Raw genomic sequence first — 144,179 nt, forward strand, 5'->3', positions numbered from 1 at the left:
AACACAGAGACACACACACACAACCATGCACACATGCAATCACACCTAAGTACAATGTAGAGAAGCCAATTAATTTAACAGCCATGTTTTTAGACTGTGGGAGGAAGCAGGAATACAAAGAGAGAACCCACACATGAACAGGGAAAACATGCAAACCTAATGCAGAAAGACCCCGGGGTGGGAATTAACCCTGTAACATTCTTGCTGCAAGATAACACCGTGCAGCCACAACCAGAGTATATAAACTAAAAAAAAAGAAAAGGCAAATAACATGGATATGCCCCTTAAATAACCATTACATTTAAAAATCCAATAGGTGTTTACATCCATGCTGGTATTTGAAAAGTTTTTATCTGCTAAGTACATTTTGAATGTTATATTGTACATCTCTCTTTGTGGGTTTCTGATCTCCCAAATATGTTGCACAGTTAATTTAAGTATGCTATTTTGATAGACAAACAGCATTTATTATGAGATTCATTTTGGTCCTTTACAGTCTATAAAAAAGTTTTTGATTTTAATTCTGATAGGTTTTTTTCTTTTGTGCTCTGCTAAGTGGTTATGTCTAGAGTAACAAGTAATACGATAGATACTCCAGCAGTGATGTCTAGCCAGTAATAAAACATAGCTGTTAGTTGGAGAAAAAGTATTTGCTAAACTGCACTGAAAATGTTCTGTTTCTGTAGATTTTATTAAGAAGCACTAACAATACTAATATCCTTCATGACAACACTGATATTCGAGGAGCTGATAAAGAATGTATACATTGAAAGTGAAAATAGCAAGATGGGAAAGTATGCAAAAAATTGTTTGAATGAATATTTAACCTGCATTTTATCAACAATCTTTGTTAGTTATGGCCAAGAAAATTTATTCTGAAGATTACTGTTAGTGTTGCATAAAAACACTGAGAAACTAATTATCTTAAATAACGTGTTCATCTTGTACTTGTAGCCATAAGTGTTGCTCTTCAATTCAGCTGATTGTTTCTTCTGATGCACCTCAACCTCTCAGGAAAGTCAACATTTCTGACAGATTCTCAGCAATTATAGATCTGCTGAGAAAAAAAACAAAACTTTGAGATGTATTTATTTGTTTTTGAAGACGCAGCTAAAGGAGGAAGATTTTTGGATGTTCAGGTTTTGGAATTGCTAGTTTTACTGATTAAAACAATATGGAGCTGCAGTGTAGAACAATATAATATATTCTTTCCCAAAATGCATTAGTAACAATGGTGACTTAAGCTGTGTAATTATCAACATAGAATGCTCCACCAAACAATGCAGCACTTTCATTAGGCTTATATTATACCTATCTAAACTACTCCCAACATAGGCTAAATACTGATTACGACTTTTATATGATCAAGAAAACATGTATAATGTATGGCTAATAGAGCTCAAATTAATATATTTCATTTGATTTATACCTATTTCTTTTTGGTTTCTCCAGTGTTGTTGTAAGCTTTGGACAGTTATGAGCAGTTGCCATGTCACTTTAGGTGCAAGCTGTCATCAATTCTATATAACTTCTGAACTATTGTACTGTGAACATGCAACACATGTAACCACAGGGAGTTACTCTTCATTTCATTTTTCCCATAAAACATTCTCCGGTGGTGCTGGGATTGGCTTGGCTCCAGAAACATAATCCCCAGCTTAACTGGGTGGAGTCACGTTTAGTATCCTTGTCACCAACTTGTCACTTACATTATCTCCAGTCAGGGCAACCTGTTTGTATCCCACCCAACTCCTCTCCCGAGGGGGAACCATGACACCTACGGCCCCAAGTGTCACCGGGGGGTGGAGGTTTGACAGGACCCAATGCAGACAGAGAAGCTTGAGGTGGTTACATGAAGGTTTAATAACAAAGTTCAACAGAAGCAAAAATCCGAAAACATAAACGCACAAAAATCCAAAAATGCTGAAAACCAGGAATATTCACAACAAGAAGGGGACAAAGTAATGATGACAAACCAGCAAAGAGTGACTGCACAGGAGGAGAATAAATAGGAGAGAGAAACAAAGACCAGGCTAAATAGCAGATTGGGAGCAGGCGTGAACAGAGGCAAGAAGGGAGCTAGGTAAAAGGAGGCTGACCCAAGAGGGCAGATAAGAAATATCTAAGAACTAAAATACAATCAAAAACAACTAGAACACAAGAATGGAAACGAGACCAATGAAAACTCAGAGATAAAACTTGAACAGAACCAAAACCATGACACCAAGTACCTGGGGGTATTAAAAAAACTCTGTTTAGATGTATGGTTAATACAACTATTCCTTATTTATGCACATTAATTATGTTTTTGTTAAAAATCCTTTTTCTAAAATGCCATCAGAATGCTTAGAATATTAAGTGTGTCTCAGCCAAACACTCAGCCACAGAAAGCGAGCTTAGTGCGTGGAAAAAATCTGTCATTCCTTTTGGGACAGCATGAAAAGTAAGCAGAGTACAAAATATATTGAGCAAAACAACAAGAAAAGGGACAATAAGGGAGGGAAACGTAGAACAAATAATGTATGTTTATTCTATTAAAATTTCTGTATCTGCATAATGGGTCTGTTTTATGTGTTGTCTTCTCAGTTTAGAGGGCCTCCTGCCTTTCTTTGCCTAGGGCCCCAAAATTCATGAATCCACCATGGGGGGAGGTTAAAGGGAGGATAAAGGTTTCTGCACCCCATCTAGCTACAACCCCTGTTGTCAGCAGATCTCAACCCTTCTTGAGCACTGGAAATGGCCACCAGAGATTGCTCCAAATCCCACCAAACTATCCAATGAATAACAGGAAACTTTAGAATATGGCTTTTTTGAGCTGCAACCAACCTTTAAATCAAAACAAATATTACCATTTAAATCTCTGGCAATACTGAACAGATCAACAACATCCAACAAGAGCTGCTGAATAGAGCTCATAATTTCATGCTTTATTGTCGTATGAATAGATAGATTGCACTTATATAGATCAGAGTAAAGAGAGCAGAGTACAAATCCTCTCTTAACGTTTTTAACTCTGATTTTTATCTGCGTAGATCCTTCTGGTGCACAAGCTGGATGGCCACAACAGTCTAAGCTATGTGTGTGTGTTTGTCCCCCTGTGGCTCTCCCTGCTCACACTCATGGCCACCACCTTTTTCAGGTTTGTTTATTGCAATACTTGCACGTCTGTGCACTAAAGACCAAGTCACTGTAATCAGCCCCACGCTTAAATAGTGCTTTTCCATACCTTTTTCCTTTGATTATACAGTAGATAAGTCGACAGTATATACAATTTGTAATGCTGGTCAGTACAGATGAAACAATCGTGTATCCAACTTTAAGAACTATGATATAAAAACTTTAATATGAAAATCCACTTTAAGTTTTAAATATTTTTAAGGTTTTAAAACCAAGGCAAGTCCTTGGTGGATATTTTAAACTGTCTTTAGAACGCTAGCTAGAAAGCTAGTACTTCTACAAATTAGCTAATTTTGGAAACCTCAATGATTGCTTGTGTTAATCTCAGAGATTCTCCTGGATCCTAGAGGCTTCTCTTTACTATGAGATGTCATAAGACGTGTCAGCATTTCTAAATCAAGAAAAGAGAGAGATTGACATTTTAAAATAAGAGCAACTTTGCTGCAGAATGTTCAGCCTTCTTGTTTTCTGTTGAAAATATTGCTCTCTCAGCCTAATAGAAAAGTTAGCATGTTGTCAAACTGCTTCACTTAGCTGAATCCATCCATCCATCCATCCATCCATCCATCCATCCATCCATCCATCCATCCATCCATCCATCCATCCATCCATCCATCCATCAAGGCCAACATTTGATCGTGCATGCTCTCCGTAGTTCCCCTGTGGCGTGAGAACAGGGTGGCTGTTAAACGCCTTTAGCGAGCATGCGCGTTTCCTGTCGCTTGCGCGGTGAATCGTGCCGTCTGAGCTGTGCGGAAAGATGCAGGGGAAACTGTATCTGATGGGAAAACGCAGTTCTACGTAACACCGGTATTTCCATCTGGAAAACGCTGTTTTGCTGCTGGAGTCCTCCTCACTCTCCATCCTCCCCTCTCTCATGACAAGGCGCGCACGAGTCCTATCATGAAAAAAGGTTAATTATGTGACCTGAGCAACGTGCAGTAACGGGGTGTCGGCAATGGTAACTGCGTTATAGTAGCATTCAAATCCATTAAATGTGATTATTGTGGCATTTAAAATGCTTTATTTAAAATAAATCTGTTTATAAAAACATTCTCATCAGATCAGATCAGATTAGATTGTGATATATTTGTGCAGAACTGCTACCGGTTGATCGCAAAGCCGTATGTTTCGGATTTCAACTTTTAACAAAAGTGGCTGGAAAACAAGGAATTCTGGAGGATTTTGCCGTGTTATATTTGGTATTTTGATGAAAACCTCATAATTTGTGTCCTGCATGTGGTGTATGTCCCACCTTGGATCAAGCACGTAGGGACGGCCTTACGTAAATATATCACCAGCATGATTGACAATTAGGAGGAACAATTAATTAGATGATCCACCTGAAAGAACATATTCCACTTTACTGTGTCTTCTGTAATGTATTATTTCTAAATGTAAAATGTGATTATTTTTCAGAGGGATTTAAACTTGTTTTAAATGTTGACCTATGGGTTATTTTAAAGACGTTTCAATCGATTACACTTTTTTTTTTTACATAACAAACCAGCCAAGCTGTAGCTTTGTTTTTCCATTAAACCTGTTAAAAAACACATTTACTGGTGAATAATCCTGATAAACACATGCAGAATTTAATGCACTTGTCCTGTTGTTTGAAGGAGGGTTTGGATCTGAAAATTTGTGTATCAATAAAAATCCAACAAATATAAAAACATTTAACTCTCTGGCAATGCTGAACAGATCAACAACATCCAACAAGAGCTGCTGAATAGATCTCATAAATTCATGCTTTATTGTTGTATGAATAGATAGATTGCAGTTAGGGATCAGAGTAAAGAGAGCAGAATACAAAGCCTCTCTTAATTGTTTAACTCTGATCTTAGTTTGCGTAGATCCTTCTGGTGCACAAGCTGGAAGGCCACAACAGTCTGAGCTACGTGTGTGTGTTTGTCCCCCTGTGGCTCTCCCTGCTCACACTCATGGCCACCACCTTTTTCAGCTTTCTTTTATTGCAATACTTGCACGTCTGTGTACTAAAGACCAAGTCACTGTAATCATTCCCACGCTTAAATAGTGCTTTTCCATACCTTTTTCCTTTGATTATACAGTAGATAACTTTATCACAATCAGAATTACTTGCAGAAAATTCTTATTTTTCAGTGCAAACGTCTACAAAAGAGATAAAAATAACATACAATCGACAGTATATACAATTTATAATGCTGCTCAGTACAGATGAAACAATCAGAATTGTGTATCCAACTTTAAGAACTATGATATAAAAACTTTAATATGAAAATCCACTTTAAGTTTTAAATATTTTTAAGGTTTTAAAACCAAGGAAAGTCCTTGCTAATTTTAGAAACCTCAATGATTGCTTGTGTTTGTCTCAGAGATTCTCCTGGATCCTAGAGGCTTCTCTTTACTATGAGATGTCAAAAGACGTGTCAGCATTTCTAAATCAAGAAAAGAGAGAGATTGACATTTTAAAATAAGAGCAACTTTGCTGCAGAATGTTCAGCCTTCTTGTTTTCTGTTGAAAATGTTGCTCTCTCAGCCTAATAGAAAAGTTAGCATGTTGTCAAACTGCTTCACTTAGCTAATATATGAAATAGGGTATTTCAATATAAAAAATGTAAAAAGTTTGATTACAGTAGCTTTTTTTAATTTCTTCGCAAGCATTGTTCTAAAATAAACTTGATTAAAATTGTTTTTCATTAGGAGAAAATCTAAAATGGCACTTTTTTAACCAGTTCTGAGAGAAGCACTGTACGACTTCTTATGTTTTGTATACCTCCTTTTTTTCTGCTTTTGTTAATACTACAGTTACTGAAGATTGGGACCAGAAGATTGAAAATAAAATAAGTCCTACACTCCTAAATAAATCAATCTAATGTAGCAGCTGTCACTTTTAATTTATAATCATTATTACAAACACCCATTATCATGTTGTTATTGCATCATCGTTTTTTACCAGTCCAGGTAAAGAAGGTTAAAGTCACAATCACCCTAATCTGCTTAAAGTAGTTTGTCTAAAATCAAAATTTGACCCAGAACATTTTTACGTTTTTATGTATCATTGTTTTCTTGCCTGACAAAAAAATGTCTATCCATGCTCACCTTTTTTATGAAAACCTGACCATAATTTAATAAGGTTCAAGCTGGTAACTATAAAATTCCTGAATCATTGGACCTTCACTGTCTTTTCTGTATATTTGTTTTGTTATTAAATGGAAGAGATGCTGCTCCCTTAAAATCATCCTAACTTGTTTATTTATGCTGGAAGTAAATCTAGGAGCTCCTGATATGTGTCTCTATTTTTCTAATAGATCTGTTGACGTTTTAATTTCTTCCAGTTTAAAATGTTAATTCCAAAGCAGATGGGTTCAGGTCTGTCACTAATATGTTGGATTAGCTATTTTAAGATTGGGCTTGACTGTTTTTTTTTTTTTCGATTTCCACAGAAGTGACAATGTAGAACTCTGATGTTTGTGGAAGTTTTTCCAGACATTCCACATTTTTTATGATTTCCTTCAACTTTAAGCTTATATGTGCAATCAGCATGTTTTTCTTTACACTAAGTCTCTATTGGACAGAGCTCAAAGGTAAGGTATCACATTTGGTAAGCATTGCTCATCAGGAATATAAATAAGAATCCTTTATTAAAAGCAACTTCACTTTATAATTGCAATACAAATCTCTAGTGGTAGGCTGTGGAACTGCAGCACTCATGAATGACCCTCAATGCTCATACATCCAAATATGACTTGTTTTTTTCTCTTCTGTTTGGGATGAAATTGGGCTGTAAGATGGTTATTTTTGAAAAGAAAAAAAATCAATTCATTTAAAATAATTGTTATTTATTTATTTAAATTCTTAGGCAACAGGATATATCCAACTTTTTTCATTTTTTTTACATTGCTTTAAAGCTGATTATGATGCCTTATGTTTTAGAGAACAAAATCACAAAACTTTTCCATCCAGATGTGTTCCTCAAGTGTAATTAACATATTGGAAGGTGAAGGTTTTATAGCAAAGAAGGAAATCTAAGATTGAAAGGTTTCATTGTCACTCTATAACTCTATACAGCAGGAATCATTAATAGAATTTAGCAACCAGTGTCTGAGTATTTAAAGCTAGCAGTTAAATAATCCAGAGGATAGCTAAAGCTCACAAAGGATACTATAAAAAACAATAAGAACATGACTGATTTAAAAAAAGAATAGAAGGGAGCAAAGTTCTTCTATAAACTCTTTTAAAGCCAGACACAAAATATTGTGTTTTCCACATCGATTTATTATGTCACACAGCATTAATTTCTTAAAAATTCAGTTTTTTTTTATATAAGTCCTACTAAAAAAAAAAAGAAAAAAAGTTAGAACTGTAAATTTACTGTCATTCTAACTATTTTCAAGGCTGCATTTTTAAACAATGAAATTGTCCAGTGAGCCGTTTCCAAACTAAATTTCTCTTTGTTTTACACCAGTGTAAACAAAATGACAAATAAAATCTGTCTAAAGTCTAAAACTAAACTGTAGCATCAGAAAACAGAACAATTCCAGTTTATTCAGTTTTTAATCCAAATCCACCTAAGTCCTAGAATGTAATAAACATAAGTTCAGTAGTAGATAATGGGGAGTTTATGTGATTAATAAGAAAAAAAATAGTAAAAGTAGAGCCTTTATAATATTGGACATAATATCCATTGAAATTTTAAGCTTTTCTGCATCCCAGACCATTGTACTTTATTCTGGAAAACATTGTCTCTTTTAGAATTATTTTTCGTAGGGAAATAAAAAAAAAAAAAGTTGACAGATTGAAAAAAATACTACATTTAACATGGAACATATTAGAGGGGAAAAAAAATCCACCAGAGCCTCCAGCCTACATGTCAGCATTGTCCTCCAGAGCTGGTACTGATCTGATCTCAGAATAAACTGCTGCATCCTCTGCTGCTGGACTTGACTTTCCTGTCAGTGAGAAGATATTTCTTAAAAGAAAATATCAAATAAATACACTTAAAGCAGACAATTTTAAATACTGTAACATTAAATGCAGAACAGTGGTGGTTCTAGACCAATTTTACCAGTGGGGCTAGCATGAGGCCGGTCCTTTTTTTAATGGTGGCACAAAGCAAAGGAAAAAACAAAAAAACAGGGCAATAGCAGACTGATGACCCTCTAAAAATACATATCATTACTTCCCTCTATATGCACATGTAGTGGTTTTGGATGCACTGAAAAAGAAAATTTGCTGAACCTTCTTTAAAGCTACAGTGTGTAATTTTTAGCGACATCTAACGTCCAGACTGCAGACCGCAGCAACATGAATATCTCCCCCCCACCGCTTCTCCCCCCCAACAGTACGGCGAGCGTTACGGGACAAAATGTCTTCCACGACGTCCGCATCACCTACCTTCTCAAGTGATGAGGTTTGTTTACATAGATAATTTTACAGATAGTATTTCATTAGTCTGTGTAGGGTATAGATTTCATGTAGACTTAAACAACTTGCCGTAGTTACTTTCGAGCGTAATGGGCGATCTCACAATCGCTAGTTTGTTGGCTCTGCGCTGCCGTAGCGCAAAGATGTCTGCCTCCATGGCTGCGAGACCCGCTCCTATGTAATTATAAATAACGAATTCTAAGGCAACGCAAATATTAAGGTTAAGAGGCTGAGCTCATAGATGATGATAAATAACATAGTTATGTATAATATATTACATTTCTGACTCTATATCCCTGTAATTATTACACACTGTAGCTTTAAAGGACACTGACGTTTTATTAGTTGTCTTGCAGATATCAACTAAGAGAAATAATAATGAACTGAACTCTATGCTGAGGTGTAATCAGCTTTAGTGTAATGATGACATGAAATTGACTGTACCTGCAGCTCCTGTTTTCCCTTCAGAGTAAACAGCGCCCTCCTCTGGTGGTCTATGATGTCTACCTGTAAAGATCATCAAATATGAGGGATAAAACCACTCAGTCAGTTTCTCATGTTTTACATTGTAGAAATGTGGGACTCACTCTCTTTCTTAGAGGATTTTATTTCAATGACAGAGTATGTAACATCTCTGAGTTCATCTCCTGCTGAAATAATGGAAACATTTTTATTATTTACTTGACTGTAAATGACATGATTGTATGCTTTAAATGATAAACTTTACCATTTCCGGCAGCTTCAGTAGAGTTGATTATGTTATAGAGATTAGCATCACCTAAAGTGAATAAAAAGACCAAAAAATATCATGAATATCAGAAAATGAACACATTTCTAACAATTTACTTAAACTTTGAAAATCTGATATATGGCCCTTTGACATCAACATAGTGATCTAAACAGCACCATCAGATTAATAACAAAGCCATAAAAATAATGATTCAAAAATCCCCAAGAGGGAAAAAAAATATGTCACATGAAATTACAAGTCTGAAACAATCCTTATCAAATGTAAAACTGGACCTAATTACATATGTACATCTTATTTTATCCTCCTTAAATCAGACTAAACAGTTCAGCCAAACATGGTTCTCTGTGGTAGAAATAGAGTAATATTAATTGATACTGTTGGGAACTGGGCTGAACTCCTTCATGGTTTTGGTTCAGAGCATACAGACAAAAATGACTGCCTCACAGAATCTAGCATCAAATCACTTTATAATGAGCCTTTCATCAGAATCATGCTGGTACTAAAAGGGCAGTAATTACAAAGTCTCTTTAGAACTGTATTTGTTCATAAGGTTTTGATGCTCAAAGAACAATTCTCATCCTAATCAGAACAACTTCAATAAAGAGTGGAATGACTGTAATTGGCGCCTGTTATCCATGTTCTGGCTGGACAACCTGGGGAGATAAAGGATTAAATCGGTAGCCTACTCAGTCTTTGAGAGGTCACAAGTTTGGATTTTACCCCAACATCTTCCTAACAGTATTTAAGGAAGGTTGTAAATAGATTCTTTAAGCAAATTAGTTATTTGTAACTGCACGTTTTTATCTAGCTTATGTTTTTTAAAGTTATTTTGATGTTGCTGTATCCTTGAACATTTGCACAACCCCTACCAGCCGGAAGTCCCCAATGCAAACATCAAGCTATAACTATACTGAGGTTGAAAAAGTAATGGTAAGAAACGGGTATAAATGAAGCTCTGACCCTGAAGCAGGAAGCCGTAATTCTGACATTCAGTCTGGTTTGTGTAGCTCTGACTCCTGCTCTCTGACACCCTTGATCTAATAATTGATACAAACAGGTTATTAAGGGAAAGTAAATGAAATGAACAAATGATGGGGAAAAAGAATATCAAAATATGGTGAACTTACCTGATGCAGCATGGATCTGTGAAATATTTTATCATTCATTTATTATCCTGTCAGATTTTTCTTTTACACAGAAAAAGTATCAATGTTTGTGTTGCAATGGTTAAAGCAGCTATAAGTTACTTAATTTGGTGTTCATGAGAAGGTCTCACCTTTAGACCGTCTGCAGCAACACAACAACATCAGGAGAATAATGAGAATGAGTCCAATAACTGGTCCAAAGATCAGCAGCACAGGAAGTGAAGAGCTGACAGGACTGGTGAGAGGAACTGGAGAAAATAAATATTAGAAAGCCATGTGTTGTCGGAAAATTTTTATCTTTCTTCTATTATATATTAATCTATCCTATTTACTCACTATAAAAGTTTTCACTCAGTCTGTTTCTCTCTCAAGGCCACACATTTCTCTCCAGGCTGGTGTTTGTAGACCAGACATAGCTTCTTCCCATAACAAATCATGTTCTTTCTTAAGGTTTATTCATAACATGTTACTGTTAACCAAAATGTGTGTAATTTGTTATGACTCTGACTGCTTTTCATTGTTGTATGTAGGGGGGGACGAACCCTGCCCAGATCAGAACAGAGCAGAATGCTATGCCATTAGGGGTGTATGATGAACTGTTCTCTCTTTGCAAATATATGAATAAATGTGCCGACTGAGTGAAATCCATCGATCTCCGTTTATTTAACTAGGATGAATAGTTGAATATTTTTTTTCCCACGACACCATGTTATTAATCCGCAGATGTTATGTGATTATAAACATGGACAGAAACCCACAGCACATTCACATTAACATTATTAGAGTCCACCTTGTTCATTGATTAAAGTTTAATGGTTTTACTTAATAAAATCTATCAAATGTTTTCATCCTCTCACCTCTAACAGCCATCCAGCTCTGTGGTGACTCCTTTCCTGAATGTTCACACTTGTAGAAACCTTCATCTGACTTTGACACTGCAGAGATGTTCAGCTCCTCTCTGCCGTCATTGTGGATCAGTTTGTTATTGTGATAGAAAAACACATTGGAGAGAAGTTTTTGTTCTTTATCTCTGCAGCTCAGAGAAACAGGATCTCCCTCAGTCACAGGATGGACAGGGCTCACCAGGATAATACCATTAATATCTTCTATAAAACAATCAGAGAACATGAACATTTCATCAGAGATTGATGGGATTAGAACTGTAAAAACCTTGAAAAGATGCCTTTCCCTTCAGTTTGATCACTTTGGTCACTTTTTTTTACCTTATAAACTGATCTACCAACAAGAAAAGGTCACACTGTGACCTCACTGGGATATCATATAAAACACAAGAATGGCTTCTAAATTGACATTATTGGAAGCTGATGATGTTCACTTCACTTTTATTTTGTAGATTTTATTGAGATTTCATCAACTGTTCCTCTGAGAGAGGTCTCAGAAAGATGATCACTAGAAGACAACAAATAATCAGCTGTGTTGGAGGAGAAAACAGTTATTTTCCAGAATTTAGATAAGAATATTTTTTTATGAAGATGAAGATAGAAGAATTAAACAATGATTTAACATCAGAATAAATCTGCAGCTCTGAAAGTTAAAGCACTGATGGTTCAGAGCACCTCTGAAACATTTATGGGTTCAATAATATGATCATGTTATTTTAAATGAATTCAGTTTATTGTAAAATATCAGACAGTTTTACTTTCTACTGAAGAAAAGTTAAGGAAATTTTTGAACTTCAAATTCATGATAATAGTAGCTATAGATGAGAAATTACTTTAAAACTAAACAATGGTTATTTAGTTGTTAACTTGTTGAACAACCTTGATTATAGAATTATATAGATGTATTGATTTAAGGAGAACAATTTATCAAGGCGCAGATATTTAAATTAGAGGTTACAGTATGTATTAGATAGGAAAATAGGATAAGAACGGCTCCTCTCGACAATTTAAACAAAATAAATTGTTAAACAAACAAAATACTTTTTTGGGTGTGATTATAGATGAGACATTGTCCTGGAAAGATCACATTAATTATTTGCGCACAAAAGTTGCTCACTGTGTGGGAGTGAAGAAACGAACACTTCCTCAACCAAAGTGCATTGTTCCTTGTGTATCACTCACTTGTCATGTCGTATTTGAATTATTGTATCGAAGTTTGGGGAAACAATTTTAAGACCAATCTTCAGCCCCTGGTTACACCGCAAAAAAGAGCCATTCGAATCGTTCATATAGTAAATTATTTACATCAACAAATTTATTGTTTCTACAATCCTCCAATTTAAAATTATTTGATCTTATAAACTTAAGAACTGTGCAAATAATGTTCAGAGTATTAACTGGCTCTCTTCCAGAAAATGTCTTAAAACTCTTTCAGGAGTTGAGTGATGTTCTTTGAGGGTGGTGTGGTGTAGGGAGGGGGTTGCAGGGACGGGGAAAGTTGGGCCAGTGCGTTGTCTTGTATGCATGAGTGTGGATGTGTTGTTTGTCTTGTCTTTGTCTTGTCATTTGCAGGAGTGTCCCTGGGAAGAGTGGGAGGGGATTGGACATGTATAAGCTTTTGCTTCGTCCATCCCCTTTTCACGCCATGCATATGTATTGTTTGTCATTATATGTATTGTAAAATGTGTCCAGGTCTGAAATAAACTTTTTGAAATGAAAAAAATGAAATGAAAAATTTCAATAAGTTCATATAATATGCCACTTAATATGATACAGACTAGACTATGATCTCCAACGCCTGCTGGAGCCACGGTCACAAAATGTTTTAAACCCAGACATTTTTGACCGTTTAAAAAGCTGTGTAATGCTACGGACGGATGTAAACAAAACAACAGCGGTGTGTAAATGCCGAAGGAAGAGTTGTCCGAGACGGAGAAAGCGAGGATGCAGAGGGGGACTAACTGCAGAGCTAAGGAGAAATCCCCACAGACCTCCACTACCATCAATCCTGCTCTCCAACGTACGCTCATTGGATAACAAAATGGATCATCTCTGACAGGAACTCTCATCAAGTAAGGAGATTAGTAACTGCTGCACCATCATTCTGAGGGAGTCTTAGCTGCATCCAGCAATACCGGACAATGCTATCAGCCTTGAGGGGCTAACGATATACCGCACCGATAGGAACAAAGAACTAAGCGGGAAGACGTGGGTTGGCGGGCTCTGTGTACATCAACAACAGCTGGTTCAAGAACGCTAGACCAGACGCCAGCTTCTGCTCTCCAGACATCGAGTTTCTGACTGTTAACTGCAGGCCGTTCTATTTGCCAAGAGAGTTCAGTGTGGATAGCATCACTGTTGTTTACGTGCGCCCCAGCAATAACACAAAAGAAGCCATGAAGACTCTATACCAGGCTTTCTCTGAGCTCCAATCTGCATACACAGAGGGTGTTTTCATCATTGCTGGTGTTAGGAATCCAGTTTGTGTGGTTTGTTTGTGTGTCCCTTCTCTGTCCACCACCAGGTGGTGCCCTGTCCTTGATGGTCCTCCCTGCACACCTGCGGCTCATTTGTTCATTACTGGAGGAGTACTTGAGCAGTGGGCTGTCACTACCTCGACGCCAGAGTGTTTGCCAGTTTTGGGTACTCTAGCCAAGCTGAGATTAGTTGAGTCTAACCTGAGCTTTTTTTCTCTGAGTCTTATGTTGTTTTTGTCTTTGCTCTTCGGCAGAAAGTCTTACTGTGTAACTGGAAACCTGGACCTTCTCCCGCTGGAAGGATTTTCTGAGTACACACTGAGCAGGGGAAAACCTCCACATGATCTGTTCAAGTCCCCATCGGAAATCCAAGTGATAGCCCGTTCCATTACTCCTCCGGGTCCAATGTATGTCTACCTGTCCGCTCTCCAACGAGTTCCCTCTTTTCTGGATAAACCCACACAGACTGGATTCAAGGATTGACTAGAGCACCCTCAAACGTGAGTCCCATTCCAGCATAATTCAAGCCGCAGTCTCATTTCCCACGGTCTCTGAACTGATCTCTGCGATCTCCCCTTCAGACTATCCAGTTCCAGTTCACCAGTTCTCTGAGTTCCAGATCCAACCTCTGTTCACTTGCTACAAATCAACCTGGTAAACTTTTCTCCATGTTCTCTGAGTGGTTTCTCTGCATGTGGATCAGATTCCTTAAACGAATCATGACAGCTCGGGATTTTAACCAGGCTAACTTGAAGACTGTTCTCGCTAATTTTTACTAACATGTGGACTTTGCAACTCAGGGTGAAAACACTTTAGAACTGGTTTACTCTAAGATCAAAGATGCATTCAGAGCAGCCCCCACCTCGGTTCATCAGATCACCTATCTGTCATGCTTACCCCTGCATATAAGCCCAAGCTGATCAGGGCTAAACCAACAGTTAAAGCGTTCAGAGTCTGGTCTGAGGGTGCCATGGAAACACCCCATGACTGTTTTGAATGCTCTGACTGGAACATCTTCAAAGCTGCAGTAACATATGACAACTTGTTAAATATTGATGAGTATGCCATGACTGTGTCAACCTACATCAGCAAATGCTTTGAGGACGTCAGTATAAAAAAGAACATCACCACCCAGGCCAACCAACCACCCTGGTTAAATGGAGAGGTTTGGAAATTGCTAAAAGCACGGAACACAGCTTTCAAGTCTGGTGATAAGTAGGCCCTTCAAACCAGTGCGAATATAAACCCTGCCATCAGATCAGCGAAGCAGAGCCACAGCCAGAAGATCCAGGATCTTTTCTACGATGACAGAAATACCAGGAGAATGTGGAAAGGCATTCGATGATCACAGATTACAACACACACTCCCACCCGGTAGATGCAGCAAACACTCACTTCCTAAAAGAACTGAACAACTTCTTTGTAAGGTTTGAGGCACTAAACAGCACTCCAGCAGTGAAAGCTGTTCCACACCAGGGGGTGAAAGCACTAAACCTGGACGTAGCTGAAGTGAGAAAAACTCTGAGGAGAGTCAACCCAAGGGAGGCCCCAGGGCCTGATAACATACCTGGGCGGGTGTACAAGCAGTGTGCAGATCAGCTTGCTGGTGTCCTCACAGACATTTTTAACACCTCGCTGGACCAATCCATAGTTCCGAATCAAAGTATGATGAAGTGCTTTGAAAGGCTGGTTAAAGAACACGTCTCCCGTCTGCCTCCAACTTTCGATTCGTACTAATCGTCTCCCCCTTAATCCGGAACCGGGTCGCGGGGGCAGCAGACTAAGCAGAGACTCCCAGACTTCCCTCTCCGCTGACACCTCCTCCAGCTCTGTTGGGGGAAGCCCTAGGCACTCCCAGGCCAGTCAAGAGACGTAGTCTCTCCAGCGTATCCTGGGTCGTCCCCTGGGCCTCCTCCCGGTGGGACGTGCCTGGAACACCTCCCGAGGGAGGCTTCCAGGGGGCATCCAAAGAAGACATCTCAACTGACTCCTCTCGATGTGGAGGTGAACCGGCTCTACACTGAGCCTCTCCTGAATGACCAAGCTCCTCACCCTATCTCTAAGGGAGAGCCCAGCCACCCTGCGGAGAAAGCTCATTTCAGCCTCTTGTATCTTGGATCTCATTCTTTCGGTCATGATCCAGATTTCATGACCATAGGTGAGGGTAGGAACGTAGACAAACTGGTAAATTGAGAGCTTTGCCTTTTCGCTCAGCTCTATCTTCACCACGACAGACCGGTGCAGCGTCCGCATTATTGCAGCAGCCGCACTGATCCGTCTATCGATCTCCCGCTCCGTTCTTCCCTCACTCGTGAACAGGAAACTAAGATACTTGAACTCCTCCACTTGAGGCAGGGAACCTCCTCCAACCTGAAGGGGATAAGCCACCTTTTACCGGTCGAGAACCATGGCCTTGGATTTGGAGGAGCTGATTCTCATCCCGGCCGCTTCACACTCGGCTACGTCATCCGCAAAAAGCAGGGACGAGATCTGCTGTTCTCCAAACCAGACACCCGCCGGTCCTTGGCTGCGCCTAGAAATCCTGTCCATGAAAGTTATGAACAGGACCTGTGACAGAGGGCAGCCCTGTCGGAGTCCAACATGCACTGGTAACAGGTCCGACTTAATGCCGGCAATGCGAACCAGACTCCTGCTCCGCTTGTACAGAGAATGGATGGCCCCTAGTAAAGGGCCCCCGACTCCATACTCCTGGAGCACCCCCCACAGGGCAGCACGAGGGACACGGTCGAATGCCTTCTCCAAGTCCACAAAACACATGTGGACTGGTTGGGCAAACTCCCATGAACCCTCAAGCACCCTGCAGAGGGTGTAGAGCTGGTCCACTGGTCCACTGTTCCACGGCCAGGATGAAAACCATACTGCTCCTCCTGCAGCTGAGGTTCGACAATCAGCCGGACTCTCCTCTCCAGCACCCTGGCATAGGTCTTTCCGGGGAGGCTGAGAAGTGTGATTCTGCAACCGCCCGGGCTGCATCGACAATAGAGGTACAGTGGGCACTGGTTGGAAATGGACGGTTTCCTGCGTGATTCCTGTGTGATTCCCACGTGAATCACGTTGTATTTCCTGAGGCCAGTTTTTTTATTTCAAAAAGAACTGCAATGTACCCGGACAACCACCAGGTGGCGCTTGGGACCTCTGCCGTGCTGAGGGTGACGTTTGTGGGCCTGCAGTCAACTGAAAAGCAGGTTTATTGGGGATCTTGGTGTGATAATGTGCTATTTTATTTTGTTTTTGATTAAAATAAAGTTAATGAATTAATTTAACATAAAATTATGCAGTCAAGTGACTGCATAATCTTATTTTATGAAAATGGTTGCGTAGTTATAGATACACCTCCGATCTTATCTGAGAACTGTTATTTCTATTTATCTGCATCGCTATTATTTAATGAAAAATAAAATTAATTAAGTTGGAGCCGGGGATACGGACTGTAGCGCAACCAGAGAAAGGCGACAGAGACAGTGCTGCGGCTGGTGATGTTGAAATTAAAATCATATCCAAAGTTGATTCCTCATTAAGATAAGCCAAAGTTATTCAAAAGGGTATGTAAGAAAATATATTTTCTTTAGTTTTGTAAAATATAAGTGCCGTTGAAAGCTTTGTTTTTGTGTGTTACTTTCTTGCCGTGCAATACGTGACACCCCTCCCAGTCTGGTCAACTAGCAGACTGGGAGGGGTGTCACGTGTTGCGAATTTATAGCGCAGTGGTTAAGCTGAGTGCTCTGTGGACTAACAGCTTGTGGGTTCAATCCCAACTGTGGCCGAGTTGCCTTAAATGTTTTTTTTTTTTTTTTTATAAAGTAATGAAAGTTAGAATGTAACCAGGTTTTCTATTTTTGAAACAACAATTGGAGTTATTCGTTGGACATTCACGCATGAGCCTGTATAAAAAGAGGAGCTGACTTTGCATGTAAACTCGCTGCTTCTACATCAACAGCGATGTTGATGAGTGGAAAAAAACCCACCAAACCCCACCAAACTGAATTTTAAGTATTAAAAAATTAAATATATAAATGTTAAAGTATTGCAATTGTTTCCAAATTAATTTTTTTCTTTGCACCAACCAAAGGGGAAAAAAATAGAAAAAAAGCATCTGAATTTTTCCTTTTTTTTTTTTTTTTTTTGTGGTTATCTGCTGCGGACATACTGTAAGTGGACTGGTCATGTTATTGTCCGACTGATGTGTGGGTTATACAGGCCAAACATCTTCCCTTGCCAACCCAAATAATGAAATCCGTTTTTTTTTTTTTTTTATCTTGACGAAAACCAGAAATATGGTCTGCCTGCATTCATGAACAACTTATGTTTGTGAGACCCCCTACCCCTCAGGACCCCCGCCTAATCAATGCAAAAAATAACGACAAATGGCTTTAGCAGGTTATTCAGAGTTGACGCGGTACTTTGCAGACAACTTACTCTCTTGTTCTCTGACAATAGAATTCAACCACCACCATTTACAGAGACCCCCTCCCCCTCACAGCTCAACTTTGTGGTTTCAACACTGCAGCGAAAGTTTCCTGATATGGGGAAGAGTGACTTGAAGGACTGCATTGATAAGATCAACGAATTTCTCCGTACAACACGCAAATCATCCCAACGACTCTCAATGTCACAATAAACACATTTTCTCTCATGCTCTTTTCCCACTTTGTGTTGTTTTAAAATCTAATCTGAAATATAGAAATAGAAATTATAGAAACAAAATGTTTCACAGCAGTTTTTTCAGGAACAGAATCAGGTTTATTGACATTGTCAGAGAAGGAGTTCACAAACTAGGGATTTTTTTATGGTACAATCGTGCAAGATGACACATATAAGGGTAAATAGAATTATAAAAATATCTAAACACTGTGGCAATATATAAGCAATATCTATACCGTATATCCAGGTCTGGGACGGATTTTAGCAGGGGCTTACCGGGGCTGCAGCCCGGGGCCCTGGCATTCCCGTAGGATTTATATTTTTGTGAATGGATAGTGTTAGAATTTACCGTATTTTCACGACTATAAGCGCACATAAACGTCTTTTTATCCCTTGAAATGTGCGGTGCTCCCTTTGGTAAGGAGACCAGGTGGGGTTTTTTTCCACTCATCAACATCGCTGTTGATGTAGAAGCAGCGAGTTTACATGCAAAGTCAGCTCCTCTTTTTATACAGGCTCATGCGTGAATGTCCAACGAATAACTCCAATTGTTGTTTCAAAAATAGAAAACCTGGTTACATTCTAACTTTCATTACTTTATAAAAAAAAAAAAAAAAAACATTTAAGGCAACTCGGCCACAGTTGGGATTGAACCCACAAGCTGTTAGTCCACAGAGCACTCAGCTTAACCACTGCGCTATAAATTCGCAACACGTGACACCCCTCCCAGTCTGCTACTTGAACAGACTGGGAGGGGTGTCACGTATTGCACGGCAAGAAAGTAACACACAAAAACAAAGCTTTCAACGGCACTTATATTTTACAAAACTAAAGAAAATATATTTTCTTACATACCCTTTTGAATAACTTTGGCTTATCTTAATGAGGAATCAACTTTGGATATGATTTTAATTTCAACATCACCAGCCGCAGCACTGTCTCTGTCGCCTTTCTCTGGTTGCGCTACAGTCCGTATCCCCGGCTCCAACTTAATTAATTTTATTTTTCATTAAATAATAGCGATGCAGATAAATAGAAATAACAGTTCTCAGATAAGATCGGAGGTGTATCTATAACTACTATCAATCTATCTATAAATATTTTCATGAAATAAGATTATGCAGTCCCAATGTTAAATTAATTCATTAACTTTATTTTAATCAAAAACAAAATAAAATAGAACAATATCACACCAAGATCCCCAATAAACCTGCTTTTCAGTTGACTGCAGGCCCACAAACGTACAGACACGGTGTCTACTGCAAGTCTCTGACTAAAGGAGCTGGTCAGCTCCTCTTTTTATACAGGCTCATGCGTGAATGTCCAACGAATAACTCCAATTGTTGTTTCAAAAATAGAAAACCTGGTTTCATTACTTTACATTCTAACTTGCATTACTTTATAAAAAAGCGATAATAATAATAAAAAAAAAAAAAAACATTTAAGGCAACTCGGCCACAGCTGGGATCGAACCCACAGTCTATTGAACCACAGACCACTCAGCTTAACATCTGCGCTATAAACTCGCAACATGTGACACCCCTTCCAGTGTGCTACTCGACCTATGTAATTCTGACTCATGGGACGCCGAAATGGAGTCAGACTGCCACCTAGTGGCTATAGTAGTCACATGTTTTTCACACAATACGTGAAACACGCGGAGCGTGAGTGAAGTGTCCATTTCCAACCAGCGCCCACTGTAGAGAACACAACCCATTCAAACTCCATGTCTCCAACCTAGAGACAACCTAAGCTGGGGCCCGTTCCTCCCGATCACGCCCCTCCAGGTGTCACTGTCGTTTCCCACGTCGGCGTTGAAGTCTCCCAGCCGAATGATGGAATCCCTGGGAAGAGCACTTTCTAACACCCTACCCAGGGATGCTAAGAAGGCCTGGTACTCCGTACTGCCGTTCGGCCCATAGGCCGAAACAACTGTCAGAGTCCTACCTTCAACCCGAAGGCAAAGGGATGTGACCCTCTCATCTACCGGGTTGAACTCCAACACGAGACGGCTGAGCTGGGGGGAGACAAGCAGCCCCACCCCTGCCCTCCGCCTCTCCCTTCGGGTCACTCCAGAGTAGAAGAGAGTCCAGCCTCTCTCAAGGAGCTGGGTTCCAGAGCCCTGGCTGTGTGTAGAGGCAAGCCCAACTATTTCTAGCTGGTATCGCTCCACCTCCCGCACAAGCTCGGGTTCCTTCCCCGCCATTGAGGTGACATTCCACGTCCCCAGAGCCAGTTTAAGCGCCCGCGGATCAGGTCGCAGAGGTCTCCGCCTCTGGCTGCCGCCCAATCCCCGGCCATGTCCCACAAGGAAGAACCCGACCACCAGGCGCTCGCCGACGAACCCCAACCCCAGGCCTGGCTCAAGGGTGGGGTCCCGGCTCCGCCGTACCAGGCGACGTCACGTGCCTCGTTTTATTCCTCGTCATAAGGGTCTTTGAACCGCTCTTCGTCTGACCTGTCACCCAGAGCCTGTTTGCCTTGGGAGATCCTACCAGGGGCATTTGGCCCCCGGCAACATAACCTCTGGGATCACCCAGGCACTGAAACCCCTCAACCACGTTAAGGTGGCGGTTCAAGAAGGGGAGGTGGCGGTTCATACCAGTTTATCTACCGACAAAACCGCTCCACTGAGGATGCCATCTCTGCTGCTTTCCACCTGAGCCTGGCACACGTGGAGGAGAAGAACACTCACGTGCGGATGCTGTTCCTGGACACTGTTCAGCTTTCAACACCATCATCCCACAGCATCTGATGGGCAAACTGAAACAGCTGGGATTCAATACACCCCCTTCTGCAAATGGCTGCTAGTCTTCCTCACCAATAGACCTCAGTCAGTCCGGGCTGGACTGATGTTATCAATCTAGGCACAGGCTCCCCTCAGGCTGCGTCCTGAGCCCCCTGCTGTTCACCCTGATGAATCATGACTGCGTCCCCAGGTTCACCACCAATCACATCGTGAATTTTGCAGACAACACCATGGTGGTGGGCCTCATGAGAGACGACAATGACTAGGATTACAGAGAGGAGGTGGAGCAGCTGTTGGACTTGTGCAAAGATGACAGCGTGATCCTGAATGTAGAGAAGACAAAGGAGATCATCTTGGACTTCAGGAAGAACTGGCCTAACCATGCTCCACTGTTCATCAACAGCTCAGCTGTAGACGTGGGCAACAACACCAAATTCCTGGGGGTGCACATCACAAACACCCTCACCTGGAATGTAAACACCACCTCACTGGTCAAAAGGGCACAGAAGCGCATGTATTTCTTGCGTAGGATGAGGAGAGCCCACCTGCCTCCACACATCCTCACCACCTTATACAGAAGTACAATAAAAAGGATTCTGACCAGCTGTCTCACTGTGTGCTGTGGAGGCTGCAGCTCCTCAGACTAGAAGAAAGTGAGGATGGTGGTGAGAACAGCAGAGAAGATCATCTGGGCTCCTCTTCCCTTCATAATAGACATTTCATCCTAGTGCTGCGTGTCCCGAGTACGTAAATGACACCTCAATCATGGACTGTTCTCCCTGCTGCCCTCTGGGAAGAGACTTCGAAGCATTGGATGCAGGTCCAGCAGATTCCACAACATTTTCTTCCCCACTGCCATTAGACTGCTGAATGTTTTTTTTAAAATCGGTAGTTATATTGTATTTAATTATATTTACTATAATTTCTCATTATATACATATATAAAAAAAATGTGTTTTTTTGTCCAGAGAGCCCTTCCAAACGAAATTTCTTTTTGTTTTACACTTGTGTAAACAAAATGACAAATAAAATCTGTTTAAGCCTTAAAAATTAACTATGCTGAAATGTGTTAATGTTGAAAATAAGGAAAAGAGAAAGAAAAACATAATAAATCATAACCTACCCTGTACAGTGATGTTGACGGCGTTGCTGAAATGTCCTGATCCAGACTCACACCAGTACAGTCCACTATGATACCAGTGTAAACTGATGCTACATGTAGATCTGTTCATGTTCCCCTTGTAGAAGCAGTCAAACAGTGAACCTGAATCTATAATCCACTTCACTCTCCATTCAGTAGAGTTTCCCTCACAACTCAGAGACACAGAGACAGAGTTGAAGTGTTGAACTCTGTCAGGCCTCACCGAGAGAGACGCTGCTGGATGTGGATCTGGAAAACAACACATGATTTAGGCTGAGCAGAGAAACAACAGGTAAAAAGATTATTTCGGATTATATCTTTGAACATCTTTAATAATAAAATATGAGCAAACATTTTAACACAGTGATCAAACTGTGATATTTGTCCTTTAAATCTAATATTTTAGTGAATCTCAGACTGCACTTCCTGCAGAAAATCAGGAATAACAACCTTCCACAGCAGCAGCTGATCATTTTCTATACCTCCATCCTTCAGTCTGTTTTATGCTCACCCATCTTTGTGTGGTTTGGTTCTTATCTACAAACAGGACTGGTCTAAACTGTAATGAATAATGAGGTTTGCAGACAGGATCATGCTGATCTTCCCTCCATCCAGGATCTACACAGGTCTAGTAAATTGGCTGGGGATGCCTATGTGGCTATGGCATTGCTTACCCCCCACTATTTCCACACCTGCCTACTCATAGAGCAAGATTGTGCAGGGATTAAACTGAAAATGATTTACCCTAAATCTGATTAGTTTTATTTTTTTGAGCTTTTTAAGCAACAATTTATATTGAACATATGAAGATTAAAACAACCTTCAAAGAGTCTTAAATTCTTTATTATCATTTAATCTGTGGTGGGTTGTTTAGACTCTGATCATATTGGGGTTTTCTCTGGACTGGATGAAAACCTTTAAAATGACATTGTGGAACAATTGCTGTTTAAAGGTTATGAAAGCATACTCTAAGAAAAATGCTCATAACAGGGATTAATATGTCACCAAATAGACAGGACATGGAGTAAAGGCCAATTTAAGGAGTAATTTGATAAGCAATGTCTAAAGTGAGGTTCAAATTTATAAAGAGATGAGCCTCAAAAGTTCTGCAACACAATCTTATAGACTGATGAGACCAAGATTAATCTCTACCAAAGTGATGGAAAAACATTGTGGAGAAAAAATGAGCCATATATGATCGGAAGCTTAGAAGCTCATCTGTGAGGCACGGTGGTGATTATTTCATGAGTAGTAGTTTAATTTCATTCTTTGGGCTACATGGCAGCTTCTGGAACAGGCTAATTAATATTTATTGATTACATAACTGATGATGGTATCAGCTGAAAGAATCCTGAAATGAACAGACACATTCTGGCTTATCATCTTCAGAAAAAAGCATCCAAACTAATATGGAGGAATATGGAGGAATTTTATCATGCAGCAGGACAATGACCCAAGCACACTGCTAACAAAGCAAAGGACTCCATCAGGGGAGAAAGTGGAAGGTTTTAGAAAGGCCAGTCAATCACCAGACCTTCACACAACAGATCATGCATTTCACCTCCTGAAGAGGAGAATGAGAGAGAAACCCCACCAGGTACAGCAAGAATCCATATTAACTCTATCTGGTAAAAATCATATTAAATCTGATTCATATCTAACATTTATTTGAATTATTAGTAAAACGTGACAGTTGATAGAAAGCATTCATATGAATGTGCTTAGATAACAAGTAGAGTTACAGAATAAACATATAACTATGGCTCCTGCTTAATTATAGCATAGAGAGGAAAATACTGACCTGCAGACCAGATAAACTTTAGTTCACTGTAAGCAGTGAAATCTACTGGATCTCCTCTTCCTGCTCTGCACACATATCCTGCTGTGTGATTTTGTCCATGAAGAATGTAGGAGTTCAGTTCAGTTTTGTTGGTGATGTTAGGCAGCAGTTCGAAGCTGTAGAATCTAGATGATAAATCAGGAACAGCTTTATACCAGAAGAACCTCCATCCTGCAGACTGAGGTTCAACCTCACAGCTCAGAGTCACTGAGGCTCCAGGACTCAGCCATGATGGAGACACAGAGAGGACAGGGAGAAGCTCACCTGTTGGAATCAATCATTAGGCAGCATCAGCACTATGATGGAGGAATTAGACTTTGAAATGTTAGATCTGAAAATTCATTATTAATGTAATGTGGGTTTGTAGTCATTTAAATATAAAAAATGTTGTGATACCAAAACTTAACAAACGTTATTTGAATAGTGGTTTAACATACATGTATTATATTTAGTAACTAGTAAATATGATAACTAGAGATTAATAGCCCAACTAATGCAAAGAGAGCATCAAGGCTTAGATGACTGAAGCTTGAAATTTGTTCCTCTGGAGAACCGTTTTTTTTCTTCAGCTTTATTGTTGTCATGAACCGAGGACAGATGGACCCAGTATTCAAGGAGAGACAGTCCGTAGGAAAGTTCAAAACGTTTATTAAAGAAACAGACAAAACAAAAGCGGAGCTGTGGCTCGCGGACACTGCAGGCGGGCGGGGGGGGGGGGTCACCGCCCAATCTCAGACACTCTAGGGGAGAAACACAGGTAAGTGACCACGATCATCTGACTGAAGATGATGTTCTCAGTGAGTCACTTACCTGGTTTAACAGTCCAGACCAAGAATGTCCCAGTGCTGCAGTTCCAGAGGTCATGCTGGAAGCCGGTCCTGGTCAGGGATCCAGAACAGACAGGGACAGGATCCAGGTCAGGCAGGAGCAGAAACAGGTGGCAGGATCCAGACTTCCAGGCATCCACAGGCTCCCAGGAGGGTTCAGAGTCTGACTGGGACCAGAAGCATGACCAGATGGTCACTCACAGGAGCAGACAGGATCAGGTGCAGACAGGCAGGCTCAGTGGAAGAGGGTGGCCGAGACCGGACGTAGAACCGGAACTTGAAGCAGGACTTTAAACTGGTCTCCTCCCTGGAGCCAGGCTTACTGGATAAAAACTGATAATGAGCCAAAAACCCAGCGGACTCCGCGGGGGAGGAACAGTGGACGATCAGGAGACAAACACTAAAACCCTCTTTCCACTGGCTGCTAGGATCCAGGACATTAACCATCAAATCAAACTGAACAGACAGACTAACAAAAAGACAAGCAATGATCTGGCACTGAATGCTCAGGCTGAACTGAATATAAACCAAAGGAAACAGGTGAGAGGAATAAATTATAATTGAGGCAGGGAGGGAAAACGACAGGTGAGAGGAATTACTAATTAGGGAGGAGCAAACAGGCCAGATCATGACAATTATAACTCTAGTTATTAGGAAATACTGATGAAATAAAGAAATATAAAATCCTAAATGAAAAAAAAAAGACACATTTCATTCAACAGAGGTGAGAGGTACTGGATTAGGAAAATAAAAGCATTTTTGTTGTGCTATATGCCATGATCATGGTTTTTGGACATTTGGAACCAGTGTCCATATTTCATCTTGACATGATGGCCAGAAGAGAACACGCAGCTTTGGTGAATAACACATGGCAGCCCACAGAGGTGTGAACAACCACATCCCTCTCTGTGAAGACAGAACAAAACCACAGAGAAAACCAGATTAACTTTCTTTGCCTCCTGCTCTCTTTGCCTCCTCTCCATTGCCCATGAAGCTGGGGTCCGCTTTGGCTGGTTTTCCACCACAGTGGAGAAGCGGGCCCAAGGGGACCAAGACCTCCTGAATCATCAAGGATGGGTCATTGTGGTAACCTTTCAAAACCAAACTACTCCAAGACAGACCTTTTGCAACACATTTCTCTTGAGTTTTAGAACTTATACAGCCAGACTGGAGAGAAGGCCTACCCTGTCTTGATGAATGACTGAGACAAAGAGGACCCCTGCTGTGTGCCACTGAGACAAAGAACCCCTGGTTGCTGCCCTGACTGGTGAGCTGCAGCTGGATAAAACTCAAGCTTTCCAAATGGACATGGAAAAGAAGGTTTGCAGGTCTGGTATAATAGGGACATAACAAACAATATGTCTTTTGATTATGTTAACCATATAACATGTTTACTGATGAGTAAAGACAATGCTAGCAGAATGGACTGCATGCTATGCTATGCTATACAGAAACATGTGTTGAGCTGTTGCTGAAGCTTGTACAAGCTTTATTTCAATAGGGTTTAAACACTGATATAACATTAGTGTTCATGTGTTCCTCATATGCTTATTACATTTTGATTACCAAGTATGACCAAGAGTCATTTAGTGGAATCCAGATGTCTATTCACTGCTAGCTATTTCAAAGAGGGTAAATAATCATTTAACTAAAGGTTATTGGTTCCTGATTAAGCAAATCATTTAATAAAACATTATTTGGCCAAATAATGTTTTATTCTCCTCATGGATTTGCATTGTGAATTGGTCTGAAAACATTCCAATTTCTCTAAATTAGTGAAAAGCTAGTTTTGATCATATCCCAAATTCTTCCAGATAAACTTTGGTTTCAAACTCAAAATCCATCTTAAACTGTAATATGCTTTTCAACCATGTTCCCCTTCCTCTTTGTACGTAGCAATTTAGTTTAGCTTAGTTTAGTTGAGTTTCACTAGTCTTAGTTGAGAGTGTTAAACTGAAATATGTTTGACTTGGAGCTGAATGATTTTTGTTAATAAACTCTTATATTTTGAACAGAAGTTGTTGTGAATTTATTTCATGTATGTGCAGAAATAACTGGTCGACCATGATTAGTGCTCGAATCACTCTTTGATTTATTGTTCTAACACACATATAACAGCCGAAATAATATCTGATTAAATACGATATTTTACCACCCCTGCCAGGGAGGGCAATAACCTCCCTGAAATAACCTAGTCACCTTCAAGGTGAAATGGGGGTGCATTTCTTCCTAAAGCTGATACAGCATCTGCAGCTCCTCAGGCAAGGAGGCCGCTAGAGCGACCTCTTGTGGTCCAATATCAATATTAGACCATCCCAACTGCAGTTCCGTCTCAGACTGATAGGTAATGTATTTTTTCTTCTGACACCATTATTAGGCTTCTTAAAAGATACCCCACCATTTAACAAATCTAAAATACATTTTTTTCTGTAATAAACAGAAACTAAACTCACCAGTTTTCCTTACAGAGACTTCATTGCTGCTTTCAGTGTAGAAAACTGGATCTTCTCTTCCTCCTCTGCAGCTGTATATACCTCTCTCAGACGGTCTGAGCACTCCATCAGGTTCATTGTTTCTGATTAAATGAGCTGTACGTTCCCATGACTGCTGTCTAAACCAGTCAAACTTCCATCCAACAGAGGTGGGCACAGAGCAGGTCAGTGTTATTCTGCCCCCTGCTGGTATAATGGTTTCCTCTGCTATCAGCTCGGCTCTTGGTTTTTCTGCTATTGAAGGAAAAACAAAAAAAGTAAATCTTCAGAATATTCTTTAATGAAGTGTTTTATCACCATAAATCTCACATTCAGCTAATAAAATAAATTAGATGCATGATCCCCTAAACAAAAACAAAAGAGTAAAGTAAAAACATTTCCTAAACGTCCACTCAGTTCCTCCACCTCCATGGATCTCACATCTCAGAGTGACTGTCTCTCCTCTGAATATTGGAGACCAGTTGTGTTGCAGAGTCACAGTGGGTTTAATGGAAACTGCTCACATAAAGAAATATCTGGTTAGAACAGAAAGATTTGCACTTCCTCCAGGTTTCCAAGTTCTGCATTCTAGTGAGACAGATGCCATTGATCTCTCTTCCATTCCTTCTGACTACCACAACCTTTCCCAGGTATTTAGCAAATCTAAAGCCTGTTCTTTGCCTCCCCACAGACTGTACGACTATGCGATTGATCTGCTTCCTGGAGCCCCTTTTCCCAGCAGTCGCCTTTTTAACATTTCAAAGCCGGAAAGGGAGGCCATGGAGAAGTACATCAAGGAGTCACTAGCTTCCGGCATAATCCGTCCCTCATCTTCACCCCTTGGAGCTGGGTTCTTCTTCGTGGGGAAGAAGGATGGTTCTCTTCAACCCTGTATCGAGTACAGAGGTTTGAATCAAATTACAGTTTAAAACAAATATCCGTTGCCCCTGTTGTCCTCTGCTTTTGAACCCATCCAAGGAGCCACTGTTTTCACTAAACTGGACCTAAGAAATGCTTACCGTCTGCTCAGAATTAGAATTTCAAGTATCTGGTAATGCTGTTTGGTTTAACTAACGCTTCAGCTTGCTTCCAGGCCCCGGTTAACGACGTCCTAAGAGACTTTTTGCACATTTTCGTCTTTGTTTATATTGATGATATCCTCATCTTCTCCAAGAACCTTTCAGAGCACAAGAACCATGTCCGCCAAGTCCTTCAACGACTGCTCGAGAACAAGCTTTTCATCAAAGCTGAGAAATGTGAGTTCCACAAACCTTTGTTTTCCTTCCTTGGATTCATCCTTGAGGGCGGACAGGTAAGACCCACTGAGGACAAAATTAAAGCTGTTCTGGACTGGCCTACACCCGAGACTCGTACAGTGGGTCCTGGTTGGAAATGGACACCTTACTCACGCTCTCCGTGTTTCACGAATTGTGTGAAAAACATGTGACTACTATAGCCACTAGGTGGCAGTCTGAGTCCATTTCAGCATCCCATGAGTCAGGATTAGATAGGTCAAGTAGCAGACTGGGAGGGCTGCTATGTGTTGAGAGCTGATAGTGTAGTGGGTAGAGTGAATGGTCTGCAGTGCAAAAGGTTGAGGGTTTGGTCCCAGCTGTGGCTGAGTTTATTATTGCTGCCTTAAATGTTTTTCTATTTTTTTTTTATCACTTGATGGCCTATGATATCAAAAATTGTACAATAACTTATTTAACTTATTTATATATTTTACGGATAGTAGCCTATTATGCTGTTTGACACGTAACATTTATTTTATGGTGTCTTACTTTTATTTAGATCAGCTGATGTGCGTGAAAAAATGATGTGCGGGAGAAAATGAAAAATGATTATGAAAAAAAATACAAAGTACAGTAGGACAAATAGTGAATGACGTGTACAGTACAGTACAGTATTTCACTGCTGTTCTGACTGAGCTGCTGCATCCTGACTCCGCTCTGTGGCGTTTTTTTCTTCTAAAGCCTGCGGTGCAGGTGTGTGTTTTGGAGAGAAGAACATAGTTATCGATAGTTGATGTCGCTCTTCTTTCTTCTGGGCCAAAAGATCCTTATAAACCGAAATGCCACCATCGATTATGTTTGACAATAAAGTTTAACAATGCATGATGCAAATCCGTGAAGCAGCGAGACCGTGAAAAGTGAACTGCGTTATAGCGAGGGTTCACTATAATGTACTATTTAACCACGTATGACCAAAACGTAATCTGGATATAATGGGTTCCTCTTTTGTATTTCATCCTGTTCTAAACATCCCCAATTAATTAAGCAAACCACTTAATGCAGGAATGTCGCTCCACTCCAGGATCGCAGGCTGTTTGATCAGCTGCTGACCTCAACAAGATGTTTCAAGACTGTTCAGCACAGGGGTAGGGGGTGGGGTGGATAGAACAAAGCACGGTACAAAACGCGGGAATGGTGCCTGCTGCTCTTATAAATAGTTGTGTTTCAATGCTGTTGTCAGAGATGGCTGTGATCAACGCGCAAGTCAGTGAGCTCATCAGGAGTCTGCGGAAGAAAGGCTGGACAACTTTGGCCATCGCCAAACATCTGCAGACGAGTGGGATTCAACCTTCATATATTCCCAGGACCAAGAGATACATGTAATTTGCTATCAGTAATACATAGATTTGAGTTGAAATGCAAATAAAAAATATTTTCTATGAAACATTTTCCTGACTTTGTGTTTCACTGTTATATTATGGGCTACCATATAAATCTTTTTATTAAGCAAACCTGTAAAAACCCCATTTCCATTTCTTTCGTTTTTCAAATTAAATAAAAAATTAAAATGGCAAAAATCCAAAGTCAAAAATGAAATACTTGTACTCGGGGTGTCCGCAACTACGAATTTTCATAGTCAAACCTGATTAGTCAGTTCATGCCATTTGGCGTTATTTTTCTATTGATTAGGCTGTAAAACGTGTCTGCTACAGTGGGCACTGGTTGGAAATGGACGGTTTACTGCGTGATTCCTGTGTGATTCCTGCGTGAATCACGATGTATTTCCTGAGGCCAGTTTTTTTATTTCAACCACCCGGACAACCACCAGGCGGCACTTGGGAACTTTTTTTTTTCTCCTTAATCCAGGCTGTTATTTAGATGCTGTCTTTAAAGCAGGTTTATTGGGGATCTTGGTGTGATATTGTGCTATTTTATGATGTTTTTGATTAAAATAAAGTTAATGAATTAATTTAACATAGTGACTGCATTATCTTATTTCATGAAAATTGTTGCATACTGTATGGGCGCAGTTACAGATACACCCTGCGATCTTATCTGAGAACTGTTTATTTCTATTTATCTGCATCTCTATTATTTAATGAAAAATGATTATAATTAATCTTTTGGCAAAACAAATAACTGAATCAATAAAGGTCCGTGGATCATCCGTCCATTCGGGAGGGAGGGGGGTTCATGCAACGTCATTCCATCACCGGTATCTCGGTATCCAATCAGCTCACTGACTTGCGCGTTGATCAAAGCCATCTCTGACAACAGCATTGAAACACCACTATTTATAAAGACGGTCTGGCTGCAGCACCGCAGCTGTCAGACCAGTTCCGCTGCAGGCGCCTGTCACAGGCCACCTCCACCGTAGGGCCGGAAATAAACAAATTTTGCCACGCCCACCTCCCCCCAACCGACATCACCTTCTAGACGAAGAAGAAGGTTGTTGAACACGCAAGACTCCGCAACAATGGCAAGTTAATTTCTTACTTTTACCGCGAAGCAAAAGATGTCTGGCTTTCATATGCTTGTCAGCAATGTATCGCTGTAGCGTTATATGTAAAGCACGTGCGGTTACTGAATGTTACAGTCAGTGATGGGCAGTAGCGCCGCTACATGTAGCGAAGCTATTAGTTTAACTACATTTTCCAGTAGCTTGACCGTAGCGTCGCTGCTTTACCTATCAAGTAACTTTCCAGTAGTGACGGTATTGTTTTTATCAAGTAGCGACGTAGCGTCCACAAACGCTACAAAATCCAGGGCATAACTAAGTAATGAAACCAGGTTTTCTATTTTTGAAACAACAATCGGAGTTATTTGCTGGACATTCTCGCATGAGCCTCTATTCTGCCTCTCCTGTCTGTGTCTACGAAACATGCGCACTGCAGTGGAACTCGACGAATGACACCCGCATATTTACTTTTATTCTGACTGAATAAAAGTAAATATTTTTGTCTATTTTTTTCTACAGGTCATAACGGCATTAGCTGTCCTGCACAACATCTTCCTGGGAGCCGGTGACATCACGGCCCCAGAGGATGACATGCCAGAGGATGAGGAGGGGGAGAACGTGTTGGAGGCAGTCAGTGGTGCTCCATGGCGGGACCAGCTGTCTGCTGAGGTGTCTGCCCTGGAGGAGGGTCTACCCGACCACTGTTACATTTAGATGGCAAGTAGAATCACATTTCAGCTGTTCTCATTTCAGGGTTATGAAAACAGTTTTAGTAAAGTCATTATTTTCTGCGTCTTTTTAAACTTTTTTGGTAACATGGCAGCCGTCGATTGGGTCAGCCCTGCAAACCCTAATGGACGATGTGGTGAACAGTGGAGAGAGGCACCCCGACCCCCCAGATGATGTCCCACTCGCAGTCAGAAGACTCCAAGCTCATCTGTGTGCTGCTCAGCCTCTGCAGCATCTAGCCCTGGTGTGTCCTCAGGGATGGAGGCAATTAGGACAGGTGGGGCAAAAGACGGCCTCTGTCCTAATACCTCATCCATGAGGACAAACCAGGGCCAGGTGGCAGCAGTGGGCTTCCCTGTCCCTGGATCTTTGCATTCCTAAAGCAGAGGAAAACAATTTAAATGATATTTTCTGTAGTGTTTCTTTAAAGCTAGAAAAAAGGAATGTTTGATGATTTGGATGGATTGATGAAATTCTACAGAAAAAGACTTTGGAATGGTAACCTGGAGATTACTTTTTCAAGCTTACTCAAAGTGTAAATTAACATGAATATAATAAATGAAAGATGTTATTTCCCTACACACACATATATATATACATACATACATACACTCTGAAGTAGAGACTGACATTTTTTCGGGAATCCCACGGGTCACGGGATTCCCGTGGGATTCCCGTGGGATGGGAGTCAGTATTAGTAACGATTGGGACGGTACAGGATTAAACATTAACGGGAGCAGACAGGAGCGGGAGCAAACCAATAGTAACTTCCGCTCTGAGTTTTTTAACCCGCGCTCAAAAACAACAAGAATGGGAGTGGTGCAGGAGCGGGAGTCATTCTGAATGGGAGTGGGAGTAATTTCACCAGGAGTGGGACGGGACAGGATTTAGATTTCTACTCTGGCCCGGGATCGGGACGGGACACAATTTTTTTCTGTGGGAGTGGGACAGGACAGGAGTGAAAATCCACTCCCGTGTCAGTCTCTACTCTGAAGTAGGCAGCCTGCGAATTGAGACGCAGCCATTGTAACCATCATTGACATTCATAATGATGCCTTATTAGACATTGTAGAATTTCTAAATATTTTCTTAATATTAATATTTAGTGCAGTGAGCATGGTGAGGCTTGTGAAAACCACTTTTCTCAGTATACAATGTCGGAGAATGAGCAAGGCAGTTATTGTTGGATCTTCTGTATTGATAAACCTGCTTGTAATTTTGTTTTATAATGCTGTACATAATTAGGATAATATAGAGTATATGCAACATAATTGTTTTAAATTTTGTTCATAATCTAAACCTGACATGTTATCAATATGACAAATTAGATCCCGCTGTGTACTTGTTTAAATAGCACTGTGTTGGAAACAAAGCTGCTTTAGATTTTTAAATAAAGATTTCTTCACAACAATTGCTCATATCCTCATAATCTTTCACATTGGACATATGTGGGAATGTTTGTATCGATTGTGAAAATTGAAGTGTTTAGCTTTATTGAGATAATTGAAGTTAAAGATGCTAGTATTGGAGCCCAAAAATTTCAGGAATTTTCCAAATAAGTTTGAACCACTGCTCCAATCCGGCCGATATTTTAGGGATTGAATATTTTTAGGACCCTCCATAGATCTACCAAGTTTGAAGTGTTTGGCTTTATTACTTTTAGAGATAATTGGAATCAAAGATACTATTAGAGGCCAGAAATGCAAACATTTCAGGAATTTTCCAAATAAGTTTCCTCTAGAACCACTGCTCCAATCCGGCTGATATGGGAACCGGAACCACACAGGAGGTCTTCCACAGGGTGGGGACCACCCCCAGGCTGAGGCTCAGCTTGTACATGTTGCTGAGGATCTGACAGAGCTCATCTGCACAGGTCCTCAGCAGCCTGGGGGGGAGGCCGTCTGGTCCTGAGGCCTTCCTCTGTTTCAGCGTCCTCAGCTGCCTTCTCACCTGCATTGGTGTTACTGTGAGGGGGGAGGAAGGCACGACTAGAGGTGTGGATGGGTCGGGGGTTGGTGGGGAGTGGCGGCGGTGGGGGGGAAAGGTCTCTGGGGGGCTGGTGGTTGGAGGTGCGTGGAGAGTTGAGGGCAGGGAGGGGACCAGTGTGAGGGGAGTCAAACCGGGTGAAGAAGCTGTTTAACTCATCTGCAAACTTGGTGTAGGCACAATGCTCTCCACACAGAAGGTCATGGAGTCAGTGATGCATTCAGTCAGGCTGTTGATGTCCTCACCATTGGAACATGCTCCAGTCTGTGGTGCTGAAACAATCCCTCAGCTCCTAAGTGGCGTCATCCGACCAAACTTTCACTGACTGTGCAATTGTCCTTCTCACCAGTGGAATGTAATGGGGGGCAGGTAGACAAGGTTGTGATCTGAACGACCCAGCGGGGGGAGGGGGGCAGAGGTGTATGCATCCTTAACATTTGCATAAAAAAGGTCCAGCCTTTTATTGTTCCTGGTTGCATGTGACGTATTGTGTGAGCGTGGGGAGAGTGGAGCAGAGTGAAGAAGTCTGTTCTAACAAATCCTACCTAACAAATCTAACAATAAAGACATATTGTTTAAACATAAATCCTTATTTATTGATTATTGGTTTAATAATAACATTATTTTGGTTGACCAATTATTTAACAAAGAGGGTCTTCTTTACTCTTATAAAGAGTTTCTAGAAGAATACAAAATTCCTGTGTCTCCTATAGATTTTGCCAAAGTCTTTGGAGCAATTTCTTCTGGTATTTGCATGTTATTTATCCTCTAAAACAAAACAAACACATACAATATATATATATATATATATATATATATATATATATATATATATATATATATATATATATATATATATATATATATATATATATATATATATATATATTTTTTTTTTTTTTTATTCATTTATTTATTTTATTTTTTTTGACTCTAGCCCAGGGGCCCCCATCCTGACTCCAGCCCAGGGGCCCCATCCTCCTAAATCCGGCCCTGCATACTGGAATACATTTGTGCAAAACATTGACTGGAAGAAGGTCTGGCTCTTACCCAACCGATATTTGCTGACCACCAAAATTAAAGCAATATCATTAAAAAATAATTCATAAGTTTTACCCGTCTAATGATCATATTGTCAAAAAATTTAAAAAAGACATTGAAGTATTGTGGGATGGGAGTCAGCATTAGTAACGATCACGTGATTGGGACGGTACAGTATTAAACACTAACGGGAGCAGACGGGAGCGGAAGCAAACCAATAATAACAAAAAAAAACTAGGATCGATGCCAAAAAATAAAATTAAATAGAAAGAAAAAAAATCCAGTACTGGCGCGGCGGCGCCATTTTGTAGTTTTTTTTCTTGAAGCCTACACTATAATGTGAGTCAAAAAAACTACACGACCCAAAAACCATCACTGCTTCCGCTCTGAGTTTTTCTCCCGAGCTCAGAAAAAAAAAAAAAAAACAAGAATGGGAGTGGTGGAGCAGCGGGAGTCATTCTGAATCGGAGCGGGATGGGACAGGAGTGAAAATCCACTCCCCGTCTCAGACTCTAGTCTGAAACTTGTTTACCACGCTTTGGAAACGCACAGCACGATCACGTGACCAAACTCCCGCGGCAGATAATAAAGTCTTAAACTCACTGAGAGTAATTCCACATCTGGGCTGCATATCTGCTGCTTCACGTGAACATGAGCCGAGCCGCACCATCTCTCATTTACAAACACCGCCAGACCATGACACATATAATATGGAATAGGGTAAATAGAATTATAAAAATATCTAAACACTGTGGCTATAAGGCATGCAATATAATAGACCTATATATACAGTAAGATAAAAATGTAGAATGATAATCCCTATGGTCTAATGTAATAAAAAAGTGATTTAAAAAAAATTTAAAAATATTCACCCATAGCTGGGACCAAACCCTCAACCTTCAGAACTGCAGACCACTCCCTCTACCATCTACACTAACAGCCCGGAACACGTAACACTCATCCCAGTTTGCTAATTGAGCTATCTAATCCTGACTCATGGGACGCCGAAATGGACTCAGACTGCCACCTAGTGGCTATAGTAGTCACATGTTTTACACGCAATTTGTGAAACACGGGGAGCGTGAGTGAAGTGTCCGTTTCCAACCAGTGCCAACTGTAGTTTAAAATCCATCTTATTTATTTGAATATTTAAATTATAATGAAACGACAGAAAGAATATAGGATACTGGATGAAAATGAAGGTTAAAAAAAGAACGCCCAAAACGTCACGGCACTAAAAAAATAGATACTCACGGGTGTTGATTTTTTCCTTTCATCTGCATTTCTAAACTTCACAATGGACCAATTTCGCATTAATGACTGAAATGATGGTGACGAAAACAAAAACCCACTGATGAAAGAAAAGTGGCCTGATGAGACCGGTTCATTCAGAGTCGCTGAGGACGTTTTTATAACCTAGAAATGATCCAGTTTACGTCCATGAGCACGCGACCGATCTAATGGACGGATGATCCACGGACCTTTATTGATTCAGTTATTAGTTTTGCCAAAAAGATTAATTATAATCATTTTTCATTAAATAATAGAGATGCAGATAAATAGAAATAAACAGTTCTCAGATAAAATCGGAGGTGTATCTATAACTGCGCCCATACGCAACAATTTTCATGAAATATGATGATGCAGTCACTATGTTAAATTAATTAATTCACTTTATTTTAATCAAAAACATCATAAAATAGCACAATATCACACCAGGATCCCCAATACACCTGCTTTAAAGACAGCATCTTAACAGCTTGGTTTAAGGAGAAAAAAAAAGGTTCCCAAGTGCCACCTGGTGGTTGTCCGGGTACATTGCAGTTCTTTTTGAAATAAAAAAAACTGGCCTCAGCAAATACATCGTGATTCACGCAGGAAACCATCCATTTCCAACCAGTACCCACTGTAAACAGCTCCAATGTTTTTTGGGCTTTGCTAACTTCTACTGCAGGTTTATCCGAAACTAAAGTCAAACTGCTCTTCCTCTGACTGCCCTGACCTCTTCCAAGGTTCCCTTTTGTTTGGTCCTGTGAGGCGGAAGCAGCCTTTTCTCGTCTTAAGAAGCTTTTTGCTAACGCTCGTGTTCTAACCCAACCAGATCTTTCCAGACAATTTGTGGTGGAGGTAGATGCCTCGGATTCTGGAGTTGGAGCTGTTCTCTCCCAAGTTTCCGGTACCGACAACAAGTTACACCCCTCTGCCTTTTTCTCTTGCAGATTCAGCCCCGCAGAGAGAAATTACAACGTTGGAGATTGTGAGCTTTTGGCCATAAAATTGGCACTGGAGAAATGGAGACACTGGCTAGAGGGAGCCACACATCCAGTTCAGGTTTGGACAGATCATAAAAACCTCTCTTACATCCAATCTGCCAAAAGGCTCAACACCAGCCAATCCCGCTGGTCCTTATTTTTCTCACGATTCAATCTCTCAATCTCTTTCTGCCCTGGCTCTCGAAACATCAAACCGGACACCCTCTCAAGGTAGTTTTCTCTTGACGAATCTGAGGAGTCAGTAGCTCCCATCCTGCCTCCTAGCTGCTCAGTTGCTGCAGTTACCTGGGAGATTGAGGATCTAGTCAAACAAGCCCAACAGTCTAAACCTGACCCTGGAACTGGTCCACCCAATAGAGTATATGTACCGTCATCTATCTGAGCTCGTGTGATAAATTGGCTTCACTCTTCAAAGTTTTCTGCCCATCCAGGGATGAGTCAGATGGTTGCCCACATCAGTCGTCGCTTCTGGTGGTCATCCTCATTGAAAGATGTAAAGGAGTTCGTCTTAGCCTGCCCTACCTGCGCTTTCAACAAACCCTCTCATCAACCTCCTTATGGACTGCTTCAACCTTTACCTATCCCCAAGCGACCCAGGTCACACATTTCATCACTGGTGTCCCAACTTCAAAAGGTATGACTAACATCCTCACCATCATTGACCGTTTTTCAAAGGCCTGTCATCTAGTCTCTTTGAGAAAACTCCCTACAGCCCTGCAAACAGTCCAGCTTCTCATTAAGCATGTTTTTCGTCTTCATGGAATACCCCCAGGACATTCTGTCTGACCGCGGCCCGCAGTTCATCTCCCAGGTGTGGAGAAGTTTTTGCTCGGCTCTTGGGGCCAAGGTCTCTCTCACTTCCGGTTACCACCCTCAATCCAATGGACAAGTTGAAGCCAGCCTAAGATGCCTCACTGAATCTGACCCATCCAACTGGGTCAACTGCTTCCGTGGGTGGAATATGCACATAACTCTGTTGTCTCTACAGCCACTGGTCTATTGCCATTCGAGGGCTCCATTGAATATCAGCCACCCCTTTTCCCATCTGTAGAGACAGAGATCGCCATACCCTCCGTCAAACAGCACATCCACCCCTACCGGATCTTCTGGAACCGGGCCATGACGGCCCTGGGGAGGAAATCCAAGCAGAATTAGAGGTGGGCCAATCGCAGGAGGAGGGATGCCCCTTCCTATTGCCCCAGCCAGAAGGTCTGGCTCTCCACCCATGACATTCCCCTTAGGGTGATGTCACGGAAACTTTCCCCTCGTTTCATCTGACCCTACGAAGTTGAGAGAACCATCGGGGAGTCTGCTGTCCGTCTCCAAATCCCCCCCTCCCTTCGCATCCACTTTACCTTCTCACAGTTGAAGCCTGTCTCTCCCAGCCGCTGAGCCCCCTCCCCCTTTGAAAATTCATGGCAACCCCGCCTACACAATTCGATGCATCATCGATGCTCGTCCCCATGGGCGTGGTTGGCAGTACTTAGTGGACTGGGAGGGTTACGGTCCTGAGGATCGCTCTTGGGTCCCAGGATCGTACATCTTGGACCCCTCCCTCATTAGGGATTTCCCCCTCTCTCAGCCCTCCAGTTCCTCTGGACCACCAGGAGGCGGCCGTTGAGGGGGGGGTACTGTTAGGACTCCAGTCTCTGTGGTCTGTGTTTCTGTGTGTTTGTCTTCCTTCCTCCACCAGGCGGCGCCTGGTTCTGATTCTCCTCCTCACACACCTGCAAGGGGTTACCTCGTTAACGGAGTGCTCTTAAGCTGCTGACTGCCACTACCTCGACGCCAGAGTGTTTGCGAGTTTTGGCTACTCTAGCCAAGCTGAGTTTTGCTGAGTCAAACTGAGCTTTTATCAACCTCAGTCTTTTTTTTTTTTGTCTTTGCCTCTCGGCAGGAAGTCATCCTGCAAACTGGATTTTTCGGACCTTCTCTCCCTGGAAGGATCAACTGAGCTTCAAACTGAGCTGAGAATACAAACCGGAGGTTTGGATCCACTTTTTCCCGAGGAAAAGTTTGAGCCTCATACTAAGCAAGGGATCAATCTGCACAACAGTCCGTCCACGTACCACAGGAAATCTGAGTGGCAGTCAGTCTTCCTCAGTTCATCTACAAACAATCACATTCTGGGTAACCCTGTCCGCCCTCCTCCATATGAGACAAACACCGGAACACATTTCTCACCTGCTGGAGTCTAAGAGTAAACCTAATCTCTGGAAACGTGAGTCTGCCAACCTTTTCTCCTCTACAAGTTCGAGAATCAATTCTCCCACTGAGCCTGAACTAACCGCAGTGTCTTCCTCTCACCTTTCAGTTCAGGTTGAGCAGTGTTCAGAGCAACACTGGAACCTCCACAAAACTTCTCATTAAACCTGTTAAACATTTTCCCTTGTCTCTCTGGACTGGTTTATCTGCATATGGATCTGAGCTCTTGATAAAATCATGACATTCTGGTAACAGATTAAAAAAAATGTCTCCGGACCTTTACTGGTTATGATTTTCTTTATTCAGACACTGCTGATTTTTAATCGGTTACCCCTGGTTTAATTTTTATAAATATTTATTTCACGTCATGTTCGTCATCCAATGCAGATCATTGGCACCATCCACATCTAGTGAAAACTAGCATAATTGGATGATTCAAAAAAAGCAAACACTCAGTGGTTAGCTAAAGGAAATCATTAGAAGCAAGCAGGTGTTCTTCAAACTGCAAACGTCAATTGTCTCTGCCATTCTACAATGTTGGATTCACAAAAAGGTGTTGAAATGTCTGAAAGGTCAAAACAGGCGAGAGCGTATCAGGAGATGTAGACAGAGACCAACAAGACCTCCCTCATCTTTGGCCCTATCTCAAAGAATTTTTCGAAATACTCAAAAAAACAAGCTTTCAATTCGTATAGTGGCATCTGGCTGTTTTTTTAAAGGTTACTTTATACTTTTATACTTCAAGTAGTTTTTGGAGCACATGCTTTTTCACTTTTTCTTGAGTAAAGAGGTCAAGTTGATACTTCAACTTTTACCAGAGTGTTTTTAAACTGCAGTATCTATACTTCTAGTTAAGTAAGAAATGTCTGTACTTTTTAAACCACTGATGATTATACAGATGAAAGGTTAAAAAGCTTTTGTTTAGAGGGGCTTTTGCTTTGTTTTCTAACAGGATTAGTTAGATTTTAAGTCCAGTTTTTGTTTCATTTTTTAAAATTGTTTTATCTGTTTATCTGTTTTAAATAACTCCTGTTATAATAATTAATTTTACTCTTTAAAGAAATTCACTTTTCTTTTTATTTCCTTCTAATGTACAACTCATTGATTTGACTTGCCACTGAAATGTGCTCTATATACAAACTTATAGATAAATTATGGATGAAATACATGTAAGTGACTGGTAAATTAAGAGCTTGGCGTGAGAAAATAATTTGATTTTCCAACTACAGAATATTCTTACTCATATAAAGGTTTCGTTTTAGACTATATGTGATAGTAGAAGGTCCTAGTGCAGATTCTATTTAAAAACACTTATCTGACTACACTATAGTCCTGGGGATGAATCTTCACCATTTGTAGTAGTTTCATCCTGTGTTTCACTTTGATGTGTTGAGAAAATCAAGCAGAGAAAAAAAAAACTCATACACTGTACATTTAGATCTGAATTTTTGAATTTTACATTCAACACAAATTAAAATAGAGAGTTGTTGATTTAAACTGATAATTTCCAGAAAAAATACAATGAATATATTCAAATTCAAATTCTATAGAAAATTGTCAGTTAGTTACTAAAACAGAAAAAAAGAGATTCTCACCATCATCCCATGGAGAGATGAAACACCAGAGCACTGCAATGAAGAACAAAAGCTAAATTATGACAAATAAATGTTAATAACAGAGATTTTTCAGCTTACACTGGTAAAGAGATAAAATATGAAAAAAAAATAATAAACACTAAACATAAAAATAATTTCTTGGATAACACTATATTGTCTTTGATCTCTGAACAGAAAGTCAGATATGTCCTTACAGAAAAAGACCAGCATGCAGAGCAGAGCGTTGTTCATCCTCACATCCAGACCTGCTGCCCAGATAATCAGACAGGCTTCTACTGTATTTTAAATATGATGAAGAAGAAGTTAAACATCACATATAACAGCAGCAAGTTAAACACCTCTTAATTCAGCCTGTGTGTTTCCTTCCGTTTTTATCAAAGTACGTCCCACAGCAGCAGCTTTGACTGCAGCTATTGGTGGGTTATACTTCCTGTCCACTGCAGAAAGATTTTTGCATTGGTGACATGATAATAAAAAATAAAAAAAAATAACAGATTTTAGAAAGGGTAAGAATATTTTGGGTGCGACTGAACTTGTCTCTCCTCAAGGATTGTTAAAGTTATCCTCTTTTCATTCCTGCACTTCTCAAATTGTCGTTCACATCTTCTTCAGCTGACTATATTTATGTGCACAATAGCTAAATGATAAACCATCAGCTTCAAGTGGGTTATCTCTCTCTGTGGTTATGCACTGTGTGGGCTAAATCAGTCTGTTGGTGACTAATGGAACATTGAAGATCACAATGATAATCACAGTGCAGTTTAAGAGAACGCTACTCCAACTGAAATTAATTACTTTAATTGATAACAAATAGTTGACTTCTGATGCTCAACATTATTTCTGTTTAGGTTAATATCAAAATAACACATGAACAAAAAACATAGTTGCAAGAAAAAACAGTTCATTCAAGTACCACAGGAGAACTGAGTGGAAGCCAGTGTCTCCGTTCTCCTACAAACAACTGCATTCTGGGCAAACCCTGTCCGCCCTCCACTGAATGAGACAAACACTGGAACACCCAACACCGACTGGAGTCAAAGAGTCAACCACTTTTCTGGAAACGTGAGTCTGAAAAACTTTTCTCCTCTTCAAGTTTGAGACTCAATTTTCCCACTGTACCTGAACTAACCGCAGTGTCTTCCCCTCACCTTTCAGTTCCGGTTGAGCAGTATTCAGAGCAACACTGGAATCTCCACAAGTTTCTCAGTAAACCTGTTAAACCTTTTCCTTGGTCTCTCTGTAATGGTTTCTCTGCATTTGGGCCTGATCTTTAGTTAAATCATGACACTATTTATTTAACTACTTACTTGAGGAATGGGATTGGGGGCATAGAGCTGGCAAAAATTCTGTGGGATGGGTGTTTACTTGTTAAATGTGTAAATGAAGAATAAATAAGCAAAGCTAAAATGTTAAAATGACAAAAATGACTAAAATGGAAAAAAAAGACAAAAATGACTAAAATTTGACTAAGGGTAAATTTGATTTTCGTCATTTAGACTAAGACTAAAACTAAATCAGGAAGGCAATGACTAAATATGACTAAGACTAAAATTGATTTTTGTCATTGTGACTAAGGCTAAGACTGAATAAAAAAAAAAGCTGAAGAAATTAACAGTGCAGCAGAGGGGGCCGACGCAGGACGCAGACAACCTAATTTTGAAGTATAAATCAGCCTTAATCTCCCTAATTGTTGGGATCCGGAGGCTTGCCCACCTGAGGGCGCCAAGCATCCCTTCCTGAGGGCTGGTGCTCACCTGCAACACCTGTTTTCCATCTGCTCATCAAGAGGTCCCTACTTAAGGAGGCGGAGAGCTACACTCCAGTGCCAGAGTGTTTGCCAGTTATGGTTACCAAGCCTGAGCCAACCTGCCTGTCTGAATCTTTGACTCCCTGAAAACCTGAACCAGAACCTGATCTGTTTTGTCTTCTCTGCTTCCCAGGTTGAACCTGTCTGAAACCAGAAACCCTGAAGAGTTTCTCTGTTGGAAATCTGTCTGTCTGATCTCTGAAGAACCCTGGAGAATCAAACCTGTCAAAGACCTGCCAGCCTGCTCTCTGAAGAATCTGGAAGGGAAACTCAAACCTGTGATCTGCAAGCACTCAAACCAAGCTCTGCCTCCACCAAGCCCTCAGCCTGCCGACAGCCTCTGGATCCTCCTGGTTCCCCCCCCTCTGCCGCTCTGCTCAAACTCCAGAACAGTGAACCCAGTCGTGACCAGTCCTGGATCTGATAACCCCCTGACCTGTTTATTGTACAAACTCTTAATAAAACTTTGAACTTTTCCCAAGTCTCTTGAGTGTTCTGCATTTGGGTTAGGAACCTGAAACCAAACATGACACTAATCCCCTTGAATGAGAACCAAGAAGAGTTAAAAAAGAAATTAACAGGTGTTGAAATTGTAGCAATTAAATGGCTTCAGGCATTTCGAGAGTCAGACACTTCCTCTAAGAGTGATAACTGGTTTTCGGGTTTAGTGTAAGACCATTTGTGTGCCTGCCTCACAGGTGCTACAAATGTTAGCGTTATGAATATAGCCAGACTAACAAGTACATTGTATTTAGTTCTGTCTGTTCCTGACCACAGACTTCTAAGTTTTGGCTGCCCTCTGTTTTGCCTGTCCTGTGTTCCTGAGCTGTTACCAAAATTCCGCCTGATGTCGACCTTGGACCTGTCTTCTGACCACGGCTTGGATTTACCTTCCTGGATACATTGGTTCCCCTGCATGCTCTGGCTGCTGAAAGACACTGCGCCTCTTCTCCTCTTACAAACAATGAAGTTCCGCTCCTCAGGATTTCTCATTTGACTTTTGAAGTCACTGACCTCAGCCTCTCCTGCAGAGAATCCAGTAAACCAACCTCAGCTGATGAGCAGCTGCACAACTTCAATTTTAATAAACGATCTAAACTTTCCCACTGTCTGTCTTGCCTGAATTATGGGTCCTGTGTTTGTTACAGCCATATACAATATAAAACATACAATATACTATATGTAATGCATAGTATATAGCTATATACTATATACTTTATACAGAGTAGACTGTGTGTTAATGTAATGCAGGAAGTCTGTTGATGCTACGTTAGTGTAGCTTCTAGGTCCTGACTGGGGGAGGGAGAGAGGCAGTGTCATAGTCAGGGGGTCTAAGGCTGGAAGCAGATGGGAAGAAATAGTTCTTGCGGCGTGAGGTTTTGGTCATGATGGATGGCGGCCATCAGGACCAAATTTCTGGTGTACATAATTGCTGCTAAACTAATGAACTGCCAGAGGGAAGTGTCTGAAATGGCTTGTGGCTACAGAAATTATTTGAGGGGGGGGGCTCTGGTTGGGTGGCCTGTGTGGGACATGTTGGCCCCGTCCCCAGCAGGCTTTTACTGGGGGTCGTCTGGATGGGTAAGTGTGGCTGGTGGCGGTGACACTGCTCCCCTTCCCCCCATATCCGGATTTTAGGTTAACCAACTAGGTCATCAGGTAATCCAAAGTCCCCGTGTCCTCGGGTCCTTGGTCCTGGGATTATTGGATGTGAGTGTTATGTGTGAATGTGCATCCACATGTTTTTTTTCTTCACAGAGACTGTGTGTTGTGAGTGGGGGCACTAGGTTGAGAAGGCATGATTTAGACCGTGTATTTTTTCTTTTTTTTTTGTCAGGTTCGGGTTCCCAAGAACATCTAAATTTTCTGCTAAGTGCAGAGCCCATTCCCCCCATCCTACCCCTTTGCTACTGGCGTATGGGCTTGCCGGTGCACTGGTGGTGCTCGCAGTTTGGGTGTGGATGCCCGAGCAGGTACAGGCTGCTCCACGGGGCCTGGCCCTCTAAAGCGCCCCTGGGGCCTTGGTTTCCCCGCAAACTTGTCCCCGCGGCTCCTTCGGGCTCCGGCATTGTGGTGGCTAGGGGTTTTCCTTGGGGCCGTCTCTCCTCCTCCCTTGGTGGGGGGGTAGATTTGCTCTTCTGGTTCTTTTGGGCATCTTGGGTCCACGGCATTCGCCTTGGTGTTCTGAAGGGGCACATATTCAGCTCTTCACAACCACTATTGAGCATTTTAACTTTGGATAAACTTTACATGCACAATTGCACTTTCACAAACAACTACAGGTGCTTGGTTCCAGGTACTTAGAGATTCACTTCCATACAGAAAGCCCATATTCTTATCCTTAGCTACCACAGTATTCATATCAGATTAAATAATACTACTTATACTTCAATGATAGTATCAAGGTGTTACTTTACTGTATCTCTATACTATATCCGTTGATTGTGCTGTTCTGTTTACATCTCTTTGCAGGTGATTAAACAGACTGAAGATGTTTTATTGTTATCTCCCCTTTTATCTCCTCTTTATTTCATCTTTTCTCCTTTTTTCTCTTTTTCCTTTCATGTTCTACTTACTTTGCAGTGTCCATAAAATCTGTAATACTTCCTGCATGAATTACAATTTTTTATTACAATATAGCTATTTATATGGATAAATCAAGCAGAACACGGTAGCAATAGCCATAATGCTCCACATGTGAAGCAAAATCTGTTGGGCTCTCTTTTTGAAAACAAGACAATTATTCTTATTGCCACATTGCCATTACTGTAAAAAAAAAAAAAAAAAAAAAAAAGAAAGAAAGAGAAAAAAAAATAAAAGGCTTGTGGCTGTGGGGGGAGGGCTTAGGCACAAACTTCCCTGCATGCCACAGAGGCATACAGATCCTGGAGTGATGGAAGATTAAAGCCAATCACCTACTCTGCAGACCGGATGACAACTGCAGTCTGCCCTTGTCATTGGCAGTGGCACCAGCATACCAGATGGTTATGGAGGAGGTGAGGATGGACTCAATGACAGAGAACCATCAATGTCCTTGGCAGGTTGAATTTTTTCAGCTGCCACAGGAAGTACATCTTCTGCTGTGCTGTCTTGGTGAGTAAGTTGATGATCAGCTCCTACTTTAGGTCCTCTGAGATGATAGTTCCCAGGAAGTGGAAAGATACCACTGTGTCAATTATGGAGTCACAGAGGGTGATGGGGATAGCCGGGGCAGAGTTCTTCCAGAAGTCCATAACCTCCTCTGCTTTTAGAGCATTGAACTGCAAGTTGTTCTCCCTGCACCAGGTCGCCAGGTGGTCAACCACATGTAGGCAGACTTATCACCATCAAAGAAAAGTCTTTCAGACAGGAAGTCTGTAATCAGGCACAATCCTGAAGCAGAGCTGGGATGATTGTATTGAAGGCAGAGCTGAAATCTACAAACAGGATCCTGGCATAGGTACCTGTGGAATACAGGTGCTGGAAGACGTAGTGAAGGGCCAAGCTGACAGCATCATCTGCAGACCTTTTGGCTCTGTAGGCAAACTGTAGGGTGTCCAGGAGAGGCTTAGTGATCTCTTCAAGGTGTGAAAGCACAAGGTGCTCAAAAGACTTCATAACCAGATAGGTAGATATTTCGACCAAACATGCTGGAATGCATGGAAATTACAACAGTTACATTTTTACCAATATACACATGTTAGACATCATTTGTCATGATGTGATGGTTTTATTAGCCCAAATGCAGACTCACAGACACAGAGGGAGGATTAAAAGTCCAGTATTTAATTGGAACCAGTTGACAGACTGACAGGTTGCAGATTCAGACAGGCATGGTGGCACAGGTAAAACACAACGATCCAGCTCAGAGGGGAGGTCACACTCAGCTTATATAGGAAAAGCTTCCTTAATCAGCAAATAGACAACAGCTGTCCATGCTGAGCCAAAGCTCCCCAGGCTGGATCCACGGCGCCCTCTGGTGGGCAAAGTCCCGGATCCTGACATCATTAGAAAGTTCCATTGCATTTTAGGGACACAGCGAGCACCAAAATAAAATTAGTAAAGATATTGCAGCATGTTCAATCAGAATTTCTAAAATACACCTTCTGCATCCTACCTTTGAAGCGTTCCTGAGGCCGTATTATAAATCCAATCTTAGTTTGTTTATATTCCATTTGTCTGTAAGGTAATCCAGCCTCTTCATAATAAAAACATTCCTTGATGAGAAGATTGCCACATAAAGTCAATTTTCTTTACCATATGAAGAGTTCGATCCTCATAGCTATTGCTGACCTTCTTGCTAATTACTATAGCTTACACTGATATTTCCGTGTCAGTGTTCTGTATGTTAGTTTTCCACATCTTCCAGTGTACAAAACAAAACTGTTCCCGCCCGCCCCATTTTCAGATTTGACATCGGGACAGCCCTCAAAGTGTCAAAGTGCACACTGTTAGATGATTAGATGAAAAGTTAGAAAAAATAAAAAGTGTTTGCTTCAAAAATATTTTGTGGCCATCAAAAGGCTACAGTGTGATTCTTGTGTTAAAGTAGTTGTGCAAAATCAATGAACACAATTTGTAATAATTTGGCATATTTGGAGAAGTTTGGAGAAGCTGATGACTCCAGAAGTTAAAAGTCCCACATCTCTAGAACTGTTATACCTAGAGGTCTGATATTTTTTGCAGTTGTTGTTGACATAATGCAGAACAATGGCATATGCCTATTTTAAAGCATGTTTTTGTTACTGTTATTCAAAGAAGACTTATTATTTTTAAGAACAAAAAAAAACAACAACTATAAGTCATGTTTTAACTGTGTAATGATCTCTGCACTGATTCTGGCCTGATCACCAAGTCCATAAACCTGTTCTGCTCCACCCTTCCGCATTTCAGCTCTGACCGGAGTCACCTGTTTCCATCACTCTATAATCCCCATCAGACCATTCCTCTGTGCAAAATTATCTTGTGCCAATCCAGTATGAATAGTCCAGCATCTCTTAAAAAGTATCTATTGTCTGCTCGTTACTGGCCCAATCTGTCTCCTGATACTGAGCCAGCCTGATCCCTTTCTGACTTTGCCTGCCTGGATATCCTCTCTGCTCTGCCTCTGGACCCCTGGATCTCTGAATCAGTCTGGCCTGACTGCCTGCTCCGCTCTATCTGGAACACAAACTCAGAGAAGCTTCACATAAACTGTCTGCCTTCCTCTCCTGAATCACAAACTGGTAAAGCCTCACACAATCTGCTCCCCTGTCTGCCTGCAGCCTGTCTGCTTCGCTGAGGTTCAGTCCCACTCTCAAAACAAGCTGTTCAATAAACTGTTCAAACCTCACTGACCTGTCTTGGTTATATTTGGATCCAGCCTCAGTTTCTTTACAAACTGCTGCAATTTTGGCTATGTTTTAGTCACAGTATTTTTATTTTTATTTTCAGTAACTAGGTGTTACATTTCAAAAGATGTATCACACTTGTTATTTTGGCTTACATTTCCTTACTTATATGCTTTTCTATTTGGGTATGCAAAAAAGCGAGGACTACTTAAATTTAGGTGGATGTTAGGAGGTCCTCTGGACCTTGGCTTCTTGGGTGTTTTGGGTGATATTCGGGTCAGCAGATCACCAAACGGATAATACTGGGTGTTAAAGCATTGTTAGTTGTAAAAGTGAAAGCAGCTCTATCCCTTTTAAATATCAAATTAAAAAGAAGATAAAACTCTCATTGGATATTTCATATATGGTGGGGCGACGTTGGCGTTGGATGTAGGAGTTTGCCCTGAAATCGAATGGTTGACAGTTCAAGCCCAGACTCCGACTTTCAGTGTCGTTGTGTCCTTGGGCAAGACACTTCACCTGCATTGTCTACTGATGGTGGTCAGAGGGCACGGTGGCGCCAGTGTACGGCAGCCCCGCTTCTGTCAGTGAGCCCCAGGGCAGCTGTGGCTACAATGTAGCTTGCCACCATCAGTGTGTGAATGTGTGCGTGAATGGGTGAATGAATGTAGTGTAAAGCGCTTTGGTCAAGTTACCTGACATGCCATTTACCATTTATATATTCATGTGAATGTGTATATATTATATATACATATGTAAGATTTAGCATATAAATCCCATTACAGTTCTGATTTTTTTAATCATATATTTATTGTTGTTAAAACAGATGTCCAGTGTCCTTCAAATTGTAGTATTTTGCAGTTGTTACAATTCTTTTGACCATGTACAGTATAAGAAGAACCACACAGCATTTCAAAATTTTTATATTTTTATAAATCCCATCCAACCCCAAAACCCCTTGTCCTGGCAAATAAAAAAAATAAAAAAATAATAATAATAAATAAATAAAAATAAATAAATAAATAAATAAATAAATAAATAAATAAATAAATAAATAAAATAAAATAAAATTCATTTGGGACAACAACAAAAAAATAATAAGGGGGCTAAATTTATCAAATCTGAGATCCACATTAATGCCTTAGGTGGAAATTGGGATTTCCATCCCAGAAGAATTCTTCTTCGAGCAATCAGAGTGGCGAAAGCAATAACATTTTCCTTTCTAGAAATCGCAGCGTCAACCCCAAAAATAGCCATTAAACGACTAGATTTTAGATGTAGGCCAAACACATCGTTTAAAATCCCAAATACTGAATTCCAATACTCTTTCAGCTTAGAGCCCGACCAAAACATATGAGCTAAGTGTGCGTTGGTGGCTCTACAGCGATCACACGTTCCATCTATTTCAGGCCACTTTTGCTAGTAACGGGTTTGACCCCCTTTTGCCTTCAGAACTGCCTCAATTCTGCGTGGCATAGATTAAACAAGGTTCTAGAAGCATTCCTCAGGGAGTTTGGTCCATATTGACATGATGGCATCTCACAGTTGCCGCAGATTTGTCGGCTGCACATCCATGATGCGAATCTCCTGTTCCACCACATCCCAAAGATGCTCTATTGGATTGAGATCTGGTGACTGTGGAGGCCATTTGAGTACAGTGAATGTCAGGTTTATTCAATGATGATTATAAAATTAATGCATGTGCATATAGAACATTAAAGAAATGAGATGCTTAACTCTGTTTACTGCAAACTGTCATGCAACTTTGGTAGGAAACTGCTGATGTTTGTGCAAGGATAATCACAGTTATCGGGAGACCGCTTTATGCTGTAATTCAATCAAGAGGAGCATTTTGTCCTATGACCCGATCAATTGCCTTGTCAGAAGAACACTGTTCTGTAACCCACCCCATGTGTTATGATCTGCTAAAAAAAAGGCTTCTGCTGAGGAGACCCATCAGTGAGCAGATGTGGCTGAACGTGGCTCTCTCCTCCTGCAGGAGCCAAAAAAACCTATTCTGTGTGGGCTCAGTTTATTTATTCTGAACCTACAATTTTGAACCTAACATTTTGGTTCCGAAACCCGGGAGGCAAGATCCAATTGTCTAGGACCGTGTGGGACCAAGGCCAAGAATCTGTCGACATACGTCCTCCCTTCGCCGGACGGGGCCCTTAGGTTGGTCCAGCGCTGCCCTGGGCATCTTGGTGACGTCTCCAGAGGAACTGCTCTGCACAGCAAAGGGTAGGCCTAAATCTTTTGATCAAAAGCTGGTCTGAGACCATGTGGAAGCTATAACTGGTTATAGTCGCAAGAATATTTGACAAACAGGGTTTTGTTGTGATAGATCTGGGATCGGTATTCTGTGTGTATGGGTCTGGGACCCTCTGTGTTCTTTTAAGATAAGAACACAGTTAAGTAAGGTTTGCAGCTGCAGCAGGGATATTTGACAAAACCAAGTTTTGTTGACAGATGTGGCATCTGGGTATCAGGTGCGTGCGAGGGCCTGGAGCTGGAGACTCCAAAGTGTACACGATAGGTGTTTTTTGTCTATGTTGGTTAAATTAAAAAATATATAATAGGCCTTAGGATAGGTGTGACTGTGCAAGCTAAGTGTGTGTGAGAGTGTAAGAGGAAAAATCGAACCATTGGGTTCTGTTGTTTCATATTAACACAGCAGGGGTTTAATACAGTACAGCTCTTGTGGATGCAGAGGCAAGAATTTCTCACCTGTAAAGGTAGAAGCAGAAATTACCACAACAGTGTTTGGGTGCTGTCCTGCTGAATAAACATCCAGTGCGTAGAATACCCTAGGTGTTTGTACTGGACTGAATTCTTTAAAATGGGTAAAGGTCAAAGTAAAATTTGAGATAATTTAGAATCTACGATTAGAAGGTTGTAGAAGCGCAGGATCCAACAAAAAATAAACATTTGAACATATGGTTTTAAAAAATATATGGGTTTGAGGGAGGCCTCTATTCCAAAATAATAAAATAATGAGTACTAAATGATAAAATAACTAAAGAGAGCCAGGGAGGTAAAAGAATTAAAAAGGATGGGTTCAGGGAAGAGTATAGAGAAGAACATAAGGGGTATGGAAAGTTTGTGTCAGATTGATCCAAGTAATTTAAAATACTTTTAGAAATGGGAGTAAAAGTATGAAATAGATGGTGTGTGGAAGTTGATCAATGGAGAAATGTTATGTGCTGGCTAAAAACAAGCACTAGTGAAAAAATAGATAAATAAATAAATATATATAAATAAATATATATAAATAAATAAATGAGCTCCAAATGGCGAGTTGTTGATATAATACATCTGCAAAGTAGATATGTTATTATCAAAAATAAATAAATAGATATAATGTTGTGCTTGTCCGTCTTTTAATGTTATTTGTCTCTGACCTCAATCTGACCTCAAATATTTTAAAGTTTTTATGTATGGTTGCCTTCTTGCCTGACAAAAAAATGTCTATCCCTGCTCACCTTTTTTTTTTATGAAAACCTAACCATAAGTTAATAAGGTTCATATTAAAATGAAGGTTCATATAAAATTCCCTAATCAATAGACCTTCACTGTCTTTTCTGTATATTTGTTTTGCAATTAAATGGAAGAGATTCTGCTCCTTTAAAATCATTCTAACTTGTTTATTTATGCTGGAAGTAAATCTAGGAGCTCTTGATCTGTGTCTCTATTTTTCTAATAGATCTGTTGAAGTTTTAATTTCTTCCAGTTTAAAATGTTAATTCTAAAGCAAATGGGTTCAGGTCTGTCATTAATGTGTTGGATTAGTTACTTTAAGATTAAGCTTGACTGTCAGAAGAGTAAAACAACCAAACAGAAATGTGTTTTTTCCAATTTCCACAGAAGTGACTATGTAGAACCCTGATGTTTGTGTACGTTTTTCCAGACATTCCACATTTTTTATGATTTTCATCAACTTTAAGCTTATATGTGCAATCAGCATGTTTTTCTTTACACTAAGCCTATATTGGACAGAGCTCAAAGGTAAGGTATCACATTTGGTAAGTATTGCTCATCAGGAATATAAATAAGAAACCTTTATTAAAATAAACTTCACTTTATAATTGCAATACAAACCTCTAGTGGTAGGCTGTGGAACTGCAGAACACATCATTGACCCTCAATGCTCATAGATCCAAATATAACTTGTTTTTTTCTCTTCTGTATGGGATGAAGTTGAGGTGTAAGATGATTATTTTTGAAAAACAAAAAACAAAACATCAACTCATTTGACATAATTGTTATTTATTTATTTGAAATGTAAGGCAACAGGATATATCCAACTTTCTTCATTTTTTTTTTACATTGCTCAAACAGCTGATGTAACTCTAAGATCATTATACTTTAAATCTGATTATGATGCCTTGTGTTTTAAAGAACAAAATCACAAAACCTTTCCATCCAGATGTGTTTCTCAAGTGTAAATAACATATTGGAAGATGAAGGTTTTATAGCAAAGAAGGAAATCTAAGATTGAAAGGTTTCATTGTCACTCTATAACTCAGGAATCATTAATAGAATTTAAGCGAGAAAACAGTGTCTCATCATTTAAAGAAAGCAGTAAAATAATCCAGAGGATAGCTAAAGCTCACAAAGGATACAATGGAAAAAAATAAGAAAATGACTGATTTAAAAAAAAATCGAAAGGAGAGAACTTCTTCTGTAAACTCTTTTGAAGTCAGTCGCAAAATATTGTGTTTTCCACATCGAATAATTATGTCACACAGCCTTAATTTCTTATAAATAAGTCATTCTACTAAACTGTAGCATCAGAAACAGTTCCAGTTTATTCAGTTTTTAATCCAAATCTACCAAACTCTTAGAATATAATAAACATAAGTCCAGTAGTAGATAATGGGGAGTTTATGTGATTGATAAGAAAAAAATAAAATTAGAGCCTTTATGATATTTGACATAATATCCATTGAAAGTTTAAGCTTTTCCACATCCTAGACCATTGTACTTTATTCTGGAATACATTGTCTCTTTTAGAATTGTTTTTCATAATAGAAATTAAAGAAAAGCTGACAGATTGAAAAAGATATTCTTATATTTAACATGTAACATATTAGAGAAAAAAAAATCCACCAGAGCCTCCAGCCTACATGTCAGCAATCTCAGAATAAACTGCTTCACCCTCTGCTGCTGGACTTGACTTTCCTGTCAGTGAGAAGATATTTCTTAATGCAAAATGTCAAATCAATACAGTTAAAGCAGATTTTAAATACTGCAACATTAAATGCAGAACAGTGGCGTTTATAGACCAATTTTACCAGTGGGCCTAGGGTGAGACTGGTATGTTTTCATGGGGGCATAAAGCAAAAGAAAAACAAAAAAACAGGGCAATAGCAGACCCTCTAAAATACATATTATTACTTCACTCTATATGCACATGTAGTGGCTTTGGATGCATTGAAAAAGAAAATTTGCAGAACCTTCTTTAAAGGACACTGACGTTTTATTAGTTGTCTTGCAGATATAAACTAAGAGAAATACTTATGAACTGAACTCTATGCTGAAATGTAATTAGCTTTAGTGTAATGATGACATGAAATTGACTGTACCTGCAGCTCCTGTTTTCCCTTCAGAGTAAACAGCGCCCTCCTCTGGTGGTCTATGATGTCTACCTGTAAAGATCATCCAATATGAGGGATAAAACCACTCAATCAGTTTCTCATGTTTTACATTGTAGAAATGTGGGACTCACTCTCTTTCTTAGAGGATTTTATTTCAATGAGAGAGTATGTATGATCTCTGAGTTCTTCTCCTGCTGAAATAATGCAACATTTTTTGTGAGTTACTTGACTGTAAATTACATGATTTTATGCTTTAAAAGATAAACTTTACCGTTTCCAGCAGCTTCAGCAGAGTTGATTATGTGATAGAGATGAGCGTCACCTAAAGTGAATGAAAGACCAAAAAGTATCACGAATTTACAGAAGTTTAACAGATTTTCAACAATTTACTTAAACCTTGAAAAAAATTATATATAGATCTTTGGCATTAACATAGTAATCTAAACAGCACAAGCAGACTAACAACAAAGCTAATAAATAATGATTCAAAAATCTGCAAGAGAAAAAATATGTATACTGTATATATATATATGTCCCATAAAATTACGAGACCAATACAATCATAACTGGATGTGTACATCTTATTTTACCCTCCTTAAATCAGACTAAACAGTTCAGCCAAACATGTTTCTCTTTGGTAGAAATAGAGTAATATTTATTGTTACTGTTGGAAACTTGGCTGAACTCCTTCATGGTTTTGGATCAGAGCACACAGACAAAAATGACAAAAATCTACAATCAAATCACTTTATTAAGAGCATTTCATCAGAATCATGCTGGTAATAAAAAGGCAGTAATTACAAAGCCTCTTTAGAACTGTATTTGTTCATAAGATTTTGATGCTTTGGTTTCTAAACACTTTGAAAGCATCGCCATCCTATAATAACTTATTAAACTTGGTGAAAAGGCATAAACCATACTCAAAAGCTCAAAGAACAATTCTGATCCTAATCAACACAACTTCAATAAAGAGCTTCATGAGTGCAAAGATTAAATTGCCTGTTGAGTCTTTGAGACTCAACAGGCAAAATCACAAGTATGGATTTTAACCCCAACACCTTCTTCACTGTATTGAAGGAGGGGTTTAAATAGATTCTTTATGCAAAATAGTTATTTGTAATTGTGTGTTTTTCATCTAGCTTGTCTTTTTTGTTTTAAGTTTTTTGATGTTTCTGTATCCTTGAACATTTGCACAACCCCTACAGCTGGAACGTTTATCACAAGCAGTAAGTCCCCAATGCAAACATCAGTCTATGATAAGAAAACTGATATTGAGAAAAGTGAGAAGCTGTGGTTCTGACCTTCAGTCTGGTTTGTGTGGCTCTGACTCCTGCTCTCTGAGACCCTTGATCTAATAATTGATACAAACAGGTTATTAAGGAAAAGTCAATGAAATGAAAATATGAGAAAGAAAATCAAAATATGGTGAACTCACCTGATGCAGCACAGATCTGTGAAGTATTTTATTATTCATAATTTATTCTGGCAGTTTTTTTTTTCCACAGAAAAAAAAATCAATGTCTGTGTTGCAATAGTTAAAGCAGCTATAAGTTAAATAAATAATTCAGTGTTCATGAAAAGGTCTCACCCTTAGACCATCTGCAGCAACACAAGACCAGTAGAATAATGAGAATGAGTCCAATAACTGGTCCAACGATCAGCAGCACAGGAAGTGAAGAGCTGACAGGACTGGTGAGAGGAACTGTAGAAAATAAATATTAGAAAGCCATGTTATTAATCTGCAGATGTTATGTGATGCAAACGAGGACAGAAACCCACAGCACATTCACATTGACATTATTAGAGTTCGTCATATTCATAGATTAAAGTTTAATGGCTTTCCTGAATAAAATCTATCAAATGTTTTCATCCTCTCACCTCTAACAGCCATCCAGCTCTGTGGTGACTCCTTTCCTGAATGTTCACACTTGTAGAAACCTTCATCTGACTTTGACACTGCAGAGATGTTCAGCTCCTCTCTGCCGTCATTGTGGATCAGTTTGTCATTGTGATAGAAAAACACATTGGAGAGAAGTTTTTGTTCTTTATCTCTGCAGCTCAGAGTAACAGGATCTCCCTCAGTCACAGGATAGACAGGGCTCACCAGGATAATACCATTAATATCTTCTATAAAACAATCAGAGAATGTGAACATTTCATCACATTGTTGGGATTAGAACTGTAAAAACCTTGAAAAGATGCCATTCCATTCAGTTTGATCACTTTGATTAGAAGTTTATACCTTATAAGCTGATCTACCAACACAAAAAGGAAACCCTGTGACCTCACTGGGATATCAGATTAAACACAGAATGGTTCCTATAGCAACATTATTGGAGGCTGAGGATGTTCTCTTCACTTTTCTAGATTTTATTGAGATTTCATCAACTGTTCCTCTGAGAGAGGTCTCAGAAAGATGATCACTAGAAGACCACAAATAATCAGACGTGTTCGAGGAGATAATATAGTTATTGTCCAGAAATTAAATAAGAATAGTTTTTATGAAGATGAAAATAGAAGAAATAAACAATGATGATTAACATCAGAATAAATCTGCAGCTCTGAAATTGAAAACACTGATGGTTCAGAGCAGCTCTGAAACATTTATGGGTCCATTAATGTGATCATGTTACTTTAAATTAATTCAGTTTATTGTATAATATCAGACAGTTTTAATTTCTACTGTAAAAAGTTAAGGAACATTTTAAACTAAAAATTTATGATAATAGTAGCTATAGATGAGAAATTACTTTAAAACTGAACAAAGTTATTTAGTTTTTAAACTTTTTGAATAATAACTAGAATTATATAGATGTGAGGATTTAAGGAGAATAATTTATCAAGGCGCAAATATTCAAATTAGAGGTTACAGTAAGTATTAAACATTAAATATACTGAAATGTTTTGATGTTGAAAATAAGGAAAAAGAAAAACATAATAAATCATAACCTACTCTGTACAGTGATGTTGACAGAGTTGCTAAAGTGTCCTGATCCAGACTCACACCAGTACACTCCACTATGATACCAGTCCATATTGACGCTACATGTAGCTCTGTTCATGTTCCCGATGTAGAAGCAGTCATACAGTGAATCTGTTTCTGTAATCCACTTCACTCTCCATTCAGCAGAGTTTCCCTCACAGCTCAGAGACACAGAGTCAGAGTTGAAGTGTTGAACTCTGTCAGGACTCACTGAGAGAGACGCTGCTGGATGAGGATCTGGAAAACAACACAGGATTTAGGCTCAGCACAGAAACAACAGGTGAAAGGATTAATATGGATTTACTTTTTGAACATTTTTAAAAATAAAATCAGAGCAAACATTTTAACCAGTGTTGGGCACGTTACTTTGAAAAAGTAATTAGTTATAGTTACTAGTTACTTCTCCCAAAAAGTAACTGAGTTACTAACTGAGTTACTCCAAAATAAAGTAACTAGTTACTAGTAAAAGTAACTATTGCGTTACTTTTGCGTTTCTCACCCCGTAAACCTCACCACCCAGCCCCCACCTTCTGGCGGTGTGTTTCCAAAGCCAGCTGAATAGAGCGGATGACAAAGACAAGAACCTGCAGAGAGTTTAGCATTTATTGCAACTCAACGTAAATGACATCGGGGGGGAACGCCATGTGAAGTTTTTTAACAGGGCATTCAGATCTGGTGAAATTAATCACTGGGGATGTCTAATTCTGAAATCCTGTGTGTTTGGGTTGTTATAGATACTGCAACATCTATCTATCTATCTATCTATCAAGATGTATACTCTGCGTGCGACATAAAATATGGATCTCCATCCCTGCCACAAAGGCCATCAAATAATGTTTAAAATAAAAAATACAGTAGGTTGAAAAGTCAGAGTATCCATCCATCCATCCATCCATCCATCCATCCATCCATCCATCCATCCATCCATCCATCCATCCATCCATCCATCCATCCATCCATCCATCCATCCATCCAGATTTCTCTCTTTCATTTGATCGTTCACGCTCTCCATAGTTCTCCTGTGGCGCGAGCACAGGGCAACTGTTGCGCGCCTTTAGCGAGCATGCGCGTTTCCTGTCGCTTGCGCGGTGAATCGTGCCGCCTGCGCTGTGCGGAGATGCAGAGGAAACCGTATGTGATGGGGAAACGCAGCTCGACGTAACACCGGTATTTCCATCAGGAAAACGCTGTTTTGCTGCTGGAGTCATCCTCACTCTCTATCTCTCTGTGTGTGCTGGACGTTAACACCCGCCAGCAGAAACACCCACCTACCCAACTGACAGACGGAATCTCACTATACATCAGCCATTCTCATCCTCCCCTCTCTCATGACAAGGCGCGCACCTCTGGATGACCTAAAAAATAATCTTTAATATCTCTTAAACAAAAGTAGCACAAACAATATTTTTTTCTGCACAAATCTGCACTAACGTTGCACTAACCATTCAGTCTATTTGCAGAGTTTTTTGACGTGGGTGGGGTGTCAGCTTCACGCAGCTGCACACGAGTCCTATCATGAAAAAAGGTTCATCGTGCGACCTGAGTAACGCGCAGTAACGGGGTGTCTGCAATGGTAACTGCATTATAGTTACAGTCAAAGTAATTAGTTAGATTACTCGTTACTAAAACAAGGTAACACGTTAGTAACGCCGTTACTTTCAACGCCGTTAGTCCCATCACTGATTTTAACACAGTGATCAAACTGTGATATTTGTCCTTTAAATCCAATATTTTAGTGACTCTCAGACTGTACTTCCTGTAGAAACTCAGGAAGCTGAACCTTCAACAGCAGCAGCTGATAATTTTCTATACCTCCATCCTTTAGTCTGTTTTATGCTCATCCATCTCTGTGGTTTGGTTCGTATCTTCAAATAGGACTGGTCCAAACTGTAATGAATAATGAGGTTTGCAGAGAGGATCATGCTGAACTTCCCTCCATCCAGGATCTACACAGGTCTAGTGGCTATGGCATCGCTTACCCCCCTCTATTTCCACACTTACTTGCTTACTCTTTACTCATAGAGCAAGATTGTGCAGGGATTAAACAGACAATAATTTACCCTAAATCTGTTTAGTTTTAATAGTTTTGAGCTTTTCAAGCAAATCAGATAAGTAAAACCTACATCACCTGCTTATTTATTGAACATACGAAGTTTAAAGCTGCAGTCTGTTACATTGAGAAGAGAGCAGACTTCGACTGAAAATTTGAAGAAAAACAGGTTTCACGCCACTCCCCCCTTCCTCTCTGCTTCACTCATGCCCCACCTCCAAGCTCCACCCCTCTCACAGCATCTGCGCGGCTACCGCATGCGACCAGAAGCGTCCAAGCAGCGTATGCGGCAGCTCTTCCATTGACATCTTCTTTTTTGAAGTCTTTGCCGTGTAAGCAGTTGTCGGCAGGGGCAGAAAGAGCAGTTTCTCTTTCGCTGGTGGCTGTCGCTCCGCCATGACTTCCACGCGCATCCTCCTGACTGCAGCAGCCGGGCGGCAGCGGCAGGTTCAGCGGTGAGAGGGAGGGGGCGGGATTCAGCGTGTGTGAGCTGGGATTGACACTCCATCAGACGCTCCTCTGGCTGTGATTGGTTGTTTTGACTCGTCCCGAATTATTCTTTCCAGATTGAAATACAGGCAGTAGGCGGTACCAATTGAAGCAGTTTTTTTCACAGGTTACATATCACATGTACTGCTGTCTGGGCATAGGGACAGTTTGAGCCAATATGACAAAAAAGTGATTTTTAAAAACTTACAGACTTCAGCTTTAAAACAACCTTTAAAGAGTCTTAAGTTCTTTATTCTCATTTTAATCTGTGGTGGATTGTTGAGATTTTCTCTGGACTGTGGGAAAACCTTTAAAATTACTTTTTGGAACAATTGCGGTTAAAAGGCTAAGAGAACATACTCAGAGAAATTTGTGCATTAAAGCAGGAACATTCAAAATAACAGGGTTTAATAGGTCACTAAAAACACAGGACATGGAGTAAAAGACATTTTAAGGAGTAATTTGATAAGCAATGTCTAAAGTGACATTCAAATCAATTTAATTCAGTTTATTTCTATAGCGCCAATTCACAACACAAGTCATCTCAAGGCACTTTACAGTTCAACCAGATCATACAGTCAAATTGATTCAAAGTTTTCTATCTAAGGAAAACCAGTCAATTGCATTGACTCATTGACTCATATGCAATCCCTCACACTAAGCATGCTTGTAGTGACAGTGGAGAGGAAAAACTCCCTTTTAACAGGAATAAACCTCCAGCAGAACCAGGCTCAGTGTGAAAGGCCATCTGCTGAGGCCAACTAGGGTTCAAGGAGACAGAAGCAGAGATACAAAAAGCAGCTGTAAAAGGCGGCACCGTCCAGGAAACACACAGCCAGGCAGACGAGCTTCGGAGCCAGCTCCCATGTCAGAGGATGAAGAGAGCACATCCAGCCAGTCACAGTCAGAGAAACAGGACCACACTGGAAAAACAGGCCGATCTCCAACATCTATAAACAACAGTGTTGATGTCAGCAGCACAGCTGATGTTTGATGTTGTTGTTAATATTTTGCAATTTTAGGTGGATTTAGCTACTAGGCTTACAGGTTGGTTGCGGTATTTGATGCAACATGCTTCCAGCTTTATTAACTCTTGCAAAGTCATACAACATGTAGCGTTTAGCCTATGTGAGGGATTATATGGTCTACATTTGTTGTTGTTGCTTGTCCAAATGATCCACTCCATCACTCATAGCTGCATACTTAAGATTACGTTTGCTTGCCACTCTTGTTGCATTACATTAATGTTACTTTGTTCAAACTAGCATTAACGTTACCATCTTTCAGAACCCATTTGTATTAGACCGCTACCAGTCATCATCTCTCTTTTCCCTCGGCAGGGGAACACCAGAGTCATTCAGACGAAAAAGGAAATACAGAAAAGCTAAAGATAGACCGAATTAAACCTGTCTTCAGTTGATAGCTAAGCTTGTTGCATGTTCACAGTACAATAGTTAATAAAAATCTATATTTTATGTGCCACACCTCAAGTTATATAATTGATGACAGCATGCACCTAAAGTGACATGGCAACTGCTAAATGTCCAAAGATTATTCCAACACTGGGGAAACAAAAAAGGAATAGTTATAAATCAAATCAAATATATTAATTTGACCTCTATTAGCCATACATTATAAAGGTCATATAACATATATATCGTACAAAAGTTGTTTTTAATCAGTATGTAGTCTATATTGGGAGTAGATTAATATGTATAGTATAAGCCTACTGAAAGTGCCGCATTGCTTACATACTGCATATATCCATTTTGATGGAACAGTCTATATTGATAATGTCACAGCTTAAGTCACCATTGTTACTAAAGCATTTTGGGAAGGTACATTGTTCTACACAGCAGCTCCATATTGTTATAATCAGTGAAACTAGGAATTCCAAAACCTGAACATCAAGTAAAAAGACCTTCCCACTTTAGCAGCGTCTTCAGAAATAAATAAAATACATCTCAAAGTATGGCTATTTATTTTTCTCTCCAGATCCATAATGGCTGAGAATCAGTCAGAAATGGTGACTTTCCTGAGAGGTCGAGGTGCATCAGAAGAAACAATCAGCTGTTACGAAGAGCAAAAGGTATGGCTACAAGTACAAGATGAACAGCTTAATTAAGATAATTAGCTCCCCAGTTTTTGTATGCAACACAAACAGGAATCTTCAGAATAAATTTTCTTGGCCATAGTTAAGCAAGAGTTTTGATAAAATGCAGATTAAATATTCATTCGAACAATTTTAGCATGTTTGATCATCTTGCTATTTTCACTTTCAATATATACCTTCTTCAACAGCTCTCCTCACGTCAGTGTTGACATGAAGGATATCAGTATATTATAGTTTAATCTACAGAAACAGCTATTTTTCAGTGCAGTTTCACAATACTTTTTCTCCGACTCATAGCTATGTTTTATTACTGTCTAGACATCACTGCTTGAGTATCTATCAAATTACTTGTTACTTTAGACATAACCATTTACCAGAGTACAAAAGGAAAAAAAAAACAGAATAAGAATCGAAAAAGTTTTAATGGGCTGCACAGTAAAGGAACAAAATGAATCTCATAATAAATGCTGTGCGTCTATCAAAATGCCATGCTTAAATTAAGTGTGCAGCATATTTGGGAGATTAGAACCCCACAAAGAGAGATGTATAATAATAAAACATTTGTAAACAAGGTATTTACCAGATAAAAACTTTTGAAATACCAGCATGGATGTAAACACCTATTGTTTTTTATAAAAGTGATGGTGATTTAAGGGACATATCCATGTTATTTGCTTTTTTTTTTAAGTTTATACACTCTGGTTGCGGCTGCACGGTGTTACCTTGCAGCAAGAATGTTCTGGGTTTGATTCCCAGTCTGGGGTCTTTCTGCATGGAGTTGGCATTGTTAGGAATCCAGTTTATGTGGGTTGTGCTTTTGTTTGTCTTCCCTCCACTACCAGGCGGCGCCTGGTTTTCATTGGCCTCCTCACACACCTGCGGATGGTTACCTCATTACCGGAGGACACTTAAGCTGCTGACTGCCACTACTTCGACGCCAGAGTGTTTGCCAGTTTTGGGTACTCTAGCCAAGCTGAGCTTTCCTCAAACTGAGTTTTTGTCTACCAGAGTTTTAACCTTGCTTTTTTGTCTTTGCCTCTCCGCAGGAAGTCATCCTGCAAACTGGATGTTTTGGACCTTCTCCCCCCCATAAAGGATTCTCTGAGCATCAAACTTAGCTGAGGATTCAAGCTAGTGGTTTGGATCTCCTTTTCTCCTAAGGATTGTTTGGACATCTCTCTGAGCAGGGCATTCATCTCCACAAGAAACTGCTCAAGTTCCCGAGAAAACTAAGTGGCAGTCAGCTCCTCCGTTCCTCAAGGAAAAACCGCAATCTGGGTAAACCCTGTCCGCCCTCCAACGAGCAAGTCATCCACTGGAACAACCCACACCGACTGGATTCAACAAGAGACACCTTTTTCTGGAAACGTGAGTCAGTTGCCTTAATTCCCTTCTTCAAATCGAAGACACAAATTTCCCATTGAGCCTGAACTAACCGCAGAATCTTCCCCTTCACTTTTCAATCCCGGTTCGACAGTGTTCAGAGCAGCACTGGACTCCTCTCTACCTACTCTCAATAAAACCTGTTAAACTTGTCCCTGGTCTCTCTGTTTGGTCTTCTGCATGTGGGTCAGAGCTTTAGATAAAACCATGACAGGCATGTTCTCCCTGTTCACAACGAGCTGCTGTTTTACCACGAGGCAATTTAGAGCATCAGGCTCAGTCCGGCCTGATTTATTTTTGTTTTATTAATTGATTGTTGTGATTCTATAGTTAAATTCTATTCCCAGCCCGCTGGGAATTTATGTTTCTGATACTTTAAGATGTTTATTGCCCTCCCCTGTAGGGGTGGTAAAATATCTTATTTAATCAGATATTATTTCAGCTGTTATATGCTGTTTATGACACACAGTCCTACTAACTGTGTGTTGGGACAATAGATGAAAGAGTGATTCGAGCACTAATCATGGTCAAACAGTTATTTCTGCACATACATGGAATAAATTCACCACAACTTCTGTTCAAAATATAAGATTTTATTAACAAAAATCATTCAGCTCCACGTCAAACATATTTCAGTTTAACACTCTCAACTAAGACTAGTAAAACTCAACTAAACTAAACTAACTACTATGTACAAAGAGGAAGGGGAAAACGGTTGAAAACCATATTACAGTTTAAGATGGATTCTGTGTTTGAAACCAAAGTTTATCTGGAAGAATTTGGGATATGATCAAATTAGCTTTTCACTAATTTTAAAGAAATTGGAATATTTTCAGACCAATTCACAATGCAAATCCATGAGGTGAATAAAACATTATTTGGCCAAATAATGTTTTAAATGATTTGCTTAATCAAGAACCAATAACCTTTAGCTAAATGATTCTTTACCCTCTTTGAAATAGCTAGCAGCGAATAGACATCAGGATTCCACTAAATGACTCTTGGTCAGACTTGGTAATGGAAATATAATGAGCATTTGAGGAACATATGAACACTAATGTTATATCAGTGTTTAAATCCTTAGTGAATAAAGCTGGTCTAAGCTTTAGCAACAACTCAACACATATTCCTGTAGCATAGCGTAGCATGCAGTCCATTCTTTAGCATCAATTAGCGTTGTCTTTACTCAGCAGTAAACACACGATATGATTAGCATCATCAAAAGACACATTGCTTGTTCTGTCCCTAATCATGCCAGACCTGCATACCTTTTTCCATGTCCGCTTGGAAAGCTTGAGTTTCATCCAGTTTTGCAGCTCTGCAGTCAGGGGTTCCTTTGTCTCAGTCTCACAGCAGGGGTCCCCTCAGTCTCACACCAGGGCAAGGTCTTCACCCAGTTTAGCTCTGTAAGTTCTGAAACTCAAGAGATATGTGTTGCAAAAGTTCTGTTTGCAGCAGTTTGGTTCTGAAGGGTTCGACTCATCCTTGATGGTTCTGGGGATCTGGTTCCCCTGGGGCCCGCATCTCCACTGTGGGCCACAGTGGGCCCCAGCTTTGAGCGCAGGAGCGGAAGGGACCAGGAGAGAGGTGCTGGAGCAGGAGAGGCAAAAGAGAAGAGGCAAAAGAGGCAGAATCCTTTGTGCTTTGTGGTTTTCTCTGTCCTCACAGGGAGGGGGTAGGTTTTCACACCTTTGGTGGCTCCCATGTGACTGCTTTGGCTGAAAAAGGGGGGCTGCAGAAGTCCCCCAGCTGTTATTCACCAAAGCTTCGTTTTCTTCTCTGGTCATCCTATCAGGATGAAATATGGACACTGCTTCCCAATGTCCAAAAAGTATGATCATGGCATATGGCACAACAGTCCCCCTTTTGATCTGGAAATAAAAGATGCAGTTCTTTGTTTTCAGATCACAAATAGGTCCATAAAGCCATGATATCTGGAGCAGTGATGAGTCAGGTTCCTGTTGGCAGGAAGAAAGTTCATTTAGGGTTCATATCTTCTCCCGTGTTTGTCCTTGGATGATTTGTTGCAGGTCTGGCAGAATCTGACCCTATCTTATCATAAAACAGTTCATTTTCTCCAGAGGTTTTGCGTCTGGTTGAAGCAGGTCTGGCAGGAAAGTCTGACCCTGATACACAAATATATACATTCCAAACAAAATTTCCTAACACCTTCATGATGCTGTTGTTCGACCTTCATCATTTCTCAAGTTGTAAAACAAAAGAAAGAAAGGATAAAACAGGTTAAAGTATGTTAGAAATTATCAGCAACTATCATACTCTTGGATATGATAAGTTTTACCATTAGCTTGGAATTGTAGTACTTTGTGGTTGGTCAGATAAGCCAGTAGCTCTGTAAGAACTGTTTTGCAGATCTGTTCTAAGTTTTCTTTTGTGGTTGTTTCTGTAGCTTGTTGATGTCCCCCTTTACCAGTATAAACCTTCGTTTTGGATTGTGATGTGAAGGTTTATGACGTTTGTCTGGGGGTTCTGGTTTTTGTTCTCTCAAGTCATTAATTCCTTCATCTTGGTCAACCACCAGGGAACTGAATCTGTGTCTGTTTCTGGTCCTGTTCTTTGTTTGAAGGTTTAAGACTCTAAGCTTGCTTTGAAATCTATCTGATTTGGGACGTATTTCCCAAACAAGCTGAGCATATCTGCGAGTTTCCTGCATAGAAAAGTTTTCTATCCTGCAATGCATTGCTACATCATATCGTACACTTTCATGTAGATTTTGGATGAACAATGCTTTAAATGAGTGATCTTCTTCGTCAATATCTGGAGAACTGCAGCCCTCGAAATAAACCTGTCTCAAGTGAAAGTAATATTCTCTGGGTGTTTCATGTTCTCCTTGGAGAACTAAAGATGCCTCAAGCATTGCTAACGCCGGATCTCTGTAACCAGAATATTCTCCTCTTAAGATTTGACAAAGAGCTGAATAACTTTCTCTGATTTTTGGAAGAAGAGATTTTATGAAAACATGGACGCTTCTAGCTGTTGTTTTCCAAATCAGCTTCAATTTCTCACGAGAAGAAGGAAATGGCAAGTCTTTTAGACAGTGCTCAATTTCTTGCAGATAATCCATTATGTTTGAGTGTTGACTTTCTGGGTCAAAAATATCAATGTCTTTGGCCAAGGATTCAATTTGTTGAATTCTATGGTCACTCGGTGGGCCTGGCCCGTCAGGAAGCTGGTTCTGCTCATTAAGTGGTGGGGGGTTTTGAGCTAACCTTTGATGACACAAGGGAGACTGGTTCTCCTCAGAGTTTTCCAAGCTGTGAACTTTGGCACTTGATGCTCTGTCAACGGAGTGTGAGACAGAGATTGATTTGCATGGCTGTCCTTTGCAAAATTTTAAACCGCTTGAGTTTACCAAGTGATCTACTTGTTTCTCTCTGTCTGCGACACTACTTTGACTTTGAACATCTTCAGATCTATTTAGTGTTAACCCAGAGTTTAGAGACTTTGTATCTGCTTCAGGAACTGTTCTCCTTTCGACTGGGGTGACCTCCTGCTGATTCAAAGTCTGCTTGCTTTGTTTATTGCATAGCTCCTCCAAGAGGGGGGTCACCGTTTGTTCTGAGGCATGGTCAGTCTGGCCACATGGGTCTTTGATCTTGTCAGCTCCTGACAATAAAATGTTTGCAGCACTTACTCTGTGGCAGATCATCTGATATTTGGCTTCTAACTCAGAGTACTGTTTAGCTTTTATTTGGTATTTAAGCTGATAAAGTAGCGTGAGCTCACAGAGTACATCTGTTATCAGAAAGTTTCCATTTGGGTTTTGAATTAAGTTAATTAATTCTTGAATCTTTTCTTCACATAGGCTGAGGTTAAATTGTTTAGGTTATCCTGCTTTTCTGGAAATAAGTGGATAAGCTTTGCAACAATTTGTTTCTGTTTCTCTATGCCTATGGGGTCAATGGTGTGCCCAGAATTGAGGATGCTTGGATCCATTTTCAGCTGATGGCACAAAAACACAAGTTATGAAGAAATTTCAAAAGAACACAATCCAGTCAGTACCCACTATACTTGTATATTTACATATACATATTGTAAGGACTTATTTTTATGTGTGTAGAAACGGGTCACAGGTTATCTTTAAACCTGTGATATCAAAGAAACACTTTTCTTTCAGTGTTAGAAATGCTACACCTTGTTTAGGATTTACCAGCTATTTTAGCGCATGCTTTACCTGTCTCTGAGGATTTATAAGCAGTTTGGCACAAAGCTTACCTTTTAAGGACTTACAAGCAATTTAGCTTATGCTTCACCCTTTTCTGTGATATCAAAGAAACACTTTTCTTTCAGTGTTAAAAATGCTACACCTTGTTTTAGGATTTATTAGCTATTTTAGCGCATGCTTTACCTGTCTTGGAGGATTTATAAGCAGTTTGGCGCAAAGCCTAACCTTTAAGGTTTTACTAGCAATTTAGCTTATGATTCACCTTTCTTTAAGAGATTTTAAGCAATTTAATTTGAATCCACCCCCTTTTGGTCGGGTAGGACCACAGATTAACTTACGTTAAATCTGGCAACAAATCTTGTTCTACACAATATAAAATAAGTGTTTAAGAGTCTTATCAGACTAATAGACAAAGGGATTTAGGTTAAATTTCGAGGCATCTAACCTATTTTGGACTGGAGGTGACTTTGAAATAGCATAACTTGGGAGTTTTCGTTTTTGGGATGTGGTTATAGAAACCACAAAAAGCAGCATCTAGCTATAGATGTGCCTAAATTTTGGTCGAACGATAACATTAACTTGGGTGTTAAATCTTTTAGTTTTAGTTGGACCAAAGTGATCAGATTGATTTGAATCATCTGAGTTTTGCTTTGAAGTAAAGTTGGTTATCACCAGCTGAAGAGATATTTTGGAGTTATTAGATTTAGTAAAATTTTATATATTTTGATGCTCCAAGAATGTCAAAGGTTATATTTTCTTCTCATATAAGCTAAGACATTTAGTATTGGATTCTTAAGTTGTGAGTTTAAAATTTCATTATTGATTGGTGAGAGCTGATGTTAATGCTTTCACACGGTTTTCAATAATGGCTCTAAGTTTATTCTCATATATGTGCAGAATGACTGTTATATTCGATGACCACCAAACTGAGACACCAATTAAATGTTACATTCAATGAGCCCAGTAGCATGGGACGCTAAATAAATGTTACAATTAATGGGCCCACCCAGGGACGCCATATTTATGTTGTGATTCTATAGTTAAATTCTATTCCCAGCCCGCTGGGAATTTATGTTTCTGATACTTTAAGATGTTTATTGCCCTCCCCTATAGGGGTGGTAAAATATCTTATTTAATCAGATATTATTTCAGCTGTTATATACTGTTTATGACACACAGTCCTACTAACTGTGTGTTGGGACAATAGATGAAAGAGTGATTTGAGCACTAATCATGGTCAAACAGTTATTTCTGCACATACATGGAATAAATTCACCACAACTTCTGTTCAAAATATAAGATTTTATTAACAAAAATCATTCAGCTCCACGTCAAACATATTTCAGTTTAACACTCTCAACTAAGACTAGTAAAACTCAACTAAACTAAACTAACTACTATGTACAAAGAGGAAGGGGAAAACGGTTGAAAACCATATTACAGTTTAAGATGGATTCTGTGTTTGAAACCAAAGTTTATCTGGAAGAATTTGGGATATGATCTTTTCACTAATTTTAAAGAAATTGGAATATTTTCAGACCAATTTACAATGCAAATCCATGAGGTGAAAAAAACATTATTTGGCCAAATAATGTTTTAAATGATTTGCTTAATCAAGAACCAATAACCTTTAGCTAAATGATTGTTTACCCTCTTTGAAATAGCTAGCAGCGAATAGACATCAGGATTCCACTAAATGACTCTTGGTCAGACTTGGTAATGGAAATATAATGAGCATTTGAGGAACATATTAACACTAATGTTATATCAGTGTTTAAATCCTTAGTGAATAAAGCTGGTCTAAGCTTTAGCAACAGCTCAACACATATTCCTGTAGCATAGCGTAGCATGCAGTCCATTCTTTAGCATCAATTAGCGTTGTCTTTACTCAGCAGTAAACACACGATATGATTAGCATCATCAAAAGACACATTGCTTGTTCTGTCCCTAATCATGCCAGACCTGCAAACCTTTTTCCATGTCCGTTTGGAAAGCTTGAGTTTCATCCAGTTTTGCAGCTCTGCAGTCAGGGGTTCCTTTGTCTCAGTCTCACAGCAGGGGTCCCCTCAGTCTCACACCAGGGCAAGGTCTTCACCCAGTTTAGCTCTGTAAGTTCTGAAACTCAAGAGATATGTGTTGCAAAAGTTCTGTTTGCAGCAGTTTGGTTCTGAAGGGTTCGACTCATCCTTGATGGTTCTGGGGATCTGGTTCCCCTGGGGCCTGCATCTCCACTGTGGGCCACAGTGGGCCCCAGCTTTGAGCGCAGGAGCGGAAGGGACCAGGAGAGAGGTGCTGGAGCAGGAGAGGCAAAAGAGAAGAGGCAAAAGAGGCAGAATCCTGTGTGCTTTGTGGTTTTCTCTGTCCTCACAGGGAGGGGGTAGGTTTTCACACCTTTGGTGGCTCCCATGTGACTGCTTTGGCTGAAAAAGGGGGGCTGCAGAAGTCCCCCAGCTGTTATTCACCAAAGCTTTGTTTTCTTCTCTGGTCATCCTATCAGGATGAAATATGGACACTGCTTCCCAATGTCCAAAAAGTATGATCATGGCATATGGCACAACATGAGCATACTGTCATTATGAGAGTTCTTTGATACTGTCACAAGAGGGCACTTGGAGTACATAACCTTTTTCTCATGATGAAACAGTTTATGTTCTAACAGCAGCAGTGGCATTGCGATGGTGATCCTATTTGCACCTGAGGTGCAGCAGTCTGTCACAGAAGGAGCCATACATTTCTTACACAGCATGTACACTATATTGCCAAAAGTATTTGCTCACCTGCCTTGACTCACATATGAGCTTAAGTGACATCCCGTTCCTAATCCATAGGGTTCAATATGACGTCGGTCCACCCTTTGCAGCTAGAACAGCTTCAACTCTTCTGGGAAGGCTGTCCACAAGGTTTAGGAGTGTGTTTATGGGAATTTTTGACCATTCTTCCAGAAGCGCATTTGTGAGGTCGCACACTGATGTTGGACGAGAAGGCCTGGCTCTCAGTCTCCGCTCTAATTCATCCCAAAGGTGTTCTATCGGGTTGAGGTCAGGACTCTGTGCAGGCCAGTCAAGTTCATCCACACCAGACTCTGTCATCCATGTCTTTATGGACCTTGCTTTGTGCACTGGTGCACAGTCATGTTGGAAGAGGAAGGGGCCAGCTCCAAACTGTTCCCACAAAGTTGGGAGCATGGAATTGTCCAAAATGTCTTGGTATGCTGAAGCATTCAGAGTTCCTTTCACTGGAACTAAGGGGCCAAGCCCAGCTCCTGAAAAACAACCCCACACCATAATCCCCCCTCCACCAAACTTTACACTTGGCACAATGCAGTCAGACAAGTACCGTTCTCCTGGCAACCGCCAAACCCAGACCCGTCCATCAGATTGCCAGATGGAGAAGCGCGATTCGTCACTCCAGAGAACGCGTCTCCACTGCTCTAGAGTCCAGTGGCGGCGTGCTTTACACCACCGCATCCGACGCTTTGCATTGCACTTGGTGATGTATGGCTTGGATGCAGCTGCTCGACCATGGAAACCCATTCCATGAAGCTCTCTGCGCACTGTTCTATAGCTAATCTGAAGGCCACATGAAGTTTGGAGGTCTGTAGTGATTGACTCTGCAGAAAGTTGGCGACCTCTTCGCACTATGCGCGTCAGCATCCGCTGACCCCGCTCCGTCAGTTTACGTGGCCTACCACTTCGTGGCTGAGTTGCTGTCGTTCCCAAACACTTCCATTTTCTTATAATACAGCTGACAGTTGACTGTGGAATATTTAGGAGCGAGGAAATTTCACGACTGGATTTGTTGCACAGGTGGCATCCTATCACAGTTCCACGCTGGAATTCACTGAGCTCCTGAGAGCGACCCATTCTTTCACAAATGTTTGTAAAAACAGTCTGCATGCCTAGGTGCTTGAATTTATACACCTGTGGCCATGGAAGTGATTGGAACACCTGATTCCAATAATTTGGATGGGTGAGCAAATACTTTTGGCAATATAGTGTATATGCAAGGATAAATTGTTTAGCATTGATGTAATTTTTGTTGCTGTCCTATTTTCTCCTCCACCTACACTGTGATTTTTAGTTCATTCATATTAGTATTATTTTCATATTTATTAACAGGGATCCCCTTGTCATAACTTCCATTACAGAGCAATGAAATCAGAAATTTTTTTTCCTTGGAATTTAACAAAATGTTTACGATTCCTTTCTCCCCTATTCTATTCCTGGGTATTGTACTGTAACATCTTATTTTTAAAGATATATGTCTTTTCTATTCACAGATTGACAGAGAGGTCATCCTGCTAATGGAAGATGCTCAGCTAGCAAACTATCTTCCATCATATGGAGACTGGATTGCTTTGTTCATATTTTGCAAACGTCAAATATACTCTGCAAAGCAGAAGCAGGGACTTTTTGAAAGCTAATGGAGAAGCTTAAGCTTAGAAAGGATAACCAAACTGGAGAAGAGGAGCCAGAAACCCCAAACAAAACAAAAAAAGCTAGAGCAAAAACATCAACAAGGAATACTGAAATAGGATGGGTTCACAAAATAGCAAAATGACCAAACAGGTCAGAGCAAAGCAAGGAGGGGGGACAAGGAATATCTCTGTCAACATTCATGCAGGATGTACTGAGATACTAAAAGAAGGAAAGTCACGATTCTTTCCAGATGGAAAATACAGCAAAGGTCATAAATGTGATTTTGAATTTGATGTTTGGGATTTCAAGCAAAATCCTTTTCCCAAGGATATCACCATTGAAATGTTATACAATACAGTTAAACTCCCACTTCTGCGCTTCTATATATCAACTCAACTAAAATCAAAGTTAAGTGAAGAGTCTGATGATAACAACCATGCCTGTGCCAAAGCTGTTCCTCAGCCTGATGTACAAGATATTGAGGCCATTAAAGAACCATCAGTGAAAATACATCATTGCCAGGATCCACAGATGAGGTCCATGTCACTGTTCCAGATGTGTTCATTTTTTCTGAAGAAGTTCTCACAGATTCTTCAGCAACCGGAGAATACTCAAGTCAAGAAACAAGAACAGTTGTCATCAGCGATTCCATAACCTTTTATGGTGCCAATAATTATGTTACCTGAAATTCCTCTTAATCTGTTGCCTGAAACAGTTGTGGTCTTGCACTACTCAAATAGCTTTAATGAAATGATAGAGGCCTTTTCTGACCCTGAAATCGTGAATAAAACATGCTACCCTTCTCATTAGAGAAGGGTAGCGAATCTGGTATGATCAGAGATGTCTACAGCAGCTTCTGGGCAGAGTTTTCTGAATGTTGTACGTTTGGAACAACTTTCAAACTGCCCTTTCTTAGGAATGATTTCTCTGCTGCCTCTTGGAAAGCAGTTGGGAGAATTCTTCTGAAAGGATTTCAAGATTGCCAGTACTTGCCAATTAAACTTACTCCTCCTTTCCTTGAGAAGATATTTTATGAGGAGTTGCACAGTGAACTGACGAGAAGCTTTCTGATGTTTATGAGCACACAAGAATAAGATGTGTTCATCTGTTCTTTGCCGAGCATTCAGCTCGGCAAAGAACTCATGCTCTTCCTCAACACTGAAGTCCTCAGACATTTTTCTTTCGTTGTTTCTTTCTTTGCACAGGTAAACAGCACATTTCTTCTTCTACGCTTGCATTATCGGCAGAGCAGACGCTGAATGCGCACTTTCATCTGGTTTGGTCTGCCGCGGTTTCCGTAGGCTCGTGAACTCGCAGGCGCGCGCTTTTAGGAAATCCTATACACTACTGTTTATGCTCTAAAAACATTCTAAATGACTTCGTTTCGAGTAAATTATGGACGCTACCCACTCAGGACACTTGGAATACATTGGACGAGCAGTATGGAGGAATATTGACACGTTTTTTGTGGACTTTTATGGACCTTTCTGCCTCGGGCGCCATAGACCTCCATTATTTGAATGTCAGCAGACAGCAAGAAGCCTCCCAGATCTCCAGATGCATTTGAGATATCAAAAAAGTACTCCAGAGTGTTGTTCAGCATCGGGGTGAGTAGAAAATGAAGGCTAATCATGTTTTGGGTGTACTATTCCTTTAAGGCTTAATATGTGAGAAGCCAATGAAGAGAAGCTAGGATAAGAGATATATGGTATCTCTTTTTAATTTTTATTAGAACTCTGGCTGCAGCATTTTGGATCAGCTGGAGACTTTTATCTACAGTTTGTGTATTTCCTGTTAGTAAAAAATTACAATAGTCCAGCCTGAAGTAACAAATGCATGGACTAGTTTCTCAGCATCACCAATGGACAGGATATTTCTAAGTTTTGAAATATTCCGCAGATGAAAGAAGGGAATTCTAGAAACCTCTGTGATAGGGGATTTAAATGACAGGTCCTAATCAAAAACAACACCAAGATTTTTTACTTTATTATCTGAAATCAGTTTAATCCCATCCAACTGAAGTGACTGGCTAATCAGCTTCTTTTTCAAAGACTCTGGTCCAAAGACGATAACTTCTGTTTTGTCTGCATTCAGAAGGAGAAAATTAAGATTATTAAGATCATTAAGGTTTTTTATGTCTTCAAGACATGCCTGTAATTTATGTAATGGGTTAGCTTCATTTGGATTTATAGACAGATATAGCTGGGTATCATCAGCATAACAGTGAAAATGAATCCCATGCTGTCTAATAACTCAACCCATTGGGAGCATATATAAAGTATAGAGAATTGGTCCTAGCACTGATCCCTGTGGTACTCCACAGGTAACTTTGGAGCATGAGGAAGATTTTTTATTAACGTGAACAAACTGAAATCGATCAGATAGATAACATTTAAACCACTCTACTGCTGTTCCTTTAATTCCAACTACATATTCAAGTCTTTCTAAAAGAATATTATGGTTAACTGTATCAAATCCAGCACTGAGACCCAACAGGACAAGCACAGATACAAGTCCATTATCTGAGGCCATGAAAATATCATTAGCAACCTTCACCAGAGCTGTTTCAGGGCTATGATGAGCTCTAAAGTCAGACTGAAACTCTTCAAAAAGTTCATAATGGTGTAAGTGATTGCACACTTGGTTTGCAACTACTTTCAAGAATTTTAGATAAGAAAGGAAGATTAGATATAGGTCTATAATTGACCAATTCATCTAGGTCAAGGGACGTTTCTTAAGCAGTGGTTTAATTATAGCAACCTTAGAAGCCTTTGGTAAAGGCTGCTAATAAGGTATCGCCTTCAATGACGCCATGGATTTTAAAAATCTCCCACTATGATGACCTTGTCAGTATTTAATACCAAATCAGAAAGGAACTCTGAAAACTCATCTAAAAATTTAGAGTGAGGACCTGGTGGACAATACAAAGAAGAGTATTTCTTACTTTGCAATTTGGATGAGGGAAATTAAGGGTTAAATGTTCAAAAGAGTTGTAATTATTAACTGCCTTTGGAGTAATCAGTCAGTCAGACTGAAAGATTTTTGCTACTCCTCTTCCTCGCCCAGAACTTCTAGGTATGTGAAAATTTAAATAGCTTGAAGGAGTTGCCTTATTTATGCTCACATAATCCTCTTGCTGCAGCCAGGTTTCTGTAAGGCCACATAAATCAATGTGATTATCACAAATCAAGTAATTAACTTTCAGATTTTAAGAGGAAAGAGATCTTATGTTAAACAGACCATATTTAATCATTTTAACTTTTTCCCCAATTGGAGTTATTTTAATTTCAATTAGATTATCAGGATGTACCCCTTTGGGATCTTTGCTAATTTATTAGATTTGGTCGTGGGCAAGACACTCTCTGGATGGAGTAAAGAGTGGGTAACAATAGAGAAGCTGCAGAGATAGGAGATAACTAAAACTCTGCTTACTGGTCTGCACCCTGGGTGGTCAGGGTTTTGGAAGACTAATACATTTGGCCAGATTCCTAGAAAGAAGAGCTGAACCATCAAAAGTGGGATGGATGTGTTGTCGGAAAATTTAGATTTCCCTTGTATTATAAACTACCGTTCAAAAGTTTGGGGTCACATTGAAATGTCCTTATTTTTGAAGGAAAAGCACTGTAGTTTTCATTGAAGATAACTTTAAACTAGTCTTAAGTTTAAAGAAAAACACTCTATACATTTCTAATGAGGTAAACGTCTATTCTAGCTGCAAATGTTTGGTGCAATATCTACATAGTTGTATAGAGGCCCATTTCCAGCAACTATCACTCCAGTGTTCTAATGGTACAATGTGTTTACTCAATGGCTCAGAAGGCTAATTGATTATTAAAAAACCTTGTACAATCATGTTCACACATCTGAAAACAGTTTAGCTCGTTACAGAAGCTACAAAACTGACCTTCCTTTGAGCAGATTGAGTTTCTGGAGCATCACATTTGTGGGGTCAATTAAACACTCAAAATGGCCAGAAAAAGAGAACTTTCATCTGAAACTCGACAGTCTATTCTTGTTCTTAGAAATAAAGGCTATTCCATGCGAGACATTTCTAAGAAATTGAAAATTTCCTACAACAGTGTGTACTACTCCCTTCAGAGGACAGCACAAACAGGCTCTAACCAGAGTAGAAAAATAAGTGGCAGGCCGCGTTGCACAACTGAGCAAGAAGATAAGTACATTAGAGTCTCTAGTTTCCCCAACTGGCATCTTCATTAAATAGTACCCGCAAAACACCAGTGTCAACATCTACAGTGAAGAGGCGGCTGCGGGATTCTGGGCTTCAGGGCAGAGTGGCAAAGAAAAAGCCATATCTGAGACTGGCCAATAAAAGAAAAAGATTAAGATGGGCAAAAGAACACAGACATTGGACAGAGGAAGACTGGAAAAAAAGTGTTGTGGATGGATGAATCCAAGTTTGAGGTGTTTGGATCATGAAGAAAGTTTGTGAGACGCAAAACAAATAAAAAGATGCTGGAAGAATGCCTGACACCATCTGTTAAGCATGGTGGAGGTAATGTGATGGTCTGGGGTTGTTTTGGTCCTGGTAAGGTGGGAGATTTGTACAGGATAAAAGGGATTCTGAATAAGGAAGGCTATCATTCCATTTTGCAACGCCATGCCATACCCAGTGGACAGCGCTTGATTGGAGCCAGTTTCATCTTACAACAGGACAATGACCCTAAACACACCTCCAAATTGTGTAAGAACTTTTTAGAGCAGAAGCAGGCAGCTGGTATTCTATCAGTAATGGAGTGGCTAGCGCAGTCCCCAGATCTGAACCCCTTTGAGCTGAAGTGCAAGAAGTGCCCATCCAACCAATCCAACTTGTGGGAGCTGCTTCTGGAAGCGTGGGGTGCAATTTCTCCGGATTACCTCAACAAATTAACAGCTAGAATGCCAAAGGTCAGAAAGGGCAGAATTTGCATTTGCAACTCTTGTCCTTTAACTGCTGATGGATATACAGGAATACAGTCATACAAGTGTCAACTTCTCTGAGATGGCATAGGATGCAATGTTTGGCAATTTCTATTTGTTTTTATTTCAAAATTCAATGTATAACATGAATGCATAAACACCTCATTTTATTTCAGTGTTAATTTCTGTGTAAAGTAACAGATCTATAAAAATGTCTCGGAAAACTTTACTGGTTGATGATTTCCTTTATTCGGAACCCGCTTATTTTTAATTTGTTACCCCTGGTTTAATGTTTATAAATATGTATTTCACATCAAGTGCGCCATCCAATGCAGATCAATGGCACCATCCACATCTAGTGAAAACTAGTGCAATTGGATGAGTCATATAACACAAACGCTCATTGATTAGCCAAAGGAAATCATCAGAAGCAAGCAGGTGTTCTTCAAACTGCAAATGTGAATTGTCTATGCCATGCTACAATGTTGGATTCAGAAAAAGATCTTGAAATGTCTTAAAGGTCGGACACAGGCGAGAGCGTATCGGGAGATTGAGACGGAGACCAACAAGACCTCCATCATCCTTGGCCCTATCTCAAAGAATTTTTCAAACTAGTCGAAAAATTGAGCTTTCAATTCATGTAGTGGCATCTGGCTGTTTTTTTTTTTTTAAAGGTTACTTTAAGTATTTTTTGGAGCACAAACTTTTTCACTTTTACTTGAGTAAAGAGGTCAATACTTCATACTTCAACTTAAACTGCAGTATCTATACTTCTACTTAAGTAACAAATGTGTGTACTTTTGACACCACTGCCCATAACAAACCAGATTCTTTCTCAAGTTTTATTCATAGCATGTTAATGTTAACCAAAGTGTCTGTAATTTCTTTTGACTCAGAATGCTGTGCCACAAGGGCTGTATGATGAACTTTTCTCTCTTTGCAAAGATATGAATAAATGTGCCAAATCCATCGATCTCTGCTTATTTAACTAGGATGAATAGTTGAATACTTTTTCCACAACAGATGCCGTCTCTCCGAATCAGACCAGGCTTTCCCCAAAAGGATTGCCAATTATTAATGTAGCCCACGTTGTTTTCAGGACACCACCTAGACAACCAGTGGTTGAAAGACGACATGCGGCTAAACACTTCATCACTAGTCAGATCAGGGAGGGGACCAGAGAAAATTATGGAGTCCAACATTGTTTTGGCAAACTTACAGACCGAAGCAACACTAATTTTAGTGACCTCCGAATGGCGTAACCGGATGTCATTACCGCCAGCGTAAATAACAATCTTACTGTATTTAACCTTATACTTAGGCAGCAGTTTCAGGTAGGCAAACATTTGACTATGGTCCCTGGTGTCTCTAACGCCACGTTTCTGACTTTGGAGCTGCCAATCACTAGAGTGGGCTTCTCAGTGGGTGTGTCACTGAGTGGGGAAAACCAGTTAGAAACATGAACGGGTTGGTGGTGACCAGTGGGCAGAGATCCACGTCTACGCTTTCTACGTACAGTTACCCAATCGCCTGGCTGCTCAGGCACTTTTGGAGGACGGCTACGTGGGGGGCCCACTTTTACTCCAGGATGTTCAACAGACTGAAACCTGAATTCTAACTCTGACACCCTCGCCTCCAAAGCTACAAAAATTCTATACTTATTATACATACCATTATCATTAAAGGAGGCAGAGGAATAACTGAATATCTGACACAGAGAGCAGGAGAAAGGAGAGGAAGAAGGAAGAGTTGGAAAAGAAGCAGGGGAGGGAGAAAGAGACGCCATAGTGATGCTAAGCTAGCGCTAGCTTAGACTAGCTACTCCTTACTACCAGAAATAAAACCTTGTGAAACTGATAGGTGCTCAGTAGAAAAGTGCAGCAGAAAGCGCTATGTTTTAAAGTGGTAATGGTCAGTTAGAGTTACTTAGATACAGAGATATCACAGAAAATATAACTTAATTCAGATGGAGATAGTCTGGACAGCAGCAATGAAATTTAGAAAGAGATGGGCCCCAAAAGTTCTGCAACACAATCTTATGGACTGATGAGCCGAAGATTAATCTCTACCAAAGTGATGGAAAGACAAAAGTGTGGCGAAAAAAATGACCCACTTATGATCGGAAATTAGAAACTCATCTGTGAGGCACGGTGGAGGTAATTTCATGAAAAGTAGATTAATTTCATGCTTTGTACTACATGGCAGCTTCTGCAACAATCGGTTAAGTTATTAGACAGCATGGGATTCATTTTCACTGTTATGCTGATGATACCCAGCTATATCTGTCTATAAATCCAGATGAAGCTAACCCATTACATAAATTACAGGCATGTCTTGAAGACATAAAAACCTGGATGACTCTTAACTTTCTCCTTCTGAATGCAGACAAAACAGAAGCTATAGTCTTTGGACCAGAGTCTTTGAAAAAGAAGCTGATTAGTCAGTCACTTCCTTTGGATGGGATTAAACTGATTTTAGATAATAAAGTAAAAAATCTTGGTGTTGTTTTTGATCAGGACCTGTCATTTAAATCCCATATCAAAGAGGTTTCAAGAATTTCCTTCTATCATCTGAGGAATATTGCAAGAACTAGAAATATCCTGTCCAGGGGTGATGCTGAGAAACTAGTCCATGCATTTGTTACTTCAAAGCTGGACTATTGTAATTCTTTACTATCAGGAAGTCCACAAGCTGTAGTTAAAAGCCATCAGCTGATCCAAAATGCTGCAGCCAGAGTTCTGATGAAAATTAAAAAGAGAGATCATATCTCTCCTATCCTGGCTTCTCTTCATTGGCTTCCTGTTAAATCCAGAATAGAATTTAAAATCCTCCTTCTCACATATAAAGCCTTAAATGGCCAAGCTCCATCTTATATCAGAGATCTGATTGTTCCTTATGTTCCTAACAGAGCACTTCGCTCCCAATCTGCAGGTTTGCTAGTGGTTCCTAGAATTTCTAAAAATAGAATGGGAGACAGATCTTTTAGTTATCAGGCTCCTCTCCTGTGGAACCAACTACCAGTTTTAGTCCGTGAGGCAGACACCCTGTCTACTTTTAAAGGTAGGCTTAAAACTTTCCTTTTTGATAAAGCTTATAGTTAGAGTGGCTCAGGTTTTCCTGAGCTATCTCTATAGTTATGCTGCTATAGGTTTCGACTTTTGGGTAGCTTTGCCTCGTCTGTTCCTGTTTGGCTGTGACGCCATCCTGGAACGAAATACCAGCTGTGCTGCTTCAATCAACACCCTTGTTTATAGATGCTGGAGATCGGCCTGTTTTCCAGTGTGGTCCTGTTTCTCTGATAGTGACTGGCTGGATGTGCTCTCTTCGTCCTCTTACATGGGAGCTGGCTCGGAGCTCGTCTGCCTGGCTGTGTGTTTTCTGGACAGGCCCGCCTTTACAGCTGCTTTTTGTGTCTCTGCTTCTTTCTCCATGAACCCAAGTCGGCCTCAGCAGATGGCCGCTCACTCTGAGCCTGGTTCTGCTGGAGGTTTCTTCCTGTTCAAAGGGAGTTTTTTCCTCTCCACTGTCGCTACAAGCATGCTTAGTGTGAGGGATTGTATTTGAGTCAATGAGTCAATGCAATCAACTGGTTTTCCTTAGATAGAAAAGTTTGTATCAATTTGACTGTATGATCTGGTTGAACTGTAAAGTGCCTTGAGATGACATGTGTTGTGAATTTGGCGCTATATAAATAAACTGAATTTAATTGAATTGAATATAGATTGATGATGTAACTGATGATGGTATCAGCCGAATAAATTCTGAAATGAACAGAAACATTCTGTCTTCTCATCTTCAGAAAAATGCATCCAAACTAATCTGGAGGAATTTCATGATACAGCAGGACAAAGACCCAAAGCACACTGCTAACAAAGCAAGGGACTCAATCAGGGGAAAAGTGGAAGGTTTTAGAAAGGCCAGTCAATCACCAGACCTTCACCCAACAGATCATGCATTTCACCTCCTGAAGAGGAGACTGAGAGAGAAACCCCCAAAATAAACAAGAACTGAAAGAAGCTGCAGTAAAAACCTGGAATAGCATCACAGAAAAAGAATCAACAGTTTGGATGTTGATGTTTATTAATACATTTTACTGGATATCATTAGTTTAGTAATGTAGTTTTAGGCTTATCTTTAAAGAGCATTGATCAGATTGACTTGTTTTAAATGTAATGAATAAAAATGAAAGTAGATGATCGGAAATTTGACAGATATCTTTGAGCATCATCATTTTCTCACTCATTACCTATAAACAGTATAAGATACGTTTAGCAAGAATCCATGTTAACTTTATCTGGTAAAAACTACAATAAATCTGATACATATCTAACATTTTTTTGAATTCTTATTAAAACATGGCTCCTGCTTAATTATTGCATAGAGAGAAAAATACTGACCTGCAGACCAGATAAACTTTAGTTTACTGTAAGCAGTGAAATCTACTGGATCTTCTCTTCCTGCTCCGCACACATATCCTGCTGTGTGATTTTGTCCATGAAGGATGTAGGAGTTCAGTTCAGTTCTGTTGGTGATGTCAGTCAGCAGCTTAAAGCTGTAGGATCTGGTTAATAAATCAGGAACAGCTTTATACCAGAAGAACCTCCATCCTGCAGACTGAGGTTCAACCTCACAGCTCAGAGTCACTGAGGGTCCAGGACTCAGCCATGATGGAGACACAGAGAGGACAGGGAGAAGCTCACCTGTTGAAATCAATCATTAGGCAGCATCAGCACTATGATGGAGGAATTAGACTTTGATTGAAATGTTAGATCTTAATATTCATTATTAATGTAACGTCTGTTTGGAGTCAATTAAATATAGACAATTTTGTGATACCAAAACTTCATAATTGTAATTGAACACTAGTACATGTAATATTGTTAGTAAACAGGAAATATGACAACTGAAAGATAACTAGAGATGAATAGTCCAACTAATGCAAAGAAAGAGCATCATGGCTTTGATGATTGAAGCTTTATCCCACTGCAGAACCTGCTTTCCTTTAGCTTTATTATGACTATTGGGAGATACTGATAAAATAAAGAAATATAAGATCCTAAATGAAAAAAAACATAACAAATTTAAGTCAATATAAGTGAGTGTCATGATCTCGGCGCTGATGGTTTGGTTTTTTCCTTTGCTCATTGCTCCCTGTCTAATTGGTTCTGCGGCTGATTATCGCCGATCATTTCCACCTGGTTCCTCTACTATTTAAGTTGTGTATTTGCCTCCCATCAGCGCCAGGTTATTGTTGTGTTTTTGTGATACGTTCCCTAGCAATCTGTAGTCTGCCTGTTTCCCTGATATTGACCAGTTTCTGCCCTGAGGATTTCGAGTTTTTGCCTTGCCCCCTGTCTGCTCTGTTTGTCCTGTCTGACCCTGGATTCTACCGCCTTCTGAACCTGGAACTGACTTCGGCCTTGGATTTCCCTTCAGGACTCTGTTGCTGCTCGGTGTCTGCTGCGCGCTCTCTAGGAACTCTGGGGGCGTCTCCCGCCGCAACTGCGGTCTAAGCTCCGCGAGCGGACTGAACTTTGAATCAGGTCAGTGACTTTGCTCCAAGTCGTGTTAAGCTCCATTTCCAGTCACTGATCTGTATTCTCCCGTTTCTGCAGAGATCCGCCCCGCAGCAGACGAGCAGTCCCGCGCACCTGTCCTGTTAAATAAACGCTTTGAACTTTCCCACTGCCTGTCTCGCCCCGAATTCTGGGTCCTACATTCTGAGCTCATTACAGTGAGAGGTATTGGATTAGAAAAAGCATTGCAACTATATTTGGTAAATTAAGGACCAACCATTTATCTTGAATCTGTCAACAGGAGGAGATCTCATGTTGTTTGTGTCATAAAAATACTTAACACAGTAAGTAATGTATGCTTTGCTTATTATATCATTATTTCAAAAAAAGATACCCCACCATTTAACAAATCTGAAATCACTTTTTGTTTAAAAAATGAACAGAAACTAAACTCACCAGTTTTCCTTACAGAGACTTTATTGCTGCTTTCAGTGTAGAAAACTGGATCTCCTCTTCCTCCTCTGCAGCTGTATATACCTCCCTCTGAGACTCTGAGAAATCCATCAGTTTCATTGTTTCTGATGGACTGAGCTGCATGATCCCATGACTTCTGTCTGAACCAGTCAAACTTCCATTCAGCAGAGCTGGGCACACAGCAGGTCAGTGTTATACTGCCCCCTGCTGGTATGATTGTTTCCTCTGGTGTCAGTTTGGCTCTTGGTTTTTCTGCTATTGAGGAAAAAACGAAAAAAAGTAAATCTCCAGAATATTGTTTAATGAAGTGTTTTATCACCATAAATCTCACACTCAGCTAGGGGAATACATCAGACGTGATCCCCATAGAATTTAAAGCCACATTTTACATAAACAATGGATCAACTTTTTACCGACCAACATATTTTTATTCTCATTTTTTTTTTTTTCACATTTATCTGGCTCACATATTTATGTAGGCAACTAAAACATTTTTTTTTTATTTTGCAAGTATAGCCAATGTTAACTTTACAATGTTTATGTTGTCATGTTGTTCTTGAAAGTATTCACTGAAAAATATTGTTCAATGAAGAAAATGTATATTTTAATCCAATATGATCCAAAACAAAAGAGTAAAGGCAGAACATTTCCTAAACTGTTCTCTACTGGTCAACATAATCTGGCTCACCTGTAGCAACGTTGTGATCATGTTAGACACTAACAAAGCTGATAAAAGCCTTAATGTTACGAAATATTTAATTCAAACTTTAAGCATAAACTTTAAAACAGATACACTAAAATATTTAGAAAAACAACAGCTCAAAGTTGAATGTTTTAATAGAAAAAATTGTTAGATGAAACAAATTGAAACATTTCACATAACATATTTTCCAAAATACAGGGATAACTCACAAACAGTTGATGAAAAAGAATTACTCCATTGAGTTAATTCATTGTTTGTTCTTCCTCTACAGCTGTAGGAGTCACTGTCTGCTCTTATGGTCCTGTATTCACTGAATGTTGCAGAGTTTCTCTTGGTTGTTCTCCATTCATACGTCCACTTAGTTCCTCCACCTCCATGGATCTCACATTTCAGAGTGACTCTCTCTCCTCTGAATATTGGAGACCAGTTGGGTTGCAGAGTCATAGTGGGTTTAACTGCTCACATAAAGAAATAACTGGTTAGAACAGAAATGTAGAATCCTCTAAATATTTAATTCTCTGTGAAGTAATGCCAAGCATTATTTAATAAAGGACACTAAAGAACATTATATGTTTGTTTTTTGAAACCTAGTGTCTCTAACAGACAAATTTCATAACAAAATCAGGAAACAATAAAGTTTGTTTGGCTCTAAGGAGAACAGTGACAGATGACACTCTAAGTTTGTTCCGTTACTATGGTAACAGAAACAGAGGGTGATTCAGAGTTTCTCAAATTTATAGTTTAGAAGAATTAGAGTTTTCAGCAAACCTCTTTAATGAAATCAACACCTGTTCCTTCCATTATGTCATTGGTCATCCCCTGGGCCATCCCCTGGTGAGATGTGCCTTCAACACCTCCCAAGGGTGCAATCCAACAGGGTAGAAGCCCATCTGGTAGCAGGTGAAGATTCAAACAGGTAGGACCTCAGATCATCTCATGGGGTTTCCCTTAATTTTTAATTTGTCTTCCATTAGACAGCAAATAATGTCTGACTGTGAAGTTTTCTATATAATATCCATTAAATATCAGTTAAAAAAATTTATGTAATGCTGCAAAAATGAGGAAGGATAAGGTTCTGGACTATATGGTCCATTTACCGATTTAATGCGTAATTAAAAAAAAAGATTTCAGAAGTTGAGAGAACCACTCCATCCAGCGGACCTCAGACGCTAACGGCAGCCGGGGCTAACCACAGCCCTTCTGCAGCAGTCCTCTCTAGGCATAGCCGTGTGTGAAGTTCGCTGGCTCTGATGGTGAATTTTTTTGTTTTATTTGGCAAAATGTTCATTTGATTTGTGTTAATCTGATTGTGTTAATTATTATTTCCCCACTAAATTAAAAAAAGTAATAATTTATTATTATCTATAGACTATTAATAACTGGAGTTGAAATGCAGCTCTAAATGAGCCGGGCATGTGGTGACGTCACGAGTACGATTCGAATTGAACCATATTTATGCTGCATGCTCCAGTTCTCACCAAGTCCATACTTTTCTGTGTTCTTCTCAAGAACAGACTCGGCGAGGACAAGTCCGTATTCGAGTTCTAGTGAACTGAGAAACGGTCAGTGTTTCTTTGATTTCACAGTTAACAAACTTTAAGTTTTCATTTAACCATCTTCCTGAAGCAAGCCTCAGTTCTAAGCAGCTTCAGTTTAGTTTTAACTTCATTTGTGATTTTCATTGTTGTGTTGTTGCTTTTGGACTTTGCTGACCCGTGTGGGCCACCATAGAATCTGTCGTAAAAATCTTTGGTCAAGACTCCTGACTTGAAGGAGTGCTATATAAGCACAGGTCATTTAACATTTACCATGATATTATTGTGGGCATCCTAAAGAGAGCCACAGTTTGTCACAGTGCCCAGTGGAAGATATGATCACAATGTGAAGAAGATTCAGGCAGAAAAGAAAATACCTTCTCGTTTAGGATGGAAGACAAAAATGCCAGGACCTAACTTGGAGCTTCCAACACCACAGAGTGACTTCTAGATCACTCACAAGAGCTGAGTTTCATCAAACCTCAAATGGTCAAAGTTTATTTCCACCTGCAACAGTGCTTTAGGCATGCAGGGCTCTTTATGGTGCACCATTATACATGATCACGCTACTGATTTTTATAATTTTTTTTCTGTTCTCTTCCTCCTCTGAACTGATACATTTCATAACCCTTTTCTTCCCCATTTACAGCAGCATTGGTCTCAGCTTCTGAACTTTCTGTTACTTGGTTTAACAGGAAGCCTCAAAAGGCATATTTACAAATGCTGAAAGGTCATGGTTAAGTTCTTCTCTGTGAGCAGATGCTTTTTTGTGCTCTGGTCATACTTTAAAATGTATGACTTAGGAGTTCATTCTCCAGTACCGGTAAGCCTAATAATTAAAACCGTTGTTACCGTTGGGTAACAATATTGAGTCAGTGCTGAGATGCACTTAGGATTAAATCTGTCAGCTCCATTGTTTCCCAAACAAACACATTAAAAACTGTTCACTTAGCTGACATGAAATTAAACATATAGGGTAAAATACTGTACAACTATTTCAAAGAAGACTTCTCCTTTTGGAAATAGTAACATATTTTTCTTTTTCATAACCTGTGGCTTTCTGTTAGTGTGGCAGAGATACAGCAAACCAATTGAAGTACCACTTAAATGAAGGTGTTTCTCCCACAACAAAATTCCAGTGAGACTGCAATGATGCATATTTAATGGGTGAACTGTCCTATTACCCTACCCAGCTTCCGCAGGAAAACGAAAACAGAGATTTATGCATAGGGGTAGTTTTTAGGGGTCGGTTTGGAATTTGTCCAGTCTTGGATGGCCATTTGAACCAGTTGAACTTGTGGTGGGGAGTAACCATGTTGAACAGTTGTCTTTTCTGATTATTGATTCCCCTAATGTCCATATTGTTCTAAGTTTAACTTAATTTCTTCAAAATTACCAGCATATTGACTGGCAGAAAGGGGAGGTTTTCGACTGGGCTACCTCTTGTTCTGATTCCAATCTACAATACGCTAAACCACAACTGTTGGCCGAAAAGGAGGAGGATAAATATTATCCAGACTTGCCAAAGGTCTCTGAGGACTATCATGACCTCAAGGAGGTATTCAATAAGTGCTGGAATACTGCATTGCCTCCGCATAGACCTTATGAATTGGGAATTACTACCAGGTACTACGCCCCCTAGGGGAAAGTTGTATTCGTTATTGGCCCTTCCTCTCCCCCTGCTGGTGAGGGTTTCTTTTTTGAGGGCAAGAAGAACGGGTCTCTCAGACTTTGCTTTGATTTTAGAGGTTTTAATGAAATTAAGGTTAAGAACCGCTGCCCTATTCCTCTAATCAACTCTGCTTTGCAGTGTGTACCATTTGGTACGTATTCGTGAGGGCGATTAGTGGAAGACAGCATTCAACACTCCAACAGGTCATTGCGAATATTTGGTCTGTCTTCCAACATTTAGTCAATAAGGTACTTAGGGACATTGTGGGACATTGTGTTTTTGTTTATCTGGATCGCATTATTATTTACTCTCGAGATTTGGATTCCCATACGTAGCACGTCCGAGCTGTTCTATTGCACCTCTTGCAGAATAAGCTATTTGTTAAAGATGAAAAATGTGAATTTCATGTTGAAACTATGTCATTCCTGGGTTTTGTGGTTTCACCTGATCAGATTGCCATGTACCATATGTGAGCACCATTACCAACTGGCCTGTTCCCAAAGATAGAAAGCAACTGCAGAGGTTCTAGGGGTTTGATAATTTCTACAGAAGGTTAATCAGAAACTACAGTCAGATAGCTGCACCCCTTCATGCCTTCACTTCAGATAAGATTAAGTTCTGTTGGAATAAACAGACTCATCGAGCCTTCCAGAGACTCAAAAATTGGTTTACTTTTGCACCTGTTTTGGTTTCCCACGATTGAAAAAGATAATTTATTGTGGAGGAGGATACCTCCAGTAATGGAGGTCAGGTGGTCCTCAGCTAAGAAGCCAGGTATAACAAGATTTCTCCAAGTGACTTTCATGTGCAGAGAGGAGCTATGATGTGGGGGATTGGGAGCTAAAGTGATAAAGCTGACTCTGGAATGGAGAAAGTGGTTGGAGGGGTCCAAGATTAATTTCGTAATTTGGACTGATCATAAAAACTTGGAATACCAGAAGTTGTCTAAGAGACTTAACCTCAGACAGGCAAAGTTGGCACTTTTTTGGGCATTTTAAATTTTCATTGTCTTACAAACCCAGGATCAAAAATGATAAACTTGATGCCTGGTCCAGGGCGTTTGAATCAGATGAACAGAGCTCCGGTGGTACGGAGGAGTATGTGGTACCTGAGTCTGTAAGATGCTCTGTCATTATGGTTAATTTCGAGAATGAAGTGAGAGATGTTCTCTGTAATCATCAAACACCGGAGGATTTTCTTAATAACATTGTGTTTGTGACTGATGTTTTGAGAAAAAGGGTCTTTTCTGCGACCATGGACTTCATTACTGGGTTACCCTTTTCTGAAGGTAACACCATCACCATCATCATCTCACTATCATTGACAGATTTTCCAAGATGGTCCATTTGGTTCCGCTGCCCAAACTCCTATCCGCTAAAGAAATGGGAGAAACTGATGTTTTTCATCTCCACGTTCTCCCGACAGACATAGTCTCTTAAAAGGGTCCCCAGTTTGTGTCTCAGTTCTGGAAAGACTTCTGCTCATTGTTGGGGATCATTGTCAGTCTGTTGTCACATTTCCATACCCAGAATGACGGTCAGACTGAGAGGGCCAATCAGGAGATAGAAATTAGGTTATATATTTTGTGTGAATTAGCTCCCACTAAGTGGGTCAGCCAACTTCCCTGTGTCAAGCATGCTATCAATTCTGCCACTTCTAGAACCACTGGTCCCTCTCTGTTTGGGCTTCAGCCTCTGGTGTTTGTCATTCAGGAAAAGGTTTCTGAAGTTCTGTTGGCCTGGTTATCTCCTCTTAGGTGCCAATGAGCCTGGAGAATGGCTAGGAGAGCTGTTTGCAGTATGTTGGATAGTCAAGTCAAGGCTGCTAAACGCCAGAGAACTCTGGCACCCGAATACCAGGAAGGCCACGAGGTTGGGCTCTCAACAAAAGACCTGCCTTTGAGGGTGGAGACTAGGAAGCTGGAACCTCATTTTATCAGGCCCTTTCCCATCACTAAATTGGTGAACCTGGTGGCTGTTTACCTCCAGCTCCCTCATTCCATGAAAATCTATCCTACTTTTGTCCCAGGTTAATCCTGTCATGATCTTCGTGTTGATGACTGGCTTCATTGTTCATTCCATTTACATGCTTAGCTTTGCACAGTTTCTCATCACCATCCATCTGTGTCACCTGCTTCAGTCTCTGTTTAACCTGTCTGCTTCCAGTCATCAGAGATAGATTATTGTTCAAACTCTCTGGGCAGTGTTAGCCATGTTTTGTTGTCAGCGGTTTGGCGGGAATCCACCTCTTATTCCGGGCACGGACTGAACTATAAGACCAGGTTAATAACTAACACTTCTGAATAATGCTCTGCCAGATTAACATGGACGCTAACCTGTATTTCCCTCCTGCAGAGGTTTCTGCCATAGACGCCCTAGCTGCCCACTGCCAATCAGTTTTTTTTTTTTTTTTAATAAATGCTTTTGGAGAAATCTAACTGTCTGTCTACCTTTAATACTGGGTCCTCTGTTCTGGGACATTTTACTCAGAAACTGTCTGTATCAGAACAAACTTAAATTCAAACTTAAATTAAATTCATACTTGAATTCATAATCAAGTGTAATCAGACTCTATTCTAGAGTTTAATTTTCTCCACCAGCAGCTGAGTCCCCCTGTTAGTGTTAGAACTAAGTAATACTGTATTATTATGCAGATTAGAGGTTAAAAAAGCTTTTGTTTAGAGGTGCTTTGGCTGTGTTTTCTAACACAATTAGTTACATTTTCAGTCAAATTTTTTGTTAAATTTTTTTAAATCATTTTATCTTGTTTTATAACTCTTATTTGAATGATTAATTTGACTCTCTTTAATTATTTTTGATGCCACTGCAATTTACTTTTCTTTTCCTTTTCTTCTCATGTGCAGTACATTGAATTGTCTTGCCACTGAAATGTGCTCTATAGATAAACTTATAGATAAATTATGGATGAAATAAATGTCAGTGACTGATAATTTGAGCTTGGTACAAGGAAATAATTACATTTTCCAACTACAGAACTCATAAATTGCACAGTATAAAAAGGAAAATGATAACATGTATCGTACTCTCCAGTTTCAGCCTTCAGATCTCTGTCAACAGATGGTGCTGAGAGAAACTTTTGAACCATTACAAAGACGCATTTTCCTCTTTACATTTTTACATAAAGGTTCCATTTTAGACTATATGTCATAGTAAAAGGTCCTAGGGCAGATATTATTTAAAAAAAAACAATACCATTTACTCCTGGTGATTAATCTTCACTACTTGTAGTAGTTTCATCAACTGTTTCACCCTGATGGGTTGAGACGATCAAATTAAGAAAATAAACTTATGCACTGTACATTTAGGTCTAAATTTTTTAATTTTACATTTAACACAAATTAAAATACAGAGTTGTTGATTTAATATGATAATTTCCAGAAAAAAATACAATGAATGTATTCAAATTCAAATTGCATAGAAAATTGTCAGTTAGTTACTAAAACAGAAAAAAACAGATTCTCACCATAATCCCATGCAGAGATGAAAGACCAGAGCACTGCAATGAAGAACAAAAGGTAAATTATAACAAATACATGTCAATAACTGAGAGTTTTCAGGTTAGACTGGAAAAGATAAAATATGCAAAATTACTAAACACTAAACATTAAAAGCATTTGTTTGATCATACTAAGGTGACATGCAACATGCAGAAATATCGTTTTTAATCACTGAAGAGAAAGTCAGATGTGTCCTTACAGAAAAAGACCAGCATGCAGAGCAGAGCGTTCTTCATCCTCAAATTCAGACCTGCTGCACAGCTCATCAGAAAGGCTTCTACTGTATTTGAACTATAATGAAGAAGGAGAATCTACATCTCACATATATGACAACTGCATGCTAAACACCCCTAAATACAGCCTGTGGTTTCCTTCCTTTTTTATCAAAGTTTGTACCACAGCAGCAGCTCTGACTGCAGCTATTGGTGGATTATACTTCCTGTCCACTGCAGAAAGATTTTAGCCTTTGTGATATGATTTAAAAAAAAAAAGAAAAACAATAACAGATTTTAGAAAGGACAAGAAGAGTTTAGGTGCGATTGAATTTGTCTCTCCTCAAGGATAATTAAAGTTATCCTCTTTTTGTTCCTGCATTTCTAAAATTGTCGTCACATCTTCTTCAGCAAACTATTTTCATTTACACAGTAGCTAAATGATAAACAATCTACCTCAAGTGGGTTATCTCTCTCTCTGTGCTTATGCACTTGGTGGGCTAAATTGGTCTGTTGATAACCAGCAGCTCTTGACTCATGGAACATTGAAGATCACAATGATAATCAGAAAGCAGTTGAAGAGAACGCAGCTCCAACTGAAATGAATTACTTTAGTTGATAACAAATATTTGACTTATGATGCTCAACATTTTTTCTCTTTAGGTTAATAGGGTGTCAAGTTAAATCATCAAAATAAAGGAAGTTCTATTTGTCCATATTAGATCAGAAATATAGATGTAAACAGTTTTTCAAAATCAGAAAAAGAAAAAAAGCTTCAAACGCCCCACAATTACCAGCATGAAATAAATACTTGTAACTTCAGCATTTAGTGTTTTCTTTTTTTTCTGAGAAGTTACACTAAAGATAAACAATTTTCAGTACAGCAGCAATTACATTTCTATTATATCTAGAGTAGCTTCTTTTATAGTTTGGTTTCTTTATAATGAGAACAATTCATCAACACATGCACAAAAAACATAGTTGTAATGTGCAGATTAGAGCAGTCAGACCCTCTGAAGGAAGTGTTGCAAGATTGAGATACAGCACTGAAAAGATAAGGTATGAGATCTTTCAGTGATCAGGACGATAAGGCTTCTTTCTGCTGAGGCGAAACTGACAGTTTGGGTATTTTCTTGCCTGTAGCAGCCTGAAGAATAATAATGACCAAATCTGATAAATAACTTAATTTCAAATCCTTTGTTTTGATGGTTTAGTGTGGTGGTCCGTCCAGTAAGGCACAAGGACAAAGGCATATAAAAAAAGTATTTTCTATTTATTTTCCAAAAATAATCTTCACAAAAAAAGGACTTACATCAAATCTAAAAAAAAAATATAACAAAATGTGCCCAAATGAAATAAACTAAGACATACCTAACTCAGGATAACAAACCTAAAAAACTGACCTCACACAATGAACACACAGGGGAATTTATACACAAAGGCTAGCCTACACAAACGAGGAGGGGTGGGAGATGAGACAAAGACAAACCATGCATAAACATAAATAACTAATTCAAACTAACACCTTTGGACTACAACACAACTATCAAAAGAAAACAACATAACACCAAAAATGCTTTAACAGTTATGCCATAAGTGGAGAGAGAGAAGCAGACTCTAACATCCAGTCCCCTGATCCAGCAGCCTGATGGTATGTCCCACTTCCTGGTTTGCCTTTCAACCAGTCCTCTCCACTCAGCCAGTCCTTCAACTCAGCAAAGAAAAGTAGTTAATTCAGTTCAAATAAACAAAAGGTGTTTACTAAATGTGTGCACCCATAATAGTAAACAACCTAATGCCAAAAAAACCCACCACAAAAGTGAAATTATAAACGTACTGTGTGAAGACCTTTAAATAAATAAATAAATACTAACACTGAGGAGAAGATGGAGGAACCTCCATATTTAGTATAATCTGAATAGTGAATTGATCAGAATGTCAGGTAATGAGTGGGGTGTTACTGAGAATGATGAAGTAGATGAGATGGATGCAGGTAGCTTGTAACCAGTGGCAGCAGGAAGAAAGAGGGGGTCACAGTCGGGTTGTTAAAGGACTGTGGAGGATGAAGAGGGTAGTCCAGGACAAGGAGTAAGGAAGAGAGTCAGACGAAGTGACTGTATGCTTCCAACCGCCTGCCTTACAGTTCCCACCTGCCCAGTAATGCTCGGTTCGAACACCCGGTCCAGTCCAGTCAGCGGCCCAGCGCGATCAGGCGTCTCCTGCAATCCGGAACAATACCAGGCTTTTCTGACTCTGTGTGAGATCCATTTCAAACTGCAACCCTCAGCATTTCCTTCTAATTGTGCTAAGGTGGCCTATGTGATCCCGCTGTTAACTGGTAAGCCCAAGCTACGGGGAACGTCGGAGTGGCAGAATAATTTTGTTCTGTGTAGTTCATCTGACAGTTTCTCTAAGGAATTAATCCAAGTTTCCAGCCCAGTTCTTCTCAGCAGAGAAGCTACAAGAGGACTCGTGGCTCTTAGACAGGGGCATAAGCATTGTCCACCGCCTGTGGAGTGACTATATCACTGAGGCAATACAGAAAATACATTCCACCTTTTATATCAAAAGGGTGAGGAGGGGATCTTGAATTAAACAAAATCCATTCTCCGGTGTCCATACCAAACATGTAAGCTATAGGAGGATAAAATCGTAGATTGTACTGACCCCCCGCTTGTTAAGTTATAGTTTTTTCAACGATATTTATCCTAAAATATATATCAGATCCTTTTTTTTTCTATCCTTTTTTTTTTTTTTTTTTCAAATAGTTATCAATCTCTGCTCTCAGTCGCATAAAGTCCTCATAATAACCAGGTGTGATATTCTGCCCAAAGAACCGTTCCTGTCCAGCTTCCTGGCATTCAAAATAGGCCGAATCTGCAGGGACATTAAACCACGTGTATGGGGCCAAAACTGTTGCTTTATTATTTGCAAATGTGTGTGGAGAGTTGTGTATCTGTATCTCGATTTGTGTGTGTGCAGTGGGATTTCAAAATGTGTAAATGAAACTGTAAATGGGTGCAGAGATTTGTATGTCTGTAAAAAAATCTGCAAATGTGTAAAACTACTGTGTGTGTAATCCTGTTTGTAAATGTGTAAAAAATCCACAAACCTGTATTCAGATTTACAAATATGTACAGAGATTTGTAAATGTGGAAAAAAATCCACCAATCTGTATTCAAATCTACAAATCTGTACTGAGATTTATAAATCTATATTCAGATTTAAAAATCTGTTTTAAGATTTGCAAATGTGTAGATCAATCTTTAAGCACACAGAGACACTTAGGTCGAAAGTATTTTCGCATCAAGACCCAGAAATACAGACAAATCATTGGTTACAAGTCAAGCGGTTTTTCGGTTGGCTCTCTTTACACACGTGATTTTTGCTACACTTCTGCCGTGTGAGATCCGCAAATGCTTAGAGGATATTAAACATACATATCTGGATTTGCTGCCCTTAGCACAGGCTCACAGGATGCCTCTTCCTGCTGCAGGAGTTCAGCACATCTTGCTGAACCTACTCCCACATACCACCAGGTGGCGGTATTTTACTGTACGCGACATTACTGCAGCAGGCCCTGAGCGATTTGCCCACAACGGTCCCGACCTCACGATTCCTGATCAGGAGGTGGTCGTGAGAGGCTGATCGCCGCTCATAACCCCCAGTACACTACACGACTCACGACGCACAATCAGGCTGAAAGTCGGCCCAATCAAAAGATTCTCGCATGACTGGAAAATCGCCCCGAAATATATATATAAAGTATTTGCCCTTTGTTTTAAATCTGTGAAATGAAAAAACAACAACAATTTAACTAAATTTTAATGTAACTATTTTTATATTTACCGAACATTTTGAACTTCTAGGTGTACTTTTTTTTCCAAATGTTTAAATATTATGTGTGCTGTATATATGCAAACAATGTGAGCAGTATTTGCATTTGTCTTATTGATTAAAATTTTCTGTTAACTTAAACTGTGTCTTTGCTGTGGTTTAAATCCTGTATGACTGTAGCGAGACATCTTTTTTCCAGTAACTTTGGCTTGGGGACCCCAAATCCCTTGAGAGGGCTCTGGGTTACACTACCATTCATAGAGACAGGGATATTGGTAATGGTGGGCGATGTGCCATTTTTGTCAAAAAGGGAGTATGTCAGAACAGAACAAACAACATGTGTTTGCTGATGAGTAAAGACAACGCTAACAGAATGGACTGCATGCTACGCTATGCTACAGGAATATGTGTTGGGCTGTTGCTGAAGCTTGAACAAGCTTTATTTCACAAAAGGGTTTAAACACTGATATAACATCAGTGTTCATGGGTTCCTCAGGTGCTCATTACATTTCTATTAGTATGACCAAGAGTCATTTAGTGGAATCCTCATGTCTATTTGCTGCTAGCTATTTCAAAGAGGATAAAGAATCATTTGACTAAAGGATATTGGTTCTTGATTACCGTATTTTCACGACCATAAGGCGCACCGTACTAAAAGGCGCAGTCTCAGTTATGTGTGCCATTTCTGTATTTAACACACACATAAGGCGCACCGGACTATAGGGCGCATTTTTTATGTACAGGTACATGTCCTCTACTACGTTTAAATACCTCTACTGCGTATTTAAAAATACAGCGGGAGCAAAACTGAGTATGATTGTGCTTTATTCATGTATTACAAAGTATTAATCAAACCTGGGAGCTGGCCGTGAGACAGACACATCGCAGATGACAGAGCGCTGTGATCGCTCCTAAATTAACTTAAAATCCTGAAACCTGCCGACAGAATATGTTTGCTTTTATTACCGGTATCCTGGTGCCTGCAGTTTAAATTATTTAGATGAAAAACACCTGCCAGCCGCCGCGGTGAACCCGGAGGCTACCCGGCCCAGAGGCTGCTGTTGAAGGGATTCCTACTGTCGGCGCACCGCTGTTATGTGGGCGTCTGAGCGCCTCCGACAGAATTAGTATAGGCAGGATGATAATCTGGATGAACTGACTGCAATTATTAAGTTTTCAGGTGGATTTTCTCACTTAAAAACATATTAAAACTACGTTATTCCCACTGATCACAGCAAATATAGCTGCAAGATTTAGATTATTTAGATGAAAAAACACCTGCCAGCCGCCGCGGTGAACCCGGAGGCAACCCGGACCAGAGGCTGCTGTTGAATTAAGGTTTCAGGTAGAAAAATAGAGCGGGAGCAAAACTGAATATGATTGTGCTTTATTCAAGTATTTATTACAAAGTATTAATCAAACCCATCGAAGTCATCATCCTCTGTTTCTGAATTAAACTGCTGTGCTAAATCAGACATGCCAATTTCCCCTTCTTCGCTGTCAGAGTCACTTTCCGTGCCGGGCGGCTCCTCAGAAATAATGCCGGCTTTTGCGAAAGCTCGAACAACAGAGCCAGCAGACACGTTAGCCCAAGCATCAACAAGCCATCCGCAAACTATGGCGTAACTTGCCCGGCGCTGCCTTCCACTTTTCGTGAAACTGTGGTCTCCGTCTGTCATCCATCGCCCCCACGCCGCTCGCAGCCTTACTTTGAACGGCCGGTTCACACCGATGTCGAGCGGTTGAAGTTCCTTTGTCAGACCCCCGGGATAACGGCGAGCACAGCGTTCCATGTTTTTCACATCGGCTGTGAGATGGGCACTCATGGAGTCACAGATTAACAGCGATGGTGATGCGTGGAAAAAACCACCTGGTCTCCATACATACACCTGCCTCAGCCACGCTTTCATCATCTCCTCATCCATCCAACAGCAAAACTTAAATTTTTCCATCTCGAGCAGCAGCAGCGCGTTGGCGGCGCTTCAGATGCTTAAACGCTCCCGACGCGCCGCGCCTGCTGCTTAAAACGCGCTGCGGGACCTTTTGCTGCGCCTATACGCGCGTCAACCATTGACTTTTCATGTAAACTCGCTGCTTCTGCTGCGCCTGCTGTGTCCGGTTCACACCGATGTCGAGCGGTTGAATAACAGCAAGCACAGTGTTAATTTGTTTCACCATGTTTTTCACATCAGCTGTGAGATGGGCACGCATGGAGTCACAGATTAACAGCGATGGTGATGCGTGGAAAAAAACCACCTGGTCTCTTTACATTCACCTCCCTCAGGCACTCTTTCATCATTTCCTAAATGAGGTGGTCTCAAAAGTTGCAGTTACAACACACATAGGGCGCACCGCACCAAAGGGCGCGCCGCACATTTTGAGGGGAAAAAAAGACGTTTATGTGCGACTTATAGTCGTGAAAATACGGTAAGCCAACCATTTAATAAATAAATGTTTTATTCACCTCACGGATTTGCATTGTGAATTGGTCTAAAAACATTCCAATTTCTATAAATTGGTGAAAAGCTCATTTGATCATATCCCAAATTCTTCCAAAAAACTTTGGTTTCAAACACAAGATCCATCTTAAACTGTAATATCTTTTTCAACCATGTTTCCCCTTCCTCTTTGTAAACAGTAGTTTAGTTTGGTTTAGTTTAGTTTAGTTTCACTTGTCATAGTTGAGAGTGCTAAACTGAAATATATGTTTGACTTGGGACTGAATGATTTTTTGTTAATAAACTCTTATATTTTGAACAGAAGTTGTGGTGAATTTATTTCATGTATGTGCAGAATTAACTGTTCGACCATGATTAGTGCTCGAATTCCCAGCACCAGTAATAGATATTACAGTGTGTGCGTGTGTGTGTGAGTGTGCGTGTGGTTTGTGTGTGCGTGTGTGTGTGTGTGAGAGAGAGAGGTGTGTGTGGGTGTGTGTGTGTGTATGTGTGAGAGAGAGAGAGAGAGAGAGAGAGAGAGAGAGAGAGAGAGAGAGAGAGTGGGGCAGTCTTAGCTTCCTGTCTGCCTTGTGGCTGGAGCACACCGTGTGGGGAGGGGGTGGAGGGAGTTCAGCATTCTGATGGCCTGGTGGATGAAGGTGTTCGCCAGCCGCGTGGTTCTTGACCGTAGGCTCCCGTACCTCTTTCCGGAGGGCAGGAGACGGATCAGGTTGTGTGCTGGGTGGGTGTCATCCTTCGAAATTGTGAGGGCTTTGCGGGTGAGGCGGCTGGAGTAGATGACTTGCAGGAAGGGGAGAGGTGCCTTGATGATCCTCTCAGCTGTGTTCACTATACGTTGCAGGGCTTTCCTTTTGTAGTCAGTGCAGCTCCCGCCCCATACAGTGATACAGCTGGTGATGATGCTTTCAATGGTTCCTCTGTAGAAGGAGGTCATGATGGCTGGTGGGGCACTGGCCTGATTCAGCTTCCGCAGGAAGTAGAGGCGTTGTTGCGCTTTCTTGACCAGTGATGCAGTGTTGGTGGTCCAGGAGAGGTCGTCGCTGATGTGCACTCCAAGGAATTTAGTGCTGCTTACCCTCTCCACAGCAGCGCCATCGATGGTCAGTGGCAGGAGTCGGCGGGGACCTTTCTGGAAGTTGACAACAATCTACTTTGTCTTGCTGGCATTCAGTAGGAGGTTGTTGTCACTGCACCACTTGGTTAGGTGGTCCACCTCTGTCCTGTAGTGTGTCTCGTCGCCGTTGGAGATGAGTCCCACTAGGGTTGTGTCGTCTGCAAACTTCACCAGGTGGTTAGTGCTGTGGGTTGTTTTGCAGTCGTGTGTGAGTAGGGTGAAGAGCAGAGGGTTTAGCACGCACCCTTGTGGAGCTCCTGTGCTCAGCGTGATAGTGTCCGAGGTGTTGTTGCCGACGTGCACTACTTGTGGTCTCTGGCACAGGAAGTCCAGCAGCCAGTTACAGAGGGAGGTGCTGAGGCCCAGTTATACTGGAGTTGTTTTCCTGTTTTTCTGCCTCTAAAGAATCAGCCTCTTCTGTGTGCGTGTGTGCGAGCAAGGTCACTCAACCTTGCTATCTACACATTCCATCCTCCCCTCTGCAAGCTTGGCCTAACACCTAGGAATAGTAAATTTGCTGCTCATCTTTAGATTATACATAGCATATACTCCTCATGGGCTGGTTTCCGTTTGTTCTTCCCATGATCTTAACATTCTGCCAACGTATGCCTCAGCACTCTCTCCTGTATTCCGTGTGGTATTATTCACAAGATTACAGTCTGTTTTAATCAGGTAGGTTGCCCTCAGGGCTGCCCATATCTGAATCGACACATGGGCTAGTGGGGCGGATGATATCAAGTTACTCGTCCCTGCATGTACCTCTATGTCATGTAGCTCATGTGGCTCCAGGTGGGCCACCAAGCAGGTCCGTAGATCACCAATCCCTAAAATCTGTCCGGTCTGGCCAAAGTTCGGAACTAAGCAATGCACTATCAGCATAAGTTAGGGGTTTGTAGCTGACGGTTTGTACTCTACCTGCATCGTTTACCTTTATTATTTTCACTGCGTAGGTTATATCTGACTCAGACAGGGTCTGGCTTCTGGGAGTAGGCTAGCTTTTCTGTGTTGATCTTGAGGAGGGATAGGTGAAGTACCCTTTCCCTCTCATGAAGCCTGTAGCATTTTTTGGTGTGCTGGTTCTGTAACTCACGTGCATGGCGTCCTCCACTAGTTCTGCAACTCTATCAATCCTCTCATTTATGGTAACAAGGCACTGATCTGCTGCTTGCGGTTGTCCCATGCTAGTAGCTCTCTCTTTACCCACAGTGAAGCTGTTCATCATGCTTAAGCACCCCTTCTCTGTTCATTATTCTGTTTAACTGTGCCTGTTTTTCTGACAGCTGTTGATCCATCTCTTGCAGTTGTAGTTGTATTTCTAATCTTCTCCTCTCTATTTGTATCATTTCTTCTGCATTATTACCCATCTGCGGCCCTCTTATGTTCACCCTTCTCTCTTAGACTATCAGCTGCCCTTACACTGTCCCCTGCATTTTCTGTGCCTATTCTATCAATTGTTGACATTCACTGAAATGCATTTCTTTTACCACCTCCTCTATCAAATCTTGCATTTGAAACTCCTTTCCCTTGTCTTAACTCATCCTTTGTAGGCTTTATTTCACATTGTATCTTTCCTTCACCTAACTCCGCAACACATGGGTTTGATGGAAACGTTGCGTCCCCAGCCTTATGTAACAATTCCCTGGTATCTTTGTATGGACTGGAGTCCATAGTACACTCTGGCTCTACTATATGAGATGCATACGGGGGAGGTCTGTACTTACCCTATTCAGTGTCGAGTGCCTGCTCACCTCCTTGCTTCCCGTTCAGCTCCACCTTCAGGGTCCATGTCAGAAAAACAGTTACTAAAAGCTAACCTAGTTAGTATAATCAGATCCAAGATTTTTGTTTCCTTCTTCTGGTGCTTGTGTCGTCCGAACACACCAGCACAATATATTTTTTCACGAGCTTGGGACAACCTATTTTTTTAGTGTTTCCAAATAAAAACTATGCTGAGAAGCATTTGGAGGGGGCTTCTCTAATTCTTCGAACACTCAATCATCTAATCACCTAAAATCACAGCATATAATTGGTGTCCCAGTTTGCTGGGCCCATTGAATATAACATTTAATTGCCTTCCAAGCTTGGTAGTCATCGTACAGTATATAACAATCGTTCTGCACATATATGAGAATAAACTTAGAGCCATTATTGAAAACCGTGTGAAAGCATTAACATCAGCTCTCACCACTCAATAATGAGATCTTAAAGTCACAACCTAAGAACCAGTACCAGATGTCTTAGCTTATATGAGAAGAAAATATATCCTTTGATATTCATGAAGCTTCGAAATATAGAAATTTTTAACAAAAGCTAATAACTCCAAAATATCTCTTCAGCTAGTGATAACCAATTTCACTTCAAAGATGATTCAAATCAATCTGATCAATCTTTGGCGGAACTAAAATTGAAAGATTTAACTTCCAAGTTAATCTTATTGTTCGAACAAACTCTATGCACATCTATAACTATATGCTGCCATTTGTGGTTTCTATAACCTCATCCCAAAAAAATTTAAACTCCCAAGTTATGGTGTTTCAAAGTCACTTCCAGTCCAAAATATGTTAGATGCCTCGAAATTTAACCTAAATCCCTTTGTCTATTAGTCCAATAAGACTCCTAAACACTTATTTTATATTGTGTAGAACAAGATTCATTGCCAGATTTAACACAAGTTAATCTGAGGTCCTACCCGACCGACAGGGGGTGTATTCAAACTAAATTGCTTAAAATCCCTTAAAGAAAGGTGAAGCATAAGCTGCTAGTAAATCCTGAAAGGTTAAGCTTTGTGCCAAAATGCTAATAAATCCCCAGAGACAGGTAAAGCATGCAATAAAACAGCAATTAAATCCTAAACAATGTGTAGCATTTCTAACACTGAATGAAAAGTGTTTCTTTGATATCGCAGGTTTAAAGATAACCCATGAACCGTTTCTACACACATAAAAATAAGTCCTTACAATGTGTATATGGAAATATACAAAAAATGGCACTGACTGGATTGTGTTCTTTTGAAACTTCTTCATAACTTGTGTTTTTGTGCCATCAGCTGAAAATGGATCCAAGCATCCTCAATTCTGGGCACATCATTGACTCCATAGGCATAGAGAAACAGAAACAAATAGCTGCAAAGCTTAAACACTTATCTCCAGATAATTTGGATAACCTAAACAAATTTAACCTCAGTCTATTTGAAAAAAAGATTCAAGAATTAATTAACTTAATTCAAAACCAAAATGAAAACTTTCTGATAACAGATGTACTCTGTGAGCTCACGTTGATGTATTAGTTTAAATCCCAAATAAAAGCTAAAAATTACTCTGATCTAGAAGCCAAGTATCTGATGGTCCTCCACAGGGTTAGTGTTGCAAATCTTTTATTGTCAGGAGCTGAGATAACAGTAAAAGCTGGAAAGATCAACGAACAACAAGGCCAGAGTGACAATGCCTCAGAACAAAAGGTGTTGACCCCCCACCTTTAAGGAGCTATGCAATAAATAGTCAAAGTCAAAGTAGTGTTACAGAAGAGACAGAGAGAAACAATTAGATCACTTGGTAAAGTCAAGCGGATTAAAGTCTGTCTCACACCGTTTTGACCTATCACCACATGCCAGGATTCATAGCTTGTTAAACTCTAGGGAGAATCAGTCTCCCTTGTGTCATCAAAGGTTAGCTTAAAAAGCCCCACCAATTAATGAGCAGAACCAACTTCCTGACGTTTAGTTTAATTTAGTTTAGTGTAGTTTAGTTTCACTAGACTTAGTTGAGAGTGTTAAACTGAAATATGTTTGACTTGGAGCTGAATGATTTTTGTTAATAAATTCTTATACTCTGAACAGAAGTTGTGGTGAATTTATTCCATGTATTTGCAGAAAAAACTGTTTGACCATGATTAGTGCTTGAATCACTCTTTCATCTATTGTTCTAACACACAGTTAGTAGGGCTGTGTAAACAGTATATGACAGCCCAAATAATATCTGAATAAATAAGATATTTTACCACCCCTTCGGGTAAGGGCAATAAACATCTTAAAGTATCAGAAATATGTATTCCTAGCTGGCTGGGAAAATAATTAAACATAAAATCACAACAGTGGAGAGGAAAATCTCACCTTTGGGAAGAAACCTCTGGTAGAACCAGGCTTAACATGACATTCTTCTGCCGGATCGATTGAGATGTGACAGGGAGTGTAGTAAGAATCCGGCAGGAATTACACTCTGATGGGTACAAAGTTGAAGAAGCACCATGGAAAGTAAAATGGAGCTTTAGCTATGATGGTGAAGAAAGGGATGGAAGTGGGTGGAATCGGGGTCATCTGTGTCAAAATCAGACATAGCGCAACCCATGCCTGAGCTTTGGCTCGGTAGCAGGCAGTAAAATCAATTAAAAGAATGAGCATCATTAGCATTTCTTTGATAACACTAAGGTATCAGATGGTTAGACATGATGATGGTGTAAAATAAACAGACATCTCTCCTCTTCCAAATGGCAGAGAAACAGATTAAACAGTGATAAACTCCAAGTCCAACATGCAGAAATATTGTTTCTGATCACTGAACAGTGAGACAGAGATGTGCTTACAGAAAAAGCCCAGCATGCAGAGCAGTGGTGTTCATCCTCACATCCAGACCTGCTGTGCAGCTCATCAGAAAGGCTTCTACTGTATTTGAAATATAATGAGGAAAGAAAAGTTACATCTTCCATATATGACACCAGGGTGCAAAACACCTCTAAATACCGTCTGTGTATTTCCTTTCATTTTAAACTACGTCCGACAGCAGCAGCAGTCATTGGTGGTTTATACTTCCTTTCCACTGCAGAAAGATTTTAATCTTTGTCATATGCAGATTTTTATATGATAATAAACAAAAGCAATGACAGATTTTAGAAAGGGTTAATGCAAATCCTAGTTTGGGTATGCATTTGTGTGATTAAAGTTTCCAAAATTCTTCAGCTGACCTATTTTTATCTACACAGCAGCTCAGTGATGAACTATCAACCTCAGGTGGATTATCTTTTTTTCTCTTGTTATGCAGAGGAAAGAGCTAAATTAGTCTGATTACCTGCAGCCCATGACTGATGAAACATTGAGGATCACAATGATACACAGGAAGTTGCTGAAGAGAACACAGCTCCAGCTGAAATGAACTACCTCAGTTGCTAACGAGTAGTTGAGTTGCTTAACCTTATTTCTGTTTAAGTTATTAGGTTATCAGACTAAATCATCCAACTAAATTAAGTTATATGTATCCATAATCAATCTGAAAGGTAGATGCAAACAGGGTCTTTTGATATCAGAAAAATAAAAAGCTTCAAACACTCCACTATCATCCTGGTCCCACAGAAACGCTCAATCATGGAGTTAAACTACAAACCTGTCACCCTAAAATATATGTGGTCCTGAAAGCTTTTTTTTTTTGTAGAAGTGTCTGAAGGACATCACAGGCCACCTCCTGGATGCCCTACAGTTTAGTTATTGAACAAAAAGGTCAGCAGATACTGCTGTCATCTTGGGCCTAAAGTCATCCTGCAACACCTCTACCACCCGGTGTCATCCACCAGACTCCTGTTTCTGGATCAGCTCGGCCTTCAACCCCATCTTCTCAGATATCCACCAGAAGTTCACTCAGCTCAAAGTGATGTCCGTCGGCTGTCAGTGGATCATCAGTTTTCTGAGTGACCTGCAGCAGCAGGTGAGGCTTGGGAACATCTTCTGCTGCACACTAGCCATCACATCACCACCTTTCCAGGTGTTTTTTCTCTCTCCCCTCCTCTTCTTCTAACATCACAGACATAACCTCATTGAACCCACCAGCATACAGTTATTTCTTCATTCTGTATGTGGCAAAGATTTGGAAATGGAATGAGAGTGGTGTCCTTCAGCTAAGAATGAAGTGTGATGTTTTGATAAGGCTGGAGCCATGGATGTCTACTCATCTGCTAACATGTATGATGTGCAATTTGATGATGTGGCAGACTGGAGATGTACAAAATGCCTTTTTAACTGTTAATCTGGACCACTTCCTGAGAGGTGAGCCCAGAGGTGAGCAGCTGCCATTCTGTAAACTCTAAGCAACTTCTCTGATCTGAGTAAAATTACAATTTCTATCATAATCTGTTTTCATGTCACCTGGTCATTCAATACATATACAGTAGGTTATGAAGTGTTATTTAAAGAGTTTGTCCTGAGTGGTTTCTTTTCAGCGAAAAGAACTGGAGAAATAGAGCATCAAGCTGCATAAACAGAGCTTATCTTGATGATAATTTATGATCATATCCCCAGAGTCTGACTGAACATTGTATTTAAATTGTTTACTATTTTTTTGTTTCTTTTTAAATCAACTCCAATTAGCACCCATTACATCTGTTACATCTGTTTCTCATTACTGCTTATCTGATCGACCTGTTTACAGCTCCTTAATATGCTGTGTGTTTTCCAGCTACCAGTGCCAGATTATTCAAGCTGTTTTGTGTGAGTAACTTTAGCCTTCTGTTTGTTGTTCTGATTATCTGATTGTGACATGTTTCTGTCCGAGTTAAGTTTTGCTCTTGCCTGCTCTTTAATCTGCTCTGTTCTGGACTGATTCCTGGATTCAGCTGGCTCACCAAACTTGAACTGTTCTGACATCGGCTTGGATTCCCCTTCTATACCTCATCGGCTCTCTGATCTTCTGGTCTGTGAACTTGGTTCTGCTACGACTTCGGCTTTGGACATTCCCTTCAGGACTCTGTTGCCCCTCTGCGTCGGCTGGCTTCAGCTCCACTCAGAAAAATGGTCAGTTACTATTTACTCTTAATTATTATCAGCCCTTATTAGTCACTGACCTGAGTTTCTGTCCTCACATGTGATCCAGTTTATCCGCCCCCAGCTGACCAGCAGCCACACGCTGAGAGTGTTCAATAAAGGCTTGTTTTGAACTATCTAGATCTGTCTGTTTTTGAATATTGGGTCCAAGGTTTTGAGCTTGCTACAGAAAAGCTTGAATAATCTGGCACAGGTAGCTGGAAAATACAGCATATATAAGAGCTGAAAACAGGTGGATCAGATAAGCAGTAATAAGAAACTGGGCAGAGTTAAACAGGTCAGTGGAATGAGCAATTAGGCCAGCCACCAGTGCCAGGATGATAACACCCCGGTAGGGGTTTTCAGACCAATTTTTTATGCCAAATAAAGCTCTATTAAATGATTTGCTTAATCAGGAACCAGTAACCTTTTGTTAAATGATTCTTTACCTTCCTTGAAATAGCTAGCAGCGAATACACATCAGGATTCCACTAAATGACTCTTGGTCATACTTGGTCATCGAAATCTAATAAGCATATGAGGAAAACATCAACACTAATGTAATATCAGTGTTTAGACCCTTTTTGAAATAAAGCTTGTCCAAGCTTCAACAACAACATCTCAACACATGTTTCTGTATAGCATAGCATGTGGTCCATCTTGTTAGCCTTGTTCTTACTCATCATCAAAAGACATGTTTGTTCTGTCCCTATTCATGCCAGACCTGTAAACCTTTTTGTCCATTTCCATTTGGAAGGTTGAATTTCCATCCAGCTGGAGTTCAGCAGGCAGGCCACAGCAAGGCAGTCTCCCGTCTGTCCCAGTGGCTCACAGCAGGGGTCCTCTTTGTCTCAGTGCTTAATCAAGGCAGGGTAGGCCTCTCATCCAGTCTGGCTCTACAAGTTCTGAAACTCAAGAGAAATGTGTAGCAAAAGGTCTGTTTTGAAGCAATTTGGTTCTGAAATGTCCATGAAGACTTATCTTTGAGGACTCTGGAGATCTGGGTCTTCTGGGGCCCAGATCTCCATCCTGCCGGAGATGGACCCCAGCTTCGTGGCCAAGGGAGAGGAGGCTAAGAGAATATTGTTTTCTCTGTGGTTTTGTCTGTTCTCACAGAGAGGGAGGCTGGCAAGTCACACCTCTGTGGGAGGTCCTGTGGAGGCCTTGGCTGAAAAGGGGCGGGGGCTGCATGGGTCCTCCAGCGGTTATCACCAAAGCTGCATGTCCCCCTCTGGTCATCAAGTCAAGATGAAATATGGACACTGGTTCCCAATGTCCAAAAACCCTAATCATGGCATATGGCGCAACACAGGCAATCATGTTTTGAGTTTTTGTCACTTTATTTAAAGCAAGCGGGTACGTAATCCAAAGGATAACTAAAGCTCACCAATGATATAGATAATATGGAAACAACAAGAACATAAGTGTTTTAAAAAAGAAATGAAAGAAGCAGAATTCTTTTGTAAACTCTTTTGAAACCAGACAAAACATATTGTATTTTCTCTATCGATTTTATGTCACAAAACATTGATTTCTTAGAAATTCATTTTTGTGTATTTATATAAGTCATCCTAGTACACTGTAGCATCAGAGGACATTAAACAAAATGGTTGAATTTATTTAGTTTAAAATCCAAATCTACCAAACTCTAAGAATGTAATAAACAGAAGTTCAGTAGTAGATAATGGGGATGTGATTGAAAAGAAAAAAAATTAAATTACAGCCTTTGTAAAATTGTATTTAATATCAATTGATAGGTTAACCTTTTCTGCATTACAGACTATTTTATTTTATATTCCAATACAGTGTCTCTATTAGAATGTTTTTCATAGGAGAAATGCAAAAAAGTTGACTGATTGAAGAAGATATCTAATATATTATATTTATCATGTAATATATTAGAGAAAAATCCATCAGAGCCTCCAGCCTACATGTCAGCATTGTCCTCAAGAGCTGGTACTGATCTGATCTCAGAATAAACTGCTGCATCCTCTGCTGCTGGACTTGACTTTCCTGTCAGTGAGAAGACATTTCTTAATAGAAAATGTCAAATCAATACGCTTAAAGCAGATTTTAAATACTGCAAAATTAGATGCATTAAATGCGAGGAGTGGCCGTCTGGTGATTAGGGCATAGAGCTTGGAATCCTGAGGTTCCTGAGTTTGAGCCCCACTCCCACAGACTGCCACTCTGGGTCTTTGAGCAAAGACCCTTATCCTCCACACTGCTACCAAAGGGGATGGCTGAAATGTAGAGAGTTAATTTCGTTGCTCTGTACTTGTAACAGTGTAATGACAATAAAGGCTAAAAAAAAAAAAAAAAAGACACCAAATTTGGTCTAGACACATTTGGCTAGGTTGAGGCCAGTGTTTTTCATAGGGACACAAAGCAAAAGAAAAACAAAAGAAAAGGGCAATAGCCGACTGATTACCCTAAAAAATACATATAGTTACTTCACTCTATATGCACATGTAGTGATTTTTTGATGTGCTGAATAAGAACATTTGCTGAACCTTCTTTAAAGGACACTAATGTCTTATTAGTTAGCTTGTAGATATTAACTAATAGAGATGATGATGAACTGAAATCTATAATGAGATTTAATCAGCTTTAGTGTAATGATGACATGAAATTGACTGTACCTGCAGCTCGTTTTCATTTCAGAGTAAACAGCGCCCTCCTCTGGTGGTCTATGATGTCTACCTGTAAAGATCATCCATTATGAAGGATAAAACCACTCAATCAGTTTCTCATGTTGTACATTGTAAAAATGTGGGACTCACTCTCTTTTTTAGAGGATTTTATTTCAATGATAGAGTATGTAACATTTCTGAGTTCATCTCCTGCTGAAAAAATACAGATTTGTTATGATTTACTTGACTGTAAATGACACAATCGTATGCTTTAAAAGATAAACTGTATCATTTCCAGCAGCTTCAGTAGAGTTGATTATGTGATAGAGATAAGCATCACCTATGGTTGATAAAAAAAGACAAAAAATATGAATTTACTGAAAACTAACAAATGTAACTTTCAACATTTTACTTAAACCTTGAAAATCTGATATAGAGACCCTTTGTTGACATGAATACATCTAAACAGCACCAGGAGATTAATAAATCACCATCTGGGAAAAAGCTATAAAAACAATAATACAAAAATCTGCTAGACAAATAATATGTCCCATAAAGTTACAACACCAATTCAATCATAACTGTGTGTGTACATCTTGTTTTATGCTCCTTATATCAGACTAAACAGTTCAATCAAACATGTTTCTCTTTGGTAAAAATAGACTAATATTTATTGTTACTGTTGGGAACTGGGCTGAACTCTTTCATGGTTTTGGATCAGAGCATTCAGAAAATGACAAAAACTATTGGCTCACAAAACCTAAGATCAAATCACTATAATGAGCATTTCATCAGAATCTTGCTGGTAATAAATAGGCAGGTAAAATTTTTTCTCTAGGACTGTATTTTTGATGTTGCTGTATCCTTAAACATTTACACAGCTGGAGCCGTGATCACCAGCACAAAGTCACCAATACGAACATCAATCTACGATAGCAATACTGAGGTTGAAAAAATAAATAACATTTTTTAAGAATGGGGTACAAATGAAGCTCTGACCTTAAAGAAATAAGCTGTAGTTCTGACCTTCAGTCTGGTTTGTGTGGCTCTGACTCCTGCTCTCTGAGACCCAAGATCTAATAATTGATACAAACAGGTTATTAAGGAAAAGTCAATTAAATTAAAATATGATGGGGAGAAAGTTAAAATATGGTGAACTCACCTGATGCAGCACAGATCTGGAAAAGTATATTTGTTGTATTTTTTTATTATTATTTATCCTGCCAGTTTTTTTCACAGAAAAATAAATAATTTAGTGTTCATGAAAAGGTCTCACCCTTAGACCATCTGCAGCACAAAAAGATCAGGAGAATAATGAGAATGATTCCAATAACTGGTCCAACGACCAGCAGCACACGAAGGAAAGAGCTGACAGGACTGGTGAGAGGCACTGGAGAAAATAAATATTAGAAAGCCATGTTATTAATCTGCAGATGTTATGTGATGCAAACATGGACAGAAACCCACAGCACATTCACATCCAAATTATTAGAGTTTACCTTGTTCATAGATTAAAGTTTAATGGTTTTACTGAATAAAATCTATAAACTGTTTTCATCCTCTCACCTCCAACAGCTATCCAGCTGTAGGGTGACTCCTTTCCTGAATGTTTACACTTGTAGAAACCTTCATCTGACTTTGACACTGCAGAGATCTTCAGCTCCTCTCTGCTATCATTGTGGATCAGTTTGTTATTTTGATAGAAAAACACATTTGAGAGAAGTTTTTGTTCTTTATCTCTGCAGCTCAGAGTAACAGGATCTCCCTCAGTCACAGGAGAGACGGGGCTCACCAGGATAATACCATTAATATCTTCTATTAAACAATCAGAGAACATGAACATTTCATCAGAGATTGATGGGATTAGAACTGTGCAAACCTAGAAAAGATGCCTTTGCCTTCAGTTTGATCACTTTGAAGTTTTTACCTTATAAACTGATCTACCACACTTCTGACCTCACTGGGATATCATATAAAACACAAGAATGACTCCTAGAGTGACATTATTGGAGGCTGAGGATATCTTTTTCACTTAAATGTTCTAGATTTTATTGAGATTTCATCAACCGTTCCTCTAAGAGTGTCATGGTTTTAGTTCTGTTTTAGTTTTCTTTTCTAGTTTTCATTGGTTTTATTTACATTTTGTGTTATTCTAGTTGTTTTTGGTTGTATTTCAGTTGTTATGTACACTGACTGGCCAAAAAAACAGTGGCCACCAAAAAAAAAAAAGGTCACTCACTCTAATACTTGTTGGACCGCCTTTAGCTTTGATTACGGCACGCATTCGCTGTGGCATTGTTTTGATAAGCTTCTGCAATGTCAAAAGATTTATTTTCATCCAGTGTTACATTCATTTTTCACCAATATCTTGCATTAATGATGGTAGAGTCTGACCGCTGTGCAAAGCCCTCTCTAGCACATCCCAAAGATTCTCAATGGGGTTGAGGTCTGGACTCTGTGGTGGCCAATCCATGTGTGAAATTGATGTGTCATGCTCCCTGAATTAGTCTTTCACAATTTGAGCCCAATGAATCCTGGTATTGTCATCTTGGAATATGCCTGTGCCATCAGGGAGGAAAAAGTCCACTGATGGAATAACCTGGTCATTCAGGTAGTCAGTTGACCTCATTCTTTGAGCACATACTGTTGCTGTTGCTGAACCTAGACCTGACCAACTGCAGCAACCCCAGATCATAACAGCGCCCCCACAGGCTTGTACAGTAGGCACTAGGCATGGTGGGTGCATCACTTCACCTGCCTCTCTTCTTACCCTGATTTGCCCATCACTCTGGAACAGGGTAAATCTGGACTCATCAGACCACATGGCTTTCTTCCATTGCTCCACAGCCCAATCTTTATGCTCCCTAGCAAATTGAAGCCTTTTTTTCTAGTTGGCCTCACTAATTAATGGTTTTCTTACGGCTACACAGCTGTTCAGTCCCAATCCCTTGAGTTCCCATCGCATTGTGCGTGTGGAAATGCTCTTACTTTCAGTATTAAACATAGCCCTGAGTTCTACTGTTGTTTTTCTTCAATTTGATCTCACCACACGTTTAAGTGATCGCGATCACGATCATTCAGGATTTTTTTTCCTGCCACATTTCTTCTTTTAAGATGACGGGTCCCCACTATCCTTCCAGTTTTTAATAATGTGTTGGACAGTTCTTAACCCAATTTTAGCAGTTTCTGCAATCTCTTTAGATCAGGCATCCCCAAACTCAGTCCTCGAGGGCTGCTGTCCTGCAGGTTTTAGAGGTTTCCCTGCTTTAGCACAGCTGATTATGATGATTGCAGTAGAGCAAAAGCCTTTTAATCAACTATCAATTAAAATCAGCTGTGCTGGAGCAGAGAAAAAAAAACCTGCAGGACACCAGCCCTCGAAGGACCAAGTTTGGGGATGCCTGCTTTAGATGTTCTCTCTGCTTGATGCATGCCAATGATTTGACCCTTCTCCAACAGACTAACATCTTTTCCACGACCACGGGATGTGTCTTTCAACATGGTTTTTTAGGAAATGAGAATCAAGTCATTGCACCAGTTGGGGTTAAATAACTTGTTGCCAGCTGAAAGATAATCGCCCATGCAATAATTATCCAATAGGAGGCTCGTACCTATTTGCTTAGTTGAATACAGGTGGCGACTTTTTTTTTGGCCAGGCAGTGTATTTTTTCTTAACTCTCTGTTGCCCTCGTGTGTCAGTCCTCTTCTCCTAGCACCCTTTTGGATTCTTCTGTCCACATCTGCTCCCAATCTACTGATTAGCCAAGTCGTCAGTCTCCCATTTATTCACCTCCTCTTCCGTTACTGTTTGCTGGTTCCGCATCATTTCTTGGCCCCTCATGTGTGTTTTCCCTCTCATCTCCTGGATTTTGGTTTTCTGTATTTTATTGTTGACTTTTGCTTCTGTTGCCTTAAATCCTACAATAAATCTACAAGAAACCACCTAATTTGTGTCCTCTTCAAACCTCCACTCAACCTGACAGAGGTCTCAGAAAGATGATCACTAGAGCACAACAAATAATCCGCTGTGAGGAAATAACGTAATTATTGTCCAGAATTTAGATAAGAATGTTTTTTTAATGAAGATGAACATTGAATAAATAAACAATGATGATTAATGTCAGAGAATGTGTTTTACGACATTCACTTAATGAGGGATGTTACGACAGTGAAGTGTTTTATGGCAGCGAATGGTTTATGTTCGGACGGGTGTTAAACAAGCACATGTTAAATAAAACGGAGTGCTGAAACAATAACATGGAACTCATCATTATAGAATAAACGGACAAGTTTATTACATGGTGTCAGAAGTGGCGGAGTTATGGCAAAGTTTCAACCACCGGAGAGTTTTTGTTTCGAGAACCCGGCGGAGTGGCCTGATTGGAAAAAAAATGTTCCCCGTTACAGGACGGCAACTAAACTGGATAAGGAAGATGGTCCGGTTCAAGTGAGCACGCTGATTTATGCACTCGGTAAGGAAGCGGAGAACATACTGAGCTCTTTTACCTACGGAGAGGGTGAAAATGAAGATCAGTTTGACGTCGTTATGGCAAAGTTTGATGCCTACTTTATTCCCAGAAGCAACGTTATCCACGAACGGGCTTGTTTCAACCAGAGAGTGCAGCATGTTGGTGAACGCGCAGAGACATTTACCTGAGCACTGTACGAACTATCAGAGCACTGTGAATTGGGGGCGAACCGAGAGGAACACATTAGAGACCTGATCGTGGTCTGCATCTCGGACAAAGAGCTGTCACAGAAGCTGCAGCTCATCCCGACACTCACTCTGGATGTGACGGTACAGGAAGTACGGCATTCCGAGGAGGTGAAAACACAGGTTAACAAGCAGGGAGAGCGAGTCTGTGCGGTCCAAGAAGTGGCGCAGAAACATGGCGGCACGCGGGTTAAAGACTGGAGACAGCGCAAGGACAAGCAGAAATATAAAGACAGTGACCGCAGGAAATGTGGACGATGCGGCAAAACACCGCATAGCCAACATGATAAGTGTCCGGCAAAACAGTCCACCTGCAACAGATGTGGAAAAAAGGGTCACTGGCAAAGAGCATGCAGAAGCAGGCTGGTGAGTGAAGTTACAGAGGATGATGAACAAAATAAACATTATTACCTGGGCTCAGTTAATGGTACATCAGAAAATGATGATGAATGGACAGTAACACTGGATATTGAAAATAAGCCAGTGAAATTTAAGATTGACTCGGGTGCTGACTGCAGTGTTATGAGTGAGACTGTGTATAAAACACTTGAGCCAAAGAGAATCCTACACAAGACAAAGAATCTACTGAGTGGTCCCGGGGGTGGTTTGAACTAGGGATGCATGATATTGGTATTTTGGCCGATATCCGATATGCCGATATTTTAAAACTCATGTAGCCGATGACCGATATCGATACCGATATTAAAGCTGGACAAAAATAAGTAGTCATTGAAAATAGCAGTTTTGTTATCCATTTCTGACACTTTGAAAAATAATATACTCAAATATATTTTCATACGCTGATATCAAATAGATTTTTAAAAACGCTGTATCGATCTATTTTACTTTCAAAATCTCGTGAAATCTCATCGTTCTGTTAGAAAACTCTCGTGATGTTTTGCAAATTCTTGTGAGATTTTGTTAGTAAAATAGATCGATACAGCATCAATATATCAACCTAAAAATATGGCAAAATTTCGTGAATTTTCGGAGGATTTCGTAGCATAACGATGACATATAGCAATATTTCATTAGTAAAAGAGATTGATATGGTGGTTTTAAATGGCAATATATCAGCATATGAAGATATTGTGATATTTTAATGTATCAATATTTTTTCCCTCGTCTTTAGATTTTTTTTAAGTCTGTAAAAAAGAAGTTTTTGAGGAAGAAGAAGAAGTAGTATTTATTTTTTTTTTTTTTAGACTTTAGAACCTCAGAAGCTGATCAAATATCGGGTTAAATATCGGTGGGGTGGCCGATGTCCGATATTCAGTTTTAAGGCCGATACAGGCCGATACCGATAGGGGGCCGATTATATCGTGCATCCCTAGTTTGAACTGTTTGGGGCAGTTTACCACACAGACTGTATACAAGGGCAAAGCATACATGTTCAGGCTTTATGTTATTCGAGGTGAGAGTGTGAACAACCTGCTCAGTAAGCCAACATCTTTAGCAATGGGACTAATAAAGCGAGTGTATGAGGTCCGTACCAGTGAACAGGAGTTTGGCCTATTGAAAACACAGCCTGTGAAAATTGCACTGCAAGATCATGCTCAGCCCTATGCAGTAGCTACAGCACGCCGGGTCCTCATACCCCTATTAAAAGCAGTGAAGGAGGAGCTGGACCGAATGGAGACAAATTACATCATCGAGGCTGTAACAGAACCAACGGAGTGGTGTGCACCGATGGTGCCGGTCCCGAAAACGAATGGAAAGGCACGCATCAGCTTCTGGATTTTGGCAGATCCCTCTGGACAAGGACAGCCAGAGACTAACCACTTTCATAACACCTTATGGAAGATATTGCTTCAAGCATCTCCCTTTTGGGATCACAAGCGCCCCAGAAATATTCCAAAGGAAAATGGGAGAGACTCTCAAAGGGCTGCAGGGAGTTGCAGTCTATATGGATGACATCATCGTCTTCGGGAGGGACATGAGTGAGCACAATGAGCGCCTGCAGAAAGTAATGGCATGTCTGGAGTCAGCAGGCCTGAAGTTAAACACAGAGAAATGCACATTGAGAAAGACTGAGTTACATTTCCTGGGCCAAGTAATCAACAAAGATGGTGTGCGACCTGACCCAGAAAAAGTATCAGCTATCAATAAGTTCGCCCCACCTGAGAGCGTCCAAGAACTGAGGAGAGCCCTTGGTATGATAAACTACTCATAACATCACCTACTCTGATGTACTATGATGTTAACAGGAGCACTGTAGTCTCAGCTGATGCTAGCAGCTATGGAGTGGGCGGTGTCCTGTTACAGCTCCATGGTGAAGACTGGAGACCAGTGGCATTCTGCTCAAGACGGTTAAGCGATGCTGAAAAGAGGTACGCACAAACAGAAAAAGAGTGCCTTGCATCTGTGTGGGCGTGTGAAAGATTTGAGCAATATCTCTATGGTCTGCCTGCATTTAAACTAATTGCAGATCACAAACCTCTCATTCCACTGATGAACTCCAGAGACCTTGATAACACACCAGTGTTATCAAAGACTCTTCATGCGATTGATGAGATTTAATTTGGAGGCTGAATATGCACCTGGAAAAACACTGGTTGTGGCGGACATGCTGACCAGGAGCCCACAACAGGGAACGGTGCACAGCAGAGACAGCCATACAGATGTTGAGTGTTATGTAGCTGCGGTGATGAGCAGCATCCCAGCATCACAGACAAAGATGGATGGCATCAGAGCAGAGACAGCCGCTGATGAGCAGCTCCAAGTTGTAATCAGGTACATTAAAAATGGATGGCCTGAACACATACAACACACACAGAGCTGTGCAAGAGAATATTTTCCTGTGAGAAATGAACTGTCTGTGCATGATGGGTTGGTACTCAGAGGGAGCAGGATAGTGATACCTGGGTCAATGAGAACAGAAATGTTAGAGCGCATACATGATGGTCATCAAGGACTTAACAAATGCAGAATGAGAGCCAACACTTCGGTGGTGTGGCCTGGCTTAGCTTCACAAATCACACACAAAGTGGAGAACTGCATCTACTGTCGGGAGCACAGGAGGGCACAAAACAAAGAACCTCTCCTGTCAACACCCCTCCCAGACAGGCCATGGAGAAAAATCGGCATAGATCTTTGTGTGCAGGGAAAAGAGAACTTTCTTGTCATATCAGACTATTAATCCAGATACCTGGAGATTCTCCACATGCCAGACACCACAAGCGCTCAGGTGTCTCTAAAACTGAAAGCTATTTTTGCTAGGTATGGAATACCAGAAGAGGTTGTTAGTGACAATGGTCCACAGTTCAGCAGTGAAGTCTTCAAAGACTTTGCACATGAGATGGACTTTAAAGCTGCAGTCTGTAACATTGAGAAGAGAGCAGACTTCGACTGAAAATTTGAAGAAAAACAGGTTTCACGCCACTCCCCCACCCTCTCTGCTTCACTCATGCCCCACCTCCAAGCCCCACCCCTCTCACAGCACCTGCGCGGCTACCGCGACCAGAAGCGTCCAAGCAGCGTACGCGGCATGGAGTGTGAACCGGTAAGAGCGATAACACTCACCTCCAGGCAGCTAGATATAAGATGCTGGTTATACCGGGGCAGTAAGGGCAGTTTCTCTTTCGCTGGTGGCTGTCACTCCGCCATGACTTCCACGCGCGACCTCCTGACTGCGGCAGCCGGGCGCTGCGGCAGGTTCAGATTGAAATACAGGCAGTATGCGGGACCAATTGAAGCAGTTTTTTTCACAGGTTACATATCACATGTACTGCTGTCTGGGCATAGGGACAGTTTTAGCCAATATGACAAAAAAGTGATTTTTTAAAACTTACAGACTTCAGCTTTAAGCATGTGACCTCCAGCCCCCCCAATCCACAGGGCAACGGACATGCTGAACGTGCAGTGCAGACAGCCAAAAGAATACTGCAACAGAAAGATCCACTACTCGCTCTTATGATATATAGATCCTCACCGCACAGCAGCACTGGTGTCAGCCCGGTGGAACTATTAATGGGCAGGAAAATCCGAACAACCCTACCTACTCTGGATAAAGTCCTGCAACCGAAATGGCCAAACCGACAGCACATCAGAGCTAAGGATGCCGTGGAGAAGAGAAAGCAAGCTTTCCACTACAATAAGCGACATGGTGTGAGACCGCTCACACCACTACAGCCAGGAAACCCTGTTCTCGCTAGGCTGGACAATCAGAAGACCTGGTCCACACCTGCAGAAGTGGTTGGGGAGAGTGCAACGGAGAGGTCATATGTCATCGCTACAGAGCATTTATGGGTCCATTAATATGATCATGTCATTTTAAAGAAAGTAAATTTACTAATTCACTAATAACTTGTTGAACCTTCTTGAGGATAGAATTATAGATCTGATGATATAACTAAAATAATTTATCAAGGCACAAACATTAAAGGTAGAGCTTACAGTATGTATTAAACATAAAACATGTTGAAATGTGTTAATACTGAAAATAAGTTGAGAAAGAAAAATAAAATAAATCATAACCTACCCTGTACAGTGATGTTGACAGCGTAGCTCAAGAGTCCTGATCCAGACTCACACCAGTACACTCCACTATCATACGAGTATAAACTGATGCTACATGTAGATCTGTTCATTTTCCCCTTGTCGAAACAGTCAAACAGTGAACCTGAATCTGTAATCCACTTCACTCTCCATTCAGCAGAGTTTCCCTCACAGCTCAGAGACACAGAGTCATATTTGAAGTGTTGAACTGTGTCAGGACTAACTGAGAGAGACGCTGCTGGATGAGGATCTGGAAAACAACACAGGATTTAGGCTGAGCACAGAAACAACAGGTAAAAGGATTAATATGGAATTTCTTTTTGAACATCTTTAATAATAAATAAATTTGTAAATGTTTTAATCAAGGTGATCAAACTGGGATGTGTTCCTTTAAATCCAATATTTTAGTGAATCTCCGACTTCACTTTCTGCAGAATTCAGGAAGAACAACCTTCCCCTGATCATCTACCATATCTCAATCCTTCAGTCTGTTTTATGCTCATCCATCTCTGTGGTTTGGTTCTTATCTACAAACAGGACCACTCTAAAGAAAGGATCATGCTGTCCTTCCATCCATCCAGGAGGGGCGGTTTCATTATTGTCATCAGGAATTTGTTTTGATGGTAATATGCTACATACTGACAAGCAAACATGCTGCTGGCAAAAATAATTTCAGGAATATTGTAGGATCGTTACGAAAATAGAGATGAATTGTCTAACTAATGCAAAGGAAGAGCATCGTGGCTTTGATGATTGAAGCTTAAAATTAGACTTTGTTCCGCTTAAAAAACCTGTTTACCTTTAGCTTTTTTATGACTCAAGCTATTAGGTGATACTGATAAAATAAAGAAATATTAAATCCTAAATGAAAAAAAATAGAAATGAGAGGTATCGGATTAGAAAAAAAACATAACTATATTCAGCAAATTTAATTAAAGGATCAACCATTTATCTTAAATCTGCCATTAGGGGGAAGACCATGTTGTTTGAATCATACAAATATTACATATTCAGCTGTATATTACATATACAGCTTCTATCTTATTGTATTATATTATGAGTACTGTATGTTTTTTTCAACACCATTATGTAATTATTTTAAGTTCTAAAACAAGATACCATTTAGAAAATTTGAAAACTCACTAACTCACAAAACTCACCAGTTTTTCTTACAGAGACTAAACTGCTGTTTTTAGTGCAGAAAACTGGATCTCATCTTCCTCCTCTGCAGCTGTACATACCTCCCTCTGAGATGCTGAGGAATTCATCAGGTTCTTTGTTTCTGATGGACTCAGCTTTATGATACCATGACTCCTGTCTGAACCAGTCAAACTTCCAATCAGCAGAGCTGGGCACAGAGCAGGTCAGTGTTATACTGCCCCCTGTTGGTATGATTGTTTCCTCTGCTGTTAGTTTGGCTGTTGGTTTTTCTTCTATTGATGGAAACACAAAAACAGTCTTAATAATATTGCTGAATTAAGCATTTTCTCACCATAAATCTCTTATTCAGCTACTAGAAGAAATTAGAGGATTGATCCCCTGAGAATTTAAAGCCACTTTTTACATAAACAATGGATCAACTTTTTTTTATTGATCAACATATTTTTATTCAGATTGTTTCCAATTTATAGTTTATTTGGTTCGCATATATAGAAAATTAAAACAATGTTTTTATTTCACAAGTATAGAATATGTTAGCTTTACAATGTTTGTGTGTTCATGTTGTTCTAGAAAATATACAAAGAAAATATTGTTGTTCAATCAAGGAAACATTTTTTTATCCAATATTGTCTTTAACAGAAGAGTAAAGTCAGAACATTTTTTAAACTTTTCTGTACTGGTCGAGATAATCTTGCTCACCTGTAGCAATGTTATGTTCATATTAGACACTTACAAAGCTGATCCTTAATGTTATGAAATTAAATGTTGATGATTTAAAATGATTTAAATAAAATACATGAAATATTTAACAGATCCAAGTTGTATGTTTTTAATGGAAAAAATGGTTAGATAAAACAACTTGAAATGTCTCAAATTATCATCTTGTCTCTAAAAAAAGAGGATCTACTCACCAACAGTTAATGAAAAAGAATCACTCCATTGAGTTTGCTCATAGTTTGTTTTTCCTCTGCAGCTGTAGGATTCACTGTCTGCTGTTATGGTCCTGGATTCATTGGATGTTTCAGAGTTTCTCCTGGTTGGACTCCATTCATACGTCCACCCAGTTCCTCCACCTCCATGCATCTCACATCTCAGAGTGACTCTCTCTCCTCTGAATATTGGAGACCAGTTGTGTTGCAGAGTCACAGTGGGTTTAATGGAAACTGCTCACATAATGAAATATCTGGTTAGAACAGAAACATTTAGATTAAACAACTTTAAATGCTGTTTGAGATGAAAGTCTGTTTAACAACAAATGAAATCTAGGAATCTGTACATTGACTAAATATCATGAGAAAAAGTAAATGTTACAACAATGGAAAAAATTTAAATACCGGTAAATGAAGTCATGAATTCAAAACTTTACTGTAAAACTGATGTCTGAAAAAAGGCTTACATCATGTAAAAAAACAGTTTAAACATAACTAGGTGAAAGAATACTAGTCCTTTCAGTATAGGAGAAAATTGCATTTTCAACACAACTATTGATGAGATGGTGAAAGTAAGCAAAATCCCAAAGCTGCAACAGAACAAAGGCCACACGCCACAAGGTTACAAAATCCATGATGAAATTAAAACTAAAACGAAAGTTGTCTTGAAACTAAACCCAGTGCGATCCGGTAAACTCTATAATCTGTGGCAGTCGTAGTATGCATGCCAGGGTCAAACTGGTGAGAGTTTATTCCTGTTGTATGATGGAAGTTGATATAAAGACTGATTAATAATTTGAGGAGGAAAAATGTTTTCTAACCTGTTGACTTGATGCATCTGTAGTGGACTTTAAAAAGCTGCACATTAAAGGACATTTTGGTGAAGAAAATTAATAAAAACACAACATATGGAAAGAAAAAGGCCATTAGCATTCCATTAAACATACATCCAACAAAAGTCTTGGTAATTTATTATTGGACATTTATTTAGCTAATTTGATTGTGATTTTGTTTAGAGAGGAATTGGGATTAAAGATGTGACTGAAGAGCCTATTTCAAATATATATGAACCTGTATTACCCATGGAGGTTAGAAATTACTTGTTACCTTTCACTCTTTCAATAAATCAGCGTCTGTTCCTTTTTTGGTGTCTGTTCCTCAGCCACAACTGAGTTCAAAGGTGTTGTTCATACACCTTATGACTCTCTCCTTATGTGCAGTTGCACTTGGATTCCTGGCCACAGGACCCACCAAGCTGAGATAACCCGGTTTCTGTTTTTTGTTCAAGTGAAAAAATAAACTTTCAAACTTTTACTTTCTCTCTGTGAGTGTTTCTGCATGTGGGCAAGAAGTCTTAGACCCATCATGACAGGATGATGCTTCATGTCGCTGTCCCATTTGCTCGAATCGGAGCAGGACATGCTCTCCATACCATGAATGGATTTGAAAATCCAAAACATATTGCTTGTTTACTTCCTTGGAACTGGAGGTTCCGTATTGCAGTTTCGTTTCATAGTAGTAGTAGTAGTAGTAGTTTCATAGTAGAAAAAAGATTGTTATGTGTGTGATGTAGATACATATCATACACCAAAATAATCTCCTGCTTCATCTGGGACTGGGTTGTGTGGCAGCAGCAGTCTCGTCAGAGACTCCCAGACTAACCCCTCCCCAGATAACTCTTCCAGCTCTGCTGGGGAAAATATGGGGTAAGCTTCAATAATCAGGTTTAACAAACTCAGATTTAAATCCTTAACTCTTAATTGATATGGCCTAAGGTCTGGAACTTTACTCTTTGGTTTTCACAATTGATGCAGTGAATTAATTTGAATAACTGTAAGAAGTTCCACTTAAACAAGTTAAACACGGGTAACAAGTATGAAAAGCCATTTTTAGTTGACCCCCCGTTCGACGATTTACCATGACAGGCAACAGCAAGTGCTTATTTCACCCCACTGGTAGGGCTGGGTATTGTTCAAAAATTTTCGGTTCCGGTACCAATACCGATACCTTCACTTCGATACCGGTTCCTGAACGATACTTTTTTCGATACCAGTTTTATAATATCAATTCGAAAAAAAAGAAAATTATACAACATAAAAAAGTACAAATCTTGATTTTCATTTTAAGCTCTTATTTTTCCATTTACATTTTTTCTCTTATATATATATATATAAAAAAAAATTCAGTGTCTAATATTCACTGTTACATTGTGAGGACCTTTTTACTTAGCAGTTTTCCTTTAGAAAAATTACCATGTCTGACAAACAAGCCCGTTGAATGGGATCCTACTGACAGCGCACCGCTGGTATGTGGGGGTTTTCAGGGGGATTTTCCCACTTAAAAACATAATAAAACTACTTTATTCCCACTGATCACAGCGAATATAGCTGCAAGGCAAATAAAGGATAGAGTAGCTCCGCCCAACGCGCGTCAGAGCCACTTTTGCACCACGCAGCCAGAGCAGCAAAGCTTCTTCAGCCGCGCGTCAGAAGCTGGTACAAGCAGCAAAAAAGGAAGCAGCAGACGCGATTTTGCTGCTCCTGCTGCGTCCAGTTTGAAAGCAGCATTCTCCAAGAGTGTCTCGCATTATTCACTCCGCTCTGGCTTTGCACTGCCCACGGGCTGCTGAGAGGAGGATGGTCGCGCTGGCTGCGGTCCGCTCGTCTTGCAGTCAAACACCGAGCAACTTTATGCTCTTAAATTATTTCCGTGCACGATGTATTGCATTGCGCACTATTGGCATCAGTCTTAATAAAGTGAAGCCACACTTTTGACCTGGGGGGCATTTTAAAGGGGTTCCATGACGCTCACAACCACTTCACAACAGATACACATGAACCCCGGCTGTAGGCGGATTTTTCCTGGATGACCCAATCACGTTAAATGTTACAGCCAATCACCGAAACTTGGTACAGAAAGACGAGGCATGTTTGGATACCCTGTAGAACCGAAGCATTTCGGTCGGTACCATAAAAGAACCGAAGTTCGGTACCCAGCCCTACCCACTGGAACTAGAGAATTAAATGGAATAGCAAGCCGTTTTGACACTTATTAAAAGCAATCTCGCCTGTGTTCCTACTGTTGTCATAACTCTAATAACTGTAATTTTTGAAAAACATTTCTTGATAGTCAAAATAATACAATTGATGACCTGTAATGATAGGAATATGCTATCGATCCATTTTGCCTAACTCCAGCTGTCTACAGGTGAGAGGTAAGGTACACCCTTGACAGGTCGCCAGTCCATTGCAGGGCAACACAGAGACAAACAACCAACCACACACACGGACAATTTAGAGGAGCCAATTAACCTAACAATAATGTTTTTGGACTGTGGGAGGAAGCCAGAGTACACGGAGAGAACCCATGCAGGCACAGGGAGAACATGCAAACTCCATGCAGAAAGACCTCAGGACGGTAATCAAACCCGGAACCTTCTTGATGCAAGGCAGCAGTGTTAACCACTGTGCCACTAAAGAATTTTCCGCAATGCTGCAAATATGAGGACAGATAAGTTTCCGGATGTATGTAATGGATTGTGATGTAGTGCTCATAAAAATAATTTTCTGAATATGAAAGGACATCAAACGCGCTCTTATAATATGTTTTCTAAACACAATTATCTAGTGGAACTTTCATTTCATTTTTTTAAGGAAGTCTAATTTTCAAGAATGACTTTTACCCTCTTCAATTATTTGTGATGACACAGCAATTTAGTTTTTTTTTTTTCTCATGTAATGATCCTTTAATTGCCTTGCTGCAGTAATGTGCTATATTGACACTAAATAGAGCTCAGGGTCAGAAAATCATTTGGTTTTCCAGTTTAAAGAAATTGCCCATTAAAAATAGGAAAATAATGATACACAGTAGTTTGTGCCTTCAGATAACGGACAGCAGATGGTGCTGAAGAAAGAAAACTGTTGAACTGTTGCAAAGAGGCAGAAACATTTTTCTCTTTACATTTTTACTCATATATAGTTTCAGTTTTACAATATATGTGATAATAGAAGAACGTGGGGCAGATATTATTTGAAAACAGTGCCCTGACTATACCAATTACTCCTAGGGATGAACCTTCCCCATCTGTAGTAGTTTCCTCCACTGTTTCACTTTGATGTGTTGAGACAATCAAATGGAGAAAAAAAAACTAATTTACTGTACATTTAGTTCTGAATTTCTGAATTTTACATTCAACAAAAATTTAAATACAGGCTTAATCTTATAATTTCCAGAAAAATTCAACAAATGTTCAAATTATTTAGAAAGTTGTCAGTTGAATACAAAAAATAAAACAGGAATAAAAATCTGATTCTCACCATCATCCTGTGCAGAGATAAAAGACCAGAGCACTGCAATGAAGAACAAAAGATAAATTATAACAAATACATGTTAATAACAGAGAGCTCATTCCTCAAGATAACAGATGGTTAAAGAAATTATTGTAAAATAAACAAAAATCTCTTCTCTTCCAGATCGCAGAGAAACAGATCAAATAGTGATAACCTCAGAAATATTGTTTTTAAATCACTGAACAGGAAGTCAGATATCCCCTTACAGAAAAACACCAGCATGCAGAGCAGAGCGTTCTTCATCCTCACATCCAGACCTGCTGCACAGCTCATCAGAAAGGCGTCTACTATATCTGAACTACAATGAAGAAGGAAAAGTTACATCTCACATATATGACACCAGCATGCTAAACACCTCTAAATACAGCCTGTGTGTTTCCTTCCGTTTTTATCAAACTTCATCCCACAGCAGCAACTTTGACAGCAGCCATTGGTGGGTTATACTTCCTGTCCACTGCAGAAAGATTTTAGCCTTTGTGGTATGCAGATTTAGGTCCCTATTGCCCTAGTTGTTCCCACTTGCCAATACCAATACCTTCAATATGTGAGGACTATCGGGTCGTCCTCACACATAGAAGGAGCAGATGAAGGCCAATCACAGACAGGACTTCCTACTGCAACTCTAGAAGTACAACTTTCAAGATGAGCTGCTGTTGAAGGTTGTACTTCTACTCTGCTATTATTCAGTCGGTTTTATGCTCATGTATCTCTGTGTGGTTTGGCTCAACAACAAAACAGGACAGCTCCACACTGCAACAATTAGGTCAGCAGAGAGGATCACTGGAACATCCCTTCATCCAGGACTAGTACAGGGTAGTGTTGGGAAAAAGGCCAGTGGAATCTCTGATCAGTTGTCATGTTTACATGCTGCTTTGTCTTTTACAATGTGTTTGTATGGTTTTGTATGATCGTATCCTCAGAGTCAGGCTAAAACAGTGTATATCCCTCTTTTACCTATTTTTTTGTTTTGGTTTATTTTTAAATCAACTCAATTTAGCACCCTTCATATTTGTCTTTGATTTTAATAATAACTTTATAATACATTTAGTAGAAACCTTTTTACAGTTACATTTTTTAGATAAAAGGATTTCAGTCCAGCAGCAATGATTATAGCTAGAGTTGCTTCATTTTTATGCTTGATTTCTGGGCTGCGAGGACAGGCAGAAAGAGAGGTTTGCAACTTTAAAGTTCCTCTTTGTGTCTAATGAAACATCAAAGTATTAATTTTTTCATCAACACATGCAGAAATAACTCAGCTGTAATGAGCAGATAAGAGCAGTCAGACCCTGTAAAGGAAGAGCTGTAGACTGAGCTACAGCAGCAAAAAGCTGTGAGATCACTCAGTGATGAGAAAGATAGGGCTGCCTTTGCTGAATTGAAACTGACAGTTTGAATATTTTTAGTCTGTAGCAACCTGAAAAATATTAATGTCCAAAACTGATACATAACTTACCCTGAACCTGTCCTAAACTCAGTTCACATGTTAGTCCTAAACATAATATTTAAACATATTTTTGTCCTAAACATATTTTTATGGGAACCAGTGATTACAGAATTTGGATTGTACATTTAAGGGACTCATTCTGTGCGTGATTCTTTAATCTATGTTTTAACCGTCTATTTATTTAACCATGCAATATCAGGGAGTTTTGCAGCCCTGAAATGATCTGCAGCATTAATGGGTTAGGATTAAGGATGAAGTGTCAAATTAAAAAGGCAGATTAACTTTTAGCATATTTAAAATATAGATTTTTTCACTACTATCTAGTGCTGAGTAAAGGACACTGCAACACATTTCCCTCTTTAGCAGAGGGTCCCAGAATTTTTAAATTACTAAATCACAAAATGTAACCAGATTATTGCTGACACAGAATTCAAGTTAACTGTACAAACCTTTATACAAAATGTGTCAACCAAGGGCGTAGGAATATGTTTACAATTGGGGGGGACAATTGTAAACATTGTTTACACATGTCGGAAATCTGACATTCGTAAATATTCAACAGAAACATATCTTAAGTATGCTACTTAAAAAAAAGGCTATTTAATCTTTTACTTTATTCCTTTATAAATGTGTCTTGCAAAAATAATGCATTTAAAATTTACATAATGCATTTGTTCATAAGATGTGAGCATATCACCAAACAAAATGACTGGAGTCTTTTATTAAGCAAAGGGAGATGTCTTTCAAGGGCTTCAGCCCTTGGCATATTTAGTGTCTGCATACGCACTAGAAAATCAAATATTTCAGTTGGATTAAAAACAATTCAGTAGGCCACACAAGTGCAAAGTTTGATATGTTTTATTTTGTCAAACTTGCAATACTGGTCAAAAATTAATTTATATAGGTTGACTGACCATAGAACCATCTCTTTGATTAAACAAATTCTGAGATGAAAGAGCCCTCACAGATAATGTAGTGAACAAATTATTCACACTTTTAACATTAAGTAAAACAAGAAAATACAATCAAAATATGCTTATTCAGTTTGTTGAACAGTATGACTAACTAAACCAAATCAAAAATGAAGAAATATTTACCAACAATAAATACACATTTAATAGACAAGCTTTGTATCTCACTGACTACAGTGAGCTTTAACTGTTGGAAAAGCAGTTAGCAAAGAGATATTCAGTTTACGAAGCATTGTTGATTTTATTTTGTTTCATTTGTTTATAGGCTACATAACCCTCGGTAGAGATCAACACCTCTGTGCTTCTGAACAATTGCACTTTACAGCCATGGGTTTTTAAGTCGCCAAAAATGTGCCGGACACATAAAAGGATGGCAAACACTGGCTTAGGCAAAAGAGCCAAAATGTTTTTTCCGTCTTTCATTTGCAGCCACAAATTGCTTGCAAATTGACTTCTTGTCCAGTAAATCAAGTTTATCTTTATGTACATGACAGACAGCAACATGATTAAGCCTGTTTTGAGTCATTGTAGACCGGAGCCACGTTTTCAGTCTTCGAAACGCACTGAAACTTCTCTCTGCCTCAGAGGAGGAAACTGGGACTACCAAAAGCAACCTGACCAGAGTTTCCACTTGCCCAAAAAGTCTACGGACCTCTCCAGACAGTCCACTGATGATCCCTGCAGCTTCTGCGCTGTTGCTAAATGAGTAGTTCAGTCTAAACATAGAAAGTTGCACTGAAAGTAACTCTCTATTCAACTCTGGGTATTTCCCAATGACTGCAGCATCAATCGTTCCACTGAGAAGTGTCTCTTCCAACTTTTGCAAAGTCAGCAAGTCATCCTGGTTAAATAGCCCAGTGAGCTGTGCATCTACAACATCCAATACTTTAAAGAATTCACCTCTGTAGTGGTCCTTGGCACATTCAGGTTGAGGTGTCTTAGCTCCTTCAGTGAAGCGTTTTGGTGGTGGCCTTCGCTGTGTAACCGTGATGGGTTTAACACCCAAAGACTGAACCTCAGCCATCGCCTTTTCAAACAGAGTGTTGAAACTTTCTTGATTTCTTTTAGCCTTAAGTGAAGTCTGAACAACTTTCACAGCAGTCCTCATTCCAGCAATGGTTTCAGTTCTCTTCTGGAAAGAGATGCTCAGGCATTCAAGCTCATCAATCACAGGTGAGGCAAGGATGAGACCCAAAACTGTTTTACCTTTCCTAAACTACCCCAGCAGTCCATTAGCAGTGGATGCTGTGTTTGAGGCACCAGAAGCCATCTCCTGCAAGCTAGCCAGCACTGACCCATACTGTGACAAAACATCTCTGATTGCTTTGCTCCGTACTGCCCATCTTGTGGGACAGAGGGGTTTTATTGCAGTGCACGATGGATTCTCTGTATGTGCTGTTGCTGCATGGATGGCCTTAAACTTCCCTGACTGAGAGAAAAGAACTCCAAGCTGGTTCACCCAATCCAATGCGTCTCTGATCAGAACTGAGGCTAAGCAAGCTTTCTGTGCAATTAAATTAGTGCAGTGTGCTCCGCAATGAACAAAAAGTGCTAGTGGCTGCTCTTGCTTTATCAGTGCCTGTGCACCTGCATGCTTCCCAGACATATTGGCTGCTCCATCATAAGTTTGACCTCGTAAACCATGCATTGGTAAGTTTAATCTGAGCAGCACATCTTTAACAACAGCAGCAAGGCTTTTTCCTGTTGTTTCAGAAACTGAGTACAAGCCAATAAACTCTTCATGGGGCTTCATGTCACTGTCAATGTAACGCAGACAAATGCTTTCTTGTCCTTTCCCAGAAATGTCCTGTGTTCCATCCATAATAATTGCAAACTCAAAAATTGGTAGGTTTCTGATTGTATCTGCTTTTTCACTGACAATACTATTGCTCATAGAACACAAGATTTCATTCTGTATCTGTGGACTTAGGTAGTCTTTCTGAGACCTCAGCAACCACTTAGCCAAAAGGGCATCATCTTCTGCCAGATTTTTCAACAGTTGATACAAATTGCTGTCATCATCGTCATGCCCTCTCAAAGCTTGTCCCTGCCGTGCCAAATATTTTATGGAGCTCACAATTTTCTCCAGACAGTGCCTATTGTCACCTTGCTAAGTTGCCAAAGCACTGGATAATTGGGCATTTATAGGATGACTTTCTTGTGTAGTCAGAGAAACAGCATGACGATGTGTGTGACTATTTTCATGTGCTTTAAATTTTTGGAATGCCTTTTTCCAATTTTTAAACCCAGAAGTGATAAAGGCAGGTTCGGATTTTGCACCAAATGGTGTGAGTTTGTCCTGGTAAATTGCCATGCAGTAAAAACACAAAATGCCCTTTTTCAATGCATCATAATGTAGCCAGGGAAATTCCTTGTACCACTTTTCTTGGAAATGTAAAGTTCTGTTGGCTAGAACTTGAGGGTCTATGAATTTTGGATGTGGCTGATTTGGCTCTGTTCTCTGTCCACTGACTTCAGAGTCTCTCAGCTGTGTGTCGCTAGTCTGAACTCCCTAGAAGGAAAAGTTACAATGTCACTCAATGCCACTGAACTACACTTACTACAAGCAAAAGATTTAATTTTTCAACTTTTTTTGTGGACTCTCATGAAGTATCTACTGGTATGAGTTACTCTATTTTACCTGTTGCTCCACTCCTGTATCTCCCTCACTCGGACTTCCTGCCTCTAGCCCAGCTGCACTATCCTCTCCTTTTCCTGTTTCCTTTGTGCTGTCCCTGCACTGTTGCTCCTAAACATATGAGATGGTTTCAGAAATGAGGTACAGCTCTTGAGCCTAACATGGCCAATTTTAAATAAAACTAAACATTTTATTTTTTTCACAATCAATCGATTAAAATCCTTTCAGAGTATTATCTCATGGACTCTTAACTAAAGTCTTTCTGAAAGGGAGCTGACAGTGTGTTGAAGAATTATGGACAGGGCGCTTTGAAGCATCTGGTTCAAAAACGCATTCTAAACCTTTGGTAGAAATCCATCTATCCTTCCATTTTCTGTACACCCTGTCCCTTAGTGGGGTCGGGAGGTGCTGGTGCGGGGTACACCCTAGACAGGTCGCCAGTCTGTCCAGACCTTTGGTAGAAATGGCGCCTTTAATTCCAGTTTGCAGTACAGAACAGAGAAAACTACAGAGTTGTCAATGTTAACCTGTTTATAGTATAAAAAGAGGAGCCAGCGGTTTATTTGAGGAAATAAAGATGCAGAAGTTAATTAGTTGGTTAATTAGTGGTTGTGCAGCAGTCCGCTGCACAACCAATGCGGCTGCCGCTGCTAAGAATTAAAATTAACTCTCCCTGTGGTTTTAACTAACAATCAGGAGCACGGCAGGTATAACAGCTGTCCATTGCGGCGAAACAAAACCACGCAAAAAATAAAAAATCCTTGTAAAACGCACGCCAAGACCGGGCTAATTTCAACACAAGGGCAACACAGGTTACTCACACTGACGTTTCTCTTTTTAAAAAAGCTGAGTAAGTCCTGCTGCTGTTTCAGCCTTTTAGTTGGTGGTGGCATTGTACTGAAATGAGATATAAAAAAAACAAAAAAACATTTTGGCTAGCGTAGCAAACGTCTAGAGAAAGTTAGCAGTTAAATATTGGATGAGTGATAATCCCAAGACTACGGAAGAGGATTAGGGCCACTGAAAAAAAAAAAAAAAAAAAAAGATATTTTTAAATTTTATTTCAGTTTAATATGAATTCTGACTTTAATTTCAGAATTTTGGATCTTAATGTAGATGGGCACCATTAAGGAAGAGATGTGGGAGCACTCAGCTTCACTGACAAAGATGTGAGCTGTTTGAGGTGGCCAGTGACACATTGGTGGAAAATTACAGAATTAGGAAAGTTTTTACGTGCCTCCTCATTAATGGAGGAGCAGAAGGTCATTAAAACAAGAGAGCTAGTCTCTAAAACAGACATGGCTATGGCTTGATGCTAACATGTTTGTTATCTGTCAGAATTCTGAGATTAAAGTCAGAATTCTGAGAAAAAAGTCAGAATTATGAGATTAAAGTCAGAATTCTGAGAAAAAAGTCAGAAGAAAAAAGTCACAATTCTGAGATTAAAGTCAGAATTCTGAGAAAAAAGTCAGAATTCTGAGAAAAAAGTCAGAATTCTGACTTTTTCCCCATGTTAAACTGAATTTTTTTTTTTTTATCAGTTAACTTTTTTTTTTTTTTTCAGTGGCCCTAATCCTCTTCTGTACAAGACTAAGATGACTAAACCCAAACATATTCAGTTTCTATATATGAAAGTGAACTGACAAGACGTTATAAATAGGCAATATTCATAGCAGCATCCCGACAGACCATTTTACCTCATTCACAAGTTTCTGACTTCTATGTCGCTGTTTCCCTCCCTTCTGAGTGCTCAAACGCTCAACAGTTCAGAGAGGGGAGGGGGAGTACAGTGACGTAACGCTATGCTGCGCCTTCAAAATAAAAGCACGCTAGTTAAAAAAAAGTCAAAATCTAATATTTTGCGGTACACTTTTTTGGAGGGGACATAATCCACCTGGCTTTTATATTGGGGGGGACATGTCCCCCCGTCCCCCCCGCTTCCTACGCCGCTGGGTGCTGCATTACCATTGACCTCAAACATATAAAAAAACTCAGAGCGTGCATGCGATAAGTTACTCTGCTCATCCAGCATAACATACATTCTCCGGCGCTTGCTGGGGTCATTGGCAGGGTAGACATCAACCAGACATATCTTTGAACATGATTTCCCAGAGAAACCTTCTCCACTTACTTCAGTACAGCTTGAAACAATGGCTGCCTCATGCCCTTCTTGTTTCTCCGTGCCATGCTCTGCTGGTTTGAGGGCTTTGGGGAAGCTAGGAGCAACTTGGTGCATTGCTGTTGGATGCTTATCACTCTTACATTATGAACATTCGACTTAAGCTTTACAATCACGAGCCATGTGCCTGTTAGATGCACAGCACCTGAAACAAATGCTGTGTTATTTCAATAATATTTTTCTTTCCTGTAGGGATTTTTTTCTGAAGGCTCTGCACTGTTGTAAGGCATGTGGCTTGTTATGCACTGGACAGTATTTATCTGGTCGTTCAGTGGGTGGGTCTGAGTCTTGTGCACCGAGGGTGGATGGAGACTGTAGACTAAAGCTTGGGTCATTACGTGCCCTTGCCTGAGTCTGTATGAAGTGTAGAAAGAAGGTGAATGGAGGAAAGGTCACATGGTGCTGCTGGTTATAGGAAGAGCCTTCCATCATCCACTGGTCCTGTAGGCCTAATGGCAGCTTTTCCATGATAGGAGCAATGTCCCTTGTTGTATCAAGATAGGAGAGTCCTTGCAAGTTTCTCTCTTGTTCTGCAGATTCTATCTCCTGTAACAAATCACTGAGTGCTGTTCTCTTTCACACCAGCAGAGGGTGCAGTAGTGCCAATGTGGACATAGAGGGCTCTCTCTCAGCCGCAGCTCAGAAGGAAATGAGCTACGGTCTGATAACGTGTCTCTCTCTTCTGTTCACAGGTATGTTGGTAAAAGTAATTGAAGTTAAGCTTGGTTCTAATGAGTCATAAAGAGTTGTATGTTCGAGTACGAGTAGGATTACTCATTAAAGACACTGCTTATTCTGATAAGAACATTGCACTCTCTGTGTTGGAGGATCCAGGAGGAATGGATTGCTGAACTTTGATGAAAACACTCCATGAGAACCACCACATGGATTCAGCATCTATCTGCCTTCGGACTGCAGGGAGACCAAAGGGGCTGTGGAGGAGGCCATACGAGACTCTGATTGATTGATTAGATTGATGAGTGATAGAGACACTGAAAGAATTCATCAGCGACAGTGCTGTTCATCATTTGCCCTTTTCTCGGGCCAGGATAATTCTTCATTTTACCTAATTGTAATTTATACGTTTTAATTTATTGTGATCTTGTCTTGATGAAAAACATGGAAGCTTTGTGCTCCAGACCCACCAAGATCAAGTTTTATGCCATTTTTGCTTTGATGTAGAAAGACTCAAAACATGATTGGCTTAAAGTTCCGTAAAAATTCAAAAAATATCCACTGGACTTGGTTTTCAAGATTTGAAGACGTTTCGCCACCTCTCCAGGAAGCTTTCTCAATTCAAATGTCTTAAAGGCTTAAAGGTTCTTTAAGTAGTTGGTAATGATAATTGTCAGATTAAAAATGGGGTTTTCTTGCTTGAATTGGCCGAGAGTGGGATTTCCCTGGGGTCACCCCGCTTTTTACTACCTTTTAGAGAAGGTAGGGTTTTCTGGTGAAGACAGCCCGGCCTGTCCTGTATTGTCCCCTACTGTGACTGAATGATTGGTAAATTTTTATGGATGGTTTATCCATGATGAGCGGTCGCATTTAGGAGGCCTCCAGGTGGGAGTGAGAGTAGATGAATTTGGCCTTATTAGATTTATAGGCTTATGTTACCTAGTCTAAGGTAAATTAAAATAATGTGCGCATAGGAAACTAAAACAGGCCTCATGAAAACATGTCACCAGATTGATTGACAATTAGGAGGACACTTATTTAGATGATCCACCTGAAAGAACATCCTCCACTATACTGTTCCGTCTGTAATATATTATTTCTAAATTTAAAAGGTAATTATTTTTCAGAGGGATTTAAACTTGTCTTAAATGTTGAGCTATAGGTTATTTTAAAGACGTTTCAATCGATTACACTTTTTTTTTTTAATAACAAACCAGCTAAGCTGTAGCTTTGTTTTTCCGTTAAACCTCTTGAAAAGAAACACCTTTACTGGTGAATAATCTTGATAAACAGATGCAGTATTTAATGCAATTGTTCTGTTGTTTGAAGGACAGTTTGGATCTGAAAATTTGTGTATCAATAAGAATCCAACTAATATAAAAACATTTAATTCTCTGACACTACTGAACAGATCAACAACACCCAACGAAAGCTGCTGAATAAAGCTCATAAATTTATGCTTTATTGTTGTATGAATAGATAGATTGCACTTATATGTATCAGAGTAAAGAGAGCAGAGTACAAATCCTCTCTTAACGTTTTAACTGTGATCTTTATATGCGTAGATCCTTCTGGTGCACAAGCTGGAAGGCCACAACAGTCTGAGCTATGTGTGTGTGTTTTTCCCCCTGTGGCTCTCCCTGCTCACACCAATGGCCACCACCTTTGAGCAGAAAGGAGGGAACTACTGTGCTGTTTTAAATGTGAGAATCATCAAAATGGGTTTTCGTTGACCTTTGAAATTAAAAAATGGTTTTATCTTTCTTCAATCTTAAGCCGTTTGTCTTAATGTATTGTTTAATTTTCTTGTATTTTCTTCCACCAGGGTGGTTTGGTATCCGTAATGACTTCTGTCACTTCCTGTTGGAGCTGCTGCCCTTCCTTAAGTAGTACGGCAACGTGTCCTACAACCTCCAACGCAGCGAGGACCCAGAGGCGGTGGAGGATCTGCCTATCCCTGAGCCTCCACCTAAGATCGCCCCCATGTTCCACAAGAAAACCAGAGTGGTGATCACACAGAGTCCTGGGAAGTACTTTGTCCCTACACCAAAGCTCTGCATCGATATGCCCGACTAATAGAGCGTCAGAGCTGGAGTGCAGCTGCTGGACTCATGTTTTAAAACCATTAAAGCAAAACAGCAGAGGACACTGTTTATAGATTTATCTGTTGACCTGAAAGATTTGGAGAAATTAGCTAAACTGAGCTGCAGGATGATGTGTTCAGAGCCAGTGTAGCGGTGGATCAAAATCCATCAGACTGGTTCCTTCAGCTGTTTGAAGACTTGTTGGATCTGAATTGAACAGCAAAGACACACTGTGTTGCTTATTCCCTGCTCTATCCAATCTAATGAACACATTCATCCTCTGATGAATAGATTTAGATCTGTTTGAAGTAGAGTCGATCTGACTCTGGAACGATGACTTTAAGGGGATAAAGCACGAGTCCAAAAAGAGACTTGGATCAGTTTGTAATGGGGACCATTGAAAGACTCTCTGGCTTCATTATGGGATCAGTTTAGCCCTCTTATTTTTTTATCTTTTATTTGGCCATGTGTTGTACATCGATGGCTAAATAAAAGAAATAAAGGGGTTGATTAATACGTTTTTTTCAAGTTTATTTAATTGCAATACTTGCACGTCTGTGCACTAAAGACCAAGTCACTGTAATCATCCCCATGGTTAAATAGTGCTTTTCCATACCTTTTTCCTTTGATTATATAGTAGATAACTTTATCACAGTTAGAATTACTTGCAGAAAATTCTTATTTTGCAGTGCAAACGCCTACAGAAGAGATAAAAATAACGCACAATGGACAGTATATACATTTATAATGCTGCTCAGTACAGATGAAACAATCAGAATTTTGTAGCCAACTTTAAGAACTATCAATAAAAATTGTAACATGAAAATCTAGTTTAGGTTTTAAAGATTTTTAAGGGTTTAAAACCATTCCTTAATGGATATTTTAAACTGTCTTTAGAATGCTAGCTAAAAGGCTAGCATTTCTACAAATTAGCTAATTTTGGAAACCTCAACAAAAATTGTGTGTGTTTATCTCAGATATTCTCCTGGATCCTAGAGCCCTTCTTTTACTCTGAGATGTCAAACGATGTGTCAGCATTTCTAAATCAAGAAAAGAGAGAGGTTGACACTTTACAATAAGAGCAACTCTCTCAGCCTATTAGAAAAGTTAGCTTGTTATCAACCTGCTACACTTAACTGATATTCGAAATAGGGTATTTCATTATTGAAAAGAAAGTTTGATTACAGTGGCTTGTTTTTTATGTCTTCGCAAGCATTGTTCTAAAATAAACTTGATTAAAATTGTTTTTCATTAGGAGAAAATCTAAAATTGCACTTTGTTAACCAGTTTTGAGATAAGCACTGAAGGACTTCTTATGTTCTGTATACCTCCTTTTTTTCTGTTTTTGTAAATACTACAGCTCTTGAAGATTGGGACCAGAAGATTGAAATAAAATCAGTCCTACACTCCTAATTAAATCGATCTAATGCAGCAGCGGCCACTTTTAATTTATAATCTTTATTACAAACACCCATTATCATATTGTTATTGCATCATAGGTTTTTTACCAGTCCAGGCAAAGAAGGTTAACGTCACATTCACCCTAACCTGCTTAAAGTAGTTTGTCTAAAATCAAAATCTGACCTAGAATATTTTGAATTGAATTATTTTGTATCATTGCCTTCTTGCCTGAAAAAAAAATGTCTATCCATGCTCACCTTTTGTATGAAAACCTGACCATAATTTAATAAGTTTCAAGATAACTATAAAATTCCCTAATCAATAGACCTTCACTGTATTTTCTGTGTATCTGTATTGTAATTAAACGGAAGAGATGCTGCTCCCTTAAAATCATTCTAATTTGTTTATTTATGCTGGAAGTAAATCTAGGAGCTCCTGATCCATGTCTCTATTTTTTCTAACAGATCTGTTTAAGTTTTAATTTCTTCCAGTTTAAAATGTTAATTCCAAAGCAAATGGGTTCAGGTCTGTCATTAATGTGTTGGATTAGTTATTTTAAGATTAAGCTTGACTGTCAGAAGAGTAAAACAACCAAACAGAAATGTGTTTTTTTTTTTTTTTTTCCGATTTCCACAGAAGTGACAATGTAGAACCCTGATGTTTGTGGATGTTTTTCCAGATATTCCACATTTTTCATGATTTTCTTAAACTTTAAGCTTATATGTGCAATCAGCATGTTTTTCTTTACACTAAGCCTCTATTGGACAGAGCTCAAAGGTATGGTATCACATTTGGTAAGTATTGCTCATCAGGAATATAAATAAGAATCTTTTATTAAAAGCCACTTCATTTTATAATTGCAATACAAACCTCTAGTGGTAGGCTGTGGAACTGCATGCACACATCAATTACCCTCAATGCTCATATATGACTTGTTTTTTTTTTGTCTTCTGTATGGGATGAAGTTGGGCTGTCAGATGATTATTTTTCAGAAAAAAAACTAATTTGACATAATTGTTTCCATTTTTATTCTTTGTTTTACATTGCTTAAACAGCTGCTGTTACTATGAGATGGAACATCATACTTTACTTATGTTTTAAAAAACAAAATAAAAAATCTTTCCATCCAGATGTGTTTCTCAGTGTAATTAACATATTGGAAGGTGAAGGTTTTATAGCAAAGAAGGAAATCTAAGTTTGAAAGGTTTCCTTGTCGCTCTATTCTTCACAGCAGGAATCATTAATAGAATTTAAGTGACCAAACAGTGTCTCAGTATTTAAAGCAAGCAGTTAACTAATACAGGGGACAGCTAAAGCTCACAAAGGATACTATGGAAAACAATAAGAACATGACTGATTAAAAAAAAAAAAAATCAAAAGGAACAAAGTTCTTCTGTAAACTCTTTTGAAGCCAGACACAAAATATTGTGTTTTCTACATTGAATTATTATGTAACTAAGCATTAATTTCTTATTAATTTAGTTTTTTTTATTTATTTATATAGGTCTTCCTACTAAACTGTAGCACCAGAAAACACAACTGGTCCAATTCATTCAGTTTTTAATCCAAATCCACCAAACTCTTAGAATGTAATCAACATAAATAATGGGGAGTTTATAAGATTGATAAGAAAAAAAATTAAAGTAGATTATTTATAATATTTGACATAATATCCAATGAAAGTTTAAGCTTTTCCGCATCCCAGACCTTTGTACTTTATTTTGGAATACATTATCTCTTTTATAATTGTTTTTCATAAGAGAAATAAAAAAAAAGTTGACAGATTGAAAAAGATAGTCTTATATTTAACATGTATCATATTAGAGGAAAAAAATCCAGCCGTCCCTCCAGCCTACATGTCAGCATTGTCCACCAGAGCTGGTACTGCTGCATCCTCTGCTGCTGGACTTGACCTTCCTGTCGGTGAGAAGATATTTCTTAATACAAAATGTCAAATCAATACACTTAAAGCAAGATGATTTTAAATACTCTAACATTAAATACAGAACAGTGGTGGTTCAAGAGCAATTTTACCAGTGGGGCTACGGTGAGACCGGTGTATTTTTTAATAGGGGCACAAAGCAAAAGAAAAACAAAAAAAACAGGGCAATAGCAGACTGATAACCCTCTAAAAATACATATAGTTACTTCACTCTATATGCACAGGTAGTGGATTTGGATGCGCGGAAAAATTTAATTTGCTGAACCATCTTTAAAGGACACTGACATCTTCTTAGTTGACTTGTAGATATTAACTAAGAGAAATAATAATGAACTGAACTCTATGCTGAGGTGTAATCAGCTTTAGTGTAATGAAGACATGGAATTGACTGTACCTGCAGCTACTGTTTTCCCTTCAGAGTAAACGGCGCCCTCCTCTGGTGGTCTATGATGTCTAACTGTAAAGATCATTAAATATGAGGGATAAAACCACTCAATCAGTTTCTCATGTTTTACATTGTAGAAATGTGGGACTCACTCTCTTTCTTAGATGATTTTATTTCAATGAGAGAGTATGTGTGACTGTAAATTACATGATTGTATGCTTTAAAAGATACACTTTACCATTTCCAGCAGCTTCAGCAGAGTAGATTATATCATAGAGATGAGCGTCACCTATAGTGAATAAAGACCAAAAAATATCATGATATTAACAAATTTTAACAATTTACTTAAACGTTGAAAAAGTGATATATAGAAATTTGACATTAACATAGTGATTTAAACAGCATCAGCAGATTAACAACAAAGCTATAAAAATAATGATTTAAAAAATATGCAAGAGAAAAAATATGTATATATATGTCCCATAAAATTACAAGACCAATGCAATCATAACTGGATGTGTACATCTTATTTTACCTTCCTTAAATCAGACTAAACAGTTCAGCCAAACATGTTTCTCTTTGGTAGAAATAGAGTAATATTTATTGTTACTGTTGGGAACTGGGCTGAACTCCTTTATGATTTTGGATCAGAGCATACAGACAAAAATGATTGCCTCACAAAATCTACCATCAAATCACTTTATAATGAGCATTTCATCAGAATCATGCTGGTACTAAAAAGGCAATAATTACAAAGTCTCTTTAGAACTGTATTTGTTCATAAGGTTTTGATGTTTTTTGTTTCTAAACACTTTGAACGCATCACCATCCTATAATAGTTTATGAAACTTGGTTAAAAGGCATAAACCATACTCAAAAGCTCAAAGAACAATTCTCATCCTAATCAGCACAGCTTTAATAAAGAGTGGCATGAGTGTAATTGGCGCCTGTTATCCATGTTCTGGCAGGACAACCTGGGGAGATTGAGGATTAAATCATTTGACTACTCAGTCTTTGAGAGGTCACAAGTTTGGATTTTACCCAACACCTTCTTCACTGTATTGAAGGAAGGGTGTAAATAGATTCTTTATACAAAATAGTTATTTGTAATTGTGTGTTTTTATCTAACTTGTGTTTTTTTTAAGTTTTTTTGATGTTGCTGTGTCCTTGAACATTTGCACAACCCCTACAGCTGGAGCCTTGATCATCAGCAGGAAGTCCCCAAAGCAAAAATCAGTCTATGATAACTATACTTAGGTTGAAAAAAGCGAGAAGCTTTGGTTCTGACCTTCAGTCTGGTTTGTGTGGCTCTGACTCCTGCTCTCTGGGACCCTTGATCTATTAATTGATACAAACAGGTTGTTAAGGAAAAGTCAATGAAATGAAAATATGAGAAAGAAAATCAAAATATGGTGAACTCACCTGATGCAGCACAGATCTGTGAAATATTTTATATTTATTATTTATCCTGCCATTTAGTTTTTTTTTTCACAGAAAAAGAATCAATGTCTGTGTTGCAATAATAAAAGCAGCTATAAGTTAAATAAATAATTCAGTGTTCATGAAAAGGTCTCACCCTTAGACCGTCTGCAGAAACACAAAAAGATCAGGAGAATAATGAGAATGAGTCCAATAACTGGTCCAACAATCAGCAGCACAGGAAGTGAAGAGCTGACAGGACTGGTGAGAGGAACTGGAGAAAATAAATATTAGAAAGCCATGTTATCAATCTGCAGATGTTATGTGATTGCAAACATGGACAGAAACCCACAGCACATTCACATCAACATTATTAGAGTTCACCTTGTTCATAGATTAAACTTGAATGTTTTTAGCGAATAAAATCTATCAAATGTTTTCATCCTCTCACCTCTAACAGCCATCCAGCTCTGTGGTGACTCCTTTCCTGAATGTTCACACTTGTAGAAACCTTCATCTGACTTTGACACTGCAGAGATCTTCAGCTCCTCTCTGCTGTCATTGTGGATCAGTTTGTTATTGTGATAGAAAAACACATTGGAGAGAAGTTTTTGTTCTTTATCTCTGCAGCTCAGAGTAACAGGATCTCCCTCAGTCACAGGATGGACGGGGCTCACCAGGATAATACCATTAATATCTTCTATAAAACAATCAGAGAACATGAACATTTCATCAGAGATTGTTGGGATTAGAACTGTAAAAACCTTGAAAAGATGCCTTTTCCTTCAGTTTGATCACTTTCAACAGAAGTTTTTATTTATAAGCTGATCTACCAACACAAAAGGGTCACCCTGTGACCTCACTGGGATATCAGATTAAACACAGAATGGTTCCTAGAGCGACATTATTGGAGGCTGAGGATCTTCTCTACTTTTATTTTCTAGATTTTATTAAGATCTCATCAACTGTTCGTCTGAGAGAGGTCTCAGAAAGATGATCACTAGAGGACAACAAATAATCAGCTGTGTTGGAGGAGATAACATAGTTATTGTCCAGAATTTAGATTAGAATAATTTTCTACAAAGATGAAAATAGAAGAAATAAACAATGATGATTAACATCAGAATAAATCTGCAGCTCTGAAATTTAAAGCACTGATGGTTCAGAGCAGCTCTGAAATATTTATGGATCCATTAATATGATCATGTTATTTTAAATTAATTCAGTTTATTGTAAAATATCAGACAGTTTTGCTTTCTACTGCATAAAACGTAAGTTAACATTTTTAACTAAGAATTGATTATAATATTAGCTATAGATGAGAAATTACTTTAAAACTGAACAAAGGTTCTTTAGTTTTTAAACTTTTTGAATAATAACTTGTTTAACAACCTTGATGATAGAATTATATAGATGTGAGGATTTAAGGAGAATAATTTATGAACGAGCAAATATTTCAGTTAGAGGTTACAGTACGTGTTAAACATTAAATATACTGAAATGTGTTAATGTTGAAAATAAGGAAAGAGAAAGAAAAACATGATAAATCATAACCTACCCTGTGCAGTGATGTTGACGGCGTTGCTCAAGCGTCCTGATCCAGACTCACACCAGTACACTCCACTATGATACCAGTCCATATTGATGCTACATGTAGATCTGTTCATTTTCCCCTTGTCGGAGCAGTCAAACAGTAAACCTGTTTCTGTAATCCACTTCACTCTATATTCAGCAGAGTTCGCCTCAAAGCTCAGAGACACAGAGTCAGAGCTGAAGTGTTGAACTCTGCCAGGACTCAATGTGAGAGACGCTGCTGGATGAGGATCTGGAAAACAACACAGGATTTAGGCTGAGCACAGAAACAACAGGTAAAAGGATTATTATACATTTTCTCTTTGAACATTTTTTATAATAAAATCATAATAAAATAAGCAAACATCTTAACACAGTGATGAGACTGTGATGTGTGTCCTTTAAATCTAATATTTTAGTGAATCTCAGACTGTACTTCCTGCAGAAACTCAGCAAGCTCAACCCTCCTTAGCAGCAGCTGTGTTAGGTTTTCAGATTGTGGGGTTTGTTTTGTTTCTGTTGCAGTTTCACTGTGCACCCACTAGATGGTGCCATTGTTCTCTGCTGATCTGGAGGGCTTTCCTGTTCTTCTCATCTCACACCTGCAGCGTATTGGGTCATCACTTCCGGAGGAGTATTTAAGGAGCAGACAGTCTTCATTTCCTCGCCAGAGTGTTTGCCAGTATTGGCTACTTTAGCCCCTCTGAGTTACCTGAGTCAACTTTGAGTCTAACTGTCTTCGGAGCTCTTCAGTCCTAACCTTGTTTTTGTATTTGATTGTCCGGCAGGATTTTCCAGATCCTCTGGATAAGCTGGCCCTTCTAGTCTGGAAGGGAAACACTTGTCACACTGAGAAAAGGAGACAGATCTCCTCATCTGAACGCTGAGCCCTTCAGGAACCAAGTGTCTGCACACCTGCTCCTCAGGATAGTCTGCCTGTCCGCCCTCCAACGAACCAAACCTTCAACAGGCCAAGCCTCCACAAAGGGGATCTTGGAAACCCTCCCCAACTACCACAGTGAGTCCAAAAAACCTTGTATTCAGACCTTCGGCCAGTTTTCCAACAGTCCTTGAACTTACCACTCTGATCTCCTCCTAGAGCTTCTGCTTCCGGTTTACCTGACTGCAGGAACCTCCCCAAGCTGAAGAACTATTTTACCTATCTCTATACAGTTCCCTTCAATAAACCGTTAAACCATTTTCAGTCTCTGTGAAGTGCTTCTGCATGTGGGTCAAACGTATTAGACCCATCATGACAAGCTGATTATTTTCTATACCTTCATCCTTCAGTCTGTTTTATGCTCATCCATCTCTCTGTGGTTTGGTTCTTATCTCCAAACAGGACCGGTTTAAACTGTAATGAATAATGAGGTTTGCAGAGAGGATCATGCTGATCTTCCCTCCATCCAGGATCTATACAGGTCTAGTCAATGATTGGCTGGGGATGGCTATGTGGCTATGGCATCGCTTACCCCCCTCTATTTCCACACCTGCTTACTCTTTACTCGTAGAGCAAGATTGTGCAGGGATTAAACAGAAAATAATTTACCCTAAATTTGTTTAATTTAATAGTTTTGAGCTTTTTAAGCAAATCAGATGAGTAAAACCTGTATCACCTGCTTATTTATTGAGCATACACAGTTTAAAACTACCTTCAAAGAGTCTTAAATTCATTTTTATCATTTTAATCTATAGATTGATTTAGACTGATCATATTGGGGTTTTCTCTGGACTGTGTGAAAACCTTTAAAATTACTTTAAAATTACTTTACTACAACTGCGGTTTAAAGGTTATGAGAGCATACTCGGAGAAAAATGTTAATGAAAACAGGAACATTCAAACTAACAGGGTTTATTAGCTCAATTTAAGGAGTAATTTGATGTGACATAGAAATGTATAAAGAGATGAGCCCCAAAAGTTCTGCAACACAATCGTATAGACTGATGAGACCAAAATGAATCTCTAGAAAAGTGTGGAGAAAAAAATTAACCACTTATGATCTGAAGCTTAGAAGCTCATCTGTGAGGCACGGTGGAGGTCATTTCATGAGTAGCAGTTTAATTTCATGCGTTCAGTGTACATGGCAGTTTATAGATCATGTAACTGATATCAGCTGAATGAATCCTGAAATGAACAGAAACATTCTGTCTTATCATCTTCAGAAAAATGCATCCAAACTAATCTGGAGGAATTTATCATGCAGCAGGACAATGACCCAAAGCACACTGCTAACAAAGCAAAGGACTCCATCAGGGGAAAAAGTGGAAGGTTTTAGAAAGGCCAGTCAATCACCAGACCTTCACCCAACAGATCATGCATTTCACCTCCTGAAGAGGAGACTGAGAGAGAAACCCCCAAAATAAACAAGAACTGAAAGAAGCTGCAGTAAAAACCTGGAATAGCATCACAGAAGAAGAATCAACAGTTTGGATGTTGATGTGTATTAATACATTTTACTGGATATCATTAGTTTAGTAATGTAGTTTTAGGCTTATCTTTAAAGAACAATGATCAGATTGACTTGTTTTAAATGTAATAAATAAAAATGAAAGAAGATGATCTGAAATTTAACAGATGTCTTTGAACAACATTATTCTCTCTCTCTCCACCTATAGACCGTAGAAGATAAGTATAGCAAGAATGCATGTTAACTGTATCTGGTAAGAACTATAGAAAATCTGATTCATGTCTAACATTTATTTGAATTCTTATTAAAACATGGGTCCTGCTTAATTATAGCATAGAGAGAAAAATACTGACCTGCAGACCAGATAAACTTTAGTTTACTGTAAGCAGTTAAATCTGCTGGATCTCCTCTCCCCGCTCTGCACACATATCCTGCTGTGTGATTTTGTCCATGAAGGATGTAGGAGTTCAGTTCAGTTCTAGTGGTGATGTTAGGCAGCAGCTCAAAGCTGTAGGAGCTGGATGATAAATCAGGAACAGCTTTATACCAGAAGAACCTCCATCCTGCAGACTGAGGTTTAACCTCACAGCTCAGAGTCACTGAGGCTGCAGGACTCAGCCATGATGGAGACACAGATAGGACAGGGAGAAGCTCACCTGTTGGAATCAATCATTAGGCAGCATCAGCACTATGATGGAGGAATTAGACTTTGATTGAAATGTTAGATCTTAATATTTATTATTAATGTAATTTGTGTTTGGAGTCAATTAAATAGAAACAATGTTGTGATACCAAAACTTAATAAACTTTAAGTGAATAGTAGTTTAACATACATGTATTATAATTAGTAAACAGTAAATTTGACAACTAAAAGATAACTAGAGATGAATAGTCCAACTAATGTAAAGATAGAGCATCAAATGTTTGATGATTGAAGCTTTATTCCACTGCAGAATCTGCTTTCATTTAGCTTTATTATAACTCAAGTTATTGGGAGAAACTGATAGAATAAATAAATATAAGATCCTAAATGAAATAAAAAAACATAACAAATTCAAGTCAATAGAGGTGAGAGGTACTGGATTAAAAAAAAACATTACAACTATATTCAGTAAATCAAGGTCAAACATTTCTCTTGAATCAGTCAGCAGGAGATTTCATGTTGTTTGGATCATAAAAATACTTAACACAGTAAGTAATAGATGCTTAGTATTTTTTTGCTTTTCCCTGACAACATTATATCATTATTTCAAAATTTATTTCACCATTTAGCAAATCTGAAATAACTTTTTGTTTTAATGATGAACAGAAACTAAACTCACCAGTTTTCCTTACATAGACATTATTGCTGCTTTCAGTGTAGAAAACTGGATCTCCTCTTCCACCTCTGCAGCTGTACATACCTCCCTCTGAGACTCTGAGGAATCCATCAGGTTCATTGTTTCTGATTAAAAGAGCTGTACCATGCTCCAGTCTGAACCAGTCAAACATCCATCCAGCAGAGCTGGGCACAGAGCAGGTCAGTGTTATTTTGCCCCCTGTTGGAATGATTGTTTCCTCTGCTGTCAGTTTGGATGTTGGTTTTTCTACTATTGAGGAAAAACAAAAACAAGTAAATCTCAAGAATATTGTTTAATGGAGTATTTTATCACCATAAATCTCACATTCAGCCAGTAGAATAAATCAGACGTTTGATCCCCTGAGAATTTAACGCCACATTTGACATAAACAATGGATCAACTTTTTACTGACCAACATATTTTTATTGTCATTTTTTTTCTTATTTATCTGGCTGACATATTTATGTAGGTAATTAAATTTTTTTCTTTTATTTTCCAAGTATAGCCAATGTTAAAATTACAGTGTTTATGTGTTCCTGTTGTTCTTGAAAGTCTTTACTGAAAAATATTGTTCAATGAAGAAAAAATATATTTTAATCCAATATTATCTATAGCAAACGAGTAAAGTTAGAACATTTCCTAAACTGTTCTGCACTGGTCATTAATTTAGATCACCTGTAGCAACGTTGTGATCATATTAGACACTAACAAAGCTGATAAAAGCCTTAATATTACAAAATATTTAAATCAAACTTTAAGCATAAACTTTAAAACAGATACACTAAAATATTTCGAATAACAACAGCTAAGAGTTGAATGTTTTAATAGAAAAAAATGATAAGATAAAACTAATTGAAACATTTCAAATAATCACCTACTTTCTAAAATACAGGGATAACTCACAAACAGTTAATGAAAAAGAATCACTCAATTGAGTTTGCTCATGGTTTGTTCTTCCTCTGCAGCTGTAGGAGTCACTGTCTGCTCTTATGGTCCTGGATACACTGAATGTTGCAGAGTATCTGCTGGTTGTCATCCATTCATACGTCCATTTAGTTCCTCCACCTCCATGGATCGCACATCTCAGAGTGACTGTCTCTCCTCTGAATATTGGAGACCAGTTGTGTTGCAGAGTCACAGTGGGTTTAATGGAAACTGTTCACATAAAGAGATATCTGGTTAGAACAGAGATATTTACAACAGAAAAGTCTGTTGAACTTAACAAATTAAATCAATAAATCGGAACATTTACCATAAGAAACCATAAATATTATTATA

General features: G+C 39.6%; 1 protein-coding gene and 2 long non-coding RNA genes across 3 annotated transcripts; all 3 read right to left on the reverse strand.

The window, feature by feature from the left end:
* Positions 1–7,986: 7,986 nt before the first annotated feature.
* On the reverse strand, positions 7,987–9,234 carry LOC119796616. The gene is made up of 3 exons (XR_005282492.1): positions 9,171–9,234; positions 9,028–9,090; positions 7,987–8,108 (listed from the first exon to the last, which is right to left on the reverse strand). It is a non-coding gene; the product is annotated as an uncharacterized LOC119796616 (long non-coding RNA).
* Positions 9,235–10,593: 1,359 nt separating this feature from the next.
* On the reverse strand, positions 10,594–83,477 carry LOC119796604 (Fc receptor-like protein 5). Its single transcript, XM_038305231.1, has 6 exons — positions 83,303–83,477; positions 82,313–82,585; positions 80,738–81,040; positions 56,758–57,024; positions 11,337–11,585; positions 10,594–10,727 (listed from the first exon to the last, which is right to left on the reverse strand). Exons 1-6 carry the CDS (start codon positions 83,475–83,477, stop codon positions 10,594–10,596), a joined length of 1,401 nt encoding a protein of 466 aa, XP_038161159.1.
* On the reverse strand, positions 53,284–53,999 carry LOC119796617. The gene is made up of 3 exons (XR_005282493.1): positions 53,936–53,999; positions 53,793–53,855; positions 53,284–53,388 (listed from the first exon to the last, which is right to left on the reverse strand). It is a non-coding gene; the product is annotated as an uncharacterized LOC119796617 (long non-coding RNA).
* Positions 83,478–144,179: the final 60,702 nt, after the last annotated feature.

This window comes from Cyprinodon tularosa, unplaced genomic scaffold (assembly GCF_016077235.1).
Source record: "Cyprinodon tularosa strain WSP-4 unplaced genomic scaffold, ASM1607723v1 ctg553, whole genome shotgun sequence".
In the NCBI taxonomy this organism is placed as follows: domain Eukaryota; kingdom Metazoa; phylum Chordata; class Actinopteri; order Cyprinodontiformes; family Cyprinodontidae; genus Cyprinodon; species Cyprinodon tularosa.

Excerpts from the sequence above, each read along its gene's own strand:
- LOC119796604 (XM_038305231.1), bottom strand. The coding sequence starts at position 83,477 with ATGACTCTGCAACCCAACTGGTCTCCAATATTCAGAGGAGAGAGAGTC. Across the intron at positions 82,586-83,302 it reads AGACAGTGACTCCTACAGCT|CAGAAAAACCAAGAGCCAAA; the intron begins GTAGAGGAAGAA and ends TTTCCTCAATAG. Across the intron at positions 81,041-82,312 it reads AGTCTCTGTAAGGAAAACTG|GTGAGCTTCTCCCTGTCCTC; the intron begins GTGAGTTTAGTT and ends TGATTTCAACAG.